The sequence below is a fragment of the Amyelois transitella genome, chromosome 3 (genome assembly GCF_032362555.1).
Source record: "Amyelois transitella isolate CPQ chromosome 3, ilAmyTran1.1, whole genome shotgun sequence".
NCBI lineage: Eukaryota > Metazoa > Arthropoda > Insecta > Lepidoptera > Pyralidae > Amyelois > Amyelois transitella.
Genome location: NC_083506.1, coordinates 5,714,443 through 5,858,621, shown reverse-complemented (window position 1 = coordinate 5,858,621; position 144,179 = coordinate 5,714,443). Strand labels below are relative to the sequence as shown.

Here is a 144,179-nt window from a genome sequence, read left to right as displayed (position 1 = left end):
TATTAATAGTAAGAAATCATGAAAGTCCACGTCGTTGACCTGGAACTTTTAAAAGTGGTAGTAAGAAACAAAACACAATTAGATAGTAGATGTAAGAAAAGTAAATAAATAAAAAAAATAAAATAAAATAAACAATTGGGTTTGTTTGCATTAATAAGACCATTCATTACAAGCCAGGCTTCCGGGACATACCATAGTTCAGCTTTTTAATATACTCGTATGTTATATCGACAGCTAGTAGGTATATATTAGTGTCAAAGTTGGAATGTATAACGGCATTGTCTTTTAGAAGTAAATATATGTATATGTATATATATATATACATATATATCAACCTCACAGTTACGAACTGAATTATTGGTGTGAATTATTGGTGTGTGTGTGTAGGTGTACATCTTAAAATATAATTTTTCAAACAGCTGAAGATTAGTATGGATAATAAAATAATACTTAAATATTCTTACCTTTATGGTATTGACACAATATGATGGTTTATTTTGTAAGGCCATATTTAAAATATTACTTACAGTACCTAAAAAAAAACAGAGTCAGTAATCCAAGCTCTCCCTCCCACCACCACATTTACGCCGCTGCACCGCAAATGAATTTATTTCGCGTCCACGAAATTAAATACAAATATATTCATATTACACAAACAAATGTTTATAGTGATTCTGACTTTATCTCGAGAACCGCGCAGGGGGAAATGAAACCATAATTATAAAATACAAGCTTTTTGTGGGAATTTCTTTAAAAAACGCTCATGTTACTTATAAACCTTTTTTTTGAGGTTTAAATATCGGCAAAATGTAACAAGTTTTTTTTGAGTGTATTCGTTACAAGCAATTAATACGTTACTTTTATAAAATATTAGATTGGATGTAATATTGCTAATACCTAAACAACTTATTAAGGCTGTACTATAGATTACTAATATAATCGGCCGTGTGGTTCCCGGCAAGAATACAAAAAAGAATAGGACCACTCCATCTCTTTCCCATGGATGTCGTAAAAGGCGACTAAGGGAATAGGCTTGAAAACTTGGGATTCTTTTTTTAGGCGATGGGCTAGCATCCTGTCACTATTTGAATCTCAATCCTATCATTAAGCCAAATAGCTAAACGTGGCCATTCAGCTTTTCAAGACTGTTGGCTCTGTCTACCCCGCAAGGGATATAGACCTGACCATATGTATGTAGATTACTAATATTTGCAGAAGTACGCATACTAAGTAAATTAACACTCATTAGCTCACCAGTTTTGGCAATTGGCTAAATGAGAAAAGTAAAAATTTGTATTATTTTAAACACGTCGTTAAGCGTGTATAAGGTATCCAAATTGTAAGCGGAGTCCAGGTTCCAAGATATTTCAGTTTTCACTAGTTAAGTGATAATAAAATGGGCTTAGAGGGAGGGTCGATATCGCTTAGGCTGATTGATTGGACCATAGTTGATTTATTAAGTTGCAAGACTCTGAATAAAAAACCTATTTATATATTTTTGATGAGAACAACATATAACATTGTCATTCATAAATTGAAAATTTTCACGTATTTTTAAATTACTACGCCATAATAGGTACCTATACTAATCGAAAAAAAAACTCCCAAACAAACAAACTTAAAACTTTTTTTTAACTACTTTTTGCCTACTTATACGAAACAAGTAATAAAAATGATAAATGGCAGCATTTTTATCCCGAACTCTATCTTTAAAGACAAAGATTACACCCTATTTGAGTTGTCACGGAACCCATACGCGATTCACAAGAGCCATGGGAGAACAGAGCATTGAATTAAACATGAGACTCTTGGAACGAACTTGATTTCATAGATATATTCCAGTAAATAGAAGATTAGTACAATTATTCGATATTTTTTATCAAAGTGCAGATTGTAAAAGTTAATTAAGAGTACAGCTTATAAACTAGGGATTTTTTTAGGCGACGAGCTAGCAACCTGTCGTTATTTGAATGTCAATTGTATCAATAAGCCGCGCGTGACCTCAGTTTCATTTCCCATACTATTGATTCTACCTCGTAAGGAAAAAAGATGCGATTATTTGTATGTTATATGAAAGGTCGGGGTGGGAAGACCTAGACGAACATATCTTGATCAAATTAAGGACGTCCTGGTAAAGGGTCAGGTCAAAAGTACCCGAAACCGCCGAGCTTGCATGAAGAGAGTTATGAATGTGGATGAAGCAAAGGAAGTATGCAGGGATCGTGGCAAGTGGAAAGAGGTAGACTCTGCCTACCCCTCCGGGAAAGAGGCGTGATTTTATGTATGTATGTATGTTATTTGTATGTACATAATTCATATGCAAATTTTATTCCTTATGTGGCAGATAAATACAATATTCGAAGTCGCAGGCCACGTTGAAATCTAGTAGGTAAACTAACTTTACACGTAGTACGTACTCAATCAAGCATAGTCAATTGTACTCGTTGTAATAAACTGACAATTTGTAATGTGTGTGGAAAATGCAGGGTGCACTCAGAGAATATTTGTCAAAATTCCGGGAACAAGATTCCGGGAAATGTTATTTTGTGCGTATATAGTCGCTGGCAAAAAATTGAAAAAGATACAATATATTTTTTAGAGCTCAATGTACTACTCTGTCAAGAAAGTAGCAGGAAAAGATCAATAATACACAAACTGTTTGTTATTCATCCAAATTTATTTTATCACCTTCAAAATATGCTCCTTTAGAAACGATACACTTACGCCAACGAATAAAATCCAATCATCAAAACATTTTTTAAACGCTGTTTCCGGAATTGAGGTCAGTTCTCGCCGCGAATTCTCTTTTATGTCTTCTACCGATTGAAAACGGGTGCCACGAAGTGGTAATTTGAGTTTAGGAAAAAGAAAAAAGTCGGCTGGAGCCATATCTGGTGAATATGGTGGTTGCTCGATGGTATTTGTTGAGTGTTTGGTTAAAAATTCGTTCACAATGATGGCCTTGTGCGAAGGTGCATTATCATGGTGCAAAATCCAAGAATTTTCTTTCCACAAATCTGGCCTTTTTCGTCGGATTTGCTCTCTTAAACGCCGCATAACACTCAAATAATATTCCTTATTTACCGTTTGACCTTCCGGCAAGAATTCCGAGTGCACAACACCGCGATAGTCAAAGAAAACAGTCAACATGACTTTGACTTTTGAACGACTTTGGCGTGGTTTTTTCGGTTTCGGTTCAGTTGGAAGGCGCCACTCCGAAGCTTGTTGACTAGTTTGCATGTCAAACTCGTAAACCCACGTCTCGTCACCAGTAACAATGCGTTTCATGAATGTTGGGTCGGAATTGACTCGTTCTAGCATGTCCTCAGCGACTCTCATGCGATTGAGTTTTTGAAAAAAATTCAGGTCTTTTGGGACTAGCCGAGCGGCAACATGTTTCATACCCAAATTATTAGTTAAAATGGTACGGATCGACTCGTGAGATACAGAAAGTTCGGTGGCTATCTCTCTCAAAGTTGAATGAGGATTTTCAGTCACTATTTCCTTCACTTTTGCGATGTTAACTTCAGTTGCAGACGTTGATGGCCTACCAGAGCGAGGCAAATCTTCCATCACATCTCGACCGCTTTTGAACGCTTTGTACCACTCATAAGCACGAGTTTTTGATAAAGTCGATTCACCGTAAGCCTTCTGTAACATTTTCAGTGACTCCGAACACGATATTCCATTGGCAATGCAAAATTTAAGACAAACTCTTTGTTCGATGTTTTTATCCATTATGAAATTAGCAATACACACTAGATATGATATAACTAAAAATAGCACTGTATTTAATGTAAACAACAGATGCAACTCAAACTCCGCGCCAAAATGGAAAACAGTTGTGCCAATCTAACAACAACAAAAAAAACAAAAATTTGAATTTGGAACCATAAATAAATAATCCATTCCCGATACTTTTCTGACTGAATGTATTGATATATTTCGTTTTTTTATACTAGTGATGACGGCAAACGCACGCAGTGAATAAATTATAAACGAAAACAAAAACAAAGGAAGGTAAAAATACATTGTTTATTAGACTAGTTCGCGTAATTACACTAACCATTATTTCACATAACTGGGACATATATAGTTTTTGTTCTCTCGAGTACATTATATTTCACTAATTACTTACTATTATTAACTGCTTACTGGTATCACTTAAACGTGCACATAAATTTGCACTCACAGCCTTACAAATTCTTAGGTTAATTATAGTTTTTGTCATTCACATCTCTTAACAGCACAGAAATTATTTACTATATCGAGTCCATTGTTTACTTAACACTAATACTAAGACATTTGAATTTCTTCAAGTTTTTTCTTCTTTTTTCTTTCTTGCATGTGCAATAGCAGCATATCGGGTATCCACATTATTAATAGTATGACTAGAAGTATATTTTGCGCTGTGATGCAGATGATGTAACTCTCAGTATAATCTCTTACCCATCCTAAGAAATAGCCTGCTGGTGGCACAATGAGCCCCATAGTCAACATACCCAGGCCCACCGCGGCCGGCACCTGGTCCATTCGGCAGTTTTCGGATATAGCAATATTTCTGGCTACTATGATCATGCTTCTGCCAAACCCGTAAAAACTGGACATCATGATTAAAACCGTCAGTTCCGATTGATACGCCAATACTGAAAATAGAGTTAAATAATAATGAAAATATTTAGGTACAACATAGAAATAAAAACTCGAAGTATTATTCAGATTTTTGTGACAGCAAGCAAAAGAAAACTTTCTACTGTTAAACTCTTTCTAAATAATAAACAGAAAGACAATTAAGCAAAATCTTACTCTGTCTAGCAACGATGAGCCAAACGCACGTCATGATGAGCATCCACCTGGCCTTAATCCTGAACTTATCCTGGAATATCGGCAGGATGAGGCGGCCCGCGATATCCGCCGCTGCCACGGCTGACATGCATATTGCTGTCTTTTCTTTATCTAACATCGCTGCTTTCTGAAATATCATTGTTTTTTTTTTCAGTAAAGTAGAAAACGGACACTCTAAACATTTTGTAGGGCACAAAGAAACAAACGCGAGAGTAGCGCAACCTTTCCTTGATTCAGATATAACCGGATGGTGGGCATGGGCATGGATGGGATAGTGGGGGGAAATAATTTATTATAGTCATGTATTTTGTTTGTTGTTTACGATAAATACTTTGTGTAACATCTTCCGTTAAAAAGAAATATATATATAATCCATATTAAATCATGGTAAAACCTGCAATAGACGAATCTGCCTATTTCCTTTGTTTTTTCGATTTCGATTTTTACGACATCCATAAAAAAGAGATGGAGTGGACCTATTTACAGAGCCAATACGGTAAAAATTACTTATTACTATATTTACCTGTAAGAACAGTGGGTACAGCATACTGAAGTTTTGTATAGAGGTAACAGCTAGGGCTGTGCCGAATAGGATATTTAAAAAACGAGGGCTTGACAAAAGCGATATATCGAATAGAACGTAAATTTTGTGCAGTAACCCACTTTTCTTCGGCTTATCTCCTTTTTTATCTAAAACAATAATGCAATGGGTTAGATATTTTTATACACTCGAAGAACAGAGTACAACAATGCAAATTATTTTACCTAATACAAAATTAGTGCGTGATAAGAGAGAAAATAAAATACAGGATAGTAGGTATATGAAATCGATTGCGTAAAAACAATACCCAAACTCAAACGCAAAATATCATATCAGTGAAAATTACATAAATATAAGTAAATATAAAACTGTTCAAAACGGTGAAGTAAATTAATTATACATATTTTAAAATATACTTTCGATTTATCTACAGCATTGGGTCATACATGTGTTTGTAAACAGCGCAATCAAATGTACTCTGAACTTTGATAACAATTCGAAATATTCCTTTTGATTTCACAATGCTTTGTGATGTAATGTTAATTTAACAATTTCAATGTTACTATAGACTATAACTATCTGTTTGTGTTTTCCAACTATGTGTCGAAATTCTTTCACTGATTACTTTTTATTGCTTACTTGTTTCATTGATCTCGCTTATCAAATCGTAAAATTTAAGTTGGTATAAAAATCCAATATTATCACAATTATGATATCTTAGTTATTAAAAGTCTTCACGGTCAATAGCCTACCTGACACCAATATCCCTTGAAATATTGTGATACATTACATGTTATATTATTACGTCTTTATCTCTTGCGGTTTAGACAGAGCTAATTATGGTTTCAGTAATTAACTGTGACATCCACAGTTGAACAAGTAACCTAAGTAATTGCAGCTTCCACTTACAGTAACAAAAATAACTTTTTTTTAGTATAAATTAAGTTTAGTACTAAAAATGCAAGATCAATTTTGCTTAAAGCATGCTAAAACAAGCGAACTTGTCTACAATAGAAAATGCAGCAGATAATTTTCAGCACGGATACTCACCAATACCGTTTGCTTTGGACAATGCGAGTTTTTCACCATTCAATTCTTTATGGCTTTCGCTTTTCTTGTTCACTATGCTCAGATTTTCTTTGTCATTTCCGTTCAAAGTTGGCTCAGTTGCTCGCCTTCCATTATTTTTCAATTCTCCAAACGCCTTAGAATCTCTTCTTATAACTATATTTTTATGTTTGTCTTCTAATAAATGCAGATTCTCGTCTAAAGGTACTTCTTCTTCTACTTTTTTCATGTGCCATTCTACTGGCTGGATTAACAAAACACCCCCGATCTATAAAAAATAATATAAAATACAGTCATATATTACGATTGAAGATATCTTTATAATATATGAAAAGTCTAGCTGTAACTAAAGAGCAAAAGTATCATCAACAAACAGATCAAAAAAAATACCTAGATACATCAAACGATCTCAATCACAAATTACACATATCCATACTCACAAAACATATCTACCCACGTAACACGATATGGTTTTAGTTATCAACATTTCAAACATGTACGAAAATAGGCCTAACGTTACCCTTTCTACACATTTACAATATGACATGGGTACGTGAATATTAAGATACTTACGCCATGAAGGCTGAGGCCGGACAAGATCAAACAGGCTCCTTGGAAGCCGTAATTTTCCAGAAGGTACCGCACTAAGTGGGGCATCAATGTCTGGCCGACACCTGTGCCCACGTTGGCTAAACCCACCGCTCTACTCTTCTTTAACTTAAAATACGCATTTATAGCCACAAACGATGAGTTTTGAATGAACCCTAGACCTAATCCTGAAAACAAATTTGGTTGTTAATTAAAAGCTATAAAATCAGTATATTTGAAAAATTTACGCTTTCCTATTCAATATTATGCATTATACATACATTTTACTTTATTTTAATTTTATATTAATGTTATAAAGAAAAGTTAGTAACTTTGATAAGTTGTTATAAGAGCTAATCTTAGTAAAGTACTGAACTAATCATGAAATTTCTTTGACCGTTAAAAAGGTTTATTTATCCAATGTATTTACTATAGGCGAAGCCATGACTTTTTCTAATACGAGTAAGCCTTTATTTCCTTACCTAATAAAACACCATAAGTTAAAGTCAAATGCACTATATTAGTTGAGAATCCACTTAAAAATATTCCTGATGTACAGGAGACTGCGCCAATCACAGCAACGGTTCTCGGTGACGTCACCTTTATAATGGCGCCCGCTATTGGCCCCCCAAAATTGGTGACAAATAACATTGTACTCAATACCACAGCAGCACCTTGGGTTCGATGACCCATGGCTTCTAATGCATCCCCATATAATAAACTAAATAATGACAGCATCGATTGATTGAATATCTGAAAAAATACTTGATTTCAGAAAGCTTATAAATATTTCTTAGTTATGAATAATGATAAGATCCATTTTAGTATATTTTAAACAGAATGAATACGTAACAATCAGCATATTTTAAAACAGAACTTCATAATATGCAAAAAGCCCTGAATATTTATCATTGAGAAAACTGAACTTCTATCTAAAGTTTACTTAATTGATTCAATAATTTACACCAAGCAAAAGGAAATATAAAGAACGAATGATTTATTTTAATACAAGATGAACTATCGGAATTACAATAGAAAATCAATTCCGATTACCGGGATTCCAAGAAGGCATAATTAAAATGTTAGCTTTCTGAACTTGTGCTAGAATTTTTTTACAATTGAATATTTTTTTTTGTAAATATATAAAAAGACGTAAAAATATAAAGAAATGAATAAAGTACATTCAAATACCCAGTAATGAAGGTCTGTCCTACATCAACAACAGATAAATGGACAGTCCATACCACAAAATCATAAATAAATCGGCCTTCGGGTTAACTTGCTATCTACAAGAGGAGATAATAGTAAAAGAATAATATTATCCTTATATTTATACAATTTTATCGAAACTCAAAGGTTTCAAAACACAATGACGTAAATACTTATAACGGTGCGATGAAACTTGTGGTTAGTAACAATAAAAAATAGTTTTTACTCGTGCTTTCACTTCCAAAGGGAATTCTACGAAATAATAAATACGTACCTACGTTAAGAAAGTTAACTCGTAGTTTAATTTCAACAATATCCATTTTGTATCAATATTGTTGAGACTACTCGTATTGGTTCTGTGTAAGTATAAAATAAATAAATAAATATATACGGGACAAATTACACAGATTGAGTTAGCCTCGGAGTAAGTTCGAGACTTGTGTTACGAGATACTAACTCAACGATACTATATTTTATAATAAATACTTATATAGATAAACATCCAAGACCCAGGCCAATCAGAGAAAGTTCTTTTCTCCTCATGCCCTGGCCGGGATTTGAACCCGGGACCTCCGGTGTCACAGACAGTGCGTACTACCGCTGCGCCACAGAGGCCGTCACAAGTATACACCGAGGGAATACAGATGTGAATTTATTGTATGTACCTACATATTATTTGTAGGTGTATAATTTGAGAATGGCATTCACCTTTGGCGTTATGTATACTTGGATATTAGTATCACAAGTTTGAAATAACCTATTAAAACAATTACTTACACAGCTCTCTCTTTTTAGCTTACTATGTTTTGAAAGAAAACTTTTTTCTATAAAAGCAATTTACTTGTTAGTAATTTAATTGATGCGTTTATACCTAGAAGAAAACTCTTCGTATCGTAATTGACTGATCTTTATCGAATCGCAGACAAATTGAAACCTTTTTATCTTCAGATATTGTTATCCAAGTATCTGTTATGTTTCAATTACGAAGCGCTTCCAGCTTTTCGTAACAGCCTAATCAGACGGGCTATATTTATCGAAGAGAACTATTTTTTTACTATAGTACCCTTATTTCGAAAGTTAGCTTAGCTGAATCCTGATTCTTACTTCATAGTTAATAATATAAGTATGTCCTGTGGTATTCTTTGTAGATCCGTACGATATTACTTCAATAATCTTCGATATTGAAGTTCAAGTTACGTAATATTTTTTCTTAAATTAAAATTATGAACAGAACTTTTAAGCAGAGAGTTTATTTTCATAAAAGCCTTTTGACATCCTACAACTATGTATAATTTTTTATTTTATTTTTGCTTGTAATAACAATCACAATTTCTAAAAATATCCCGTCTGCAGAGTTCCTAAGCTGATGAAGTCAATCGATGGTACTTACATTAGAAAGTGCTGCTCCTATTAGGACCATCCACCCCCACCCTCCATCGGGGGGTATTAATTTTGTAACTTTCTGATATTTCTGAGTTACCATTGCGCTTTTTTCCGTAGACATTTTACGTAAATCCTTATCCATTTTGCATAATATTTATATTTTGAACGTTTATTTGTACCATGTATTATTCTTTGTCTTATCTGAAAGAGAAAAACATGATAAATAAATTGGTAATATAACGTGTTGTGTACCTTCATTCAATAACACAGATACCACATGTTTTGCTCATCGGATAATATCTATCATCGGATTTTTCCTATCTGTGTAGGAAAGTGTCAAATAACGGCTTTAGCATAATGAACAACACTCATGTGGTCTACAATAACTAGGCTTACATCGAGGAACCTCAAACTAATGATTATGGTTAACTACGATGAAAACATTATGATTAAAAACTACTTATATGAAAATATCTAAAAACCCGAGCAAGCTTGCTTACTTGGTAGGAATTAAACCTTTTTTAATAGATATTACGTTACAAAAATTGCTAAGACCTCTCAGACCTGATTAAAATGGTACTTGTATATTGAAAGGTAAAGGTGTTTTGTCTCGTTGTTTGCAGATTTCTTGTTCGTAAATATAAAAAAGAATAGGACCACTCCATCTCTTTCCCACGGATGTCGTAAAAGGCGCTTATGAACTTGGTATTCTTCTTATAGGCGATGGGCTACCAACCTGTCACTATTTGAATCTCAATTCTATCATTAAGCCTAACAGCTGAACGTAGCCTATCATTCAAAACTGCTATATATAGACGTGATTATATGAATTAATGAATGAATATTTCTTAATATGTTATTTTTAATTTGGCAGATATTTTTATTAGTACTTGTTTGTGAGATACTTAAGTGATAAAAGAAACTATCAGTTTATAACGATAAAATATACTACTACAGTTTCTTTTTTTATTTTTGTTGCTGTTAAATTGATTTGATAGTAATGTAATAATGTAATACAAGCAACTAGGGTGTGTCAACGAGTCACAGATAAGTGATTGATAAAGAAGTTCAGGATTCGACCCATTTATCTCAAGTCACACAAAAGTGTTGTGAACGGAAAAACGACATATTTAGCCGCTTGAATTTAACGCAATTTTATGTTAATTTCTTTATAAAAGTACTGTTTGATTATTGTACTTAACAATCATTTATATTAATTAAATGTACAAATTAAAAAAAAAAAACAAAGAACGTTAGTGCTCTTTTTTCTGTATTGAATTAAAATTACTTATATAATACAAATACTCGTATTGGTAAAACTTGTTTTATAAGTTGTATTTAAGGTCTGCATTAAAGTTAACTCTGACGTCTGCCTTGCTCTCTCAACATATTCTTTATAACATTATCGCAATCAGTTTTTATATCGAATTTGATGCAAATGGATCTGAAGCCGAGTATGTAAGGAATCGGCTATCGTGACACATGCATACTTTAAGGCAAGATCAAGGGCAATGGAAGACGATGGACGACTTTTTTTATCTTACTTATAATACTCATGATTGAAGCTATAGAATTAAAAATATACTGATTAAAATACTGATCACAAGTTATGAAATTAAAGATTACTCGTTACAATAATATTGCCTTGCCTTTCCTAACGTTTACTTTCACGATAAGATTACAAGAATAGCGCAGATTATTTCAAGAACGTGGTCAAAGACCGGCTTCAAACCGGATTTAATGTAGTTATTATCGAATAATTTTAATGAACAGTATGTAAAAATATAAATAAAAGATTGATTGAAGTTAAAAATAATTAAATTGAAAGCTTATGCCGTCATATATTTTTATAATTTTGGTAGCATCCATCGCTGTTTTGTTTCAGTATGGCATAAAGCAAAATAATACAACAAAGTAATTAATTCCTGGTCTTCGTTATTCTGACAGATATCTTTTGTTTATTTACCTAACCTGTGGTCTATTTGCAAAAAAATTGAGAACCCAAACAATTTTAGTTTACAGAATGCATTAATGAAAATCCCCAAAAAACTCTTAAACACTTTTCACATCAACGGTGAGATTACACGTCAATTGATATTTTCCACAACGATATCAAATAACCTAAAAATTAATATGATGTGATTATCTCCGGCAGGTATTTTAAACGTAGACCAGGTTATCTATAAATAAGGATAATTTTGCCATTGTAAACAAGTTTTAAATCAGACAAAAGATTTACTTTGCGCCCTCGAAGTAGCGAAAAAGAGCTAGGAATAAAACTAATACTGATAATATTTACGAATTTATTATCAAGTTATATATCCCACTTCGCATTATTAGTGTTGTTACCAAATTGAGGCATGTTACGCATAATTAGAGTAACAAATCATTAGTACGTGTAACGCGCGGAGCGTGAATGTGAAAGCGTTGCCGTATCAAATAACGTTGTCATAGGAACTAATATACCTACATTTATTGTAAAATATCAGGAAATGAGTAACACGTAGTTAGTGATAACGATGTTATATCCACCGAAAACAGTTGCAACTTAATGTATAAGGTTATCTTGACACGTCACTAGATATAACCGATCACATTTCGTAAACGTGTTTTATAGTGCAATCTGGGTTCTTTTATATATGATGACAATTTTCCTGTTTTATGAATCATTTATAAACTAAATAGGATGGGAATCGGTTTTATCCCTTGTTCTACACGAACTTCAAAAATAGCTAATTTTATTTTTACAATTTTTTATTAAATTTTGGCAAATTCTTTTAATTGGTATGCTGTACGAGTACACTTCGATCAAATGTGCTGCTGTTCATAATTTCAACTTTATACTCATTACTAAAATATCCACCATTAAAGCTGAGGAAGCTTTAACATGTCACCAAATTAGTTTTCTTTTTATGATTGCTTAATTTCTAATTCCCTAATTCCCTTATGCAATACCACAGCACAAGACATAATACCTATATTGTACTCAGTAAAAATTCATAAAGACATAACATTAAACACGGGATGTGAATCACAAGTTTGTATTGCAATTATCATAACAAAGGCCCGTGCTCACTGCGACGTCACTCATGACGACATTCGATCATAATCGGGACATTATAATAATGTCACGAACATTTATTTAACACCCGAATTTTGTTTTGCTGTGGTTTTAAGTGGAGGATATTATTTTAATATATGACAATTTTAACGCCAAAATGACGGCTATGTGGTTTCTGGTACTTTACAATAGGATCACTCTATCTCTTTCCCATGGATGATGTAAAAGCGACTAAGGCAGTGAGAATCCATCTAGCGCAGCTTTTACTATGATCTAATATTGGTTAGGTTACCCCGTTAAGGTTGCCATGGTTACACGGAAGTTACTTTGTGTATAAATCTGACTTAGAAGGAAAAATACCAACGCTAGAAGATAGTTCTGCGTGCTACATATTTAACAAATGAAAAAAAATATATTTTTATCAAAATAATAAATATCGTTGTTTTAGTAAAATAAGAATTATCAAACATAGGTCAAATGAGTAAATTTTTGCAGCTTTATTCTTCTTCCTCTTGTTGTTAGTTCCGGTTACATCTCTATCTTTCTAGAGAGTCCGGGGTGCGCCTTTACGGAATGAATTGGGTGAGTTACGAAGCAAGGGAACTCAACTTATATTAGATCATGGTTACTCATTCAATTACCTGAATGTGCAGGTTTCCCCATGATTTATTTCCTCATCGAAGAAGCACCGGTTAGTACTCAAACTAATGTATATAACTCAGAAAGGAGTCATTATTACATCGCCACATTTGAACCTGTGGCCAACACGCATCCTATGCGCCGGGCACCTATACCGTTCGACCGCCGACGTTCGATGCAAGTTATTCGATATTTAAATATTTTTCTTTTAAAATTTTATGAAGACTTGCTGCTTATTCAAAGTATTTAAAAAATGTATTATTTTTTTATATAATTTAGGTGATAAATGTTAACAAGAACTGAACACTTTTTAAATTGATTATATTACTAACCAGTTCAAAGGCATTAGTTTAACCTTCATGAGATAGATAATTGGCCTATCATGAGATAACAATTCATAAATATTCGATAATTAGGCTAAAATATTCAAGGAACTTGATAACAATGCAAAATCTTCCACCACATGGCAATATACGCGTTAGTAAAAACGAAATATGTAGGCAAAAATATAATGAAAATGATTGAGAATCAAAATATATAGTTTTTTTTATTAATAATTTACAAAAAAACGTTAAAAAATAACGGTTAAATATAAAATGTGGAAAAAAGACTTACTTAGTTCATATTTTCAGTCACAATTTCTTTTATGTTTAATCTATCACTTAACTCTATGTCACTAAGTTTGGGTCATCTAAATAAAATATAAATATGTCTGTCCGCATTGGCTTCACAGCCGTCAATGGACAATGACACGTTGTACAGACCGCAAACATGCGATAAAAACTTCGTAATTTTATAAGTACGTATTACAACGTAAAATGTGCCATGTGATTCCCGGCTCTTCGGGATAGGACAATGGGAAAACATGAAAATATCAAGTATTTTTCTATGGATCACAGCTGTTAATATGTAGCAATACTGTAAGGTATATAGCTGTATCCTTTCCAAATTTAGATAAACAATACAAATATACTAAAGAATACCATGGTTTCTCGCAGATGATAGCAGCAGCGGCGACTATTCGTAATTAAAGTTTCGGCCAGTTTCCCTGTCCACAGGGTTATGGAGGTCAGACGGGAGTTGTAACATGTCTTCTTCTTAATTCCAAATTGCTCGTGGCAGATTTTAAGACGTCTGGTAGTCTTAAAACTACAATTTTTTTAACAGAAATTTCTTTATATATAATTTTATTAGCTCACACATAAATTATGGAAACACCATAAAAATTATTAATAAATATTGATGAGCTTGCATTAAGGGAGTTCAGAATGTGGAAAGAAGTATGGAGGGATCATAGCAAGAAGAAAGATGTAGTCTCTGCTTACATAAAATGACGCCGATTTAACTTATGTAAAATATGTGTGTGTATTTTGCTTCACAGTCACTTCACAAGCATCATGTGAATTAACCATCTAATTTACCCACACAGTCATTACAGTATTAGTGACGTCACAAGCAACAGGTTGTAACCGCGTAATGTTGGTTTGTGCTGTAAAGTACATACTCATGAAAATTTGTGATAATAGTTCGCGGGCCATGTGTTTTATATGTCAAAAATTATTATGGTCGTTCTTTTAAACATGGAACATCTGTTCGTGAAAATTAAAATTAACAGAACTAGTGAATTACTTTAAGCGGTAATAATATCTAACTAGAAATCATCTATCCACATTACGAGTATTACGTCTAATCGTTTTTTTTTTTCCTATTTTTCTTCAAATAACAGTAAAATCATATTTTGTAAAGTTTATCATAGAAGTTCATAAGAATCAAACTTTATAAATTAAGTGAAGAAATAACTATTTTTTATTTATTTTAGGTCATTGTGCTCATGGAAAGATGTTCTTCCAATGCGAGAGGCTATCAAGTTTGATAGAATATAGCTACATTCAGTATCAAATAATAAAAAACGCATACAAAAATATCTTAATCATTATTCATTAATTCATTCATATAAAAGAGCCAGCAGTCTTGGAAGTGAGATAGGCAACGTTCAGTTAATTGGCTAAATAATTAAATATTTCAAAATATAAAATTAATAATAGTAGATGAGTTTAATGTTTAATCATAAAATTGCCTATATTGTACATAGGAAAATCATACGTCATTTTAACATAATTTAAAGATGAACCTTTAAGCATCTGATTGGATGTGTTGTAAAAAGAAGTTATTTTTAATAAAACGCGTAGTTTGCTTTGTCTTCTGAGGATAAGATAGTTATGTTTTGAATTCAATATATAGTGATAAAAATTGTTTTCGACGCGACAGTTTATATAATTGAAAATAATAAACGGTGAGGTCACAAAGACAAAGTTACAAAGAACGATTTAGGTAACTAATAAAATACTTCTTTGTGCTTTTGTACTTTAGTCAACTTCTACTTATAGTACTCGCAGTGGTCTATTTATTTAACCAAACATTAAATACCTTAATATAACAATAAAATTTGATTGATTCAATATTTATTGTTATATTAAAATATCTTAATATAACAATAAATAAAGAAATCGCTAGAAAAAAATACATGATATATCTAGAGTAAACTAACGACCTTGAAGGAAGTAATGTGTTTTTTTTTCGGATTTGTTTCAGATCTTTACGTAGATCATATAGAAAATGTAGACCCTGCCTACCTCTCTAAGAAAGAGGGGTGATTTTAATTTGTACCTCTAAAGGACGTCCACGGCTCAGCTCTCGTGATATTATTATGTAAAGATGAAAGAAAAAGGCTATATAGCCTTTAGTCTTTTAAAGACTGTTGGCTCTGTCTACCATGTAAGGGATAAAGACGTAATTAAATGTATCTATGTTTGAAAGAAAAGCAATAAATAAAATGATAACCGATTACAGTTCGTTACGAACTGCTAACTGGCTGCTAATGGATTCACCAACTGGACCTTTGCCAAGAGTACGTGGTTGGAAACTTTTAGAGAAAACATGTATCATGGCTGCATTTTATAAATTTATGTCCCCTTTCGCGTATGGCCCCTTGGATAGTTTAGTGTTCAAAGATCATATGTGTAGAGCAGTACTCTAACTACCTTAAAGTAAGAATTATTCATTAACGTTAATTTGTGGCAGTTAAATTTGAGTCAGTTACATATTTAAAACTGTAAAAATACAAAAATATGTTAAAAGTATTTAAGATTTACTGAGATTCCTTATTGATATAGTGATAGTATATATCACTTATTAATAAATAAGTAGGTGTGTTGAACAAAAGAAGTAAAACAATACAGTAGAATAGAAGAATGTTTTTGTATCAAAAAAATGCCATTACAAAAACTAAGTGTCTACTCTTTTTTTATCAAACCCATGTTCTTTTAAAATGTGAGAAAATTATTTATAAGTGTGTTTACACTAAGTATAAATATTTATGTTTTTATTGCTCGGTTAAAGTTTAACCCATAAAAGTAAATTTCTTATATTATCTTCGATATTTTATCATGATAAAAAACTCACCGTATGCTTTATATAAAATATAGACCATTAATCCCAATAGATTTTATAAGAAAGAACAGCACAGAACGTCCCCTTACTGCAAAAACCAACTAAGTGCATGAAATTAAGTTTCGAGAAATTGACGTTTAAAGGTTTGCACTGTCAAATCACTATTAAGATTGTAACCTTTCAAGAATCTGTTCATGTATTTCTAATACTTATTTATTAAGCTTTAAAGGTAATTAGTACAATAAAAGCAAATCCTCGAAATACTAGAATAAATTAAGGAATTAGGGCGAGAGGTGGTGCAAATAAATGGTTTTTACTGTAAAGATTTTTTAACTTTACTACTTAAGTGCCCTAAATATTACTTAATATTGGGTTAGTTGCTTTTAATTTAATATTAAAATAGACCATAACTCACTAAAATGTTACAAATATGTTGGTAAAACGAGTTTAAAACACAATTTTGTCGGCCTTAATACTTTATTATGTATAAAAACAATACCAAATAGTACAATCGTCATCATCAATGTTGTTAAAATAAAAAAACTATTCTTTATTAATTTAACATAACCAAAATCAAATAAAAAACGTCATACAAAAAGTCTGCAGTTTTAGTGGCTGATTCGTTTAGGTCTGAAGATCCTCTACTGTTATCATCTGAAATATAAAATGTGCATAAGTAGTTGTTCTCTGCTAACTTGCAAATACATACATGCATACATACATAAAATCACGCCTCCTTCCCGGAGGGGTAAGCAGAGACTATCCCTTTCCACTTGCCACGATCTCTGCACACTTCCTTCGCTTCATCCACATTCATAACTCTCTTCATGCAAGCTCGGCGGTTTCGGGTACTCTTGACCTGAACCAGGACGACCTTAATTTGATACGTTCGTCTAGGTCTTTCCACTCCGACCTTTCCCTCCACACTCTCCTTGTATATCTGCTTAGTCAACCTGCTTTCATTCATCCTCTCCACATGACCAAACCATCTTAACATACCCTTTTCTATTTCTGTAACTACATTTCACATCATCACATCACAACATTCACTTATCACGCTGTTCCTTATCCGGTCACTCAATTTCACACCCAACATACATCTTAACGCTTTCATTTCCACTGCATTTATTCTGCTTTCGTGCTTCTTTTGCCATACCCAACTTTCACTCCCATACATTAATGTCGGGACCAACACGCCCCTATGCACAGCCAGTCGAGCCTTTTTGGATAGTTTCTGACTGCTCATAAAGGCATGCAAAGCTCCATTCACCATGTTCCCCGCGTTCACTCTCCTTTCAATATCACTATCACACTTGCCATCTGATGTAAACTTTGATCCTAGATATACAAACTCTTTCACTTGCTCAACTTTTTCTCCTCCAATCAAAATATTACATACTGTCATTTCGTTTTCCATTTCAAAAAATCAGTGTTTTAGTTTTACTTACGTTCACTTTCATTCTTTTCTCTTTCAAAGCTTCATGCATACAGTTTATCATCTCCTGTAACTTTTCCGCTGATGACGCCAGTATAACCTGATCGTCGGTATAGCGCAGACATTTGACGAGTAACTCATTCATCCTTAATCCACTTTCAGACTCTTTCAAATCTATCAAACAACTATCCATAAATAGGTCCTCGGCCGCTTCTCCAACACAAATTGAAAAGGCAGTACAACTGACTAGCTAATACGCCTTGTCCTGCTTTTAGCATCTCGACCGACACTCCAGACATAACCAGCAGCCTTACCCGCTTTCAAGTGCTTTCACAATTTCGAACATTTCAATTTCGCCTTCCATCTCATTCTCTTCTTCTTCGCTATATCATAAATTTTTAATATTTCCTTCCTTTTTTTCAAATAAACTTTCAAAATACTCCTTCCATATCTTAACACACATTGTTCTCCTTTCACAACGCTACCATCCTGGCTTCTGATCCTGGTCAGCTCTCTGGTTGTAGTTTTACCTTGGGCTAACCTTACGGATTTCCAGAATACTTTCAGAACTTGCAAATATTCTATTCAATACATAAAATGAATGAACCGATTTAGATATGAAAAGACTAGGAGTCGTCGAAAGCCTAAAAGGCGAGTTAAAGTGAGGTAAGGTGACAGGAGATATGATGCATCATCTCTCCTGTCACCCCAGATGGATAGACAGACAGACGGACAGCGGAGGCTTAGTAATACGGTCCCGTTTTACCCTTTGGGTTCCCTAAAACCCTATAAAAAACCCTAAAAATGATGTACACATATAAATTCACTTTCAAAACCTAACAACTATAGACATTCATTTAAATATCTTTAATTAGCAAATAAATAGCATAGTAACATATATCAAATCTTATCATAAGCACTTATACGAGCACTTACGGTCAACTCCGATGGGCTAGATTCTTCCGCATTTACACTGACTGGGTAGGTATTATTATAGTCACCTAAAAATAAACGATCATCATCACATGCACATTCTTATGTTAGTAGATATAAAAACTGTTGTAAAATATTGTTAACTAGCTGTGCAAATGTGTGCACCGTAATAGGATTAGTTCCTGAGATTATCGCGTTCAAACAAACAAAGAAACAATCTCTTCAGCTTTATAATATTAGTATGATTAAACAAACAAAATAAGCCTTCCCGCCACCCCAGGTCGCACGTAAGTAGGTATTTATCTTAGTAGATGAAAAATTATTTATCGTCAGAAATCATCGGTAAAGTACCTACATGCGTATTATAATATTGTGCTATAGTTAGGTGTAATACAATCAAAATATAGATCATAATAATACATTCCGTTTCAATTTACTAACTAAGTAACAAAATCATTCTTACAAAAATCTAACCTAAAATAATTACATAATGATTTTACTTACCCGCTTTTTTCGTATTATTACTTTCTCCACATACAAGGTTTAACATTTTTCTAGATCTGGAACTCATTACTATAAAATTATACACACAAAACAGCAAATTTAACGATTCAACGCAGACGCACAGTAAGAGTGACGGTTGAAACGCGACTTACACGGTTTTTGTTGACGGGCTGAATGAAATCAAAGTTCAAAGCTTACAAGTAAAGCCAACAAAACTATTTTATTATATTTTTCTTGTAGATAATATTTATTTACGAGGGAAATATGAATCAGTAAAAAGGACTAACAGACTATTAAATATTTCGTAAGTAGGTAACACAGAGAATTTAATCTAACAAGTAACTGCTAAAAGCTTGCTAGTATTGTTAAGTACATTTTTGCAGTACTTGAATAATTTTTTTTTGACAAAATTTAACATGCCAAAACCATTGAAAATACGATAACTGATCTTTTCTGTAAATTTTATTTAAACATTTTATTTAACCACTACACATTATTGTTTTACTGTACAATATTTTCAAAATTACATTGTAAGATATCTTAGCGAAAAGCTAAATCAGTAATGAAGCGTCATATCAAAAAACGGGTTTTACCAGCGTATAGAGCTTGAAAAGGAGATTATGCAGGTGCACTTAACTCAGTTTTGACAAAAAGTGACTTTAATTGGTTTTTGCAGTAAGGGGACGAGAAGAACAAAATACTATTTTTTTAATGTTTGAAATGAAAACTGTGTTAAAAATAATTACTTACCGGTAACTAAAATGCATTGAATAAAACATATTAATATTTGAAAATGTAACAAATGTATGTATCACGCTATCAACAGCTGACTTCGTATCCTTCTCATTCTAAAGGATAATCTTAGCTTCTTGCCCATGACCAGTTATCTAATCTGATAAGATAGAGGACAAACCTAAATATCAAACCTTCAATAGTTGCATAGAGATAGCAGCCATTAAATACCAATATTTTATCAAAATCACGTGTAAATAATGTGCACGCAATCTTTTTGTAAATTAACATAAATGAAAAATGGTCAACTAAGGTCAACAATTAGGTCATTAGAAAATTATGAATAAAAAAATGAGAAGTAAAATAATAATGAAAAAAAAAACTAACAATTTTAACTCATTTACTCTTAACCTACAGAATACTCAAGCAATAGTTATAAGTCTCATTAATTTGAGGGCCCTAAGGAATTTTATCATTTTCTCTCCCTTTCGACGTCTGTCCCGATTATATCCTTACCCTACTCGAGAGAGAGTAGCCCGGGCTGCAATTTTTGATCATGATACGGATAAGGACAGTCAGATTTGAGTAAGTCTAACCGCCGCTACCTTTGCACGGGAACCTAACCCATATTGGATCATAGGTATCCCATGGCCTCAATGTAAAAGCCCTAAAATAAATTAAATAACATTGAGACAAGCAATTCCGATTTATTATGAATCTACATTATTTTAAACTTTTTCTGTTTGTTTCTGTTTAATGATGAAAAAAATATTCTATTATTTGTTTTTTAGTTCCTAGCTTATTATTTAACAAAAAAGTATCGCAATAACATCATCATATTATTCAGACATAGACATTATATCTGGTTCAAAGTCTAAAAGCTATCAACCGAGGTATTTTTTCAAACAGTTTTTATGAAATAGAAGTTATCTCTATGTCATGAAGGTCGCTGAGTGAATAATTTATTTTATATAATGGCCTTCGTGGTTTAGTCGTGTACAATAAATGTAAATTTTTGCCCATATTATGTATTCAATATGTTCTAATAAATGACATTGTAATAAGCTGATAAATATTTTTATTACATCCAAACCAACACATCAATATTTTAATATGTATTGCCATCCGTCCGTATTATTCACACAAATTTTATACGTTACACGATGGGATAGCAATCTGACACTATTTGAATCTCAATTCTATTATGAAGCCAAACAGCTGAACGTGGCCTTTCAGTCTTTTCAAGACCGTTGACTCTGTCTACACTGCCAGGAATATAGACGTGGTTACATGATACCGGGAATCACACGGCACAAACAGAACTATGTGCCATTTGTTATAAATGTAACTGAATCGATATTACGAAGATAAACGCGGCAGTTTCCAGCCAGCAGTCGCTTACAATACCGTACGGCTTACCAAGAAAGGGATGTACCCGTGACACAGCCAAATTAACGAGGCCCTCCTTAACTGGGAATTTACATAGGTATGCATGTTCTAGATACTACTGTAGAAGTACCGACTGGATTTAGTGCCTCGAATAGTTTGAGAACTCCAGCTTTAGGCACGCTCTTAGACTGTAATTAAAGACTAGCTTCTTTTGTTTATTGGATTAAATTAACAGTAAATAAATATGTATCAAATAATGTAGATACATTTTTTTGGAACTCTTACGGTGAGGGAATCGTAAGTAAACCTGCACATCCAGGCAGTTGGATGGTATCTATGATCGATATTTTGTAACCCTTCAAAGGTAGAGAGGGTAGATGGAAGCCCCTTCATGTATAAACCTGATTTTCCCAAACCAGGATCTATGAATAAGAAGACTTCGTTAAATTTAACATATTATATAATCACGATCGCGTGTCTGTCTAATCTCACATAACATTCAGACTGGAAAGTGGAAAGTCTTTCTAAACGTCCAAAACTAAACATAGGTTGTTATAGATATACAGCTCATTTAATGCAGTTCTAATAAATACTACGTCATAAATGCAGTCATGCAGACAAGAACAGTAAATAAGTACGAAAAAATATAAATATTAACTTAGTAGGTATTAAAAAACATAATTTAAAATATTTCCTCAATTTCTAAAACGAAAACTTTTGCCAAACAAGATATCAGTTGCAAATTTTGAAGGAAATGAGGACTGGGTAACTTAAATTGAAATTAACTTTAGTATCGATTAATTGATTTATTCGTTTAAGTATTCAATTTCGGGACCGTTGTAAGGCATACAGAATGGTTCTGTAGGAAGCTTAGTACAGAATTCGATTCAACTAATGCCCCCTAATCCAGGACGGTGGCACACAAATGGATGCATTCCGAAAGGCCATGTGCAATTTGCAGTTGGTGATTGATGATAATCCCCGCTGCATCTGCGGACGAAACAATGCACTTGTCTAGCACGAGAAATGGATTTTTTTCACTGTACTTATTTCAACGAAAAGTCTATAGAAATATTACACTATTTGTCATGAATCTGGTAGAAAAATCGAGCATATGTTCCGCGTCCAGTACAATCAACTGAAATTATTAGTTATTTCCTTATTATCTACTTTACTGCATATAGTTATATACTTTTTGATGCTTTTACGGTGAGGAAAAACACCCTGAGGAAAACTTAATAACAGAATGTGATACCATGATCCAATTTTGTCTGATTTACTGATATTTATCAGGTACTCCTTTTTGAATCATAGTCATAGGTTTTCCCGGTTAGTGTCTGATTTTCCCAGAAAGATTTGAGCTTCACATGAACAAAATTAACGGGATTATGAAAATGGTACATAGCAAATAAGTAATTAACAGAACTGCATTTCCAGCTACCTGAAATCTATCAATGCATGTTTTATCACGAAAATACTGAGCCAAAGTAGGATAGTACGAGTAGTTCCTTAATCTATAGCTTCATCCGTATAAGCCAGTCAAACTGTTAATAAGCCACATACACGGTCTTAAGGGATACAACGAGATTTGTATCGAGTCGTGTGCTCGTACGATGCGGTGTAACGAACTATTAATACCTTGGGATCACAATTTGCAGGTATTATGACTATGAATGGGGAGCATCAAGCTCATTTATTGAACATTGTGTTAGTGCATTGAAAGTGTACAATAGACGGATTAATAATTAAATTGAAAGTACAATTTAATTAGGTACCTGGACGTTATTTGAAGCTTGACTCCTGTGGGACAAGTTAAAGGTAATGTGTATCCATTCAACGTTTTGGGATAAATATGAATGTAAGTAATATTTTTGTAAAAAGAAATATATAAGACTAAGTGCTTAAATTAGTAACGTCTTAAAACCACGCTTCGTTCAGAAATCAGAAAAAACTGAATTACAATCAGCCGGCGGCATTAAAAGGACGGGTCGTCTCGGAATGTTGCTAAATCTTCCGAGATGCGCTATAGGAAATGTTCTCTTTATCTTACACGATCCTGCTTCCGAACGTACCTTCCGCCCCCGTTCCGCCCCAGCGCACTATACACCGGAACTGACAAGGATTTATTTAAATAAAACATGGCTACATTTTTCTGGCTAGATATTATCATGTAAGAACGTACTTACGCGATTGTTGAAGTAAGCGACTCGTTATTGTAAAAAGCAACGGTGATTTATTTTTAGTTTTAAATGGAAATGCGAGAATAAGGATATGAAATATATATGTTGTTTGAAATTATTTAAAGGCAATATAAAGAAACTTTCTCTACATATCTGTATTTCAAAACTTAAGGTTCGTTTAGGACTGCTACTAGATAAACTTAACTGTATTTATCATATTTAAATAATATTATTAAGATTCAACATATGTACATCAAGAAGGTGGCTATCCTTTGATTCCATTGATGCGCAAACAAGTGCATGTAGCCATAGGAATAAAAGCGACTTGTTTGGTGAACGACTAACTTTTTGAAAGACCAACTTTGTAGACGGCCGTACATTCGTGGTTTTTACTAAAATGTTAACAATACCGTCTGATTCCCTTTCATATATTTTTTCGCTCCTGTGTCGTTTAGCAATTAAAAGAAAATCATAAATCTAGTACGAGTAGTAGGTATAATAATATGTCCGAGAGTAATATATAAGTTACTTTACTAATAGGCATATATTGTTTTCAGATTACATATGTATTCTCTACATCCAGTTAAAAGACCAAGAGCAAATAAAGAAAAGGCGGATCTTGTATATAAAGTAAATAAAAAAATAATTTTAAATCCGTCCCAAATACCATGTTCAATGCACATATACATGTACTAATCGACAAATGAATAGGTTGTTAATTTTTACCTGTTCTCAATTGCACTATGTTTCTGGGTACTTCAAATTCAAATAAATCGTTTCATAGTAACATAATTATTACAACTTCTTACTTTTAATAAAAAGCTACAAGTTGTAAATTTCCGCAGACTGCAAGCACGTAATTTCTATATATACATATTAACGATGCAACTATTCAATAAATAACCGAAGTTTACACAAGCAGACTCGGCAATTCTGTCAACATTATACCTACACAGTACAGCTTTGATGTCAGCGATTCTAGTTGACCTATTCATTGATCTCTCGTACAATTATTGGAGCTTGCAGTGCATAGACACGTTCGAAAGCTGATAGAGGGATGAGGGAATATATTTTAGTACAAACATATAAACGTACAATTTTGTTTTGCAAATGTTTAGTTCGGGTCCACCGATAGTTCTGTATAAAACAGTAGTGTTCCGATATTTTCTATAATTCTTAAATAATTATTGATTTAGAAATTATTCGTAAATATTTCGTTGAGTTCCTTTCTTTGAAATAAAGATAATTATGTAATTTCAAAGTTCAATAAAAAAGGCGGTCTAAACCTACCGCAAATCTTTTTAACGTAACTAAGGAAATGGAGTAGTAGGTAAATGAAGATAATCATGGATAAATTACAAAATTTAAAATATTTTTCATTCTGCTTGCTTGCCATAAAAGAAATAATAATTAAAAAATAAAACAAAGTTTATTGATTTAAAAGTAGTATTAGTAGTAGTAGTTTAAATCTTTAAAAACGTTTTGAAGATTTAAGAGAATTCAACTTATAAATATGATGTATTTCGTTCGGGACTACAAATCAGACCACCCAAACTGTCGATAGCTGAAAAGCTTGTCCTCATTCAAAGTAACAGTAAAATTATAAATATATGTTTTTGTGGCAAATGCGACTGGTGGTATGTACCTTGTACTAAATCGGAGACGTTCTAGCAGAAGGTCAGGTCAAGAATACCTAGCTTGCATGAAGAGAATTATGAATGTGGATGAAGTGAAAGGAGTATGCAGTGAAGCGGAATAATATAGTTTTTACCTACCCCTCCGGGAAAGAGAGTTTTGTATGTATATACTGATGGCCTAGGCGCCACATTTCCTGCCAAGAATTCTAGAAGTGCCTACGGACATACTATATACTAAGAGTGATGTCGCATACATTCATGACTGTACGTGTATCCGAACTGCTCCAAGCCGTTAACTACAGTGTACACTAGCACTAATCACTTAAGTGGGAGCGTGCGGTTGACAGCACCAAAATCCAAAGGAGACTCTCTATCGGCGTAAATTTACAATCAGATACTAACAGTATCGATTTTGATATAGGTATGTATATCTCATCGCAATAACTTAAGCAGATACATCTTTCCTGCATTCGTCTTTAGCTTCAGCCACATCATAACACTCTTCAAGAAAGCGCGACGTTTAAGTATTTTATAATAATATTTTTTAATGTAATAATAATTTGTTCGAAAAAAATATATTTATTTAGGTTTATGTCTAGGTTTCGCTAGGAAATCCCCGATTTGATCTAGCTGCGTTCTACGTAAAGCTTTTCCCTTTCAAGCAATTGAATAATATGACTACAGAAATATCATATCGTGTTTGAAACAAGAATGTCACCATCGTATATCGCACGCAGTTTTTTATGCAATTTTTTTTTCCAATAAAAACATTTAAGAAAAATATTATAATATTATAACGTCAATAGTGTCACAACAATTTTTGTAATCTTACATTACCACCACTTTTGTAATCTTACATTACTCCGAAATCTTTGTTATTTGCCTAATCACATCTCACAAAGATGTTCAAACTCTCTATTACAGTTGTACATTAAAGTCTTATAATAATTATGACAGATTTGTATAAATAATAAACCTGAGTAAGCAAGTACATTTAGTTAATTAGGCTTTACGACTTTATGCGGCAGCCTCTTCATTTTCTTAAAGATAACACATATCATTAACTTTGTTTAGTAGTTTGGCTTACTTATAATATGACTGTATCATTCAGCCATTCAGCCGAATATTGCCTTTTAGACTTTTCGAGACTGTTGTTTCTGCTGACCACTTAGGAGATTTTATTATATACGAGATTATATGTATGTATGTAAGTAGTATTTTATTTCTGAGTTTGAATCCAAATAATTATTTTCTTTTATTCATAACTAGATACCTAATGTCTATGCCCACACTAAACAATGTAAAATAATAATATAAAGGTTCACTCATGTGGATGTAACTCAAAAATAAAAAATGTCTGTACAGTGCATCCCCACGCAAAACTTGTGCTTTTACCGTACATAGAACAAAGAGGTAATAACTCCCCCCTCTCGAAACTCCTTGCAACAAGTAACTGCTCCATGGCTACGAAATGGCCAAGTCCATTGATGGCCAGAAGGTGTGTAGTTTCTGAGAAGTTTCCAGGAAAACTTTCTAGCGGCACGAATCTTTTTGAGAAAAAACGGACGCCGTTTATACCCTCGCCGTTTTCTTTATTAACAAAAAATGCACAGGACATTTTTGTATCGTCTCGCAAAGTGTGGTTGTAAAATGCATAGTTGAAAAAAAAAGACATTAAAATATTTTTTAATTTTGTTGACTTGTGAATTTTATACAATGTGCGTGTACTTACAAAAGTGCTATTTTAATAAGTATTACAGTAACTCAAATATACTTGTGAAGTTACTGTGTTGTTCAGTCACTTCAAAATAATAATTTTCTGTATGTTTTATATTTAACTACAATTGTTTTTTGTTCAAAAATAATACATTGCTACATATTTTTTTTATCTATTTCGGAGAGAAAGAGATACAAATTTTGTGGGATTCAATGATATTTGCATATTTTGTACCACGCAACGCTAGATCTAGTGTATTCTTATAATAATTGTCTTTTTCATAAACACCCGGATCTTTATTTCAAAACATACAAAAGCTATCTAATCAAATGTCCAAATATAAAATTACTTACCTATAAAACATTTGTTATCAACACTTAAAAATTAATTCTTTAATTTTCGTGTCTCGAATCTGGATATAACTAGATTTTATAAATGTTGTCTCTTTTTTCCTATGGATCGAATTTCATGGTTTGTTATATAAATATACATACTCATGTGTTCTAATTTCAAAATAAATACGTTTCTTGTAGATAAAGATAATTTTACATGATAGTCTTAACATTTAATTAGGTAAACATAATTAAAGAATGTTATTATAAAAAATATAGTGTATGCTTACATAGTATGATATAGTATGTGTGAATTAAAAGTTTTATTATATTAATTTGTGCAATATTACAGCCGTTTATATTGAATATATTTTTTTAATACATTCTCTGGTTGGTGTTTAATAATCATTTTTTATTATGTTGTGATACCGTATTCAAACCACTATTACAATCATTATTGAGTTCAAGTATGATACGAGTACATTTCTGAAATACTATTCTCATATTGCAGTAAGTTAAGTACCCATTATGTCCCTCCACTTGTACGAGGGTACAATAACCCAATGAGTGGAGAGCACCGAGTGGGGTCTTATGGTAGCCGTGTCCTCAATTTACCTTATTTATATCATTCTATATATTTAGTACGAAAATTGTTAAAGATAAATATTAATTGAAATAAATCTGGTTTGAGTTATAAATATCTTTGTATTTGTTTGAAAACATTTAAGCAGCAAATAATAGATGTTGTTTCGCTCTTCTTAAGGGACAAAAGTTATATTTCAAGTGCAGCCACTAGTCATTACTAGTATTACCTACTTAGGAGACATTCTTGCCTCTAAGGTTCTGGGTTTTATCCATGATCAGGACATTATAGAAAATAACCATTTTAAATAGGCTGCTCTGAAGACTAGCGTCTTTAAACTTAATGTTATCAAATTAAAGTTCTATGTATTGACTTCATATTCACGGATATAAAATCTTACATCTCATAAATCTTTTAATGTACAAATTAATTCCCCACTTCATTGACCAAACTAATCACTGGATATACCTGGCTTGTCCTAATGTCAAGTCATTTGCAGTACATTATGTCGCTAGCACAAAATAAAGACAGTACGCAAAAGGCACAACACGCATATTATAAAAAAAATTGCGAAGTGAAAAAAAAGATAAACATGTTCATCTAAACTAGCGTATTCATTTGAAAGTAATCTTATCAAAAGGGGACTTACGAGTACATAACGTATTTGTATTATTTCATTACTATAAGTAATTTTTTTCATCAAAGTACTTAAATGGTATAAATATAATTAATTTTTTAGATTCATAATTACATAAAATCAAATGATCTCTGCATACTTCTTTCGCTTCATCCAAATTCACAATTCTCTTTGGTGCAAGTTCATCGGTTTAGGGTACTCTTCATTACATTCGACATAACAGGTACCTTGTGCCATTAATGATGGAAATAATTATAAATAAATAATAATGTCAGTTTGGAATCAAATTAAAGAATTATTCATATTTTAAAATATTTTGTTCTTTAAACGTGTTTTTTATATTAAGTTTTTATAGTCACATTTCAACTATAGGTACTTTTCTGCACCCTATTTATTCTGTGCCACTATTCAGCAATGTGGAGTTATCCTCAGCTTTGCGGGTAATTGACGGTCAGTGAAGACCATCTGAGACCACCCTTGTGTATTAATATGTCTATATTAATTACCCCGTGTAATTACTAAAGGAAATTTCAATTGTATTACTGGTGCAGTGATTGCTGTTATTGTTTGAATTTAATTGTGAAGGTTTTGTTAGTTTAATTAATAGCTAGACTACAATCACTATGAGAAAATCTAACAATTTTAGTAGTCAATACTTCTTTCTGTAGAAAATGAAATTAATTTGTAAACGTAAACTTTGGTCACAATTTTCTGTTTTACCAGCCTCTCGTTTTGGAAGCGATTTTGTAATATTTTCTATTTATTTTCAATATTAAAATTATTGAGTTCCAAAAAGAGGTGTTCACTATCTTTAAATATTATTTAATTGTATTAAGTAAATCAATTAACAATTATTCAAATGTACAATGTAGGAATCTGTCCGTGATTCAATGGTGTTGCAATATTCAAAAATCGGTAGCTATTTCCAGGAGTACTGAATGGTACTCAGCCAGAACTAGGCTTTCCTTTTAGCATATGTATTATTAACAGATCACAAAGAGCGTTCTGGCTTCACCACCTATACCTATCGACTAAGAAGAAACTGGTACTTCAATATTATTTATGATTTAGTATACATAGGCTGATTGACCAGACGTCATGATTTAAGATTTTCTTTTGTAAACACAACAGAAGTTAAATTAATGAACTAGGTACTCGTTCAAGGTACTCCGGAAAAAATTAGTAAAATACTAAATTTGTGGAAGGTTTTGGAGATCTATGTACATTTTATAGTACCGTTCATCACACTTACTTTTCAAAAGATGCAGATACCAGAATTTGTAATGTTTTCACATTCATGTCTTTTGTCCTGTGAAATGCTAAAAAAATCAATTGAAATCGACTGTGACCGTTCTCGCAATATTTCAACACAAAGTTTCGCTTACAATTACAAACTTTACAGGACATCATATACCTCCCAGTATGTGGTAGGTCGTGTGTGTTTGCTGATCGTTCCGAAGTTAAACCGAACTATTTTGAGAGCTCTACCGGAGTCTCGTACTTTTATAACGCAATAACCCTGTCTCCTTGTGATATTGCTCGTACTCAAACTTGCAGGAGTACTTGAAACGTTACAAGTTTTGTATGAATCACGTATGGGATGATATAGTATATAGAACAAAATGTTTTCTTTTTTCAATATTATTTTTATATCACTTTAATTTATAGTGTATAATAAAACATTTGCTTTGCTTTATATCTGCAATCGTCAAGTCGTTCTGGTCTATTTAATACCTATAACCCTTTTCACTAATTGTTTATTTATTGTAGTTTTATATATATTTATAATAATTATTTTATTTTGTATTATGTATAGGTATTAATAAATTTATTTAGTTTGACCCCACATAACCCCACGTTCTCCGTCAGACCCAACGATTTACTGGTAGATAACGCTTCTAGCATTTGGTCCATCACTTGTTTGCGTATATATGCACTACCACCTTATACATTTGTATTTCGTATAATAAATAAATATTTAAGTAAGTGTAATATTCACGATATATCTTGCAAATATATCCTGAACAGTACACATACCGTATCCCGCGATTCTCGTTTCGCAGTATCTATTTAGGGGCATTCAATATTCTGCAAAAAATATTTAAAAGGAAAAATGAATCCCAGGTCAGTCTTAATTCCATTAACTCAAATTTTTGATTTGGTGCTTTAAGCAAGTCCACACCTCATACAAGTACAGTATGTAATAAAGTACGGTCGGCAGTGCCCGCCCATAATAGCGGCTATTTCCCGTTTTCTTCCGAGTTCAATGGCTCGCCGCACCGTCTCGGTCTACTGTGTTTTTCTGTTTTATTACCTGACCGTACACTTAACAGTTACGGTAGAAACGTTAAGACAAAGCTTTAGGTAATATTTGTGTTAATAGAATTAAATAAGTAGCATTTTTCAATTTAAATTTATCGAAGTATTTTTTCATACTTACCTAGATTGATGAAATAAAATTATCTGGAAAAAGGTAAAGAGAGCCTGTGGTCGAATCGGTAAGGTGCCTGGTTAAAATGCGTGATGCGCAGAAAAGCACAGGTTCAAATTCCACCTCGGCCATGCCACCAATGACTATTTTCAAAATTATGTACATTAGTTTGAATACTAACCAATGCTCTTACGGTGAGGGAAAACATCATGAGGAAACCTGCCATTCAGGCAACTGGACGTGTAACCATTTAGGTTAGGTTTAGCTGCAAAGGTTGCAAAGGTCAGATGGGAGTCGCTTCGTGTTAGAACCTGGCTCACCCAATCCAGGATCCATGCTCAAAGGCATACCCCAGGCTCCTCTCCAGAGAGATATACATTTTTACTTACGAGGTAAAGTTAAGGTAGCTGGTTTAAAAAGTGTGATGAATGATTGGATGACACCTAAGTAGTTAAAAGCGGACCAGAGGCTACTCAAGAAGACGCAATCGGAACAGAGAGAAAACATTCACAAAAGCTGTTCCATAAATATTTAGGTAGGTGTTGCCATGAGCGAAAGCGTGGGCTAATTTTCTTCTAAATTACTATGATTACAAACTTCATCTTGTTCACTTACTCGTAATTACTTTTGTTACGAAGTTTCCAAAAGACATACAAAGTAAAGTTTGTATCTATATTCGAAACAAACAGAGTGTTTTTTGGAAACCATGGCTAAATTCCAAATAGTGTAACATCGTTTCGGATTGCGAATACATCCTCCATTCTAACAGTTTGTTTTGTTTTCAAAGTACCTAGGTGTAACTTTCTAGTCTCTGTCCTAACAAACTTTTTCTTCCTAACTCACAAAGAGTAGGTAATAAGTTAAGACGTCAAGAACATCCGTACATATTTTATTTTGTCGAAATAAAAAGTGGCACTTGTATTCTGATGGTTTAGCACCCACTCGTCTTTGATATTTACTTTTATCATTTATCTATAGAGCAGTGTGATAAAATGCTTTTTTCAGAAACATTAAAAATAGAAATAACTTTGTGCAATTTCTTGTCCCACGATTAGATAACTCAATAGGACTAGTAGGATAAACAGTTGCAGTAGTTTCAACTGCCCTCTACTCAAACGATATTTCCCGGGATGGCTGGACAAATCGCTGTTGATCATCGAACAATATAGCCGGTGAAGATTGGCTAGATCATGAAGTGGCGGCGTATCTCAATGTGGTTGGGCTTACCACGATCTGGCCAATACAACGATCGGAATACGACATGTGTAAGAACATACGGTTCATCATTTTTTGTATTAAGTTTCAATAAAAAAATGATTATTTATACTGTTTTTCTTCTACAGAAAATCACAATATACTAAAGAGTATAATTAATATACCCATTAACTTTTTATAAACAAAATCAAAGTTGTAACATCTAGTTTACCAGGACAAGTAGGACCGGAGCCGCATCCAGGGCGCATCAGTATTCCGCACAGCATTCGACGGAAGGAAACAAATTCCCAAAATTGAATTTTAGGAAACGAGTTGAATGCGACACGGAGTACACAAACTCGCCAACGAGATTTTTATCATTTCAACAATGACTATATTGTCGCTTCCGCAAACATGTGAAATTTTACTTTTTACGGATTGAAAAATCTTTATAGAGGCGTTAGATAAAATGTTTTTTAAAACTTTTAAAGTTTTTTGTTAGTAAATGTCGTAGTAATTAGGTAATCAACAACAACAAGTCGTCCTTTCACTTATGAGAATCGTAAGCAGAAGCATTTTTTAGAATCATAAAGAAATATTTATAAAATTGTATTATATTTTAAATAAAAAAAATCTTATATCATAATAAACAGCAAAATTATTCAAACATTTTATTGTGGCAATAAAACAAGCCACGTTAAGTACAATAATAAAGCATATATTTGCCTAAATGTTGAGAAGTCTAAGCACGTTTAAAGGCAAATGACCTAAACATACAAGTCAGACGTTTGTAAATTTTTTATACGAAGCCGTCAAAGTACAATACAATTAGGAAACAAAAGTCAAACTTGAATATTTTTTATTACATACTGTATTTTCTGCGAAGCCTGGGAAGATGCTACAAAAACCATATACATATATTTTACTAAGCATGACTAGAAAAACAGAGAGCTGAAGTTTTAACCGGGATTAACTCCAGGACAAAAAAGAAGAACAATTTTATTGTTTTCCTTCTTTGGTCAACTACATATGAAACTACATAGCGCTTACCTTAATGCACCACGCACTCAAAATATTTTAATGCGAAGAATATTATTTTTTTCAAATTGACTAAAATAAACCCAAAAGGTACCTTCCTAATAAGCAAATATTTAGATTTTCTTTTAACTTTCAAAGTTATAAGATATGTACTAGTCAGATAACCAATGACTACTTTTGGAACCCACGTTTTACCCGCGTGAAACCTTAGATTTGCATTTTCTTCATTTTGTATCTGTATATTTACATACTTAAAAGTATGACAGTGTATTTGAGATGGATCCTTACCTGATACGCATGTAATCTCACAGTTGAAATCTTTCTTTTCAATTGAAATACTTTACACATATTGTCTTTTAATATTTACTTAGGAGTACTGTTATAAAATATAAACAAAATTTTAATCGTTCCATAAAATTTATATACAAAATTGTACGATGTGCAAAAAAAGTTTGTTCCAGTCTGGAGGAAGAAAGAATCATTCTATGGAACCGCTTCTGTCTGACTTCCTTGGCTTTGTTAACCAGTTTGGAACATGGTTGCTAACTGAAACTTCTAAAAATTTTAATCTTATCCTTTGAAAGTAACCTAATACAACACATTTCTAAAAATTATGTCGAAGAAAAATATACTTTATATACATACATACTTATATTGTCTTGTCATATCATTTCATTCCTATCGAATTCCAATGTCGATCAAATGTCAACGAAGGCTAGTTTCATATCTTCTGAATCTGAGGACTGCAGGCTCAGCGGGTCACTGCTGGTAACAGAATTTTGACACAGATTCTATTATATTCGCAGTTCCGATTCCGACGAAATCGCCTAGTTATTTCGGATTGCTATTATATTGTGTTCTATTCTTAATATTTATTTTCAACTGAATTAGGTACACGAACTTATTTAAAATGACAGATATTTTTCCTTCACGAAAAATAAAATGTGTTTTTAAAACTTTTAATCCATAACCATTATTATTGTATTCGTTGCAACTGCAACTCAATATTAAAATTATGATTCAATCTTTTAAAGTTCCCTTTCAGGGTTACCAGTAGTCAGACGGCGGCCACCGCTGTTAAATCCTCCATTTTAGGCTTTCGTATTTCAAGGCCACTCATTAGAATAATGAGGGAGTATCTGAAGTATCTCTAGCAATATAATACAAATAAAATAGAAAGTTAACAAGCTATTATCTTAATCTGTTAAAGAGTAGTTCTCATCCTCACAATCAAGCCTTCCTTGCAAAGGTTTCTATGACAGAACTCGCTAAGACATTAAGTCTCATAAGTTTAAGACTGACGAATCTCCAACTGGTATTAAATTCGTCTTTGTGCAATTTAACAACTGCACTGAAGATGATTCTCTAAAAGTAATTTCACAGTTTAGCTCATTCCAAGTTTAGTAGAAATTGTTATCCAATTACCCAATCGGTGAACTAAATTGAAGAAGTTATAATAAATACTGTTTATTCTATAGTACACATTTTGAAAAGTGTTTCATAATTTAATGCAAGATTAAACAATATGCTGCCATTAGAATTGAGATTCAAAAATAGTGACCTGTTGCTAGCTCATCGTCTTATTACATTTCAAAAGTAAATTTACCAAACTAAAATAACGTAAAAATCGTAATATAGATTTGTTTATTCCGGATTTTATTATTTAGATTTCTAAGATTAAAAGTCAAAGCGGTGATCATACGGATATAGTTCTGTTTTATTGATGGACTTCAGAGAGATTCATTCATAAATTCTTTTATAAATACACCGCGCAAAAATATGGTATGACGATGAAAAAAAATTATCACATTAAGTAACAAATATAAATGCAAAATTCGAATTCAAAATTTTTATTCATTATTATGGGACATTTCAACATCACTTCATAATTGTCATATCTTTCGTTTTCTTGTTATAACATAATGTTACTTGATATTATTACATTCAACCCCTAGTGACCCCTTGGAATTTTGTAGTTTATTCACGCATTCTTTCAGGTAGATATGCGAAACGCAAGTGGGGTGCCAGATTTTAATTATTTCCACACTACGACGAAGTAATTAGCAAAATTACAGCACGCGAGGCTTATGGACTTAAAAGTTATAATAGAAAGAGCACTTTGTCATGTCAGGCTTTTAACAGGCTCTTTAATTTCTCTTTGTGCAGTAAATTAAGACATTAAATCGTTTACGTCAAAGCTTAATAAGGGCACGTAAATGAATCAAAATATACGTGAGACGAAGGTATTGCAAATGACCCAATCAATTTAATGATGGCAGAAAATTTAATTATATAATGTGAACGTATTCTATAAAAGTTAAGTTGTTTCAATATGTTTATAAAATAATGGTACTTATTATTATGGTTAAACAATTTTTCGAGTTAGATGAAGAAGGTAATTTTGTTTTAATGTGAGATGAGATATTATAAATGGTTGGAGACTGTATTTTTGTTACACTTTATGCATGAAAATAATATGACGGATACATTTTCCATGTAAGCGATGCAGTGGGCAAAAATACTTAAGTGTAAAAATAAAGTGCCACATAATCCTTTTTAAATATAGTCATCTTATTTTACTGAATAGCTGTTTGGTTTTTAGATTCAAAGTTACAGTTTGTTAGTCTATCATCATAAAACTAGAATAAAAAGAAGGAGAGTATTTCTTACTATATTGCATTATAAAATAACCGCTGTCTAGAGTTCGGCATAAGTCTTATAAAATTATATATTTAATTATAATATAGGTACAATAATATTTATAAAATAATATATTTAATTATAATATACAATGTAGAACATAATATGTCGGAAAAGAAACTATTTTATATTTCTTATTCGTACTAAGTAGCTTAGATAATAAATTTTAGTATTTAAGAAAAAAATATAAACATCTGGAGATTTACTGAGGCTAAAAAGATTAAGTGATCTTCAAAATTCAAACATTGAAGATATAGCTTGTTTTTCGCGATGTTCTAAAATCAATAAAGTTTCTAGATATGAAATATGTATGCTCAATTAATTGTATTCATTTAGATAATTTCATAAATCGTGTCACTACATTAATAAAACACCATGATATTTATAGTTTTTTTTTATTTAATTTAATTGCTTTAAGTAACAAATAGTTTAAATAGTCTGCAAAAAATTTTTTTCGTAGATTCAAACCAAAGCTGCCAAGAGTTTATAGCCAAAAACCATTTTGCGAAAATTTCCCTAGATATATTATAAAATCGCCGTACAGCATGCATCTTGTACCAAAGACACAAAAATACTCTACGTGTGTATTTCTGTTACTGCAAGCCTTCCCCAGATCCAATTTTAAAAACTTGCTCCGCGTTGTATCCTTTTCTGAATATCAATGTACAAGAGTTATGGTTGGTGTTGCCTAAGTATTATTTAGTGTGGAATTAGGCTTCTGTTTTATATAAGTTTTAAAAGATTTTGAAGCAATACAAGTTCTAACAAAATTTTGGCTTTAAAAATGGCGAATAAAATATCAATAAAATACAGAAGTTATAAGATGAGACTACTTTTAAAATAAACATTTCTACAAAATTACTGAAGGAATTTACTTACAGTAACAGAATTAAAATGCCTATTTTCAATTTTGCAGTATGTATTATTACTAAATTAGTAAGTATTCACAATTAAGTAATTGCTCCAAATTTAAAATATAGGACAAATGCATAAAAACAATGTAGAAGTCGGGCTTCAATACAAATGCAGTCTCTTTCAGGCTTACTTAATTCGCAGGATATTAGGAAAATAACTTTTTACTTATTTACATATTAATATTTCAATCAAACAAACGACACAATAAATATAATCAACATTTTGAAGCAATAAAGCCACAGTCGACTACGAGGATCCATTTCGGCAACAAAATTAAATACATGGTCCATACTGGTATAGCGCTAACGGAAATTGAATGCGAAACACTATCGGCTATAGACACACTGACACAACCCGATGGACGTCAGCCTGACGTGTGTCAGACGGACACAAAGACATCTGTTATACCTATCGCCCGCGCGATGCAAAGACCCGACGTGATTCAATTAGCACCAAGTTATTGCTCCCGATTGTCGGCGAGAATTTTTTAGGAATTGTGGTAACTGGGATTGACAAGGTATTTGGAATTGACTTCTTTGTGGGGTTGTGTCCGTTTTTGATTAAGAAATTAAAGAGGGAATTAGAGTAATATATTCCTATGCGTTATGTTTTTCAGCTTCATCTTTGTTATCTATAAGTATATAAATATGAGTGAAACGAAATGTTGTTTACACAATTTTATATCATGAAGATGAATAAATATTTCAAAAAATTTGCGTATATTCCTATGTCTGAAGTTTATGTTATCAATAAGATGTAAGACTGAGCTTTATAAACAATCAAACCATTATAAAACAAGATATCAAACTTGAGATTACTTATACTATGAGGCCGTTCATGCGATCAAAGTTAATTTTTGACAGATCAATCAGAAAATATGTTAAAAACACTTTTTTGAAACAAATCTAGGTAAGCAGTACTACTTTACAACTTTTTATTTACTTTTTATCAAAATATACCTACATTATTTTCATTAATACTCTTCGGTTTGATATGAAGTTATGAAAGATATTCCTGAAAGATCATTTATTCAGATCCCATCAAAGAAAATCATCTCCATAAAACTAGAAAGCTTCACTCATATATTTTGTTTATATTTTTTCACTGGGTATCCGATTGATTTCATTGAGATTACTACAGTGAAAGTGAACCAAGGCTACAATCTTTCCGAAAATGCACATACAATAGCCCTGTGTTACAGTACACAATTTATTTTTGTTTATTAAACCGCCTGATGTAGTATCATGATATTCTCGTTCGCTTACGAAGTAAGGCAACAGCTAGTAATAAATAAGTTTATTTCTAGGAGTGATTTCAAAACGAAAAATAATTAATAACAATTCCTAAACGATGCATCCATTAGCAGGCGTCATACAGAAGTTTATGTGTAGCTACTCGTATGAAACTTTCGAAACCACGTATCGAACTGGGAAAGATTCAAGAACTACCGCAAACTTTCAATAATCCCCATAAGTCTATTGTGTGAAAGTTTACTGAAACTATTAAACTATTTGATAGCGTATCATCGACACAATATAATATTACTGTGAGTCGGTTGTTGTTGGTCAAACTTATATGCAACACACTATACCTTAATGTGGAAATAATTTATGTATTACTTTGACTTATATGAAATCTAACAATATTTCTTTATGTCTACCTCTTTCTCTCATGTTTATCTGTTCTTTTCTTTTCAACTTTTCTCTCTCTACCTTTTCCGGTCATTCACGTCCTCGGATTTAAGACAATCACCTAGCACTTTCATCTTTCGTGGCGTCAAAGAAGGATTTCTCCGATCTGCCTTACATAGCCGGGCATTTGTTCCGCTGATAACCTGCTGGCTTTCGCAAGAGTCTTGAATTTCGTCTGCTATTTCGAGGACAATTGTTGTATCATTCGTTGGTTAATAAATTAATATGGCTGCCACGTTTATGGAAATTCATTTCGTGGTCATAAATCATCAGAACATTATTTACTTAATCACTGAAGTACACGTAAAGCCCTGGGCGATAACTCGTCCTAAGTTTCTAAATCAATGAGAAGTGGTCTACGTTACGGTGTTTTTGTTTAATTAGTATTCAACAAATTTCTAGACTCGCGGAAATAAAAACTAAGTATTCATACTATTCATTAAAGTAAATGGATCCATAGGCTGTTATTTATTTTATTCAAACATTTATAAATAGTTCTCCTATAAAAAATATATATTTTATATATTAAAAAAAGATTAATCCCGGCTTTGAGAGAACACGGTATTGGTTTACTAAATAAATGAAAAAAGGTTTTTTTTTATTTTTGAGTGTTGCATTTTCCATTGAAATGTTTGAAATATATAATACTTCTGCAGTGAAAAGTGGTGTCTCAATCTTTTGAAATTCCATTTTATTGTTAAGTTTTTCAAGAATGGATATTGCACATTGTTACCAATCTGTAAAACATATACATACATTACAAAAGATTATACCGGCTATGTACAAAACTTAGCATTCACAAAATCCTGCTTTCCACCTGTTTTCATGTTCTATTAGATATTTTGGATAATACTAACTTAGTGCTCCCCTATAATCCCCAAGGAAGAAGAAGTTTATTCATGAATAAAGTTATGTGTTTTCATGAACTGAACAAACACCAGTTTTTACGTTAATATTGTCTGTCTGTTGTTTATTTACAAATATTAGTCAAGGGTATTTTATAATTGATAAAATTGATGTTAATAAAGATACGGAGTCATCTGAAATTAATTACCGTTTTCAAACTCAAGTTAATAAACTGCATTACTGAATCATGTTCGCTAAAATTAAACCAAAACCGAACACACCAAAGAATTCCAAATACGGGAGTAAATCCACTATAATGTCCGTACTTTCATTTTACGCCCGTAATTACACTCATATATTAGTTCCTCGAACATAACAACGGGTATGAGAATAAAAAAAACACACTTCTCATAGCAATTTCCTGTATGCAACACCAATTGTTATTCCGACGAACTCTGCAGACCAGCTGGTAGGTATTAAAGCAATAAATATCCATTATGAACTTGCTTAATTTCGAATAGCACTATTTTACTATTTCACTAATTTAAGCTTAGCGAGAAATGTGACCGAAAATTTCGGATTTGGCTACGGGGCACGCTTTGAAGTTGTAATTGCTACTTTATAACTGTGCCGGGATAATTTCTAATTTCCCGCTATTCTTGAAATTTGAGTTTATAAAATTATTAAAGTACCAAGATAATTTATTTAATAATGAATGCTTAATTAATGTAAATACGTAACTTGATAATATATCATTAAATTTTACAGGTAAGGTTGCGGAGGTCAGATGGTTTAGTTTCATGGGAAAACCTGCTTACCTACGAGTACATTAGAGATTGAGATCACAGGCAGATAACGGATTTTCTCCAGAGAAGTGAAGTAAGACTACAATAAAATAAAAATAATTAATCAGCGTGCGGTGCGTAATGTATCTTTCACTTTCCACTTTTAAACATTGACCTATTAAAATAGAAAATGTAAAATATAAAATAGAAAATATAAAATAGAAAACTTTTTATGCTGAAAAAGTTTCCTATTATTATTTCATAAACGCAAATTATTAGGTAAAAATCACATTATAAACACATAAATCTTGATTACATTCTTTAATCATTCACGTTTTCCGATAGTGCATATTATCGTATACTTATATAATATATATCAGTTATTGTTGTATACGCCATGAGATGTGTCGTATTAACTTATGTCAATAATAGGTTACTCTACAAAATAGATTGATCGTTCGTTAAACAGCAAAATGACTATTTTTATTTCTTTGATATACCGGATAAATGACACGGATTGAGCTAGCCCCAAAGTAGGTTCGAGACTTGTTTAGTAATAATAATCCATCGATAATATGTTTACATTAAAATTCATTAAAAATGAACAACCAATGGTCAGGCCTATCAAAAAAGTACTCTTTTCACATTATGACTTAACCGAGAATCGAACAACTGCGACTAACAGGCCGTCAAATAACTATCGATAACGACCCTCTAAGTCTTCTACCAATACCAATGCAGTTCAGTTAAAGATACTTTATAGTAAGTATAACACATTACAATATCTATTTCCAAAAATAATATCATACGGCGGCATGTATCAAACCAATTTGCACGTAACATAGCAACGCGTTCACTATGTCCGTGCTCGTGGATGCGATTCAACCAACTATGGGTGAAAATAAAAAGAGTATAGATTTAACTTAATGACTTGCCAAGTAAAAGCAAGTAGAAAAAACTGATAGGAGAAGTATTAGATTACTGAAATACGATTTGAATTTGAAAGAAAAATTCACTGTGTGTGTCTATTACATACATATAGTCTCGTCTATATCCCTTGCGAAGTAGACAGAGCCAAAAATCTTATACCCACTAACGAGAAATACCAATGACCAAAAGTATGCACCTTAACTTTTCATAAAGTCATTATTATATCTACGTTTGATATTTATTATAGTTGTACGCAGTTAAGCATAAAATTAGTAATATTAGGTTTACTGGAAGAAATTTCGTTTGAAATAAGTAGTGCCGCTCTACAAAGTTTATTTTGTCACAGTTCTTGCTGCATTTTTATCCTTGTTGTACATAAGTAAAAAAAGAAAAGTTTGACAACTTCGTAGATTTTTTTACTCAAGTTATCGTTCTGAACTTTCCATAATTTTCTTTCTATGAGCACAATGGGCACGTTTATTGGAATGCATCTGGCCATGCAGCGCTTGATAGCTGTTATCAACATATTTTGACATAACGAACCTTAATTGAGATTTAGTGAACTATTACATGACTTTGCTGGACAATGGCTGCCCACTTTGCATAGTGTTTTTTTGTGTTTTCTTGGCACATTGTGTTCTCATCTGGGTTTCAATGGCATTTTTCATAAAAATATGTAATGAAAATTATATTGCATAGGTATATTTGCATTAAATTTATTTGTGTAATCAATTGACTTATAAAGTCTTACAATGGTAACAGATCAAACTGCCACTATTTGAATCTAAATACCGCCATTACACCAGACAGCGGAACGCAGTTTTTCAATATTTTCAAGACTGAGCACTGTCTACCCTGCCAGAGATATACAAGCGACTATATTATGAATTCAGTAACAGATAAGGTGCTTAGTGATGTAATAACTCATATGCTTAACCAAAGAATAACGTTGATTACCAATAAAAGTGCTATTAGGAAGTAATTCTGGGGTCGTTGCCACTATCATGATGACACTGTCTGATGAGGCTTAGTCTGAGTGTCACGATAAATAGCCTGTAATACACTTACTTTGGGACGAGAACTAGTAATAGGTTGGGGCGTAACGTGATTTGCTGGCTCTCTATTACCTTAATGCTCCACAAGTATTCGGGCAACAAAGGAGGGTTCTTAATATAATATCGACGGTAGCCGTCACGTTTCTATATGGAACATTGTGTGCGGAATTTAAATTTTGAATATCATTTCATACAATACCAATATTAAGCTGAACAGTGTTACCTGTTTCATTTGATGCTACAAGTATAATTCTATAAATAAATATCACAGAATTTAACATACAAAAAATATAATTTATTTTAACATATTTAAGTAGGTTAGACGCATACAAAAATTTTGTTTTCAATCGTGTCGTAATCAGGGATGAAACACAGGACTTGTGGTCGAAAGGTAAGACCATAACACTTGCGCCAGAAATTACCATCTCAAAACATTCAACTTGTACTAAAACTATTTTCACGAAATAATTTATCTTCTTTTAGAAGTCAGTTCGACCTTAAATACTCGTGAAATACATTTTTGTTAAAATAGGTAATTGTTTTTTTCATCCTTCGTTTCCGTGGAGACGGATTAAAAGATCAGTCAGCCTTGCTATTGATTTTGGAATCTCGCTGACGGTTATCCAGATAAAACCTAAAAATAGTAAACGTTATACCTTTTTTCTCACTAATTATGAGATGATACACTGCATGTATCAACACAGCCTGTTGTTGGTCTCGGTAACATTTTTTATAAGTAGAAACTATAACATTAAGAAGAATCTTAAAATTAAAACGAAAAGAGTTACGCACACCCAATATCAAATATATACATATAATCACGTCTTTATCCCTTGCTGAGTAGACAGAGCCAACAATCTTGAATAGACTGATAGGCCACGTTCAGCTGTTTCGCTAAATGATAGAATTGAGATTCAAATAGTGACAGGATGCTAGACCATCGCCTAAAAGGAGAATCCCAAGTTTATACGTCTATCCCTTAGTCACCTTTTACGACATCCATGGGAATGATACGGATGGTCCTATTTTTTTTTTATTGGTGCCAGAAACTACACGGCTCAATATCACACATTTGATATGGCGAAAATTTTGTAAATACCTTTAGAATGACGGCATCCGTTAAGTGTATATACATATGTATATACTATCACAAAATTGGCACGGCACCGAAGTCCCACAATTTTACCATTTATATGAATGAATATGATCAGTCAGTTTCATTATTCAACCAAAATGTCTGTTTAACTACAATATTCAAGATATCCATAGTGTCAATATCAGACGCGTTAGCATCAAGTCTGTGAGTGACGGTCCACTGAAGGGCCATTACAGCGATGGGCAGGATGATATTATGTTCAGACGAGCTAGATAAGAACCTATTTCGCGATAGCTACAAGTTAATGCCACTGGACAGTAAATTAACTGACAGAAAGATTAAAATCGTGTTCGTGTTTTTAACTATACTTAAGATCCTTTTTGTACTTTGATTTCGAAAAATTTTGCCTGCTTTACCGTACATAACAAAAACTACTTTTTAGTATTCAGACGCAAGGCATAGATAACACGAATTATTTTTATAACATACATACATTCATACATAAAATCACGCCTCTTTCCCGGAGGGGTAGGCAGAGACTACCTCTTTCCACTTGCCACGATCTCTGCATACTTCCTTCGCTTCATCCACATTCATAACTCTCTTCATACAAGGTTTTATAAATATATAATAAATAAAAAATCACTTATATAAATTTATTGTATTCTTAATTTAACTATGTTAAGGTCACGCTCTTCATACAGTACATATGACAATTTCATAGACTAAAATATTAATTACTCTTGCTCTGGTCACCTCAGCCTCGTCTCGGTCAATCTTGGCACTCCACAGCTACTAACGTGATTTCCCAAATCGGCCAGCTCTCCACTCTGAGTGCTCTTGAAACGCCAGTAAAAGCCATATCACGGATGTACTCTTAGTACGGATACATATTTAAATAACATATGTATAACATAGGACTGTTTGAAAACTTTCCGAAATATAATAAATGCCATCACGCCTGTTTTCTGTAAGGGTAGAGTATGGAATTTTAATTGCGAGAAATTTTAACAGATTTTCTAGATTCTTCTCCTCACTCTCTAATATTTTTTGTGCATTCTCGACGATAACAATTTCAGCAACTTTGGACCATAAGATATGTATGTTTTAAATTTTTAGTATTTCCAAAAGTATGTTTTTTTTTTTATTTGTATCTTTATTTAATAACGATGGAGGAAGCGTTGAAATTGTCACCAAGCCTTAATTGATAAGTACATATTTTTTTTTACTCAATTATTTTATTATTTGAGCTACACAGAAACGGTGGACTCAAGGCACTTTGTATACAAAAATAAACAAATGATCAAAGTGAAACATGATTGCAACAATAACGTGTTGATTATAACAACTATTTCGGCGCTGTGAGTCAAGTAAATGGGTTAATGAAGAGGAAAATGACGTCATCCATCTTAGTTGGATTCCTCTCAGCAACCTCCACAAGCCGGGCTTAATTCACTTCATTACTGTTTTTTATCTCTTTCTGTCCCGCGTAAAAAATATTGCAGACTAGATAAAAACAATGTTGTTTAGTGTTAGTTAACTAAAAATTCTGGCACTTTCTAATTAAATATTTATTAATAATACAAATTCTTCACATTAAATGAATTTTTAGGTGTTTTATTTGTAAAGAGTTAGCGTCATTTAAGCTGATGTCGTTTTCAATATTGTGTTTGTGGATATTTTTAAGTACCCTTCAGTATTTTTACGAGCCAAAAACTAAAAAAGAGGGGCATTATCGTAGCGAATCTAAGAAAGTGCATTGCGCAGGTTTTAGATCTACATACATAATAGATATTTTGTTTCGCCGCAGTTCCGTAGCTCCATAACAAGGACGAATCTTCGTACGCGTAAGAACTGTAGCTGTGAAGCTACGAACGTTGCTACGCTGTTCGTCTACGAAAGATGGCTACGAGATTAGATAAACATATGATTATTTATATATTGCTCTGCTTTGGTACTGAAAATTTGTTAGTTTGACCAATATTCGTATACTTTGAAAAGTTATGTTTTGATAAAAGAAATATTTTTAATATTGTGATATGAAGATAGACATCTCTAGGTAGAGTCATAATAATGCTAACCCTGAAACTTGTTACCAAGCGCTAATTACGACTCTTGTCTCATACTATACATATTATCTTTCTTAGCTTAGCTTCTTGCAGCTCTGTACTTATAGTAGCAGTCGGTAGTTATCATTAAGATTAATTATTAAATTGTTATTTTTAAAGCTTTGTTCTTCATGGCTGTATATTCCGGTAATAAATCCTAATGTGCTGAGAGAGTTTACATGTGATAAGATTTCATTAAAATACAATAGAATACAAGCAATCAGAAAACAAACAAACATTCAAAACGTTGTATCTACTACGACAGCTCAGGCACTTCAGTGAGGCATTACTCCAAACATTTAGCTAACATCTCTGCTCCGCTATCTCGGGCCCCAGCGGCCGACCGGTCTCCACTTCACATTGTCTTCGCTTTATAATTATATTTTGAGTTAAGTACTGCGTTACTGTCATTGTTATATAATCCTGGGGCACTTGTAAATAGGGAAATACACACAGTCACACAGAAACGTAACTAGGATTCCCGGCAGGAGGAAATAAAATCAAATATTTTAAATTTCAGAAATAGGTTAAATCTAGAAATCTGGAAAGAAGCCTAGGATGCGCCTTTTGTCGATGATCCTGATTTGGGTAAGTCAAGTTTTCACGAGAAGAAATTCCAGTCTGACCTCTTTTGCAGGGGAACCCATATTGGTTCATTGAAAAAGCTTCACTAGATGAATGTGCCTATTCTCACGATTTACAAGTAAACCAATTTATTAATAAACTATGCCAAAACCCTTGTTTTCATTTTATACCACATTTCACCGTTACTACAAACGGCATAATACAATCATAGCAAGTCTGCGCTTAAAGATAATGCTTGGGCGATTCTATCACGGTCTATGCCCGATATCACTAATCCGATTCCAAGTCGTACTGCCCGTCCGCTCGGAACATCCGTACAAAGAACTTCCATTAACTGACAAAAAAAACTCTTGAAACGTTTTACCTTAACGCCTTTCGTGCGGGCGAAACATCTCACCTCTTTGGGACATAGCCACTTGGCACTTATGCGACCCTATTCTCAAGGCGTTTAGTGTGTGAGACACTAAAACTATAAGCTTGCCTGCTTTGGAATTTATAGTGGTTAAAATTTAAATTATTTGATTTAATTTTTGTATTACCATGTGTTTATTAATGACTCATTCACATATTAAAGTATGTATTTTCTATTATGTAAAACTCTTAAATTTGAAAGCAAATAATTTTGGCCCAATGAGGCCAGTAGTGACACACATTATATACTTAATCAAACTATAAATAAGGAAGTTTATAATTGTTGTTATTGTTTTGGCCTTCTTTGTCTTCTATGATATCTAAGAGATGAAGTCATCTTATTCCACGTTGTTGGACACAAAACCTAACTAATGAAGATATGTATACTTAACAAACTTGTGTTGGTATTTTAACCAAAAATATCAAAGCTATTTTTATGCAGATAATGCCTTAATTATGGCTAGAAAATAGTTTATAACAAAATTGTAGTCATTCAAGAACGATCATTGTAGGGAGCTGCCGTGGCGCGATTTTAGGATAATGTGGATAATCCCGGCCGCTTGAAATGAAGCCGCGAGATCCCGCTCAGCCGACTACGAAATTATTCATTCATTACTTTTATGATTATGTTGTTATATTCACAATTTTATATGCGTAGTTTATATTTGAAAGGATTTAGAGCGTTTATTATAGTACGCCCTTAAAAAAAGCGTGGTCCGCGTGTTTAAATACTTCCGCAGCCAAACAATCTGGTAGGTACTAATGACTTCTTTCCGAGTTCTTTTCACATCGATACTCTTATAATAAGGGGACCTACCAAGGAGACCTGCATTTTCAGGCAACTGATTTTATAACTATTTTTCGATATGGGTAAGGTTCTCCTACAAAAGTTGCGAAGGTAAGACGCTTCGTGTAAAAATCTAATTAATGCAATACAGGATCGTTATCAAAGGCACACCTCGAGCTGCGGGAATAGTGAAGATACAACCAAATGCGAGGAAGATGATGATGAGCACAATCACAACATTTAAAAAAAAATAGAAATAAACGTTTACTTTGCTAACTTAAGTATAAACCTTTGCTTTTATAAAACCTTTCTTTTTTGTCTTTAAATAGTTCACATTCAAAACACGAATTCGTATTGTCACTATTGGAACTCATAACGATAAGTGCGAGCAAACAGATCGCGACCGCATCTCAATCGCAATAATATTGAAACAGACCATTGATACAACTTCTACTTATTGCATTTTATGTATATCTACTGATAGGAAAATTAATAAATAGTTGCTTCTTTTGCTGTTGACAGTGCTTTGTGTCGATTTTATTCTTATTCCTTAGATACTTTTAATCAAATTGCTTGTTTTATAAAGTAATATGATACAATGTATCACTTCCAAAGCGTAGGTATAGAAAAGAAGGGCGGAACAAACTACTACTGCAGCATTTTCATCACGCCGAATCGCAAATATAGATCTTAAATCTAAACCGTGAACGAGAGTAAATTATCAATTGGATACCTATATCAATAAACATTTGTTTCCTTTCATGACCTACAGAGAATTGAACTAAAGACAAGTTTAGAGGCAAGAACGCGACCAACTGCGCCAAACGGGCCGTCGGATAAATAAAGTACCTGTGTCCACACAGACCTTTATAGACAATAAGGAGCGCTGCACAAATTCAACTTCAGTTTTTATTCTCTTTTTTTAGATCTGAACATTTATTACTGCCTTATTGCTTGTGGAGTGGGGGCGGCAGTCAACAAGAGGTTATTATGTTGAGTTGAGACTGGCGAAAAATGAGCAAGGAAATTTCTTCCATTCGCATTGGTGTCACGGAACGCCTAAAGTAAATTCACTTTTTTGCTGCACTGGCTTCGCAAGTACTGCACTGACTTGGAATATTATATTTAAAACTGAAATAGAATAGTAATGAAACTGTTGCAAATTATAGATATTTTATAGTAGTAAGTTTCTACGAATAACAATCTTGAATAAATTTTAATATTAATGCATTTTTTCAAAGCTGATTCATGAAAGTGTGGTAGGTCTATTGAAATCTTGTTTATTTTTCTGTAGAGTTTAGCATTATGGATAAGAGTCGTATCTGATATGACATGATATTAAAGTCAAAATAGTGATGTGCATTTTCTTAAATTTTATATAATAATAGGGAAATAACTAGTTAGCTCAATTATCAGAATTTGCAGGCAGAGACTTCTTACATAATGAAGCGTATTTACTAATGTATTTATTTTAATATCGATCTTGTTAAAGTACTCAAGCAGTTTTCATATAACAGAAGTTGTAAATATATATTTATTCTTCTATTTAAATCACTGCTTACTACAATTATTATAAAAACCGTGCTGATGATATTATTAATAAGGCTTCAAATTTACATTTCATTCATTTATTAATAACTCTCTCAATTCATCATTTTTTAATCAACCGTATCGTTTCGAAGGGGATTCGAAATTCAGAGTTGCCTAATTTGAGTTAACAAATAGGCGTATTGTAAAAAACCAATAAGGTTCGAGTTATTTGTTGGTTTAAAAGCATTGTACAGAAAAAAAGATCCACAGTGTTATGGCATAATGCGTATAAAGGTACATTTGGCTCGGATTTATGAAGGAGGTCTCGGTTGGTTTATGATGACAATGCCAGCCGAGCGCCGGGAGCATCACCTCATTTCCTCACAGAAAGTTATAAAAACATATTGAAAATGAGATTCCCGCAGTGGGAAGACCTAGCGAGCGTTATCTTGTTTTGTGATTTGCTTGTTTTTATGTACACTTGCGTGGAAATAATGCGGATTTTACAGATAAAGCTAAAGGTTCTAACGCTCAGACTAAAGAAATCGAAATAATATGAGACATTAGAAATGCCATATTGTATTTTAACAGTTTACGACTACGAGCCTTATTTCATTCCGAATTCTATGACTCTGGATTGCGATGTTATAAGTCAGTAATATATTATTTTCTCATCTCACTGCGAAAGGAAGGTCATGTTAATTAATTAGAGTTTATAAAGTCTTCCGTAGACACATGAATATGTCGTATAATTTAGTTAACAAGTTTGTTACTCGACTTACGTGCCATTTAGCAAAGCTCGCTTTACCAAGCGCGGATCTAATTATAACACGTAAGAGGTGAACTTACTTATATTTCGTGCTCCGTGTCTGTGAAATTTCTGTGCAGTGTTGCTTAACTTTCCTTTTATAATATTGCACGTTTAGTTTCGCAAAGATAATATATTTTATCCCTTTTTAATGACATTTTCTTTAATTAACTATGTTTTGAGGTCAGCTGAAATCAACGTAATTTAGGTAATATTTTGCCTCCTGTAGATGGACAAACACATTCATACATTCTATAATAAATACATACATAAATTCGGTAAAAGTTGAGTGCAAGGCAATCTTGATGCCGTAATTGTTTCTGTATTTGCCTTTCAATCGATGTGTACGACATAAGCAGAAGTTTTATTTTACTGAGCTGGAAAAAATAAATATGTGTCGATTATTATTACTGTCTATTATTACAACAGTATCTCGATCAACTACTTAAATAGTAAACTAAATACTTTTAGAATTTTTAATATACATTGTCTTTTCAAAGTTAGATTATTATGTGGGAATATCTATCAAGATTAATCTAAGTGAGTTAAATTCCAAAAATAGACACTAAATATTATAATGGTAATCCTTTATTTGATTTTGTTGAAATTTCAATATTTTTAAATAAATATTTTATTTGAGAATTGAAATAAAAGTATATTTGTTAATTCTAATATGTTTCCTTGATACGCGTTTAAGTTTAGTTAACAACATCTCTTTCGATAGGTAACGTAATAAAATATTAATGGACTAAATCACAATTTATAAAGTAGTGAAAATAAGCGATCAAATGTCCTTAGATTTGTGTAAAGCATGTGATGAGTTATGAGATGAACCTTGAATTTTAGATCGAATACCAGAAAATTTACAATAAAAAAGGAAAAGTAATATGAAAAGCAACACCTAGTCACATATAAAAAGATACGATTCATACAACATTATAAACAATAAGCCAATAATATTATTAACGACCCAACATTTAAACAGTACAACTGACAAAGAAAATCATTTGTACAATACAAAATCAAGATGAAGAATACAGCATACGCCAATTAGGGATGTCACACTCGAGTTAAAAGGGCCCAAGACAAAGCGGTTACGTTATCCGTGTGAAAGCTAAGTTGTTGTCGCAGGGTTGTACTGCAAAGATTGTCTCGTCAAGAGCCGGGCTCAGTTGCTCGCGCCTCGCGTTTCTGGGCGGACGTTAACGGCGCCAATACTGTAGCTCACCCCTATTACTTCTACGTAAAGTTTGACATAACCCATGAACTCTGAAGGTGTTAATTGCGGCATGTTGGGAAATAAGTAACAGTTTGTAACGCGCCGGTAATATGTATAACGTTTGAATGGAATGTCACCTACCGTGGAGGTTTTTTTGTAAAAATTCGTGAGTACATGTACTTGTTTTGTCGATTTTTAATTTGTTTTTCTTTTTTTTATATATAAATACTATACTTATTGTTACATCTTCGTCCATGGATAGGATGGAAGCCTTAATTTCTGAATTTAAAGATCGTAATTACTTCATCTTTTTAAGGGCTGATTCCTAGACGGATGTTTAAAGCTTTTAAAAGTCTATAGGTATTATATGTCATAAATTGTTGATTATTCAGATTACGTTTACTTTGTTTATACTCTAATTAATATGACACAATATATCTTACATTCAAAGAGTTATATATAAATAAAAAAATAATAATATATGGTTTTTCAAATTATGAATATATACCTACTTAAATATTTTGTGATCCTGCGATTTCTTCAGTCAATCTCTCTCTGATCTCAGCATGTTCCCGGTTGCACCCTCCACAGAAGTGTTTCCGGGCCCGGTTTCCTCGGTCAATGCTACCTACTTACGAGTATTATTTTTTAAACAATTTGTTTCAAACTGTCACGATTAGATGATGAGCAAACGAATGCCAAAATTATTTAAAAGAAATCTACAAACTTGCTTTTTGAAAAAAAGGCTCTACCGTATTTATACTTAACATGGAATATATAATCATTACTGGAGGGAAATTCGATTATGAATAACCAATGTCTTTTCTAAACTTTATGCCTTCGTAAACCGCTCGATATAATATCAAATATTTGTTGAGCTCCAATTCAACAGACTAACAAAGAAATTACGGCAATGATGTACTTGGATGTCTCAATTTATTCCTTTGTTTTATATCCCGGCGCTTTGTCGGATCGTTGTATGTTGTCAGTTACTTGAAGATGAAAGGAAAAATAATTAGTTGTGATAATAAATCCAATTTGATGTCAGCCTTACTTAAGTGACGTATGTATATAGTTTAATTTTGGGTAAATATCAAGTGAAAAGAAACATCGGCAACGCAATTAAAAAACCGGCCAAGTGCAGGATGACATCGCTAACTAAGGGGACTGTACCATTTTCTACAAAATTATCCCATATCACATAACTACTAGATATTATTCAAAGACGTATTTCAAATCTTTTTAAACTGTTCTATAAAGATAGATGTTAAAATATCCCAAAGTAACATGTTACGCTACCCTTATTAATTTCTTAATAATAATTATAAATAACCTTCGTAATTTATCCGTGTTTTATTTATTCATTAAGTACTAATTAAAGCCTCAATGGACGGTAATTTTCTTGTGTGAAAAAGGGGTGGTAAGTTATTCTGTTTCAGTCTATTTTTACTCCACTAATGGCTACTTCTTGGATAATTATATAATTAACACTTGTGAAACTAAACCGGTTTACCATCATCCAAAAATTTTGTTAAAATATCTTTTGTCGGCAAAGTAACAAACATCTTAATTTTCTGAAAAATTCGCACTTCGTGTATCGTAGGTACAAGTGAAATCCTACTGCCGGAGACACAATTTGTAAAACACAAATTTACTTATAAAATACGAAATTTTAACGGAAATATTTATTAAGCTTTTTTCTGGTTTATTCGTATCATCATACAGCCGAAACTGCGAATCATATTTCGCTAAAATAAGACTCAATTTTTTTCCAAAGTTTTAAAAATAATTTAGGCTGACTCCGCTTAGATATTTTTTTTTCTAGAATTTCATCAAGGTCTAAAGCGTCGGACAAATGATAGTTTAAAAAGATATATTCAAGATTTAACTAAAAACACAGTTTATAAGTTCCTATCTTGTTATTGTATCCAATTCATCGAAATTAAAGTCGCTTACGCTGTCGCACGCTTATAAGCTGTCGATTGGTTTCTACAATAAGTTACAAAACCTCTTTGATCCACGAAGGTCAAGTCGTGAAATTTGGAAGGTCCTAATTATAAGTTTCTTTACAGAAATCAAGTATTAATTATAAAATATCATTGTTTAAAATTAATTATACATTTCTATTTAAACGGTAATGTACATCGTAACTCTTACACGTGTCGATCAGCAGCACATGTCGCCGAGATAGTGACATCACTTTCTTTGAATTTGCTTAATGTTGAAATTAATTTACTTTTATTTATTACTCTATTTCGTTATTTTATATTTTTTTATATCACAATTTAGAGTAGTACTTTACTAAATTTTTCACTCACTACTTCAATAAAATGAGGATCGAAGTACGTACATATTTTATATACAAACAGCTATAATATAAAAATACATGATCAGTGTTAGAACTCATTACTTCGTAAAAGGGGTGTTTGGTTTGGGTCCTATTTACCGAATAAGCAATTTAAGTAAAGCTAGTTCCAATAACATACGAGAAAGTTTCCGGCATTCTCCCTCACTAATTACCCAAGCCCACCAACAGAGTTGTTCCGATATTATTTATATTCATTGTAATGGCTAGCAGGAAATTTTCGGTGTATACGTTTTACTATATTAAATACCAAAAAATTTGAAAAGAATTAGTTTTTAAAAATTTGATAGTCAGAATCGCAAAAAATGCACTTAGAGGCATGTGGTTGCAACATATTACTATAAATATAATCAAATCTTCAAAGCTGCAATGCTGTGAAATCTTCGGTTAAGCAGAATTTGTGTAATCACAATGTACACTTTTGATTGTGATCAAACTAGTGTAGTGAAAAATTTGTTAACACACATTTCGCTCAAACAATCATACGTTTATAAAAATAGTTTAAGTATTGTTAATCGCCACTTTATTTTTACACAAGTTTATTCAAAGTTTGTTCGCCTGATTATTTAGAGCGGAATGTGTTGCTAGCTATAAGTTTTCGACACTATATCTAGCGCATTTTTGGCATGGTAGCGCCCAGAATGAGTAAGCTAGCCTAGCGCTAATTTTTAGTAATCTGGCGCTTTTTTTTAGGATTGATATTTAAAGACATCTTAATCGTTAAACTTATTTTAATAACACCGATATTTTTTTTAAATCCCAAACGACCTTTTTGGCTATCAAGCACTTTTTAAGTCCAAGTTAGCACCTTTTCATCGAAGAGTGTTGGCAACAGTGAGGGTAAAACGATTTGTTCTGAGTCACGGGCGGCCCCGAAACTTTCGGCCGGCTCAGTAATTACTTACCAATCAATTGTGGATGTTTATTCCCAAAAACACTTCACTTACAAAGTTGCTAACTGTTTTTGCAACGGGTAAGGTTAGTGCATTTACTAATTTCCTAAAGTGATACTTTTTTACATTTCAAAAATTTTGCAATATACATACTTATGTACCTATTTTAAAATTAAAAAAATATAAATAAATATATACGGGACAAATTACACAGATTAAGTTAGCCTTGAAATAAGTTCGAGACTTGTGTTATGAGATACTAACTCAACGATACTATATTTTATAATAAATTCTAATATAGATAAACATCCAAGACTTAGGCCAATTAGAGAAAGTTCTTTTCTCATCATGCCAGGATTCAATCCGAGACCTCCGGTGTAACAGACAAGCGTACTACCGCTGCGCCCCAGAGGCCGTAAAAGTATACACAAACGAACATTAAATAATTTTGATATTATGTTACGGTTAGAGATGGTGAATAAAATAAGCATAATGCTAATCAAACACCCCCACGGTTAAATACCAACTTTCCCGCCACCGAAATCTGCTCTCTAGAAGGTGAAGTTACAATCAAGAATATAGCTAGGAGAATCATGAGACGTCATAACGTTAAATCTGAAATTATCTTCAGTCTTGATTCATCAATTTGACTTATGGTTAGCACAGAATTTTTGACCAACTTTGTCTATCACAATTTATCTCAATTTGTGCAAGGGTTCTTCAGCATAAAATTCTTCAATTAATAAAATGATTAGCGTACAAAGGAACGTCGCTATCGCAGCACGTACAGTCATTAACGGCAGTGTTGTTGTCCGAACTTATTATCGTTTAATTTATGACCACACATTACCGCTTGAGGCGCCATTAACCCGCAGCTAAGGCCGGGGAATAAATAAACGGGGAAGTCCTCATGATGAACAACACAAGACATTCCTAGTCTATAGATTTGGGTATATATTATGGATTATTTTCAAGAAAGGTAAGTGTTAAACAGGCAGTGGACTGTTTAATATTTAGCAAATAATTTCATTTATTATTAATATATTATTTTAGATCTAACCAGATTTTACGTATTTAAATTTTACTCATATTTTCTTAGATCACCTTAATTAACCTTTAAATCCTTCTCACTAATGAATTTTCTATCTGTCACATTTTTGTACATCTAGCGAAACTAAAATGGCCATATATTTATTCCCCGAAGTAACATATATAAACAACTTCATAATTTCTGGTATTAAATAAGCTTAGTTTTCTTTAAATCGTTACGACATCAAATATGTATAGTAAAAAGGTTAGTCAGTCATCAAACCAATAAAGGCTATTTTTTGTTGTTATCGTGTGGTTGTTACCAGTAAAGGCTAATCAAATCATTTAAATAACCAGACGATCTTGCATCTTAAAATGTTCAAAACTTTCGCTCGTTATTATTATTATATACATACTAGTATATAAAAAAAATGCAAACTATGAAAGTACTCTCATAGTTTGCATTTTTTTTATTCCTATTAAACCGGCAATCTGCAAACTTTCTTTTTGCAAGAAAGTCACAACTTTAAACGTAAAATATGTGCATAATACAGTAGCAGTAGTATGGCTTGCAAGATAGCGGATTCTACGACATTTAACGTACATCAGTTCGCTTACAAACCATACATTACCCCGAGCGTGCCTTCCGCCTCGGTGTCTTGTGACCAAGGTACAGAATGGCTCAGTTGCAACACAAATTACTGCAAATGTCAAGGGAATTGGTATTTAGAGCACACCACGCTAACTTATTAGAAGTTGAAGATTAAAAATAAATAGAGATTAATGTATTGCATAGGTATGTTGGTTTATTAATAAAAAACTTTAACAATATCAGCAACATGCCTCGTAAAACTACCACGGAAGCATTTTAGCCAAATAATAAACAGATGATTTCCAGTGTTCTAAAAAATGTCTAGCACATGTTTCGTCAACTTTATATTTATTACCTTTTACTTTTGTTTAGTGGATTACTATATGCTTTAGGAAGAGAGGGAGTGGGCATTTCCTACTCTGTCAAAAACCATACATAATTTAAACAATTTCACTTTAGTTTTAATTAAGCTTTTGAAATGTTGAATTTAACCAGGGCCATGTTGACAAAAATAATTTCGCAGACTGTCTCGCATTACGCAACCGGTATAGACATATTTGTTTCTATTTACTTATTCAATCAATCTATCCAAACAAAACTCTGTTTTGTTACAATGACATAAAGTTTTCTTTCTCGTAATCAAATACATGTGCGCAACATGAAGATATTTTTTGAAATTGTGCTCTAACCCATCTGAATTTGGGTTCAAATTCATGGTTGCATATTATTTCCGTAAAAAGTGGGGTTCACGTGGAAGCTGTAGATTTTGTTGCTGGGGTAATATAGTGGGTTTTTGCGTGGCAAAGGTGCGCCATGAAGATTACCTAGACACAGACGACGATAAGACCAGTCGTTATAGAGGTTGTCGTGGACCCTTAAAATATAAACATCGTCCAGATGTCACAGATAAGCGAGGAGAGCTTTTTGCCTTAATGGCAGATTACTTCAGTTGAATATGTTGCGTGTCGGCGCGCCGTGACTTATTGAAAGGAAAATTTTCATGATCTGATAAAGGGGCAGTAACTAATTTCGATTTAATCGTTGTTTTAAACGTTCGTGTTAATTATAAATTAAGAACTGACTTTGAACAATAATTCAGCGGGTAAGGCTCTCATTGATGAGCTTATAGCTAATGTTAACTTAATTTACAACATCTGCTTTCATTAAAGGTAAATAAAAGTTAACGTACTAAGGTGTAATTTAAGTAAAATTTATTAAAGTTCAAAAGGTTTAGTATTTAGATTTTTTATCTTGCAGAATAGGTACGCTCTGCTTCTTCTTATGCTTCTGCTATGGGAGACATAGCTAGTACAGGTGATATGTATGAAATTAAAAACAAATTATTTCGTATATATCGAAATAATGCAAATTTGTTCCATGAGTAACATAAATATCATAATTGACATTGGGATGTCTAAAACATAGGATTGTAGCGGGAGCGATGATTCGGCTCGACCGCCGCCAAAGGGAAGATCTTCCGCCAGGCTAGGTGTTATGCCTGGGGAACCGCGGCTCCGACGATGTTGTGTCGGAGGTTGTATATATAGCTCCAATCCGTGAAATCTCTGAAATCGCGATTTTAGGTTCTTCGCTGCTATTGGCTGAGCACGTCGATTTCTTCGAGATGATTGACAGTTGTTGTGAGATTTGATATTGTTGACGAGTGGCGTAGAGATGTCGCCACAGTACTCCCCCCCAAGACCGGAGGTCTGATGTCTTGATCTTGCTGTGCAATCTGTGCTTCAGTAGCTTGCAAGTGCCAGTTGTCTTCCAGTGAGTCGGAAGTTGCTCGAAGTCCTAGTGAGTCAGGAGTGAGCCGTTGCGTTGCTCGTAGTCTGCGGTGAGTCGAGACAGTAGAGAGCGAAGTCGACTTGTTGGCGCCGGGAGAAATCGTGAAGAGCTGCCACGCTGGAGAGAAGAGCGGCCGTCGAAGAGATCCAGGCGTGGGCTGCGATAGATGCGTCGGTCGCTGAAGTCGATGAGAGTGAGTGCGGGTGGAGACAGGACCAGGAAGCTCGTTGCGTTGGCTGCGATGGACCTGCTGCGATACCCTGTTGCTGGCTTGCTGTGAGACTGCTTGCAGAGTGAGAGGAGTGATGATGGTAAGGATTGGAGTTGATGAAGAAGGTTGCTTCCAATCACGTCGGGGTCACCAATGTAGCGGGAGCGATGATTCGGCTCGACCGCCGCCAAAGGGAAGATCTTCCGCCAGGCTAGGTGTTATGCCTGGGGAACCGCGGCTCCGACGATGTTGTGTCGGAGGTTGTATATATAGCTCCAATCCGTGAAATCTCTGAAATCGCGATTTTAGGTTCTTCGCTGCTATTGGCTGAGCACGTCGATTTCTTCGAGATGATTGACAGTTGTTGTGAGATTTGATATTGTTGACGAGTGGCGTAGAGATGTCGCCACAGGATGAACACTAAGACGTCAAAGCATCGAAATATACCAGATAAGAGATAATTATAACACTGAAATGAATGATAAAATGAATTATTTTCACATTTGAAATTGTTCGCCCACATTATATTGTGACCAAAATTTAACCACAATATTTATTAGCACATAAATCCAATTGAGGTAATAACCGAAGCCTTTGCAGTACCATTATTTATTTCATATTCGAACAGTTTAAGTAAGTATAATTACATACTTTTTTATAATCTCTAAAACTAAAAACTAAAAGGGTACATCCATATGTAAACTACTTAAGTTAAATAAGTCGAGTTTACTCTATAACCCTCAACCATAAAATTTCATTGTGATTTAGTAAGCGTGACGAATGAAAAATAATAATTAGAGGGAAAATTTACTTTCACTTAGCTGCGTTTTCAAAAGACCCTTCACATTCAATTTGGTTAATTTCAATTACATATTCCACACGTATTAAATATTCAAATAAGATATCCAATAGAATGAAAGCATACGAGGGAATGACAGAATTTTGTTAAATGGATATTTAAAGCATGTAATTTAAATTTGTAAAGGGAAATACGTTTTGTTATACAATGTGGCTATGTCGATCCTTAAAAAAGGTATTGTTTTGAGTGTGTCGATAACTTAAATGTTCAAAAAATTACCTACCATAGTAAGTTAATTTTCGTTTTTACTTTTACGTTTACGTTACGTACATAACGTTAAAAAGTTTCGTTTGTTTTTGTTCGCGTGAGAATTTCGGAAAATATTCTTTTAGGTAATAACACCAAATTTCAGCGTCATACATCGAATAGCTAATACTTGAACACACCCTTATCTTACTTTTGAATATTAATTATGTTAAAATACGCTTTAACGATACTTATATAAAATATTGTAATATTTAATTAAAGAATGTTCTAATTGTTCACGAAATCTGATACTGCATTCAATAAGGTTTGACAAAGAATACTCCTTCCTTCAACTTGGACGGGTTGTCTACTAATTAGGTTTACCCTAATGAATATAGGGTGGGTTCATCCGTAGTTGTCTGGATAATTAACAACTGAGATAGGAAATATTAATATTTATAAGCCTCGGGCACCAAGAACAAATTCTCCTTACACGATTAAACTTGTACAAAGAAGCGAAATGAATTTTACATGTTTAGTATGAGCATCGTGTTATTCAGTATAAATTTAATGATCAAACGAACTTACCTGAAGTGAAGTTCGATCACAATTATGTGAGCAGCTTCATTCGACGCGATTTATTGTTTACATGTTGTAGTATCGCTTCGAACCACTAGCCCTGCACGTATGTTGAAAGACATTTTTTTTTTTTTTTTGTCTACCGTCCATTTTTCCGTTTCCCCACCCGAGCCCAGGTTGTCGGTGCGCGCCATTGCTTGTTCATTTAGTTTAAAGCCCAATTATTTTACATTTTTATAACACTATAGCTGTTATTGGGGTGGGATGAATTTATTAATTCTAGGGAAGGGTGATATCTAAATCGCGTCGAATGAAGCTGCTCACATAATTGTGATCGAACTTCACTTCAGGTAAGTTCGTTTGATCATTAATTATGTTTCACAGCTTCATTCTTTGCGATTTATTGTTTACATGTTGTAGATGTTCAGAGATTAAAAATGTAAAATAAAATATATGGTAAGTATAATTATTCTTTAATATTTTTTGTAAATATTCATACAAAATCATTTTTTTTTTTTTTTTATTATTATTAGTTATTAATAATTAATTTTAATTTTTCTGGTTGCATGATGAAGAAAGTATACAATTTGCAAATTGATCATTAGCAATGATATCTCTGTTATAATGTTTGGCAAATACTGACGAGGAATCACTCCAGCCAGCTGTTCGGCGAATGGTATCTAAACTAATTCCTAATCTATTCGCAGTTGATGTAGACGCATGGCGAGTACTATGGGCAGTAAAAAAGGAAGTATCAATACCACTTTGGCGAAGTGTTTCTTTTATCCAATGACTTAATCTTTGAGAGCTTAGTTTTGAATGTGGCTTTTTATAACTAATAAATAATACATCGCTGTTCCTGATACCTAATGTTTTATTTAAGTATGCCTGTAAACACCTTGCAGGACATATTTCTGGCCGTAAATCAAAAAATGGTAACTTAAGTAGCGGCTGAAAGCCATCAGGTCTAGAAGTTTTTATCAAATCCGGTATTTTAATAATTATTTGATTTTCAAATGAAGTAATATTGACTATTTTTATTAATGATAATGTCTGTACACGATGTGCAGTTACTAATGCTAGTAAAGTGATGGTTTTCGTAGAAAGAGTTTTTAAACTGAGATTTTCGTTGGGCCATTGTTGGGCTAGATAGTTTAAGACCAATTGTGGGTCCCATGTAAAGTTATATTTTGGTTTTGTAGGTCTTAGTCTAAAAACTCCTTTCATGAATCTTTTTATACTATGATCATCTATAGGTTCTCCAATCAGAAAAGATATTGCAGATTTGTGAGAATTAAGGGTCCCGTAATTGGCTCCTTTATTATAAATTTCAGTAAGGAAGTTAATTATATGTGACACTGAACATTTGCTTGGGTTTAAACAATTAATGTTGCAGTATTTTAACCAAGCTTGAATACCACAATTATATTGTTTGTATGTATTACCAGATATAGATGCTAACATAATATCAACAGCGTGATGGGAAAATGACTTATTCAGTAATGTTTGCCGGATAATATCCCTGCAACTAATTTCAGTGTTTTGTGTAAATTGTGGTTCGACCTGAAAGGAGATTTAAGTAGGTTAACATCAGGGTCAAAATAAATTAGATTCGATATAGCTAGTTTTTTAAACACAGGAAACCATGGTTGTGTTGGCCAATGAGGGACTACGACTATTCCTTCTGCTTTATCCTCAATGATTTTTTGCATTATTTTTGTTATCAGAGCGAAAGGTGGAAAGGCATAAAAGAACATGGTGGTCCATGGAATTGTAAACGCGTCAATAGCCCAAGCTTCAGGGTCGTTTTTCCATGCTACATACAAAGAACATTTTGCATTACAACGACTAGCAAATAAATCTATTTCTGGACTACCTAAATTACTTGTAATACGATTAAATGCCGCTTCATTTAATTCCCACTCAGTATCCTGCATTTTTTTGCGTGATAAATAGTCAGCGTTATAATTTTCTTTAGTGTGTATATAAGATGCGAATAAGGTTAATTTACGATTTTCGCACCATGTCCAAATTTCTTTAGTTAAATTATTTAAATGTGTAAACTGAATACTGCCCATTTTGTTTATGCAAGAAATAGCCGTTACATTATCTAATCTTAATAATATTCTTTTATTATACAAGTTTTTTGCAAAACATTTAAGTGAGAGAAATGCAGCTTTTAATTCTAGCTCATTAATGTGGCAGCGTTTTTCATCATCTTTCCAGTGACCATAACTTTTATTATCACTACAATATGCACCCCAACCTGTGTTAGAGGCGTCAGAAAATATTTCAATATCATAGCGATTCGATTTTAATGACGTAAAACCCTTATCAACATGATCTAGCCACCACTGTAGATCTTTTTTTATTACGTTATTTATTTGTACAGTTTGTTCATAGGATGGATTATTTAGTAAACAGGAATATTTGTATCGTTCTAATTCTTTTACATAAAGCCACGAGTACTTAATGGCCGGGCAAGCCGATATTAGTAGGCCAATTAATTTTGCAAGGTCACGTAAACTACTCATTTTAATATTTAAATTTTTAATTAGTTTGTTTTTAATTTTTTGTTTTTTGTCTTCTGGCAATGACATTGACATATTTTCAGAATTGAATAAAAACCCTAAAAATCTACATTGAGTAAGAGGAAGTAATGAGCATTTTTCAAAATTTATGATAAAACCTAAATTTTCTAGTAAATTTTTGGTCATTTGTGTGTTATTTACACACTCTTGAAAATTGCTTTCTATACAAAGTATGTCGTCCAAATATATGACAGAAGTCATATTGTGAGATCGCAAGAATTCCATTACTGGTTTTAATAATTTTGTAAAAACATAAGGTGCGGTACACAAGCCGAAGGGTAGGCAGTTAAATTCGTAAAGTTGACCGTCAAATTCAAAACGTAAATATTTTCGGGAAGATTTGTGAATTGGTATTAAAAAATACGCATCTTTTAAATCGATTGTAGTCATATAACAATTTTGAGTAACTAATTTTGATGCTGTGCGATAATCTTCCATCTTAAAATGGGATGTATTGATAAACTTATTTAAGCGTTTTAAATTTAATATAAATCTTTTATTACCATCAGGTTTTGGAACAAGAAATATACTAGATAAGAATTGACCTTTTTTTGGATTACATGGGGAAATTGCCTGAATATTAAGTAAATGGCTGATGCAGTTAGTAAAATCTTTGTGATCTTTGTTTGTTGTCGGGTAGGGATACCCAATACGATCATCTGGATTAGAATGGAAAGGTATCTTATAACCTTGCACCCAAGATAATATATTTGGATCTTTTGTTATTCTTTTCCAATTAGTAACAAATGATTTTAATCTACCAGCGTACGGTACCTCAGAATTTATCTCTTCCGCTGGTTTCTCGAAGAGCGCGAGCGATCCGTGTTGCGATCCGCGTAGCGGTCCGTCGTCGTCCTGCGAGTGCTGCCTCGAGGTGCTCCCTGCGACGATGACGGGGTTCTCCAACTGGTGGTGGATGTCTTGTCCAATGTCTTGCGGTGTTGAGGCTTGGAGTTTAAATTGTTTTTGTTTCTTAATCTGAAATTGTTCTTATTGAAAATTGTTTTATTGTTATTTTTTAATGTTTCACCAGACCGTTGTATGGTTTTTGCAGTTTTTAATTTATCTGTCAGGTTTTCTCCAAACAAATATTTGTCTCGGGACGTTTCCAGCAATGTTTCCTTCATTTCAGTATTAATAGAATTTATGACGTAATTTCGTCTTAGTCTGGTTTGCGAGTGATGTATGTCGCATAAAATACGACATGCATCACTTATTGGTTTTAAAATGCTTTGTTTGGACTCCGCATTGACGTTGAAAATAACCAATTCTGTTGCTGTAGCCAATGCAGAAATAGCTACCCCAACGTCCTTTTGCCTTTGCAATATAGCCATATCTCTCTTTACCAGTCCCTCCGGCAGAGCTGCTTTTACCTCCTGGTTGAGAGCTGGTGCTATTAAAAGTTCGCAATTACTAGGAGTGAGGTGACCTTGAATAAGGTTATTTTTGATTTCCTTTGTTAAGCCTTTTGCCAGTATATCGTTCCATCTGCTAGCAATATCGCGATGAATAGGCTTACCAAGGGCCACCTCTTCTTTAGGTGCCTCGCCAAATATACCCAAAATATCCTCATCTAGTGGCTCGAAAGCATCGGCCGCTAAAGGATCTCGAGGTTCTACCGAACTCGTTTGAATTTGTGTAATTTGTGGCACTATTCTTGTTGAGGGTAGAATGGGCGATGCTGTCCGAGAACTTGGTACTATAGATGGACCATCAGGGGTCGAGGGTAAATTTGGAGATATGGATCTCTCGGTACGTCTATTGAGATTAATATCTGTAAAACAGTGATTGGACGTTTTTATTCTCGATGAGGTAAAGGACGTGTTTTTTTTTTTTTTTGAAAACCGTGACAGAGGTAGCCCCAAAGGCGGCTCGCATCACACATAGGGAAAACGTGACAGAGATAGCCCCACAAGCAACTCGCATCACATAATAAACCGTGACAGAGGTAGCCCCACAGGCAGCTCGCATCACATAATAAACCGTGACAGAGGTAGCCCCACAGGCAGCTCGCATCACATAATAAACCGTGACAGAGGTAGCCCCACAGGCAGCTCGCATCACATAATAAACCGTGACAGAGGTAGCCCCAAAGGCAGCTCGCATCACTTTAAATGAATTTAGTACAATTGAAAATTAATTACTAACCTTCAAATTCGCTGTCGGTGTCTGAAGAGGATATCACTCGACGTCTTGGTTTATTTTTTGCCAATTTATTTTGCAACTTGGCAATTTTCTTCTTAATTTTTTCTTCCTCGTTAGTATTCATTTTTCTCTTCATGTTAATAAATTTAATTAATTAAATATTAAATTAGTTTCGCGGACTCGGGAGACGTGCGAAGGCCTGAGCACGAAAACGAAGAATGAACAAGCAATGGCGCGCACCGACAACCTGGGCTCGGGTGGGGAAACGGAAAAATGGACAGTAGACAAAAAAAAAAAAAAAAAAAATGTCTTTCAACATACGTGCAGGGCTAGTGGTTCGAAGCGATACTACAACATGTAAACAATAAATCGCAAAGAATGAAGCTGTGAAACATAACTAAGTTTATTGACACATCAGGATCGAAAAAATAAAAGCCATACTTAATGAATAAATACATAAAGTGTTTTTTTTAAGCTGATAAAAAATTATACGGCAAACGTTATTTTGCCATATAAATCATATTATTGATAACATAACGATTGATCAGTTTTCGACCGGAGATGAAAAATGATAAAATTACTAAAATGGCTATTAAAAATAGGGGTTGGTGATAAAAGGGTAACGGGTTTTTTGATGCGACATAATAAAAAAATTAAGTAAATAAAAAATGTCTAAAAAATAATATGAGGGTGAGGACAACCCTTATCACTAAGGGGCATGAGAAATATTTTCGATTCTCAGACCTACTCAATATGCTTACAAAATTTCATGAGAATCGGTCAAACCGTTTCGAAGGAGTACGGGAACGAGCATTGTGACACGATAATTTTATATATAAGAAGTATAATATATTAGTTTGATTTCAAATCTATGCTCCAACGGTGAGGGATATCAATCCAGGGTCGTGGTTATATGCATAGGCAAACACGGGCTCCTCTTCGAGAGGTGAGGAAGAGACTTTGGAACTAACGCAGGAAGGATGAAGAAAACAGAAGCACTTTACAATTGTCAAAAAAATAGAGGAATAATAAGTACAAGCTAAACATAAATAAATAAACAACAACAATGAATCCATTTAATACTTGGTACTTTACTGTGTTAAGTCTTTGTACTAACATAGCCTTTAATTTGTAGAGATTAAACGACTTTGACTTTATGTTACCTCATCAAGTTAAATAGTAATCCGATCAACTAAAGCTGGGAACACAAAAGTGATCATCCAACGCAAATCCAAATATGATGTTATCATCAAAAAATAAATAAACAATAACTTTTACGATACAATTTATACAAATAAAGTTATGAAACTTAATGATACATTCGCACACCCAATGGCTCGTGTTGAATCAAATTTTATTTTTATCGCGTCAACAAAAACAAATCGTTTTATGTCCAAATTTAAATTTCAGTGTTCCGGGGGTAAGCTCCCGACTGTAATAAGGCGATGTTTTTATTACACTGGGCCCTTCTAATAAGCGGACAGTCGCTGTTTGTTCACAAACAATTTCTTCGTATTCCCTAATTTTACACCTATATTCAGCTAACGAAACAAAATTACGCAAGCTAAATAGGTTGGAAAAAGAGAACGCGCTGCTGGAGAAATTTGTATGTTTCCTTAATTCTTTTTCTTTTTACAATCTGTTTTCACAGACAAATATTGTATGGATATATAAAAATTTAAATTTTAGTTCTCTACTTTATAAAATATATTAAAAACAGAGATAACTAGATATAAGCCGTGTGGTTCCCGGCACCATTACAAAAGAATAGGACCACTCCATCTCTTTCCCACGGATGTCGTAAGAGCCGACTAAGGGATAGACTTGGGATTCCTCTTTAATGTAAATCCCTGCCAATCTAAGGTCTGCCGCGCCGATGGATGCATGGCTAGGGGCGAGCCTAGTCTCGAGCGTGCCACTTCCGCCATGGGGTTGGGCGACCCCCAGGTAATGGCTAGCCTTACCCTGGCATGCGGGGCTCTGCTGGGGCGGACAAAATTTTTCCCTAGCGTCTCGTGGGAATCGCATGGATGCAAATTTTTTGAAAGAGCACCTAGATGGCGGCGATGGTGTCCGCACCCCATCACGTCTCGTTCCCGGCGGGAGCGGTATGCGGTCTGCTGAAAGCCGCTTTGCGACGATGAATGTAAGAGGAGGAATGAAGGATAAGATTGAGGAAGTATGCCAGATGATGGATGAAAGACGTTTGGATGTGTTGTGCGTGAATGAAACGAAGCGGAAAGGATGCGACGCGACGCAGCACGGCCCTTACACGGCGTATTGGTCTGGAATTTCCAGTACCAGCCGAGGCTGTCAAGGGGTCGGTCTAATTCTTTCTGCACGAATGGCTGAGTGCGTGAATGAGTATGAGTGTGTCAGCCCTCGTCTTCTATGGATTAGGCTGAAAGTTGGAATCACTCGGATCTTCGTTCTAGGTGTTTATGCACCTTGGGATGTGGGTTCGAGGGGTACAACATCAGCAAAAAGCGAAAACGAGGAGTTCTGGAATAGTGTAAGAGAAGTATTGAAAGTTACCAAGCCAAATGAGAAGATTATTATGTTAGGTGATTTTAATGGATGGGTGGGTGTAAAGCGTGATGGATATGAAAAGGTGCTTGGTGCGTTTGGTGACGAAAAGGTGAATGATAATGGAAGAAGTGTATTAGAAATTTGTCTAGAGTGGGATCTTTTTGTGTCGAACTCAATGTTTCAACATAAAGAGATCCACACCTACACAAGAGTGGAAGGTATTTTAAAAAGTATGATAGACTTTGTGATTGTAGATGAAAGATTGAAGAACAAAGTGCTGGATACCCGTGCATATCGCGGTGCTGGCATTGACTCGGACCATTTACTGGTGATATCCCGGATAAGGGGTATCTTCAATCGCTGGCGGCACAGGGTAAGGGAGCATACCAGCGCTTTGGAAAGAGTAAAAGTAGAAAATTTGCAAGATATGGATGTAGGTAAGAAGTATATTAATAGACTGAAGGATGAATTTGAAGATTTAGAGGAAATGAGCGATATTGAAGATGGATGGAAGGAATTTAAAGAAGAAAGAATTGTGAAAGTAGCTGTTGAAGTGTGTGGTGTAAGTAGAAGAAGGAAAGGAAAAAATCACAAAAATGCGTGGATGAGTAAAGATGTGCAAGAACTTGTGCGATTAAAGAAGAAAGCATGGCTGGATTTGTTAGCAGCAAAAGCTAACTTAAGAATGCAAGAGGTTATAGATGAAGATGTGAATGAAGCACGTAAGGAATATAAGAAAATGAAAGATTTGGTTAAGAAAGCTGTGATTAGAAAGAAAGAAGAGTATAAAGAGGATTTTGATAAAAGGCTATCAGAAGACTTTCAGTCAAATCTGAAAGTATTCTGGAAATCCGTAAGGTCAGCCCGAGGAAATACTATAACCAGAGAGCTGACTAGGATCAGATGCCAGGATGGTAGCGTTGTGAAAGGAGAAGAATGTGTACTAAAGATATGGAAGGACTATTTTGAAAGTTTATTTGAAAAAAAGGAAGGAAATAAGAAAGATTTCTGCTATAGCGAAGAAAAAGAGAATGAGATGGAAGGCGAAATTGAAATGTTCGAAATTGTGGAAGCACTTAAGAGTATGAAAGCGGGAAAGGCTGCTGGGTGTGATAGAGTGTCGGTCGAGATGCTTAAAGCAGGAAAAGGCGTAGTAGCTAGTCAGTTGTACTGCCTTTTCAATTTGTGTTGGAGAAGCGGCCGAGTACCAAAAGATTGGTGTAAGGCTGTTATCGTGCCACTTTACAAAGGAAAAGGGTCATAGCTGGACTGCAAAAATTATCGTGGTATAAGCCTGCTTAGCGTCGTCGGCAAATTGTATGCTAAGGTATTGATTAATAGAGTCAGGAATGAAACTGATGACAAAATATGGGATGCTCAAGCGGGATTTCGAAAGGGAATGGGATGTACTGATCAGGTCTTTTCCTTGCGGTGCATAGCCGAAAAGTTTTTGGCCAAGAGTCAAAAAGTCTATTGCACATTCGTAGATCTGGAAAAGGCCTATGACAGAGTTGCGAGGAATGAATTGTGGTCAGCACTTTCTATGCATGGGGTGAGCAGTCTCTTAATACGAGCACTGAAATCCTTATATGAGGATTCGAGTGCTTGTGTCAGGATAAACGGAGCGCACACTGAGTGGTTTAAGATTGAGAAAGGCGTTAGGCAAGGATGTGTTGCGTCACCGTGGCTGTTCAACCTATTTATGGATAGCTGTTTGACAGATTTGAAAGAGTCTAAAAGTGGATTAAGGATGAATGAGTTACTCGTCAAATGTCTGCTCTATGCCGACGATCAGGTTATACTGGCGTCATCAGCGGAGGAGTTACAGGAGATGGTAAACTGTATGCATGAAGCTTTAAAAGAGAAAGGAATGAAAGTGAACGTAAGTAAAACTAAAACACTGGTTTTTGAAATGGAGAAAGAAATGACAGCATGTAATATTTTGATTGGAGGAGAAAAAGTGGAGCAAGTGAAAGAGTTTGTATATCTAGGATCAAAGTTTACATCAGATGGCAAGTATGATAGTGATATTGAAAGGAGAGTGAACGCGGGGAACATGGTGAATGGAGCTTTGCATGCCTTTATGAGCAGTCAGAAACTATCCAAAAAGGCTCGACTGGCTGTGCACAGGGGCGTGTTGGTCCCGACATTAATGTATGGGAGTGAAAGTTGGGTATGGCAAAAGAAGCATGAAAGCAGAATAAATGCAGTGGAAATGAGAGCGTTAAGGAGTATGATGGGTGTGAAATTGAGTGACAGGATAAGGAACAGCGTGATAAGGGAATGTTGTGATGTGAAAGAAGATGTAGTTACAGGAATAGAAAAGGGTATGTTAAGATGGTTCGGTCATGTGGAGAGGATGAATGAAAGCAGGTTGACTAAGCAGATATACAAGGAGAGTGTGGAGGGAAAGGTCGGAGTGGGAAGACCTAGACGAACGTATCTTGATCAAATTAAGGACGTCCTGGTAAAGGGTCAGGTCAAAAGTACCCGAAACCGCCGAGCTTGTATGAAGAGAGTTATGAATGTGGACGAAGCGAAAGAAGTATGCAGAGATCGTGGCAAGTGGAAAGAGGTAGTCTCTGCCTACCCCTCCGGGAAAGAGGCGTGATTTTATGTATGTATGTATGTATGTATAACTAGATTATGGAACACTAAAACAGTAATAACACCCATAGTAATCGGAGCAACAGGAATAATGTCAAAGAACCTGCGACAGTACAACACAGACATTACTATATTGCAGAAACAAGCAGCAAATAGTTGAGTTTTAGGTAACATTATTTTTATTGACGTCGAATCTCCCTCTTTCTGAAGGCTTCAGGACGGGAATATGTCAAGAAACCGACTCGGAAGTCGAGAAAATAAAACATATCATATATATATATATATAGTATAAATATACAAATATTTTTATATGCTGCAAAATTTTAAGATGTTTTATTTATTTATTTCAACTAGGTATTTAGGAGGATACTTACGTACCATATCAAATCATGTTTTGAATATTTGATTTAACTTAATTTACCTAAAAGCTTTTCTTTATCTACTTAGTACCAACTTGGAGATTTATTAAAAAGTACATTATCACCAAAGCTAGAAAATAGAGACTCTTTGGTGCAAATGTTGGGTGCCTCGCGGAAATTACTGGTAATTTAGATATTTTTCTATGGACACTAACGTGCTATAAATTTACATCGTTACTTCCTCGTCCAATGATATTAAAAAACCCAATATCCGGAAAAATACATTATTATTAGATTTTCATTTGTGTTTAAATCTTATTTATTTATACGTAGTAAGTATAATTTTTTTGGCAATGTTTCCAGGAAACAAATTAAGTACCTACTATTTTTTTTCAGTTCATAGAACTATTCTACGTTACTACATACATACATATAGTCACATCTTTATCCCTTGCGAGGTAGACAGTGCTAACAGTCTTGAAAAGACTGAAAGGCCATATAATAACTTAAATTTGTTTTTAACTAAAATACATTATTTGCAATCTTTTAAGAAAATGTGAGGAAAAGAAATCAAGTTGTTGTTTAATGTGAATGGTTAAACCTTATTGCGATTAAGACATTGCGTGTTTTGTTTCATAACTCTGTCTGCAAATATAAAATCATTTTTTTTTAAGATTTTGTAAACTCCACGTGATAATGACATAAATAAGTGCCTATCTTAATTGTAGAATTTGCTTTCATTGATGTCTAAACAAATGGTTGAAATTACAAGTCAAACAAGTACTGGGACCATTATCAATATAGCGATGAATCTATAATTAGTGTGTATTATATTTTCATCTACTTGCCGCGGTAGAAACCACTTTCTGCCTGGTATTCGATACTAGCGCGTTCGGCGATTGTGATTGTTTTCACTATTAGATTTAGATACCTGGACCTGTCAAATTTGTTAAACTTTTTGTCAATCACTCATAAAATGAATAAAAACTTACCCTAACTGCCTATCACAAGTTTATCATTTGTAGGAGATTCCAATTTCATATTCTTAATTCGTTCCGTAATATTCCGTGCAACGGAAGTCATATTTAATATCATAAAAAGTTTGACAATCGCATTCAAGTAACTCTACTAAATGGATGTCTCTACTAATGAAGCTGAAGAAACGACCTACGTGAGTGACTCGTTACAAAAGTTAAGGGAATTCGTCTCTCAGCGGCAGGTAATAAAATCTGCCGTAAGTGTTGCCAACATCGCGGTAAAGATCCAACAAATTAGGAACACGAGTAATTAAATGCGATATTACCATCGAGCCCGGCGTATATTATAACTGCATTATCCGCTTAATATTCATGAGCGGCAAACTTCCCCTAAGTGAAGTGAAACTGGTGACGAATCCGCGACTTATCCACCGCATGAAGTTTGCGCATGAATATTAACCACTAGAGGCCGCCCGCGACTTCGTCCGCATGGAAACCCTATCAATCCCGCGGGAACTCTGGGATAAAAAGTAGCCTATGTGTTATTCTGAGTCTTCAGCTACCTACATACCAAATTTCATGGTAATCGGTTCAGTAGTTTTTGCGTGAAAGAGTAACAAACATCCATACATCCATACAAACTTTCGCCTTTATAATAGTAGTAGGATGAGAGCCGCCAGATAAGCGTCTATTCAATGATGCACTTTGACAATGATCATTTCATCGCGCTTATACTAAATTCTCATAATAAAATTCAACGAGGGACAGCTTACAACCCAAATTATGGCATCATCTTACACCCGGAGATGTACACCCTATAATGTCTTACAGATTACCCAAAGGTTCAGATTAAGCTCGGAGTCGAGTGCTATCGGCTAAATAAAAATCAATATCACAATCGGTAGCGAGTTTCTTCACAATCCATTTGCTCTAAGCAGTACTTTCTCAAAGGGATTCCTTCGGCCCTTATTTTGAGATCCTTTAGGACCACACTTGAGAAACGGCGCTCTGCCTTTAGGACCCCGCTTCCGCCCCTCCGAGAAATGCCCGAGATAAGAGAGACGTTTTGGCGCCATTCATGTTTATGGCAGGCCAAATGGCCCTAGAATACTGCGTACTTATTATAAACAAGTACCTACATACAATATATTTAAAGGATCTCAAGCGAGATTGAAAAATGTCATTTGATTGTGTGATCCCTAAGAAATGCCTTCTAAGAACTCCAAGCTGATATGAAAGAACGTTAACGAGGTTGAAAAAGAACCTTGGCTTCTTTAATTACCTACGCAACTTCTTTCAAGTTGTTATTAGGTTTCGTACTTAATTATATACAACTGCGTAATAACGTTCCCGGTATGAAACTTCATTAGGCGGGTATTACAAGGAATTTCTTTCCTGTAACAACCTTAACATTACTATGGTCGCCAGCATTTAGCAATTTTTGTAATGCCTTTGTTTGTTATTGTAAGGGACGGGACGGAATTACTTAATTTTACAAAATGTAGTCAGCGTAAAATTTTATGGAGCCCGTTTGAAAGTACGAGTAGCATGGTCGTTATCAGCCTACGTACGTCGGAACGGGTACGGGACCGTGAGGACGTAGCACGTGGCAGTACCCTGGGCCGCCTTCCAAGTCGTTGATTTCAATTACCACCCATCTTTGTCGTTATTTAAGTCTCATTACGGATAATTTCTTTAATATTCTGAGCAGACTGTAACTTTTCTAGGAAAACAATCACTTTAATTATTGTTATCTACAGTAATATAATGAGTCTATTCTTTTTTGAAGTTAGTTAATAAGTGGTCATATTTATTTATATCGTTGCAGTTTTCTAAGTATTCTAAGTATAATTTAATATTGTGAAGTTGACGTTGTTGAAGAAAATGCTGCAGTGCAGTTTGTTACCGCTTCTTCTGCACTGACGCCTTGGAAGCGGCAGTAAACTTAGTTTTTAAGTAATTTATTTGACGTCAACCAATGTTGTTAAACCATACGACAATTATTAAGCGATATAAAGTACCCGAAACCGCCGAGCTTGTATGAAGAGAGTTATGAATGTGGACGAAGCGAAAGAAGTATGCAGAGATCGTGGCAAGTGGAAAGAGGTAGTCTCTGCCTACCCCTCCGGGAAAGAGGCGTGATTTTATGTATGTATGTATGTATGTATAATAGTATCCTATAATAATGAATAAAAATTTTGAATTTTGAATTTTTTTTTTTGAATTTTGTTTAAAACGTTATTTTTTTTCTCTCCTATAATATTGATGTAAGCGTATCGCCGTAACGCACATAGGTAGTCGGAACCCGCAAACCTGCCTCACTAACTGAAACAAACAAGCTACATTGAACATGTCCGAAACACACAAAAAGTAGAAATTGGAATATAGAGGTAAACCCCGGCAGATCCGGGAGTTCACCCGTGTCCTCTGGGGCACTTGCCAAACAAACTTTTTGTTTTATCAAACTGGTAATTCTCATTTTTTGTTTTATTGCCCAAAAGCTCAAGAGATTTATGGGCAGCCACTTTGAATTAATTTCGCATTCATTACAGATCTCTTGAATTTTCGTTGAAATTTTTTGCGCCTATCAAGTGTGAATTACAGAGTAATTTCGCATATTTTGTATTCGAGTTGCGTGCAAAATATTGTTATAAATTAAGTTCTTCTGAAGGATATAATGGGCCGGTCAGGCTAGCTACCTACTGTAAATTTCTTTGCTCATTTTGCCCGTAATAAACTGAAGAATAAGATTAATCTCTACTATCCCGTGGCCTTTGTTGGGTTGCCTTGGATATACATCATCTGTAAGATTTTATTAATTTCCTTTTTTATCCGAATCAAGTGAATTTTAGATATATAAGTGGTGTAGTGTTTATAAAGAGAAAATATATTTATTTGGGAAAAATAAACTTAAAAACCCCGATTTTTATATTATTTGGTACATAAATAAAATAAGCCATTTAAAATAAAGAACTACCTGTTTCCTTGAATTTCAATCAAAAGAGTGAACTCTTAAAACGCTGATGGATTATTTTTCTTTTACACGCCACCAACGCAAAAAAACTCAGCAGTAATATTGATATTTCTTTATATAAAGTTCTGAAACGTTTTCTATCCGAACTGGATCACACATTAACATAGTTTGTAGCATACATTCTAACGGAACAGGACATCTACTTGGTCCACTGCCGCACATAGTTTTAGGTTCATTAATGAAGATTAATTGTAGCCTGTGAAACAAATTCTGAAACATTTTACATACAAAGAAACCAAAATTTGTCTGGTATCTTTTTATGTAATTTTAGTGCGTCATCGTCCCAGGTTTTTAAGAATTTAAATTCTACACCCAACCAAGCATGTACTTTGTTGTGTGAATATTGTTGCATTAAACTTTTTTTTGGATTGAACCTACTTAGTTATAAAAAATTAAAATAAATTGGTTGATGTAATGAGCATTTCCATCTCAAACACAAATATATAGAGATCTTAATAGCTAAATGATAAATGATAGGACCTATTAAGATTGGGAAATGTTGCAAGGCCGTCGTCTAAAGGAAAAATACCGACACAACAATCAAATTACACAAATAAACTACGAATTGTAAAACTGATTGCTTTAAGTACATACATTATACCCATTATACTTAGAACACTAACTACTTACATTAGAAGTTCAACCCCGTCTTCTTCCTTACAAAGTACCATGAGCATGTATTATCAAAGTTTTTAATTATTTTTCTCGCTGATGCATTAGCACCAGTAGTGTCTTACTTTTACACACGCTTCCTAAAATAAAAGTATACTCTGTTGTTTACAAAAAAAAAAAATATATTTCTTACATTAAAACTTACAAAACCTTACGATCTAAACCTTTATAAAATAGCAATAAAAATAGTTGTAAATCAGTAGAGACATAATACTCTTAAACCAACATCGTTTTATTTAAAAAATTTTTCATATTTATGCAATACAATTTTAATTTAAGGCTAACATTATTAATCAAATGTTATCAAGGCGGCTTAGATATTTTGACTTAAATTCATCAATCCAAAATATTCTTGTGTTGTTGCGTTAAAACATCTTAAATTATAATAACGAATTAAATAAACTTCTTCAATATTTTTTCATCATACGCTGTATCTGACAAACCGGATATTTATTCTTGTCCTTAAAAATAAGCTTGTTGCTTTTGTTCTAAAAAATGTTAACAAACCTAATTCATCGGCGACATCGCATCTTCATCGTCCCAGATTGCGAAACGTCGTTGTTTCTGCCTTATCGCCAGGAAGTGTAAAGACACTATTGTCCCCAAATAGTAGTAATCTAGTCGGGACGCTCCTAACGACACTTTGATTAGAACTAACTACTAATACCACCCTAGCAATACCACCCTAGCTGCGTTAAACAGCAACACTCGTTAGGTACATCCCTAATTAAGGATTTTATAAATATTGATAGCTTGATATCATAGAAATAATGTTTCAAAGAGCCCTGAAAGAATAAATTTTAAAGCAATGTTGAAAGAATGCTTTAATTTGCAAATGATAAATTAGATTTTCCTAAAATAGAGAAATCGTATTACTATATCTAAGGTTATAATTAGCTTCTGCGATATAATACTTACACATTATAATTGTTGCTCTATGGGTGACTGAGGTCTTTCAGACGAGGGAGATAAATCAGACTCGTGAGTGGCAGATTAAGAATGGAATAATTTATTTAACAACCGTATTGCTTATATACTAAATATAAACGGGGTCGTGCTGACACATCGTATTGGTCGCTACATAGTCTTGTTATAATTTAAGTCTTCGTTCTCTAGCTCTCTTTCATTATATTTCCTAATTATATACTCAACTTGTAATAACAATACAAGATCTTCATCTTTTATTTATTTTTTCAATTCAAACATGAGATGCGAGATTTATTTATTCTTTTTCACATTAATGCATTAATGCTGCAGTGTAGTTTGTTCCGCCGCTTCTTCTACACATGCGCTTTGGAAGCGGTAGTAGTTATAATTAGATTTAAGTTATGTGACGTCAATAAGTGATACCTTGTATCCAATTTTGAAAATAAATCTATTCTATTCTATTCTATTCTATTACTTTCACATGAATAACCCCGCAAGCAGGATTGAAACCACTAAATATATCATATGAAACTCTTAATACGACGGAAAAGATTCCCCTTTATCGCCTTTACCATTTTTATAGTCTGTAAGATCCTAAATAACCGCACACCACGCACTCTTATTACCATTTCCATTTAATAAAGTTGGTTTTGTATGCCTAATATTATGTTGCGCAAGCACAATTTTTATTAATAATTCGTTGGTATATTTTTCAGTTCTTTTTTGTAAGGTTATTTTAATTAATTTTTTTTCAACATTCTTATTATTAAAGCCTATAAATATAACTAAGTTTGGAACAATGTTAGTACCGTATAATAAGCTGTATTAAATATCTTCCGAAATAATTGACATTTAAAGTAAAGCATTAAAAAATTTGCACCATGGAATTTTGGGGTATATTAGTTCCTTTGAAGTACGTGCTCAAATTCTATCCACGGTTCCAACGATAATGTCTAATCCACTTTAACGTTCCGTCGAAATCCAATTCATTATGGGAGTTATAGACGCATTGCAATCCTATAAAACCATACCGCTCGATAAAATGAAACATTGTTGCAAATGCGAAGGTTGAAATCAGTTGTGAGCGTCGCACGACTCGAAATCATTTATCTAAAAGCCGCTCCCTTCCTCCATCAAAACTAAATCAAGTAGGGCGAAGAACATAAACCGACCGCCCTTGCAGTAAGATAAAATGTGAAGGGAAGTTTGATTCACTATTGCGACACCACATAATAAAATAAAGAGAACGCAGATGGCCAGTCTTCCAACCGTCTAATACCTACAAAATATATTTTTGCTTTATCTGTGCTATAGGTACGTACCTACGTTGACTTATCGAGTCCAAATAAGAATAGACCTTATTTGTCTGTTTTGAGAAATAGATTGATATGAATTGCTAGCGGCTGCGAAATAGACTAAGTAAACTATTTATAACAGTTAAACCTGAGGCTCTGTTTACTTCACCAGTCGTGAAAATATGATATACGTATGTTATTTATTTAATGAATTGATATGCATTCTTATTTCTTTTATGTTTACTTTTGCACAGTATTATATTAAAATGTCATAAATGTACCCTTTTGCACATTGTTTATTTTGAGAGCACACGTAGGAAACACGGTCCGCCTCCAGCCCTGTAACGACGTCTTCATATAAGGATATCTCTCTATTTGACTACGACTCATATCAGAGAGTGGAGGGCACTAGTAGCACATTTATTGGAAAAGTTCTACCTACTTTTATAAGACGGAACATTTATTATTTGCATCACTTCAAAGGCAAAATAAGGTCAATGTTAATTAACTTTGAAAATTTACATTAACGTTAATTAGTAGTTAATTTGGTAAATAGAAAGAATTTTTTTTTTTATTTTTCAGAATTTAGGTGATGATGCCTAAGCCTAAATAACTTATTTAAGGTTTAATTACTTTATAAACTGTGACTTTTTGTTTCAACGCGTCAACCCTAATTTTACAAGTCTACGAGGGCAATAGGCTTTTGAGTAATACCGTAAAACTTTATAATGATATTTAAGATTATTATCTGTTGCTAACGATATTGAGAATTTTAAGTCGTAACTGTTTTTGGTTATTTCTTAATTATTTAATCTGCTATTAGATTTGAAATTAGAAGTGGGAGCTGGGCTTTGTAAAAACCATTTCAGGAGGTCTTGGCGGACAAATATCGTCGGAGAAGTGATGAACCTACGTTCATCTTGAGATAAGCGAGGGGCGGGGTGCGGGCGGCGCGGTCGGCATCTGGCCCGGTAATTAAGCGCATCTGCCTACGCTCAATTTTGAAACGCGCTGGATGAGAGTTGCCCCGCGCCCTCGGTCCATTCAGGGTACGAGCAAATTGCTAAACTTTCAATTAAAGAGTTGTTATTCAAACCGCTCCCGGTTCCTCAACGGAATTACATTTTATTTCACAACGAAAACTCTCATAGCTACTTGGTTCAGCACTTCCGAGTTTTACGATTTCTCAAACGGTCCGAAAAGAAATTTCGGACATATTCCAACTTAATATTATAAATACGATACGAATAATAATGATTTATTAATTGGTGCCTTCTCACTATAGTTACTATTTGTTTTATCTCTATTAAATTTATTTGAGCGCATAAGCTACATAATATAAGCACTAGCGAGATCCTCCGCCCGCGTAAGTAAAAAAGTGGGAATTTTGGGAAATCTTCTCTTACCCCACCGTAGACCACAAAAAGAACGTCAACGCCAAATTTCAAGTCTCTAGACCTCAAGACCCAGACTCAACCAGCGGTTTGGGTTGTACAATGTACATTGATATGTCAGTCAGTCATATATTATCTTCTGGTATATAATAAATAGATTATTTTACAACTGCGATAAAGGCAGTCTGTTATTTGGACGATAATTGTATCCTGAAATTGAAAAGCTGCTACGTTTTGTAAAAAAGTATTTTATTTCCTTCTTATCTTCAATCGATTGGGCGTTTACGGCTTCATACAGGAAATATTTATAACTCTGACGTTCTTACATGAATATGTCATGAGGATTGGAAATTTCACAGTTAAATCTCACTTAAATATAAACGACAAATAAAACCAATTATAGGTATAAATTTTAGTTTAAGTATGTTGCAAGGTCGTCTACAAAAAAATCGCATTTCTTTTTTCTTTCATTCTTTTTTAAATCCCTCTTTTTCAGAAACAAAACAATTTCAGTTTAAATTGTAAATGATATTAATTCAATAAGCGAAACATTTTTGAACATTGTTTCAGCAAATTTAATATTTGAGTATATTTCGATGAGACCGCAAACCACTTCACCGTGTGCGAGTCACGACACGACCGCTTCTGAAAGGTATTTTATTTATTGGTGTTAAGTAACTTAAGTTTGAAAATGGCTATACGATATAACCATTTTCAAACTTAAGAACCGTGAGAAATTTATCTATTCCACTAGACGCTAAAAATAAGTCTTTTTCAGGATGTTCATGCACTTCAAATTCAAGGTCTGAAGGTTATTATCAAAAACTAGTGGCAGTAATTCCGATAATTACCAATTTTTTTTATTTAAAAATATTTTGTACAAGTATTATCGATTCAAGGGGTTAGTGTGTTTAACACGTCCATGAATATTTAAGATATGGAATTGAAATTTAAAAATAATAATAAATTCGTAATTTCAGTTTAAGAGAATTTCAATTAAGTTGTTTGTTAACTGCCTGTGGTGTTCTAGCTACTGGAGATTTACACTTTTCATTATGATATTATCTGTAAATTAATGATTTAATCAAAACAATTCCTTAGCCTCTTACACTTGCCTCAAATTTTAATTAGTATCGGTTTAGAGGTTATCAGTGCGTGTGTACAAATACGAAATACTCATGCCAAAGTCAGTTGGCAAGATTTTCACCAGTAAAAAAGTATCTTCTTGTAGTTTTCTAAATCAAGGACGTTCTAGTGTAAGTTGAGGTGAAGAGTGCCTACCTACTCTAAACCTACAAGCCTTCAAAGAATCATGAATGTAGATGAAGTGAAATATGTAGGTAATTATCTGTCTAGCTCTCCTAGGAATAGATATGATTTTATGTATGTAATTTCTTGTTTGTTGTTTATTATCGTGTGTAGATTTCAAAGCAAAACAAGAAAATAGCTAAAATAACTTGAGAACTTGGGATGCTAGAAACCTTTCACTTTATGGCTCTAAATTCCATTAGGTCATCCAGATGAATGTAGCCTTTTTGTTTCTGGCAGTGTCTACCCCGTAAAGGAAAAAAACGTGATATACGTATGGCATTTTGTTCCAGATTCAACTGAGTGCTTGTCGTTTTCGGCTCGATGTGCGTCCGGAGTGCGAGGAGGGAGCATGCTGGTGCCCCTCTTGATACTTAGCACCGCCCTCGCGGCAGCCAACACCGGGAAACACGGTATGTATTGTAGTGCAAGCACAAGTAACAACACTGGCGGAACTCATAAGAAAACATATACTTGTAAATAAAGAGAACAATAGGTATGTCGTTACTTTTAATGTATTATGACGAGAGAACTAGGTGTTCCATTAGCTAGAATAGTAGGTATTAGATTTACCATCTGAAGCTGTAGGCAACCTTCATGGTATATATAGCAACGGTTGCCATGATGTTGTTTTGTGAGGGATATGTCAAAAATAAATTTTATTGTTACATGTTCTTAAGATATACGTTGAATAATATAGACATTTTATACTGATTATTTTTTCCTCTTTTCTCCTTATTTCTTATGTAGGAATAACTAACTTTTATAACTATACTTCCTACAAAGCCATAAATAATATTTTTAAATTCGTGCGATGTCAACATTCCGTTAGTTTACTATTCTTGCGCATTCAAATGAAGTTTACTTCCACTATCACTGCAAATGTATTCCACAGTTAAATAAAGTTTTCTCACAACATTACTTAATTAGTCAATCAAGTATTAGTTAATCAACATCTAAGAAAGACAAAGACACACCTACACAGATGTGTAGGTAGGTCCTTTATAAGTAACACAACTCTTCACATAACGCGTCCGATTACCCTACACTATGGCACTCAACGTTCTCTGAGCGAAACGTCAAGTGCGCAGCTTGCACTTGCATTGCCGGCACTTACTCTAGTCGTAACAAATTAAAGATTATTTGTATAGGAAGCCGGTTCAAGAAACCCCACGCCACGAAAGTCTGATTCAAGAAGCATTCTCCAAAGTAGATTTTCCGACGACAGATTGTTCAATCTGATTGAAGCTCAGTTAACTGTGTGTGTAATCAATTAAATTTATTTAAACTACATGGATAATACTGCTAAAAATGATAAAGATGATGTTGAATATAATTATAATAAAGTTTCTGGTCAAGTCTTGTTTGACACTATCAATATAGCCTATTATATTACACTTCTAGGTATAGCAGGACACAGTGTTTACTAAATGAAAACACAACTATGACAGATTTCATTACAGTCATGATGTTATTTCTGTATCTTCGATATTACGTGCATACTCAGGCAAACGACTACAGCGATGTCACCGTGCAGATGATGTTCTATGCGAAATGTCACATTATACACAACAAGCATTAACTCGCAAGCCCGCATTAAGTCATTCATAATAACTTATGCAAACTTTAGTAATAACAAAAGCTTTATGTACCACTAACCGCTAGGTATACACCAGGCATCGCTAAAGTACAATTTTTGGGGAACTAAATTCTAAATTTCCATATTTCTTTCGCCGCTACATATGAACCGAATGATAAGTGTAGTCTATTTCTTCAAGAACTGAAACAAATTTAAATAAATAAAGCGAAATAGAGTTACACATATAATAATGAGTTGGTAGTTTAAACTAAATGACATTTCAAGGGCCTTTATCTTTATATCAGTATATAAATAATGGACTGTAGTTACTTTGGACATGTTGAAGGCCTTGTGAGTTATTGGTACGATGTTTGTACAATTATTGGTTTTACATTTTCAATTAAGTCTGGGCAGTCAAAAATAAAATAATTTCTTATTCTCATTGTACACACGTACCTCCACCGCAAGCAACTGTCTCAGAATACCTAAGGCTTGTTTAAGTTCAGCCATTTATAGCAGAGTTCGACTATGCTTATACTAGCTTTTCGCCGTGACTTCTTCTTCGACCTTTATTTCTTCTATAACAACAAACGTTACCCTTTTCCACTCTAAACGTGACGTCAGCACAGTATTTTGGTCAAATTATTGTACCTGACACTTCCCCATTTAGAAAACAGATTCACGAGCAACAAAATTTTACAAATTGAGTCACAAACAGAATTGTTTTGAAAGAACTGAATTGTTTTCGTTAATAATCCTGAAGATAATTCAATTCTTATAACCATCTCGAGATTCAAACAGTCAAACTCCAGCTTTGTTTGAAAATAATAAGAATACAGAGTTGGTAAGTTGAAAAATTTTGGCGCTTAATTTACATAAACCTCACCGAGCCCTGTTCACTTTTTGATACTTTTCTTTTTCATCTTATGCCTCACAACATTTCTCCTCACCCATTTCATTAAAATATTATATACTTAACTTATTTTTCAAGCAAAGTATGGCATCGTAAATTGCTGGCGTTTCCACGGAAAAGCACGCGTTGTATTGAACTTATATTTTTCTGTAATCCTAATCTGCCGGGATAACTAGAAAGACGGAAATTCTAGGAGGAACAATCTTTTATTCAATGGGGATTTTATTTAACTTTCTTCCCTATTCCCATCCCTTAAAGTTAAGATGTGCGTTGGGTGTATTGCATAAAAAATTGCAGTTGTTTATTTTTTTTCGACAAAACAAAGTAAAAAAAATATGATTAAATAGTAGTAGGCAATCTTAATTGATTACATATAGGTATTAGATAATAGGTTGTAGTTATAAATTGAAGCTCAAGTGTTAAATCCCTATTTTTGTCGACATTTTCCTCGTTTCCCGAAAATTAAGCCAAATCCTTCGCTGTCTATACTTACTGTAAGGGCGTTATCACATTATTAAAGTGGTGTTTTTAGACATACATATTTTCAATTCAGGTGATTTCTGAACATTGAGGCATAATTATGTATTTTCAACACACAACCATAATAGCAATCGGAACCATAAAGAACTGCGGAATTTCTATTTATAAAATTACTTAATCAAGGCGTGGGCAACTGAAACTGAAGCCCTTCACTAGTTTAAATTAAAAAATCGGTTAAGAATAATATTAAATGATGAAAATCGTAAAATATCTTATGTGCTGTATGGTTCCCGGCACTTTACAATTGGACCACGCCGCGCATTCACCTCATGCAGTCTTCCATGCTGGCTTCAAGGGTACTAATAAACTTGAAATTCTTTGTTCAGATGATGGGCTGGCAGCCTTCACTATTTGAATCGTGGCCTTTCAGTCTTTTCGAAACCGTTGGCTCTGGTCTATCCCTTAAGGAATAAAGATGTTATTTACTTTATGTATGTACCTATGTAGTAGCATATATGATCAAGTAACAACCGACTCTGCCTGTACCGTAAAGTATAATAAAGTCCGCTACACGAACGAACAAGAAAAACGAACAAGCAAAGATTATAGAGAGAGAGACCCACAATAGTTTATGACTGGGAGATAGATTATAGTATTAGTTATGTAACGTGTTGTTACTCAACTTAACACAACAACTTAATTTATTTGACGTCAACCAATGTTGTTAAACCCTACGTTTTGACAATTATTAAGCGATATGAAGTATCCTATAATAATGAATAAAAATTTTAAATTTATTAATTTTGACTCCTTAGGTCCCAACGAAAGATTTTTATTACCGAGATTTCCATCAATGCTGAGTTGGATCACTATTCAAAACAAAATCTGTAATCATAATATTAGTTACTTTCTTCTTTTCATGTCTAAATCTTTTACAAATTTAATTCGTTATATTAAAGACTAGTGCAATATCGCCCTAAGGAGAACATGTGTTATGTCAGCGTGATCCCGTCAGAACAAACACGCGGGTGATCTACACTTCGCCGGAGACACTAATCCCCAATTTCCCACGACTTGTAACTCGTGCCATTTATTTTCCGTTTCTTTTTTTAACTCCTTAATAGGTATATAAATTATATTTCTACTAAACTATACCAGCAGCTTCGCCCGCGCGAATTTAGCGCCATCAACACTCCGGATTTTAGCGTCACCTACAAAAGAATACAAGTTTTTCTCAATTGCACGAGAACTTTAGTTTTTATCGGGATGAAAGGTACACTACGTCTTCCTCTACACTTTAACTTATATATAAGTAAAAATTAAGGAAGATAAGTTAAGTAGATAACCTGACCCATATTGGATCGATTATGGTTACACAACCAGTTGCCCGAATGAACGAGTTTCCTCACGATGTTTTCCCGTACCGTAAGAGCATCGGTTAGTATTAAAACAAATGAACATTAACTTTGAAAACAGTCATTGGTACATGGCCATGTTGAGATTCGAACCTGTGCCTTTATGCGCGTCACACATTTTAACTGGGCACCTTATCGATTCGACCGCCGTCGCTTAATTACCGCTAAAAACGATATCTGGATAATATAATTGTTAGCTTTTAATCAGCTACCAATATGATATTAAGTTTGCTCCTTTGACTAATTTTAACATTGAGAGACAAAACAAAACATAGGTATATGAACATTGAAAATGTTAATTACGCATCTGCCAATTTGATCGCTCACTGACAGTCATTTGGAGGTGTCGATTGGTTGACATCACAAATTGACGAATGTGCGATTACTGTTAAAGGTCCATAATGTTGCACGAGGATTAAAATAAAAAGGTATGTTGACAGTTCTTCTACTAATTTATAATTAAAACATTCATCCTCAATTTTGGCATCAATACCAAAAATAAAACATCTATTTTATATTAGCATTTAATTATGTAATAATACTAGGATATAAAATCATCAGCGAAAGTTCTACCAAACCTCCAAAAATTCTATACATTTCGATTACTTATTTTATTACTTTTTTCAAGTTCTATTTTTAAATGGTCATCATAACAAATTTAGTGGTTACAGCTTTTTATCTTTCAATGATTTCTTATGGAAAACACTGCTCCCGTGAAACTCCGTGAGTAAAACTAGTTTGATAATGATTTTTTAAACTTTGATATATTTGGAAGGCTCTCGTACTTATCTATCGTCCTGCAAATTATTACCGTGATTAAACTTGTTTCCACATGAATATTAATTGAACTATTATAACATTATTCTAAACGTAATTGTATATTCGCTTGACAGCCAAATGATTCATTGAACTGTGGAATGATAAGCAATTCTGATAGCGAATATATCCAATGTTACAAACTGTAGGTAAGTATGGTAATATATAGATATATAAGTAAACAGAAACATAGAGTACTTAATATCTTTTAGAAGATAAAAATTGCATGAGATGCTATCCAAGAGTTAAAGAATATCGGTCTGTGACTATTGAATTACTATTACAAAACAAGATATTACGACAGCTACTAACTAAACGAAGACTATCTGACTAAAGTAGAGGAAGCAATAATAATAGAAATAATGAGTATTTAGAAAAGGTAAAATTGAAACACATCAAATCATAGGGAATAATAGAAAAAAAAACTTTCAGATTAAAAATTTTATTGTTTGCATTCATATTACTGTGGTTTTAGAATATATGTACGGTAGTAATTAACTATACGCATATCTATGCATAATATTTGGACTATATTATGTATATGACACAGACATATATTCTAAACAGCCTAAATACCACTACCACATGTATACCTAAATATAAGTAGCTAAGGAACAATTTGATTTATGATTGAATTGTTCTTCTATCAATTTACATCAAAAGCGATTTTAATTGACACAATTGGGTTATATCGTAGGTAGCAGAGACATTTCAACTTTGAACAAGAAAACAATAGATTTTTCGTATTCAATCAATTCGAAATTTGTCGGTGAAATGGAACATTACAAAGAAACTGAAAATAAGAAATATCCAGTGAGCATTGCCTTTGTGAACTTAGAACTGAATCCCTGGAGGTTTATGTCTTTTCGGATCAGGCGGCTTACCGGAGGACGCGCGAAGAAAACTCCTTTCGTTCATAAATATTTACTTTATGAAATAACGCGCCTCGAGCTCGGCTCAGTTTCACACTTGGCTTGGAATCAGGTGATAACTATCGAAAAGAAAAATAATATTTGCACTAATATTACTGCTATATTCCAACCTATTTGTTACTCATATCAAATTTTCTCCCACTCATCTTTGTGATATATTCTAACGTTATTTAAAACAATGTTACATTATTTTTACAAAACCACATGTGTATATCGTTTTAGGAGATTGGAAAAATAATAAATCAATCTCTAGCGCACTTTGGTAATAGATGCGGGACCATTTTGCCACCCTCGCAATTTTTTGGAGTACGTAATCTTTTCAAGTAATGTTTCGGAAGTGGAGATAGTATTTAGGGGTGGCACTTGACAATGCGTCTAACCAAATATAGGGAAGCGTTATAGCAATAGAGATAGGAATGGACGCATTAGCGACACAATGATGTATTCAAAATAACACAACAGAAAAAGTTTTATTGCTATCGTATATCATTTAATGTATCAATGTTTTTTATAAAGGGAGCACACACAATATACCATTCAATATGTGAAGTTACAAAAAGGTTTAATTGTTGAAAAAACCTCAAATCTTATTCTTAAATTGTTTATGAAGCCTTAGTTAAATTATTTCAGTATTCACGAGCAAAGAATGATTGTTCAAAATATATTGAATGCACAATGTTATTCAAGATACATTTCCAATCGATTGGACTATTTTGCGAGCAGTTCACACCCGGAATTAAAATTTGCCGAGTGGAAATAATTAACCAATTATGACCATGCGCTGAGTTGTATTCATCGGTTGAGAGTACCGGTGTGTGTAACTCTACACTGTACATTACTGCACTACAATTGGCATCATATCGACCATCGCTCGTGAAAAGTTACTCCAATTATAGAAATCGATGACGCGCGAACTAGCCGCGCGAGTGAGTTTGACAACCGCTGTCAGTTTAAAATTCAATATGCGTTATGGTGCAATTCAGATGCGGTTATTATAAACAGCGCCGGAATATTGATGGTCGTTGTTGATTTATATTGAAAATTTTCAGTGTGCGTGTCGTAACTGAACCCTTTATGTAGTAGGTACTTGTTCTAACCAATTAACGAATTTATCTTTCTTTGAACAACGAAGTAATTATAAATCAATCACTTAATATATTTTTTGCTCGCCGTGCTTTTAAGTAATTAACCAATGTCCAAATAACCTTTTTTCTGTTCATAATTTTTTTCATTATTTATAATTTGGTCATCATTCACACGCTAAGTCGTTCGACCCTTGATTTTCTCTTCGGCAAACTAAACTAAAACTCTGTGTCAAGACATTAGTATCAGGACAGACAGTATATGACCGTGATATCTTTTACTGACTAATTAATGTTAACGGATATTGTATCATTTCAAACTCAACTTCAAAATTTTATACACATACGCTTAATTGGTATTAACCTTTCCGAATCAATCTTAATATCGATCGCGAGTTAATTACGCGTAAATACAAAGTAATCTGAACAGTTAGTACTTAATATACTTACAAATGAACATTTGATATAAGTGGATGGTGTAACCATGATCGATCCAATACGGATTAAATTCTTCTGCAAAGATTAAGGACGCAGATAGGAGCCGCTTCGGTTAAAAACCTGACTCACCCAATTCAGGATCCATGGTCAAAGGCATACCCCAGGCTCCTCTTCAGAAAGGAGGGGATGCAACTGGTAGTAAAGCAAGGGGGAAGAAGACTTAAACATATTTATAAATTTTAGTTATAATGCATAAATGGGCACTAAATGCCACTACGAATTTTATAAATTAAATACAATAAAAGGAATTCTCTAGTTCTGTTCAGATACTGTTATTTAACAATTGTTATTATACCAAATGTAGAGATTAGTTTCAATAGAGATCCAGAATGAGGAGAGATCATTAAAAACTTCCCAGGCATGTTAGTGTCGAATAAGCAATGAACCGTAAGAACTTTGCTAAATCTCTACACTGTAAAGTAACACTTAAAAAAAGTTCTTTAAAACTTTATTTTTGCATTTAAGAGTTACTTCATGCCGCCTACGTCATTATAAAATAATCTGCCAATCATACTCTCATGAATTCACTTAATATTATATCTGTGCATTAATATATTTCAGTCCGTAAAGTAAAACTAAAATGTGTGTGTGATTTATTTTATTTTTTGTCGTCTCTTGCCAGTGTTGTTGTCATAATGAGGCAGACATACTGAATAATTATTCCACACCAAAAACTAGGTTTGATACTTTCTGACTGAGTTTTTTATTTACTTTGACGACTAGGGAATTAAAGAATCAGCCACCTTTTATGGTCTTCTCAAAAATGACAAGTCAAACCTAAGCGGACGAGCTTGCACTTGCATGAATAAATGGATGAACATTGATAATAATGAAAATAATGTATGAATAGTGACGGACATTTATAATTTCAAAAATGTAATAAAGTTACAATCTAAAAAGGCAAATATTTCCATCAATTAAAAATTAATGTTAAAATAAAGAAAATTCAGACAAAATACGTTTCACCGTTACAACCAATCATAAGCAGTGATTGTTCTACCGAAACAAGTGAACCGGCAAATTTCTGGAAATCTTCATGAAAGTTATAAAAACGAACTCTCATCATAATAACTTGACGTCTGTTTCCTTCAGACATTCTATTCATCAAATGTTTTTATCTTTTATTAAATACCTATTCCTATTCTTACATTCGACAGGATTTTTAGTTTAGTTAAAAGATAAAAATACTTTGTATATTCAACAGCTTTTATTGATAGGCCAAAGTAGTATTAAAATTTTGTGTTAATGATGCAAAGAAAGTTTATAAATCATCCTGGGGCAAAAATATATTTTTTGTGAGTATGTATGTTTGTGTTTATGATAACTTGAGCCACGGGAATCAAATTTTTACATATTCACAATTTAAAAAACAAATTATTTACGACATCCAAGTTCGCGGCAAACTAGTATAATTTATCAAATTTAATTTTTGATTATTGAAACTGCTTTTACAGAACATATATGCTATAAATTGCATACTGTTTTCGTACAATAGGTACAATGTACATATATTGAATACAGTAACTAAGCATATCGATAACCTCAAAAATTGCCACATACCTAACAGGGTCCAATCAAAGAACTATTAGAACAATCGCTAATAACATACAAAGCGCGGACACAAATTGTTCTGTTATTATTGCCTAATGCCACCATATGCCGCCTGATATTAGAGAATGTATGTTTTCTTTGTACGTATGTGAGAATGAAACAGAAATGTAACAATAAAAAAAAATTCAATAATTATGCGGAACATTTGGAGTAAACGACCAGGTACGGACGCGAGGGCAACGCGATTTTCCTCAATTTTCATTATTTCTATTTTAAGCTTTGTAATAATTGGCTGGAAAATGAACAATGGGGAATATTTTTAGCCATTTATAATGAACAACATAGGTATTTATATTTCATGTCCGAATATTGATATTGTAACATATAAGTTCGCAAATTTAGAGAGAAACACCCGCTGATACCTTTCTTCTTCCTCCTGGCTATAGTCCCAGTTATCCTCACTACTCAGGAGAGGTATGCTCTTGACCATGTATCCTGTATCGGTGAGTTAGGGTTTTACACTGATAAATTCGGTACCTTTCCGAATCGACCACAGACACCTTTCACCTGCTGATAATATATATACTTTTTACTTCTAACATATGTAGATCTGTTCATTATTTGTGTTCACTCAAGAATCTTTTGTAAGTACTTGTTAAGATCTTATTGTTTCACTCGGTCGTTAGTTATGTATTTCTAGACACCTAACCTTACATGATCACTTCCCATAACTAATGATACACTAACTTGGCTCGCATTTACATGCAAGTTTCAATCCACTCGTACTGAAAATAGCCTCAAAAGTCTGGAACCCACGATACGCAACTAGTTGGTATATTCCTATAAATAAATAAAAGTCATTCATTTGTTTTCCTTTTAATAATTAATAAAACCTAGGATGCTGAAGACCAACAAACGAAGTAAAAAACACTCCGGGCTGAAGCAAAGCGGCGGAGGAGCAACAAGCGAAGTTGAGAGAGAGATTTGAGTACCTACGTATGTATAAATTCCGAAAAAATTAAACATTTTAAATGAAAAAGGATTCATGCAAAAATGAACGTCATGAACCAAGCCATTAAATTTACAAAAAGTCCATATAATTCAAATGCACGTTTCTATAAATACGGTTTTCGTTTTAAAAATATGAAGAAAATGGAGATTATCTCTGACACTAATTAAAACTTTGAGCCGTGGAAACTCAAAGATATGGCCTCCTCCTGGGCGCAGCTCGCTTCACTTTAATTGCGCACCCTGGCATCGTTTACATTTATTACCAATGAAAAAGTCTTCACTTTCATATTGCGTCTTGGGTCAAGGTATTAAGAAAGCCGAATATTTTTTGTTTGTTTGGCATTGTAGTTATTAATGAATCAATAAATATTAGTAACAAAACGGGCCAAAATATGGAAATAGCATTATAAATATCTTTTTAAGAGCGTCGGTAGTCGAATCGGTAAAGTGCTTGGTTAAAATGCATGTGGCGCAAAACAAAAGACAGGAGGAAGAAGAATAACATTGATAATATCTTTGCAGTTAAATAATACACATTACTATTTTAAAGTTTTTAATTTAGTAGCTTAGCTTAGTTAACGAAAGACAGCTGATGCTAGAAATTAGTGTTGGGTTATCTCATATGTGATGTTCTACAGAGTAGCAGGCATGTTTAAGATACCTATACGTCGGAAAGGCTGTGAGCAGGAAAAGAGTGTCTACAGATGGCTGGTGCGAATTGTAAAATCTAATATTGGTATAGGTACTGTACCAACCCCACTTTAATGAGTGGGGATAAGATATCCAAACAGAAGTGTTTCATAGATTTCATAAAGATTTAAATGTTCATTTATTTAATTTGAATTCCTTTTATTAGTAAAGATAATAATTGCCTCAATACCCCGAACTTAAAATAAGTTACACAATTATAACTTACAGCCGATAACGGTTAAGGTGTAGTCTCTGCCTACCCCTCCGGGAAAAAGCAGCGATTTTATATAATGAACGATTACATAAAACAATTGTTTTTATCTTTAAAACCAGTCTGAAAGGCAGTTTAGGGAAGGGAAAGTGGGCGGTGTACTCGGCAAACAAAACGGAACAGAAGGTTTAATCTCTATGCGGTACAAATACCTCGTTATGTAAATTGAATCTCTTGCAAATTTGAATCGCTTTCATAAGCCAATTCTCTCTGAATAAAAACAATAGGATACACTTTTAACATTTTAAATATTTCTTGAGGAGGAAATTTATCTCGGCTCATTAATTATTCAACTGTGTATTGAGATAAGGATGTCGTTTCCATTAATTTTATAAAATGTAACCAAAGTTTGCAAGTTTTGTTTAAGAAATGTTAACAACCAACAATAAAAGCACTTGTACACGTCCTGGCCACAATCTTTGGGTTGAAAGTCAAAAAGATGTTGTTTACAAGTTGTTCATATTATAAGGAATTCATCATCAAAGGCTAAATATACTTAATCTTTGTTCCGTTGCTATAATCCGAAACAAATATATGCCTATAGCACTTTTGGATAATTAGGTTTCTAATGGTAAAATAATTTTTGAAATAGGTTTAGTAGTTTTTGAGTTTATTCGTTACAAACATACAAAAATACAAATCCTTTCTCTTTATCAATAGTGTCGATTGTAACAATTATTCATAATTTTGGTAATATATTACCTAGTATACCTTTTTTAATTGGTACCGTGTAGTTCCCGGCACCAATAAAAAAAAAAAAACAGAATAAGACCATACTATCTCGTTCCCATGGATGTCGTAAAAGGCGACTAAGGGTTATGCTTATAAACTTGGGATTCTTCTTTGAGGCGATAGGCTAGCAACCTGTCACTATTTAAATCTCAATTATATTCTTAAGCCAAACAGCTGAACGTTGAAAGACTGTTGGCTCTGTCTACCCCGCAAGGGATATCTATATATAGACGTGATTATATATATGTATGTTACCTACTTTAACTTGACATATGTATTGTTCAATAAAAAGACATGTAAAATAGCTATGCCAAAGCAATACTTGTCTATTTATATATTTTTTTCTGTGTTGCTGCCTCATCAACCTGTGCACAATGTCTATTCACGAAGCACAGAAAATTGACACTATTCATACGGCGAATAGGCAGATCAAATGCCTGTTAAATGCTCCGAGATAGGTTCTAGCACATCGCCAAAAAAGAGAATCCGAAGTTCAACAACTTTGCTTATCATTATTTCATTAATTTTTAAAATATGACTTGAACCTTTCCACAAATTCTACATATTTACTAAGACTTCGACCGCCTATTGTCAATTTCTGAGGAAACTCAATAATCGACTGTGGCCTTTGTAACCATTAATTAGATCTTTATTGACTAAGAATTATATGTTTCATTCAAAACGAGACATTAAGGTTTGGGAGGAGAACATATTACGTATCTTCCTGCGATCCTCCGAGATAGGTCCTTCTCAAAGTTGGACCTACCTAAAGCAACCGTTTGTCCTAGGTAATCGTCGACAACTTCGAAGATCGAGTTTCCCACTGCTACTGAGATGGGCGCTACATGCTATATTATACAATAGCTGATATTCCAACAACGAAGAAAGCCTGCACATTTTAGTGGTTATGTAACCAAAATACAAACTGGGTTAGATCTCCTTGACGAGTTAGGTACGTTAGTTAGACAGAAGTCAGAACTACTAAACTAACTTGAAATATATTTAGTGAACAAAAAGAGCAATGTTACCAAATACAATTTAAAATTTTCCATATATACATAAATATAATCATGTCTCCATCCTTTAGGGGAAGACAGAGCTAGCAGTCTCGATAAGATCGGAATGCACTGGCAGGTTGTCAGCCATTCGCCTAAAAGAAGAATCCCAAGTTTGCCTTGATTTATATATTTTTATCTACTTCTTGAATTTCATACTGTAAGCTTCTATTGATATTAAATTCATTATATTTTCCCATTTAACTAAATGATTGCGTTCAATTCTTTCAACAAAAATGTTTCTTACTTTCTTTCAATATAACGCACAGAATCAAATCGTTTCTGAAGATAACAATATATTTTGCGAAGCGAATACATCTTCGTAGAGTTACATATATGACATTCCATACAGTATTCAAGTTCGTTCAGTCCCTGTTGTCCTCCGAACCCCATTATATCCGAACGATCATCAAAATTTTACGTCCATTTCGGGTACTTCTGCGGGACGTAATATCTGATTCTAGTTATCCTTTGGGCATCCCGCTTCGTATATTCGAACGGCGATAATTCACGAGCCAAAGGTCAAGGATTACCTGTAATTTTATGAGAATGCTCGAGTTGTAGTGACAGTTTAGAACGTACTTACATTAAATAAGGTCATAATATATTATAAATCCAGTTAACCCCTTAAAATTTAAAATTATGTTTGTTTTCTAAACTGCTATAGTTTATTCTATTAATTTCCCATCTTGTGGCATGATTTGGGGTACTTTTTATTATAACTTAATTTGTATATTTCCACTTAGTTTATTACTCAACATGTTTTTAACCCAAAAAAAATTTTCACGGATAGTTAATCAAAAATAACTGATTGTACTTATAACAATTTAAAAGAATCTTAACATTAAATGTGTTACTAAATAAAGTTCATAAATAATGCTATAACACTTTGTCAATATCTCTTCTTTCGAAACTGTTTCTGAGTTAATCTTTCTACAATATCCTTTATGAAAGCGCTTCTGAGCTCATTAATCATTATCTCATTATGCTGTTTAACTGAACACAGTTTAATAAGACATCGCAACAAATATTTTAATTAGAGAGCTTAAGCCATGTTCAGAAATGGGTGCTTAAACTTACTGACGGGAGTCAGGGCACCCTGATTACAGACAGAAGGAAATGTGATAAGAAATAATCCACTACTTTGTTCAGTTCAATCTCCTGAGCGGTTTTAAATATGTTACGATAGAGCGAGTTCCCGATAATAATCCGAAAAACATTTTTACGAGAGCAAAATAATGTTCATAAGTCAACATTCAACAATCAACAACGCTTCATTAAAAATTAATACCATGTCCTCACAAACCATATATGAATCACATATCGAATATACTAACTCATTTAATATCTCACTAACAACATTTATTTTAATCATTATCATCACATTGATTACAGTCTGTATGTAGGTATATAGCGTGATCTCTGCACAACTTTCGAATAATACATATTTTCTTCTATTTTTTCGCATTTACGTCGAAGTTATCATTCCATACTGCTCTCGCAGGCATCAACTTCTGGATGGCTTTAAATACTTAAAAGATAGATTAGCTACCATCCAAAAAAGAAATTTATATACAGCAATTTTATTAAAATTTAATCACAGTTGCTACATCTGCCGTTCTCCGTGATCCTAGTAGGCTGAAGACGCGGCCTCATTCCGCTTAATCCCGCCAGCACCCGATGAATGGACATAATTTTCTGTACTTGACACCGGTGTCTCGCTCATTGTGCAACTCAACTACTGTTTTGTTCCTTTTTATTACTGTCACTCGTTAATGTGTCTTGTTCCAGTTCCAGCAAAACAATACAGCACTTTAGATTAAAACTGTATATTTATGAGGGCAAACGTTTAGCGTGGGAGTAAATTTTTGTAACAAAAGTTTTTTGCGTGACTCTTTCACGTTAACAAATGTAGATACGCATATCACGTCTTGATTCCTTATGGGGTAGACAGAAACAGAATTCTCAAAAATAGTTTTACCACATATAGCTAATGAGCTTAATGATGGAATTGAGATTGAGGTTGTCAGCCCATTGCCTAAAAGAAGAATCTCAAGTTAAGTATTTCTGTTGTTTGATTTTATATCTGCATGGGAAGTAACACTATGTTTTCTCTTCGCTACCATACCAGCATAGAAGCCTACATTAATCAAAATCTAAATATATTAAAAAAGACACAGACTGACTGATATATAAACGCACAGCCTACCTAACCGCTAGGTACCAAATTTGAAATATTCGCTTGCTTCCCACGGGAACCTAAATTAACGGGAATACACGCTTAACGGGGTGAAACCGTGGGCATACTTCTGTTAAGTATGTACAGTATATACTTATCTACTATATTCATGTTATGTGATATATTCTCTGTTGATAAAACGCTAATGTTCGTAGGATGAGTTTATCGCCTCCCCCGGACGGCATTAATGACGTAACGACATTTGATTTATCATGAATGTTTATGTGTCCACACTAACATCTCCATCAGTATTCTTAATGATTATTAGTGTTACTATAGACAATGGAAGTGTCAAGATTTATCGCCCGATTACTGGCGACGTTGGTTTTGGAAGAAAATAAGTGCAAGCTGTTAGGTTGAATGCGATAGATTAATATATATGTGAAGTAACTGTGTTAGTGTTACCGTAACGCAATTGTATATACAAAAACATATAGTTAGCAAAGATTGAAACAACTTATAAATAGGTATATATTTCTAGAAACGCTGTATGTTAATATCAATAATTTGAACGATAAAATTTTGCGTTCAAAGTACAAATTGCTGGCCTCAGTTGTACTCAGTTGTAGCGTGTGGGCATGTAGAAAATAATCATGATGAATCATTAGGAGAACCATCACTACGTAGGGACTGGTTCACAAGGCTCTGTGATACCGAAAACTATTCTTGCTTTTGGCTGGCCATCACTTTAACTAGTAGGTCGCTATGATACGTTTCGGGCAGCTTTTATTTGTCATTCTCTATTTTTATCTTTATTTACATTTTCAAAGATTCTATTTTCATAAAAGTAATGGTAAATGCCAGTTAAAACAATGTTGGTGTTTAACTTCAGAAAATTTTGAAATAAATTCTGGCACAACTAAGACGAGCTTGGATAGTGTCCTCTGGCACTAATTAAAACTTTTGGAAAAGACAGAAAAAGGGTTGAGAAATATAGCGTTCAGCGAATAGTAATGGCATCGCGGTCTTGTTTAATAACCTCAGTTTTTCTTCCAGTGGTTTCGAATTAGAATATTAAAATCGTCGACGATTCGCAACCGCCATGTTCAATGCCTTCGTTTTTTCTGATTGAACTTTACTTTTTAAAACTGCAGGGAATAGTACGCCTTTCTTGATCTCGGGAAGGTGAAAAAGCAGATTTTATCCGAGGTAAAATTAAACTGGCCTGTATTATTTTTTGCTTTTTATTCGTGATTCCTGGATTCGAGCAGATCAGCAGCTTACGTTTTCTAAGTCGAGAAAATAAAATGTTAACCGAATATTTTCTTCTTTGAAGATGACTTTAAGTAGCTACCTATGTTACTAACATTTGATATAAATGAAATTTGACATAAATTTCCCATGATTAGATCCAGAGCTTAAATTCGTTCAAAGTACTTTTACAAATATTTTTGTACAAATAAAATTAGATAATCGTTGAATATAACAAAAAGCAGCGCACGTCTTAAACATATTTATGAAATGTTTCATAAAAAAAAATCTAACGAAATGTACACAGTTATTACGTATGGATAATCAAGACGAATAGACTCGCACTTCACCGATTTTTTTTTTGTAATGTAGAAAGGAAGTGGCGTATTAATTAATTCCCTCATCAATCATTGCCGTTTTCTCTTCAGAACCCGCCGTCATTCACAATGTAACAAGTCGACTCGCGAAAAGCAGCTTTTCTCTTACGATTTCTCGTAATTTCCTTTTTCCTAAAACTTAGTGCGTTGTGATTATTCGGTACATTTATACGTACACTCGATAAATTTATAGATATATTTATACATTTTGCTACACTTATGCGAAAACATGTAAATGGTCTAAAATAACTAAATGAGATTTTGTACAAGATATATGACTGTATGTTTTCCAAATAAAATAAAATATTTAATAGCAATTTATTATAAGAGATAACTTTTGTTTTGTTAAATAATTCCAGCCGAATTCTAGAAATACCAATATTTATGTGAAATTATATCATTGCAAAATATATCAATGCTTATTGTCCATATCAACTTCCAGCACGACAAATGATTTCCTCCCGATATCAAGTTACGTAAGTGATATAAGAATACTGGCATATAAAATACAAAGACGATAACGTATATAATGTTTATTAAAATGTGATGAATCAATTTTTAATAAACTCTTTCGTGACTGATTGATGATGAGTGAGGGACTGACATACGACACAGCCGGAACGGCTGCGTAGGAAGCTGAAATTTGGCATTTATATTCCCTGGGGACTCCAGACGAGCACTAATAAATGATTTGTAAAAATTACAGAAAAAAGGAAATCAGGCTTTGCGCTGCGTAATATTGCAATTATTATAGTACAAACGATCAAGTGTAAAGTATTACTACTTATGGGGTTGTGTAAACTACATGCGTAGGCAAACTTTTTCAGTGAATATTCGGATTTTAGGATTAATAAATAAAATCGGACAAGCCGAACATAAAACTGTAATTTTAATCAATAAACCTGTTATTTTTAAGTTATAAGAAGAGTTATAAGCAAAGATATAAGATACAGATAAAGAATACAAGGTATCACATAATAACGTCAACACAACATGTAATTAAAGTGTAGAAGAAGCGGCGGTCCAATTAAACAAGATTGTAACATCACAGAAAGGAGGAAAAATACAAAGTAGCAAATATCCAGTTTATTATTTCATAAACTATTCAATGACGATGATCCCAAAAATGACAATGTGTTCATTAAAAAAAGTTTTTATAATCGATGTCATTATTAAAATTTATGTGAGGACATACTAAATTTCTATTAATTTATTTTCATCAACAATATTTTTTCATATTATATCCAGCACACTCTGTTCTGTTCTTAAAATATCAAACGAAAACCCCTACATTTTATTATTTTTAGAAAAAATAGAACATAAGTCTCTCAAAGAGATTACGCGATTATCAGCAAGATATCTACGAACTCACTTTTTAATTCCAAATTAAGCGGGGAATTAATTTTCAAGAACAAAAAGAAAGCAGACATTTCAGACTTCATTAAAATTATTTGGCCACAACTCGATGCCGTGGAATCAACTTTTCCCATTTCTCATTTTCGTAATTTCTTTTAATTGAGGAAAATCTTTAATCTTCTGTTACAGCTAGGTATTAATCAAGAAAGTGTTTATGGATGGCTTAGTGCTGGAATTGAGATTAAAATAGTGAATAGTATTTTATTTAGTTGAATTTAATCAAATTCATTAGTAATATCATACAAACGATTGAATACATATAAAATTGCCTAGTGGTTTTTACTAAATTTCTTCAAAATATGTTATTTTTTAACACATAGTTTACATACTAATAATTGTCTAGTAATGTCAATTAAAATATTTTATTTTATGTTTTCGATTTAGTTACAGAATCACGTAAACATAAAATTTTGGAACGAAATCAAAAATTTCACAAATACATATTGTAATTTTTTTCACACTTTGTTATCCTGTTTGCTATTTTTAAGATATTTATATATAAAAATATTCCCTTCTTAGCGTGAAAATTATAAGGAAGAATTTATTTAAAAATCATTGTCGTGATGACTTAATTCAATTTGTAAGCAGATTTTCCAACAGCTTCAAACAGTTTTAAGGCGCCCGCTTAACTTTAGGCGCGAAACGTCAAATAAAGCGCGAGTCACGTTCAAGTGAGTGATATCACGTCTACGACTCATCAGTGGCTGCACGTGACGACTTTAACACAAACAGATTTCACAATACAACCAACCAAAGTTGACCTCTGAAAATAAACCGTAATTTCTTTAAAAGAGTCCTATATCCAGTGGCGATGTTAATAAATACGCAAAAGAGCAGCCCGCTGCAAAGTTTTCTTTCTAACTTTGTTATGCCATTAGAGTTCGCGTGACGGTGTGGCACTTCCCCGTGATATAATTTATTTTGACGATTTTATCTGCCGCACGGATTCTTTTTATCTCGCGAGACGTGTGGCAGATCTCATTTTACTGTGTTGGCTTTAAGTCGTATAATTTATGGACTAAGCTTTTAGAGTTTAGGTGCGTAATACACAGTAGGTATTAAGTTATTATTCATAAAAGTTAACTTGTTTGTTAAATAATAATTAAGAAGAATCGATAAGAGCGTAAATCTGAAACTGAAGCTTTTTCATACATTGTCAACTCTACCAAATGCAGTATTACGGTCGAAATTTAGGAATATGTTTAAGATAATATTGACCTGTTCAACATAACACATATTAACTTTACGTATATCATGTTTTTTTTTAATTGCTTAAAATATGATTTCACTTACAACTTTGCCTATCAAATTTCTAAATATGTGTATTTAAATTAAGGTAGCTTATAACGTTATTTCATTTCAACATAATAAAAATTCATCTCAAGATAACCGTACCGAAGTAGTCACATTTTTATTTCCCAAAGAACGTAATAACACTCAAAGTTTGAGAACAACGGCGGGAAATCGAAATAAAAGAAGTGTGGAGAGCTCGTCTTCAAGGGTTTATTACCAACCAAGGTGATGCACTCAGGCGATTTCAGGCAGGTAGTTACGTGAGTATATTATATCACTTCTGTGGTATTAAAAAAGAAAATATTGAGCCTCTTTGTACATATATAGCATTATGTTCTCTTATCTTTCCCTTTCTTTGTTTGACTACCTGGCTGCCACCAACCCACAATTAGAACTTATTATGCAATTATACCTACCTATTTTAACGTTATTTCTCAAAATTAAACCTTATATACCTATGTATTTGCAAACATTTACAACCTTGCAAAAATCCGTTTCCGTGGTAATTGTGGAAAAGTACACACATCAGCTTGTCTTATCTTCAGCTTGGGCTGTACAATGATATGTCAGTCAATCAGTTTCCTCTTCCATAAGAACATATTTAGAATTCTTATAACTCAAGCTTAAACCTAAATTTTCCTTAATGAGTTCCCACGCATTGGTTGATGTATATCATGTCAAGTTCATGTGTTTCCAAGGGAACGGTTTAATGAAGTTTTCGAATGAAATACTCATTCTTCCCCATTTCATCGGCGAAGGCTTGAAGCCTAATGCATATTTTACTAACTTTATTACACGAAAATCGTTTATTATATGCTAAAGTTTACTTGAAATGGTCGGATTATTAATGTGTACCGCGTAATAAAATTTTGCAACCTTTTACGACATACGTGCGTAAATAAAATCACGCTTTTTTCCTGTAGGGGTAGGCAGAGACTACATCTTTCTACTCGCCACTTTACAAATATGATGTCTTTCTAGAGTTCGCTCGAAACAAAAAACTTACTTAATTTCTGTTCCCGAGAAAAATCGCATCCATTTAAATTCATGAAATTCCCACTTTTAGCCCCCTAGACTACATAAGGAACTTACATGCCAAATTTCAAGTCTCCCCAGATATATCAGCCAATCAGTTAGTTAGTGCCCTTTTCTATAATAATATATGTATTTAGATCTTGGAATATTGTGGATTTTTTGTATATATTTTTGTCTGGTCTCCATAAGGATAGTCATAAAAATTGTGTTGGTAGTAAGCCCATTACTAGAAATCAGTGAATGGTATTAGTATAAGGAAAACTCTGTAAAGAGCAGTAAAGTGTTCTTGACCGTTGACTAGTTTGGTCTCCATCGAAATTCACTTACCCTCCGTAATTGAAAAAAATCCACGAGAAACTCGTAACTTATTTTTAGTTGTGGTTTTGCTATATGGTTAAATGGTAAACTTTACAACATTTATTTTCTTAAATCATGTAGATTCCTCCACCGCTCTGGAGATGAGCCCAGGGTCCGTCAATGAGCATGACCCAGGATCAGGTAAGTCTGGTTCTTACATGAAGCGTCTACTGACCTCTGTAACCTTTTCAGGATAATTTACCATTATTGACTGAATGTGCAGGATTTTTCACAATATTTTACATCGCTGAAAATATAACTTGCCAATTAAACTATTGTTCATAACTCAGAAATGAGTGATGAACCATTAAACTTTTCATTCGGGTACCATAACCGTTCGACCACCTATATAAGGTATATTATATTCTACATAACAATATGTTGGTTATAGGCACATGTACACGAAAGGTCTGTATACGTCATTAGTTGACTTCCGTAGCCTAATTGCAACGTTGGAGACCCAGCAGGAAGTCAAAAGATTGCCTCCAAATAGCAAACGTTTCAGACAGTTATTAGACCAGCGACTGAAAAGGCAGATTTGCTCCCTTGTAATTTGCCTCTTGATTGCGCTTTTTGACTTCACTTTTAGTGTTCAATTCAGTTTTTTGAAGATAACTTATTGTTCTCGAGATAGTATGTCAGTGTAACACTCACATTTGGGCAATTAACTATTTACAGTTGAGTAAAACTTGGGTACCGTTACTTATATATACTTATGTTATTACTTAAGCTTCTACTAAATTGAATTTAAATATAATTGTTGATGAATTAAATATGCGTCGTACTTATACAGTAGGTACAAACAAAAAGAAGATGTACAAAATAATAGTTTTTCAGAACAGAACAATAAAAAACTTTATTAATAAAAACTTACATAAACTAAGAATCACAAAGGTATTTCCTGCTTACGTGTCACAGAGAAAAACTACTTGCATTTGCTGAAAATTGCGTTCAGTACATAAAATAGAAAACATACAGAAGCGCCACTGTCACAGATTGAGGTTAGCCCAAAGTAAGTTTGAGGCTTGCATTGTGAGATAATAATTACAATCATTGGATAAAAAATATTCATTTTGACCTGGTCAAAAATCAAATCAGATGTATAGTATATCATAAATCACACCTTTTTTCCAGAAGTGCCGTGTGGTTAAGTGGTAGAAGGATAGGACCACTCCGTCTCATCACATAGATTTCGTAAAAGGCGACTAAGGGATAGGCTTATCAACTTGGGATTCTTCTTTTAGGCGATGAGCTAGCAACCTGTCACTATTTGAATCTCAATTCTATCATCAAGGCAAACAGCTGAATGTGTCCTATCAGTCTTTTCAAGGTTGTTGGCTTTGTCCACCCCGCGAATGATAAAGACGTAACTATATATATTTATTTTTCCGGAAGGGTTGGCAAAACTGCATTATTCCGTTTGCACCGATCCCTGTATGTATTGTATACCTTTTTTGCTTCATCCATATCCATCTTTCTCTCTCTCTCTTCATGTAAGCTCGTCAGTTTAGGTTAATAATTATATAAAGGATAACAAAGAAACTTCAAGTTATAACCAACCCTCTTTAACAGTTCTTGCAAGAAATACACAATTAGTAAAATTTAACGACTCGCTATTTAGTATGTATAAAAGCCATGCAATGAAAATATCTAAAACCAAGTCGCTCTTTAATTTTTATTATGAACAACGATATTCTAAGACATTGGGCACACCAATAGGTCTGAGAAGATGCTTCATTTCTGCACTGTTTTTATTTTTCTTCTCAAGTCTTTGGGCGGACTGTCCCATGATAAATGGACGCTCAGTCAGACGTTTTATAAGGTGGCCAGACAGTTAAGCGACGAAACCATTTCTGAACCTCACATCAGTAGGAGTCATTATTGTCATGAAGATATTATTTCATAGCAGTTATAAAGGTACAGCAAATTTTGTACAGTCTCATTAAATTCTTGCGATGTTTCCATCACAATAATATCATTATCTTTTTTCCAACTAATATTATAAATGTTAATTTTAACGAAAGTTAATTTATTTGTTTATTTGTTGTCTCTTCACGCGTAATATACTGAATAAATCTTCTTAAAATTTAAAGAGTATGGAGAAGTACATACTTTTCATCTCGTAGGTGGGGCTATATTCGTGCGGGTGAAACTACGGGTAAAAATTAGTATATCTATACAATTAATGAAAATCACAATGGGGCTTAGTTATGGACTATTACTGAAAATTTTTGAATTAACACAGAATTCAAATAGAAACATCTAATTACGTGTTTTAGTGCCGAATAATTTTCATACAAATCGGAATAAATTTAATCCGGAATAAAGTTCATAAAAATGGGACTATAATATTTCTATTCAAACTTTTTTGCTTTATATTTCTGTTAATACACCAATACATTGTTAACAGTTTTCAAAACTAGAACATCAGAAAATAGCATATCGAAAACTTAAAGCGCTTACACCGCTTCCTGCTAAAAACGGGTCACAAAATACAAGCTGTGCGACGACCACATTAATAATTTATCAGCCACATGACGGCTGTTTGCTAATAAAGCGCGGATTCGCTGGAAATATTAATAAAAGCAGCTTGCAGCCGGAACCGGCTTGGAGCCGCCGGACCGGACCGTTGGTGACAAATGATCGGTTGCTTGGTTTCCATTTAAATTGAGCAAGCAAATCATTGTTTATAATCTATTCTGTTGTGTCCATTTAACTGGTATTTGCACTGATCGTTCAAATACTTAAGTTAAAAATACTGATGTTTTAAACTGTAAAACAGTACCAAATAAATTGAATTTACGGTCGGTAGTCGAACCGTTAAGGTATCCCGGATAAAATGTTTAAATAAATGTGTGGAGGCACAAGTTCAAATCCTACTTTTGTCATATACTATTCTGAGTTATGTACATTAGTTTGAGTACCAACCGATGTTATGAGGAAAAATAACATGAGGAAAGCCGCACCTTCAGGCAACTGGAAATGTAATTATGATCTAATGTCATATACATATGTCTAAATGAGTATGAAAATTAAAAGATCTTATTATTTTATATTGTCTTTCAAATCAAAACTGGCCATACTCTAAAATATTTTATAATAAACAACAAAAAAACGTGCCCGTACAGAATTCCCCTTAGGGTATAATCTATAGGTACGCTGCATACCTGCGGACCGGAAAATTACTCCAGGTGTAAATGTGTCCCGACTTCCTTCATATCGTTTTCTTTGCAGTATTTCAAAATAGGCTAAAATGTATTATGTTGCTTATTACAAGCGAGCAGCGGTCTGTTATGACATTATTTCGAACTAACCTTTCTTTACATTGAATCTCATAGTTCTCATATCTCAGACATCCACACATTAAAGGCAATATCAAAACAATTATCAATATATGTGTATCACGGCTAAACGAAGCTAAAGCTCTACGGACTAAAGTTAGTTTTCAAGCCATTTTTACCTGCTTTCATTAACGGTCGCTTAAAGTTAAGGGTTCGCCTAACGGCACGCAACCAACACTTCGTATACTATTAATTTTTTTAGTTACATGGACTTCGACTCTTTTAGACAATTCTAGCTCCGTCGCTCCCGTAAGGTATAAAGACGTGACCTATGTATCTTTATGTGTATTTTCAGACAATAACATTACATACAACATACAACACGACCTCATCATCCTGTGAATTTACTCTAAATAACTAACCAGTAAAGTAACTTTTTCGTACGAACTTTCGCCCTCAAATCAGTTCAGTAGTCGTAAGCAAACATAAATAGGACAAGGAAACCCGCTTCATGATCCCCAGTCACGGAAATCTAATCTGGCCCCTATCTTCGGCCACTACAAACAAAAGATTGGCAGAAGTGACTAAGGCCAATAAATAGATTTATACATTTCTATAGCAGTGGCCCCAACTTTTTCATGTGAAGTTTATCTGCGTAAAATTTCAATCGTTAATAACAACAGAAAATGATTTTGTTACACAATCCCATATATAATTTTACCAGTATAATGTGATACTATTGTGGCAGCATTAAATAACGCTTTTGTGCGGTCTTAACTCTGTATTATGTATTGTGAAATAATATAATTAAGTGGTTTTGAAACAGTCTTATTTTACAAAACAAAAAATTCCAAAAAAAACTTGACTAAATTGTAAAAAATGATAGTTTTTATAGATACATTATGTGTATCTTGTTCACATTTCCGAATATGAGGAGGATTGCATTCCTACGTTAGCTGAATCCCAAACCGACCCGCATGCAACGTAAACTCGTGTGTCTTGAAAAGTAAATGACGCCTCAACTCAATTTTTAATATTTCAACGATTTCAATTCTCCTTTCTTCAAATAATGTCAAAAACATTATTAACATTATTTTCAATGGTGCTAAGATTAAGTTTTTATATACTTAAGTCTCGGTCGTTTCTGTTTATAATATATTTGAGAATTTGTCTCAAATGAGATAACAAAGCTTATTAAACGACTTTTTTATTTCTAGTATATTCGTATAGTTTTATCAAAACAAAGGCCATAATGGTTCTCTATCATATAAGATCATTCATTACTAAACCACTGAAATTGATGAAAGAAACATGGGACTATCTACTAACTAATTGACAATTTACTTTTAGGAAAATCAGTGAGAGTCTGGCTACGTGTACACTTTTTACCGTAGCTTATGTGATCAATAATTTACTACCTACCTAGAAAAGCTTTAAAATAATTGTAGACTAATGTCTACAATTATTATAAAGCAATTAACATCAGAGTTACAAATTTAATTGATGCGCCAGTTTTACCTGATATTAAAACAAAAAACAAATAAAAAAAAAATTAATAAACGTCTCACTTTATTGGCAACACCAATCAGTCACAACATTATATTATGCCCGCGCGAAAGTCCTATTATTCACTCCCAAAGGTTTTAAATATTTAAATTTAAAATTCACGAGTGTAAGCTTTTGCCTTATATTGCGAGCTATACTGATTTATCATTCGGGTGATGGTGGCAATGCAAGGCGCTGTCTCCACCGGGAAATATATGGCCTCTTTGAAGCGCAGAAAGATGGGTAATTTCATTGAATTTATGAACGTATCACCGTTGAAATTGCCAAGTTGAAAATTCGGACGTAAAAGTGTGATAAACATTGTACGAAAGTTGAATGATTTTTTTATATGTTTTTAGTTAATTGATTATGTTTTTTTTTGCATTCTAAATTAAGATTTGACGGCCTCTGTGGCGCAGCGGTAGTGCGCTTGTCTGTGTCACCGGAGGTCCCGGGTTCGAATCCCGGCCAGGGCATGATGAGAAACGAACTTTCTCTGGTTGGCCCAGGGTCTTGGCTGTTTATCTATACAAGTATTTATTATAAAATATAGTATCGTTGAGTTAGTATCTCGTAACACAAGTTTCGAACTTACTTCGAGGCTAACTCAATCTGTGTTATTTGTCCCGTATATATTTATTTATTTATTTATTTATAAGATGAATATAAATGCAAACCTTTTATTTAAAAAAAAATACTTTCTGAATATTCTCAATCGGGTATTTCTCGACATTAGACTTTTTACAAAGACTAAATCATAAAAAAGAAGCAAAATAAAGAATGGTAGCACTTGATAATATTAAATATGTTCATATAAATACATGACATCACGACTTTTATAAAGGCTATGACCACATTCAGCAGTAGATATGGATTAATTATGGATATTAATATTGACTATTTTTATTTTCATACCAAACGAAATGAACTTTAAAGCGTTAAATAAACAAATAACATCTATATTTTATCTTTATACGTATTTTCGTCAACCCGATCCTTAATATTCCTTACATATTCGTTCGTATATCCCACTTGTATCCTCGCTGTGAATAAAGCCATTACAACAGTAGAAAGAAAATAGCCGACTCAGTTTACGCTAAAACGGTAATACAAAAGCAATATCCAACACTTCTAGTGGCACCCACAACAAAAGCAGGATATTTTGTAAACATTTTACTGCGTCGCAGTCTGCGGCGATATTGTGGACGCTGTCGCTGCAAAATGGCAGTTTTTACTGCCAACCAGACCGCTCCGTGACGTCACATCTCCGGAGAAGAGACCAAGATCTTTTAAAGCAATATTTGAGTGTCCACTTATGTCGCATACATTACATAGTTGTCGTTAATTTTAGATGGCTGGCATTTCGTCTTACCTAATTGAAATAAGTAACTGAATAAAAATAGCTTTTTGGCATATATACTGCCAGTACATAGATTAAATAAAGTTGTTTTTTGTCTTTCTGTACAGTCCCTGTTTTTGATGCAGTATTTATCATCAGTTATAAATTTATGACGTTATCCCGTGTGTAGCCAAAGGGTGTCGAAAGTTACGGATAATGTTATTGTTAAAACAGATGTGTAGATATAAAACTAATTTTTAATCTACATATTTTTTAAAGTAAAACGAGTGTACCAACAAATACTACAGAAATATTTTTAGTATTATGTTTTATTTATAAATCTAATATTCAGAAGTATAACCCGCGCCATTTTTATTGAATAGAATTGCCATTTGGTTGTATTCGTAGAAAAATATTTACTTCATCGTAAGCGCCGGAATAATGTAACGAAATGGGGCTCTAGGGCAAAAGACATGACAAATGTAGTCTTACGGGTCGCAAATGTATTTTGTCCTTACTTTTATCTAGAAAACTTTTCTCCCACTATCTAAGGTAAGCACTGATTTTCATATTGCATTCTCCACTTATTCGAATCTTCATGCATTATCATCAGCTTACATGGGCTGCTCGTGGATGTCTCTGATTCCTTTGGACATTTTTTACTAAATACAATATCATACTAAACAGAAAAGGACTAAGGAACTAGCTATTCTGACAGAGACGGGAAAGGTTTTAGTATCACCAACAGCAGTCCTAACCAAAGAAGCGGAGTTGCAATACATGTCGTAGGTTACATAATTACAGACTTTTGGCAGCTTTAGACTTTAGTGCCTACCGGAGGCACTATTGTCGTAAAAATACTACTTAAGGGGTAATCACTCTGGGGAAATACAACTTGATTTGAATTTTAGAAAGATATATACTGTTATATAATACATAATTACTATCTTTATTTTGTTGTTTTATCATCGTACATTTATTATATACAAACCCCAGTTTATTAATTTGTGATGTTTGTTCTTTCGCTTCCAATATTAAAAAAAAAAATTGCTGACTAGCAAGTACACAAAAATTGAATATTTGTTTCGCTACTAAAATAAAAAATTAAATGTTTTGTATAAGCCGCAGTTCCAATACCACGAATTATAAAGCATGTCCGCACAATTTATACAGAAATTCTGATGGATATTTCCTTGACTATCCAGTATCGTAAAAATGAAAGAAAAAAATGGTCATTTTAAAAATGCGCGAAAGCAGTGCTTTTCTTTTCCCTTGAGTCGTATAAAAGTGATATACGAGTAGTTGCGTATAGTTCCTTTGACACTAAAGGTATTATTCCTACACATAGACACCGAAACTATGTTTTTCGTGATATTTGCAAACTCTATGGACCGCTCTTTATTATGAAAAAAAAAAAAGGAAAGGAAAATATGTAACAAATGTCGAAAGAATATGTATTTTTATATTTTCTTTTCAAGTCTTTACAATCAGTGCTCTTTACGCACTTGTTTACAGTAATTATTTTAAACGTAAGTTTGAACCGTTGGTTTGGCAATAATTTATTATTTATGTTGAATAATAATAATTAATAGAAATGGCCTAATATACTTGAAATGTAGGAATAATGTGTCATCGTCTTGTCGTCTTGCAACGCACGCAGTTATAAAGATATCAAGTAAAACTATTCATAGCGTGCGCACCAATGGCTATGCGGCTTATTCTGACTGCAATGTTCCTACTTATACATGGTCATGCTCCAGAGTAGGAAACTTGGATACTTAGGTGTCCGGTGTAGCTCAAGTTGGTTCATTAATTTGACCCTGTGAGTCGTAATACTTAACTTGATAAAATACGCCCCAAGTTTAAAGAGCACGTAATACGCGATTGGTTTTCATTGATCTATTTTGTTCAATTTATCCGTTAATTCATAATTGCGCATCAAGCATGAGGAATAGAATTTTCTATTATCGTGATCATTTAAAATTTGTTTTAAATATTCTCTTCAAGCAAGCCTACTATTTGTGATCAAGGTACGTTCGTCGTGGCCTTCCCCTTTCAACGTTCCCATTGTCTATTTGCCTAGTAAACCTGGATGAATGTGTGAAAATTTTCTAGCTTATCCTTCGTCCCTGGCAGCTAGAGCTATGGAACTTTTATTTTTTCGTTTTTATTACTAGTGTTGTAACAAAATTAGTTCAATAAAAACACTTTACCTTAAGCAATAAGCAATAATGAGCTTAAAAGTCAGGCTCGCTATTCCCTTGAATAATTGAGTAAGTTTATACACGATAATAGTTGCGCGGTCTAGTTACCATCGCCGAAGTTATTCGTGTCACTTCGACTTAAGTTGAAGCGAATACAGAACTTGAAGTGGTTACTTGACACTTGGTAGAAGTCGAAACGAGGTGAGAGTCGATGATATCTAAGTACTATTGTAGTATTGATACTTGCTGGTTACAATAAAGATAAACCAGTTCAGTCAAATTTTCTGTATCAGTAAAAAGTTTTAAGACTTACATAATAAGAAAACTGAAGCTTATACATGCTTTTATTAATTAGCTATTCATATTTTAAATTTTGATTCTGCTGGAGTAGAAATTCGTTTTGTCTTGTTTAATAGGAGCCAGCTTAGAAACAAAAGCACAAGTGTCTAGAGGTCAAACAATGACTACAGCGGACTTCAAGCTCAAATCCAACAGCTGAGAACACAATCTAGAATATGCTATTAAGAGAGAGAGACGCAGACTTAAGAACGTTACAAGGTTTACTCGTTTACCCGTTTTTTATATTTGTTTCTCATGCTTTGTCTAAGCATGAAAAATATAACAATATAATTTTTGATTTCAACATATAGATTTTTTTAAATAATTCTCGAAGAGCACAAGAGGTAAGTATATATAAAAAAAGAATGCTGAATTTTTTTTCAGGCACACGATTCCGCGGCAGCTGCTCAAACTATGTATCCTGATTTAGTTTGCATCACTGAGACAATTCGCGCCACACCGAATACAAAACTTAAAGTGGTTACTTGACACTCGGTTGTGAAACGAGGTGCGAATGTCGACACTATCTGCTGTAACTTCGTAGTTGCATTGTGATAAGCCCACGTACGACTCGTGGTTGGTAACTTTGTTTCTCATCAGCTGTCTCTGAATAAACAATGGCTAGAAACGAATTTCCGTGTACCAGGATTGTAAGCTTGAAAATGCGCGACGGCTATTTCGTGCGAAAAAAGTTGACAGAATTAGCTAACTTTGTTTGTTGTTTTCAGTGAAATAAGTAGTTTGGACATCAATTAGGTGCTCGTAATAAAACAATTTGGAATAAACCAACTTCTTTTTTGATTAATAATAAATAACCCAACGTTATAATAACATAACCACATTATAACAGTACAGTATCACATAACACGTAGGTATTGCAGCTCGGATAAACTTAACGAGGTGTTATTCGCACATGATTGGACGGGAATTCTCTTAGAACACGGAACTTTCCAGAAAATATATCTTTTAAGCACCAGCCTTTATTTCAACGTAACAAATGTACTTTGAAACCGTATAAGATTTTTTGAACTAAAACAAACACAAAAAATAATAATATAATAAAATTATTAGCATAGCGGTAGTGCGCTTGACTATGACCCAAGTAGGTCCCGGGTTGTATGTTTATCTATATAATTTTGTATCTTTTAAAACTTACTTCGAGGCTAACTCAATCCCATATCTAATAATTTGTCTCATATAAATTTATATATATTTTTTTTCAATTTTTATATATATTTTTCATTTTTAAACTTTCCTTTTTTATTTTTTTCGGAAATTATAAATTACGTACGTATTATTAGTAAAGTAAAGAACGGCATATATCATTCATTTTCATAGATAAATACAAAAAGGTATATTTTATCTCAAAACTCGGAAAGATTTCAGTTACCACTCAAACTTTTTCTAAGTTGGCAACTTAGAATTTGTCTTCAAAGGCCTCGAACGTTCAATCAGAAACCTGTGAAAGTTTTTAATTTTCTATCATGAAATCTAGACAAGTGAATTTATACTTTGATATCGGTTTCTTATATTATTATGTAAAAAATTTCTACTGCCTGTACCAAAATTAAAATTCGAAAAAATCAGTATTTTTACATTTTCTGTTTACAAATATGACTCTTTGTTTAACTAATCAAACCGCTGCAATTTATTAAAAAAAAAATATAATCTGTTTTCAATTCTGATGAAATATTTGTTTTATATTTTATTGAACTATATACATTCTCTATAGGCAGTCAAACTAAAAAATAGGAATCATGTTTCAACACCGAAAAATATCTAGATTCTGAATGTACATTCAAAACTAATTATTAGACTTTTGTCATGCTGTAGTTAAGATTTTATAATTATATATTTGAATAAATGAATAAAATAAAATTGCAAATAATATTTTTCCCCCTTGTTCACAGGAGGCGTAGAAGTCCCAGAATTTGGAGAGCCCATAACAAACCTGACAGTGCCGCTTGGACGAGACGCCACATTCGAATGCATCGTCGTCAATCTTGGCAACTACCGGGTAAATTATTCTTTGAAGGGAAACCATAAAAATATAAACTGTTACAACATACATTTTTATCTGTCATCATCATCCTTAATTACTTTTTTAACAAGAAACAGCTCGGCGAAATTAATTAATTCGCTTAATTTCAAAACATTCATTCTCACTTGCTTCAAAGTACATAGAATGGGGCATTTTGTAGGGAGTCATGATTACTATAAATAAAAGAGAAATCAGAGGCGAGAGCAAGAACGGCCAGCGCATGATTCAGCTAGTATTACCCTAAGATTCAGAGACATGAGAAGTGAAATAGTATATTTAAGCAGATCCGTCAGGTATTTCTTTACGTAATCATATCAGATGGAATCTTAAGAAAAAAATCATGGGATAAATTCGTCATGAATGGCTAAGAAACCTGCGAGACTGGGTCGGGCGTAGTACCTCACTGTTCGAGCATCAAAAGTTAAAATCGCCGTGATTTCGTTCAACCTCCGATTGGATAGGAGCTTCAAGAAACAGTAGAATCCCAGATGACAGACATGACTTATATTTCTAGGTGGGCTGGGTGAAGGCGGACACGAAGGCAATCCAGGCTATCCACGAACATGTGATCACTCACAACCACCGCGTTACGGTGTCCCACAGCGACCACTCCACCTGGTACCTCCACATCAAGAACGTGCAAGAAGAAGACCGGGGGCAATACATGTGTCAAATCAACACGGACCCCATGAAAAGCCAGGTCAGTAACATTATTTAAACAAAATCACTGTAATATTGTACCGTGTGGTTCCTGGCGCTTTAGAATAGAAGCGCTCTTTTCCATGGACGTCATAAAGGGCGACTAAGGGAATAATCACATTCATCTGTTATCCAATATAGCTTAGATTCCCCTGCAAAGGTTGAGAAGGTTAGCGGGAGTAACTTCGTGTAAAAATCTGACTTACCCAATCCAAGATCATAATTAAAAGGCACACCCTGGACTGTAGGTCATTAGGAATGAGGAGAAAATTTTCAAGATTTGATCTAGCTTCCACAAATTCACTGAGGAACCAAACCAGTTGCCTGATGTGCAGGTTTCTTCCCTTGCCGTATGAGCGTCGGTCTGCAATCAAAGTAATAGTAGACACTCAGAAAATAATACTTTTCAAGTGGAATACCTTTTCCCCTTGAACACCAATTCTCTAATAACTTTAAAACTATGTACAAAATATATTAATCATATTTGAAACAAGAGATGAAATCAATATCCACTTTGTTAGTACATTAATCAGTCTATCGCTATACATCGAACAACTTAAAGGCGTAACTGACCTTCACAATGGCTGAAATGTTAACAATAGAATAAGAACATAGTTCGCGTATAATATTACTTGTAACTAAGAAGGGTTAATGCATGGTCTGAACTTCAAAATGATTTGAGCTAATTTCGCTTCTTATTAAATACTTGTGGTAAGGACAGTTCATATCTATTTTCACATGACCACACTGATTGGTTGATCTTCATATTATATACTTTACATATACATATGTATATATGATCCTATTGAACACGCATACCCCTTTCTCAGAAGAGTAGGCAGGAACTTTTTCTTAGCATTTTCCTCAATCACCGTAAAGCTTTTATTTTATTTCGTACTACGAGTAATGACTAATTGTTATATTTATACAAGTTCTGCCTATGCCTATACCATTCAACTAACTCTACATTTTCTATTTATTTTTCTTTTCGACTAGCAATCATTTACTACATGAATGTTAAAATTTTATGGAGATCGGTCCAGTGATTTAAAAGCAGCTAAACAAAGACATTTTCACCTTTATAAGTTAAGTATTTCTATTTGTCAGTATCAGTGAAAACTTAAAACTGAACAAAAAAAAAGCTCCTTCATGCACAAAGTAATAATCAACCTTTTGCCTGACACCATTCCCAAACGATCTTAAAAGCAATTTTTATTTAAAATTATCAAAATCAGTCTAGCAAACAGAGAGAACTGTCCAAAATGCTAAATAGAGCTGCAAGCCTTTATTGAGTTACGCTTTCCGAATGTTAGAGTTTCTTTTGCTTTTTATTCGATACCCCGGTTCCGATTCAGGAATTGAAAAGACCTCAATTAGTCTGATTACAGTTTTCAACAACTTCACCAAATTTGCGGAAATAGCGATTGGGAAATAATCAGAGATCTATTTAAAAACACTTTTGTTTTTACCAATAACACTGTCTTAAGTCTTTGTTGAATTCTCAGCTACATTGTTTAAGAAACACAATTTATAATGTTCTCCCTTAATTATGAGCTGAAAATTACCAGTTCCTCGGCCCACATTATATTATGCATATTCTTTCAACTGTTACAACTTGAGCCAATTAACATTCGCAGTTCTTTTTATGCATGATGACGTGAAATCACTTATTTAAATCTTCCCCTTCTCTGCCAGAAAAACAAGCATTTGCTAATTTCACTTCTGAATTTTACTATCATCATTAAACCATACAGGTGAACATTGCCTTACAGTCTTATCAATACTATCGGCACTATCTACCCCGTAAGGTATAAAGACGTGATTTTATGTATATAGACGTATTAAGTTGAGCAGGTCGATGTACTACTTTATTTCTTAACTTATTGAGACTATATTTAAGTACTACATATCAACTTTACCTTTTACGGGTTACCCACTTCACTTACTTCTTCAAAATTATCTATATATTATTTGAACCTAAAGAAAACATTTCGGATCTTTTGCTAAACTACAGCTGACAGTTTGAAACGATTCGCCGACTCGTTGCGCCCTCAAAGGAGCCGATGTGAATAAAGGGAATTTGCCGGCGGTGCACGTGACCGCCATCACTAAAATCCACTATAATCGATAGAACTTGAGCGCAGTGTCGTATTCGATTTAATTTTGGAATACTTAATATTTTATTCATTAGATCTTATAAATAATTGAAAGGAAAACAAAAATTTAGCCTTAGCTAACAATTTTTTTTTGTTTGCCAGGTCTTCCATTTGTATATTTGTGCAATTTGTGATAGATAAAATAAAAACTACTTCATGAATCTGGATTTCTCACTGTCTTACCACTACTACACAACTGATTTTTTTTACGCAAGAAAGTCGTAGCACATTGCTACGCCGTAGGGGTTCGTAGAAGTTCGTAGCATATCTAGGTCCGGTACTAAGAAACTTTTAACTTTTTCTCTTATCTCTTTATTTCTCTTGTATTATATAATATATTGATCGCAAAATGATACTGTATTATAACTAGGTAATTAAAATTATTTATTTCTATCAGATGGGATACCTAGACGTGGTGATCCCTCCAGATTTTATTCCCGAAGAAACTTCGGGAGACACGATGGTTCCCGAAGGAGGCACTGCCAGAGTGTCCTGTCGAGCGAGAGGCGTTCCTCCTCCTCGCGTGATGTGGAAACGGGAGGATGGACAGGATATAGTGGTCAGGGACAACACTGGCGCGAAAAGCAAAGGTACACTTAGTAAAACTAATGGTAATGACTAATCTCAAAAGACAGCCTAGACTTAAAGCTTTGGTTGCCTACAGGTACAAAACACTAACGCTAGGTAGCGTTTGAGTCTTGTGGCTATTGGCTCCACCTCGTAAGGAATAAAGATGTGACAATAAGAGTGTGCTTCTCGTTAACAAAAAAATATATACATAAATCACAAAATAACACCTCTTTCCCGAATGGATAGGCTACTCCTTTCGCTTTCACTAATCCACATTCATCCCTTCCCTTATGCAAGCTTGTCATCTTAGACTACTCTTGACTTGAGTCTTCGAAGAGATCTAGAAAATGTTTTGTTTATCAGCTAATTGTTTACATCCTTATTTCAAAGAGTAAAAAGGTTCTTTTTGATCATTTGAGCTTGAGTCAGTAAATTAATAGTATTTCTCAAATTACCGGTGTAAGGAACGACCCCGCCGAACAGGCAAATGGTACCGATAAAATCAACAGTGTAGCACGCCAAGCTATGATTGAAGGCTTCTGTTACTTTGTTGTGATGGCTCGTGGAAGATCATATTCATTTTTAAGTATTTGATAAAGCCAAGAATTATTGTCATCAAGCTTTTTGAGTTATACATTGATTATTCATATAAAAAAGGTGTATTCTCTAGTCTGTAAAGGTATAAGTATTAATAGAGAGCAGCCCTATATGTAAATAATAAGTTTCTATAATTTTCAAGAGCACCACTTGGTGCTGAGACTTCTAAGTAAACATTGAAACACCAAATAATACCGCATAATGAGTCCAAAATTTCACTCAGCTCCGAACTGTTGGAAAAATATTTCATTTGTCTTAGTTTATTTGAATAGCGCAAGGACGCCATTGTTTTTCCGAATATGTATATTACGAATGTCGGTGTGACCGCATTTGTGGCGCCACAATGAACCGAGCGGCCATTCTCGGGATGAGTTCCACGTCCAGTATTGTTTAAAGTTTGTCGTAATTAGTACAGTTCCGCGTTGAATAGACTCCTAGGTCTTATTATGCGATCCCGTTTTAATGGTTCATTGAAAGAATCCGTAAAACTCATTAATGTGTCAAAAGAATTTACCGTTAACAAACGATGCGCGACCACGAAACATTATAATTTTGGTCCGATCGAGCAATTTATCATTGTTACTATGAGGCTTATCAAGACGTCAGCTTATAAGTCGATTATTTACGTTGTAACTGAAAATAGGCTAATGTGTTCACAGTGCTAACGTACCAAGGTGAAGTGTTGAAGTTGTCGAAGATATCGCGTTCTGAAATGGGCACGTACTTGTGTATCGCCAGCAACGGCGTGCCGCCCACGGTCAGCAAGCGGATACACATTAGTGTACATTGTAAGTGATATTTTTACATTCCTAAAAAGCTATATTTTAGGTTAATGTAACAATCTTATCACCTTTGTTGGTGACGGTTAGTATTTTAGAGATAATTGGCTCTATCTTCCCCGTGAGGGATAAAGACGTGATTAAATGTTTGTATGTATATATTAAATAAAGGCGAATGAAAAAGTTGATAAAATATATTCAGATTTTATATATTTCCTTCTTCTATATTGTTTTTAATTCTTTATTTACTTTTAGCTTTCCGCGCGCAGTTTAACCCTAAACATTTTTTCTATCTCTGTACCAAAATTGGTCAAAGTCTAAAAATCTACTACCTTTGAGTTTATTCGTTACAAACAAAAATGCAATTCTTAACTCTTTATTATACTAGTATGGAAGTATGGATCTGCTTTAAGATTTGTAACACATATCTGTTTATGCTTTAACAATTACTTTCAAAAGCATATGAATGTAGCTAACCCATATTTTAAAATCTTATTTAGCAAAAAAGGTGTTTCTAAGTTCAGTACTTTACATTCTCTTTAAATGAAAATGAAAATGAAAATGAAAAATGAAAATATCTTTATTTGCAAATAAATGTTATACAATATTGTGCGCTGGCACCCACGATAGGTTTCCCTGTGTTGTGGGTGACAGGCTCTTCAGTAGACATTATAGGATATTGTTTATTTCATTATAGATAAATTATTTTCTAGAATATTATTTCTACTTAACTTTGATTAAGTGGAAAAGAAATCTTAATTGAATTAACAATTTCTAACAATAATGATAATCAAGTATAGCAAATTAACAGTGGAAAAGAAATTTAACTTAAGTTAACAATTTCTAGCAACAAAGATAGTATAATTAAGTACTTATAGCAAACTCACAATTTTAACCAATTAAGTATGGTAATCAAGTATGTAATATGTAGTTTGTAGTTAGTAAAATTCTTGAAATATGTAAATATTAGTAGATGGTATTTTTGAATTGAATTCGTGTACATAATCAAGTGAATGAATCTCATCATATAATATAAAACCAATTTATTAAATTCATGCATTATAAAAATCTATCTCAAATAATCACCTTGCATAATGGTGTCAATACTAAATAATTATGTTTCGTTCAAATAACGATGTGTTCGCAATAACCAGTTTTTATGTAATGACATAGAATAGATTTTCAGTCTCACTGTAGGTCATGTTGCTGAGCCAAGCTAGAATAAACTTTCCAAAGGAACGGTTACTGCTGTTTTTAATGTTTCGGTCTATCAACAGTAGTTTGTTATAGAGTTTTGGACCAAGATAGTTGAAGAATCTCCTAGCAAATACTGTTTTTATTTGGGGAACAGGACAACGCTGTATACGTCTTGACGCTCTGGGTGGTGGCGTAGGGATAGTCTGTCTGTGGAACCTAGTTAACGTAGCATATATAAACAATTTGCGTACCGATAACACATTTGCCTCTTCGTACACCTTTGTAGTCGGATAGCGGAACGAGACACCGAGGATAACCTTCAAGATTGCTCGTTGGGCCCGTTCGACTATCAAAGCGTGGGTATTGGTTGCACCACCCCAGGAGGTGATGCAATATGTAATAATGCATTGGCAAAGAGCTTTGTATGTACTGATAAGGAGTTTTGTATCCGCAGCTAGTCTTAATTGTTTAAAAATATATATAAGCTTTCTAACTCTGCCAGAGAGAGTAGATATGTGCTGTTTCCAGCTTAGGTGTTGGTCAACTGTTACTCCTAAGTATTTTATTGAGGTTACCCTTGCAAGATGAGTGCAGTTACAGGTTGTCCTTGCATTGTAAGAAATTGTACGGTTACATGGAAATCCGTGCAGTGTGATATTAAAGTTCGGCTGAGCACTTGTGATTGCCGTCTTAGAAAAACAGACGTAATTGGATTTAGTGGTGTTAAGTGTCAGGAGACGATCCTCCAACCACGTAGTTATTTTGGCAAGGCCGTCTTCCGCTAATGCCTTAACTCCATCCCACGTCTTGTCGTGAAAAATTACCGCAGTGTCGTCGGCAAACATCAGTAGCTCGGCTCCTGAGATTTTAAGACTACAAAGGTCATTAATATAAACTAGAAAGAGCGAGGGACCGAGCGCACTGCCCTGTGGAACTCCGAACGAACACTTAGCTTCACGACTCTCGTAGTTTTTAACTTTAACATGCTGCCGTCTTTCCGTGAGGTAATCCTTGAACCAGGAAAGTACTAATCCTCTGACACCCATTTTTTCCAGACATCTTAACAATATTGGGATAGAAACCGTGTCAAAAGCTTTTTGCATGTCCAAGAACACACCCACACAACGCTCGCCTTTGTCCAAATAGGAGCTCACTAATGTTGTCAACCTCAGCATGGCATCTTCTGTGGATTTATTCCTCCTGAACCCAAATTGGTTGGAAGCAATCAAACCTGACCCCTCCATATAGTTGACCAATCTTCTGTTTACTATTTTCTCAAGAAGCTTAGACAGTGTTGACAAGAGTGATATTGGCCTGTAATTAGTAGGTTGGTCCTTATCTCCATTTTTGTAGATTGGACATACTACCGCCGTTTTAAACTGTTTGGGAAAGATACCACTTGACAGACTGAGATTGAACACAAAAGTAATTGGGTCTAGCAACAGGTGCCAAAACCTCTTGAGGAATAGTACTGAGATCTTGTCTCTACCCGGTGCGGAATCAGTTCTGAGTGATAGAATAGTTTCTTTTATTTCTAGCGGGTCCATTGGCAACATTGCCATAGAACTCGCGGTTGTGTTATGTGTGTTCACCTTCCGCGCTAAGATATCGTGTGTGGTGGCAAGTTTTGCAAGAGTCTTATCTGCTAAATTTTCCCCTATAGACGTGAAGTAGGAATTGACCACTGTCAGTGCGTCCACTGGATTAGGTTTTGTTGAAAGTAGCTCTTCACTAGTGGTTTTGGATTTTGACAAGTTACATATTTCTTTGATAACCTTCCATGTCTGTTTTGTATTGCCTTTGTGTTGGGAAAGTAGTTTTTGATAATAAATTTTTTAGCATTTTTAACAATTTTGTTGCAGTTATTTTTGTAGTTAGCATGTTCAAGTTTGAGTTGTTCATTTTCTGGCTGTCTTTTGCTTTGTTTGTACAATTTATCTCTTTTCCGCATACACTTAACCAACCCTATAGTAATCCATGGTTTTAATGGTTTTACTTTATTGGACAATTTCGAAACTGTAGTGTTCGACGTAATAATCTTCTGCAGGGTAGTTATTAATTCATTAGCAGCTGAGTTGGTGCATGCGCAATTATATAAGTTAGACCAGTCTTGTTCTTTAAGAACTTTGCTTACATTTTCGTAGTCAAGTGTGGTTTTAGCAGCATGTGTTACATGTTTATTGATCAGAGCTTTGTTTAGAATTAGGAGAACCGGTCTATGATCGGTGAATTCATCAAAGATAAATGATTGAGCTTTATACGGGGATTTTATCATCATATGGTCGATACATCTGCTCCGTCTTGTCGGTTTATCAACACCTTGCAGAAGACCGTGGCTTGCTATCATGTTTAGGTAATTAATAGTGTGGGTTTTATCGATGCCTGGGAGAATGTTAATATTAATGTCACCTGTTAAAATTACATTTTTTGTTTTGATACCTTTCAGAATTTGGTCTAGAGAGTTAATGTAGTTGGTAGGGTTTTTAAATGAGGGTGATCTGTAGGAACATATTAATGAGAAATCCTGCGAAATTTTCAATAATAGACAGCTCCCTTCCTTTACGTATGGTTCAACATCGGTGACTGGAATATTTGATTTGACATAGACCACAACTCCGTCATTCTGGTTGATGCTCTTTTTTGTACAAAACCTGTAGTCTAAAAATATTTACTGCACATTTTTTTAAACTGTAAAATCGTTTTCAGATTACCTGTATCGATAAGTCCGTATGAGTATTGATGTTATCTCGTAGCAATCAGCAAATACAGCAATAATAATACAGCGCCCACATATTGGAATGTAAAACGCTTCCATACCCCGTATCGCATAATCTATCTCTCATTTCGAATCATAGTGTTCTTTAAAAAATCCATGTAAATAACCTTGGAAAAACATTTTCTATCCAGAAGAAGTTACATTCCAGTCTTTTCATCTGACATGCTAACAAGAAATATTATGAAATATTTTTTAATTCTTCATTTCATTATGTCGTAATTTCTAAGATTTTGATGAAGTACTAACAGTACTTCATCAAAGTTATCGCTTAAAACAAATTAAGATATCAAAGTCTAAGGATATGAATTGAAATATCATTCCCATAATCGGACTTCGTTTTTTGTTTTCCGTAACGTAGGTTTTATAAAAACAGTAATAAACTATTATATTTACAGTTCACCCCGTCATTCAAGTACCAAACCAGCTGGTGGGAGCTCCATTAGGAACTGACGTCACTCTCGAATGCTACGTCGAATCTTCTCCAAAATCCATCAACTACTGGGTGAAAGACCCCGGTGAGTTCCAGCAAAACTTTTAATAAGAACATTACTAGCTTTTGATTAAGTTGAAGCATCTCCGATAAAAGCGAAACAAATTATAAGGCAGCCATAAAACTCTAGGTGTCTGCACAAAGTTTTTACATTTTTCATAAAACTTCGCCACGGAAAGATGAAATTCTAATATTGAATTTGAAAGCAAGTGTTTTAAGTAATAAATTGTTTTGCAGGTGAGCTGATAATACCATCTGAGCATCATGAGATGACGGTCAGGCAGAAATCGGTCTTCGAAGCTGAGATGACGATGACTATCAAGAACATTCGTAGGGAAGATTTAGGGAGCTACATTTGCGTCGCCAAAAATTCGCTCGGAGATGTCGAAAGCAAAATTAGATTATACGGTAAGATTTATATAAAAAAATCACAGTTGAAATAAGTAGCCATCAGGTAATATTCATTTTAGTAATTTTTGCTTTCCAAACAAAATTATAACGACTATTTCCATTCAGTATGTCGTATATTTTTGGAAGCACATTAATTTCATATTACATTTTTTGCTACAAAGTAAATGTCTTTTGTTTTTCTTTAGGGTTTTACAGACTTCTCATTATTTGAAAGACCAATCTCTTGCTGGTAGAGTTAAGTGGAGCGTTTGTTTGTTTGTTTGTAATATCTTTATTGCAAAGAAATTTACACAGTAACAAGAAAATAGTAAGTACATAGTTATAAAAGAAACAAATATAGTCTTTAATTCAATTATTTTCATTGTTAAATTTTTAATTTGCTGCTATATCTTTAGGTAGGTTTATTTCTACTTTTATTTAACTATCCTTATCAAAATCACTTTGACTTTTTAATTGTTTAACTCGAGGTATGATATGAATTAGGTATATCAATGCCCAAAAAATGAAGTAAGATTATTTTTCAACAGAAATACCTGGCAACGACAGACACGTGTACCAATACGCAGAAGTCCCCACCGAAGAAGACTACGGCACCGAAACTTACGACGAAGAGGACAACGAAAATATCAAAAGCAATCGCGTCCCAGACCGCGCTAACAAATGGTACGCCAATGACGGCAAAATTGTAGTGGCCAGTACCAACGCGGGCCCGGCTGCAGTGGCCGCGATAACTGTAATCTTCATCAATTGCCTAATGATAATTTAATTCTAATAGAAACTCCTAAAAAAGGCTTAAATTGTTTGTTTGACTTAATTTGTGATTTGACTCAGGCCTTTGTTTAACTTTTCGATAAAATAGTAGTGGCCAGTATTAATGCGGGCCAGGTTATGATTGTCACAGTAACAGTAACTAATTCAAGATCATTTAATAATAGAAACTACATAGCTTTCTTCAACCAACATTTGAGATTTAAAAGACGACTTTGATTAACCTTTTCAAATATAATTTTTGTATTATTGAACTTGAAAGATGTTTTTATTCACGAACAAAAAATCATGGAACATGCTAATAAATATTTAATGCCTATGAGCGACGGCGCCCGAAATACATATTTTTAGATTGAAATAATTGTTTCCAAATAGTTAACTTTTAAATTGACTGTTCTTTTTTGCAGTTATCATCAAAACAGTAATATGTATTTTATTTTAATACTTTTTTTATATTACAGCATTGTGTAACGTGATAATAACTAGTTATTAAATGATGTATATACTTATATTAGGGAATATTGAATGCATTATATTATAATATCACTACTTCGAACACTTACTGTTAAAAATAATGTATCTATCGAAGTACTGTTTATATTGAATGTGCCATGTAAATTGCTAATATTTTAAATAGAGACGTCTATACCATAGAGTTTTTAAAATGATCGTAAATTTTTAAATGTAAATATTGAAAACATTCCATTTAAACTGTTACGAATAGGGAATTTCCTAATACATTTGGAAATACAAATAAATAATTGAAAGGCTTTAAGTGTCTTTCCACTTATTTACAGTGCTTACACTTCATTTGCAACTTCTTTTGGTATATTAAGGATTACTTTTGGGAGGTTTATTTTATAAATATAAAGGTCATATTATCAACTGGACATATGATTAAACAACTTGTTTCACGTACAAAACGTAAAAAATTAAATTTCATATACATTTTTTTATCTATTTAATCTGTCTTTACTGTGTTCTAGGTATAAGGTCAACGTTCAGTCACTCCACGTTAAAGCTAATTATATAGCCGCGTTAACTTTTAACGAGTGACCTAAATATAGTTGCAAATGGAGTATATTTCTGAATGTCTCTAAATAGCATAGTGTAAATCTGTATAACTTACTTCTTCCCAACAATGTACGTTACCCGATCGTTACAAAAAATTAAATTAAATCAGAACATGTAAATTATTTGGTGCGTTATTTCTCTCTGAATAGATCTACCACAAACAATTACATTTCTAAAAGTATTATATTCCATAGACCATGGAAGTAAGTACAGAAAAATATATATTGTGCTTCTCTTCACACAGATTGTAAAAGTCCATTCAGGGAAAGGCAGGGAAAACTTGGGATTCAAAATTTCAGGTTTATAATAAATATCCAATTCATATTTTGAAAAATATATTTATATATTATTATCAACATACATACAGACTGTTAGCACTACCTACTCCGCAAGGGATAAAGACGTGATTAAATGTACATATGTACGTATTTATAAACATCGAAAAAACATAAGAATATTTTGTCATTACGAAATATTTAACAAAGCTTTTATAGCAATTAAATGACTGAGCTTTTGCAGGCCTTTGTGAGGGGCACGATATGTCCCATAGGATCGAATGAATAAACAATTGATCACAGTGCACATATTTCCGACATATTAATTAATTCAATTAACTTGCGTACGAGTAATTGCATTTTACGTCAAGCAATTAAGTTATAATTAAATTTACTAGCAACAGTGAGATATCATTAATATTAATTTGACGATGACACTGAAAATTATCGAAGTGTTCTACCTAACTCGAAATATGTATTGGGATAATTAATTTATGCTTTATATTTAACCCAATGGATGTCCTCGGTATATATGTGTCCAAAATTAAGGCCGCCTTTTCTTAAAATCTTATTGTTAAAAATAGAACAAATGTTTTCTGCAAAGAGCAAAATTCTAAGTATACAGTAAAAACGTAAATCAAGAATATTGAAATCGGTTTTTAATATTCTTTTAATTTTTTTTTATTTTCTTTTACTAGATATTTTGGGGAACTTTTTACAGTTTCCAACGACAAAACATACTAAGTTTTCAGTTTCCTACTCTATGAAATTGAATTGAACTAACTGTTACCCGCGACTCCACCCGCATACTGGTCGCATATCGTTTATATATATATACATTACTTGTGAAAACTTCAATTATCCAGATCTATATAACAATGCTAAACCAAAGAAACTAATCAAATCAATTGAAATAGCTTACAACACAACAAACGCCCGAGACTTAAGACTTTCTTAACAAAATTAAATATGTCCAAAGTAGTTTTACATCTTTTAAAAACAACCCCGTATTACATAATTTTGTTGAATCTTTCGTAATTGGATGCAAATATTGCCAAAGATCAAACTGTCGATCACTTTGAACTATACGAAGCTTGATGAATAAATCTACCCAATTTTGTTTAACTTTCCTTATATAAAAATTGTTTTTATTTTACATAAATTATAAAAATACAGGTCTTTAATATTGACCAATATAAATGTTGTATACTAAAACCGGACAGCCAGCCGTTATCTAACAGTGTCCAATAAACAACACTGTTCCCAGAGTTATAAAATGAAATAGAAATACAGCATGACAAAGCTTCGAAATGCTCCTGTTACGGTTTTATACGCACATTATTATATATAGATAAACAGTACAAATTAAAATACAGTTAAGTTCTTTCTACCCCGTAAAGCGTAACGTGAAATACCCGTAAATGCGTGGAAAAATGTATGTATGTACTAAATAATTGGCTGAAAACAAACATAGATTATTTCATTTTTAGGAAATTTCCAAGAGAGCGAAGCCTTGAAGGACTAGCTTAGAAATAAATAGTAGCTTTATTCAAACTTCTCCCTTTATTCCTAAAATCGATGTTATGTCCGAGTGTACAAATAAATAATACCTATTTCAAATTTGTCTCTTTCTTCATATTAAGCAAAAAAGCATAGTCGACTTTATCATGAAAATAAGCTGACCAGCATATTAATATCTTAGTCAATGTACAATTATACAACTAAAATAAATCAATAATGGATTACTTAATCTTATATTCTGATTGGTTACGGACCATTTCGGACTGATCGTAAGATATTGCATTCCTCTTTCTCGTTGCAAACCCGAATGGAATATATATCTACGTATTTTAATCGAATTAATTCCATTACACCGACCGTGGTAGCCGCAATCAGTTGCGTTTTCATTGTACGAGAAGACAGTTGTACACAATAAATATAATACATTTCTTTGAAAGGATTTCATTTTTATTTCAATTAAATAATTGCAGCGAGTTTTATTATTCTTTTTGTTATTACAGGGTTTTTGTTATAAGGAATATGTGCGCGTTCGACTTTAATCTGCCTTTAATCAAGATGCTGTCTAAGGTGGTGCACGTAAGCTCAAATAATGCTTATTCACTCTTGCTTTGAAGCGAGAAGGGAATTTAAGCTGTTCGTACAATAAAAGATTTCGCAAATTGCGAAGTTCGATGGGAATAAGAATCAATCCTGTTTAAAAAAGTAGTATATAATATTAATAATAAACTGTAAGTTAGGAATTACTAAATATTCAATCAAAATTCTTTTTTAAATAGACTGAACAAAATATTAAAAGTTTGTTGTACAAAAAAACACTTATGTAAAATTTGTAAAGATGTAGCAAGAACGTTCTTATTATATTGTTCGCTACCGTGCGTTGCGGTACAGCAGCGCATCGAGCACCTATAATTCTGTACAACTTAAGTATTTTCCAACGTCTAGAACTTCTTGAACAAAATAACGTTGTTTTTATACTTGAAATGTAAGAGAACTTACTTTGTACAAACTTTTGTGCTATTTTAGTAGGTATCCTATTTTTAAAAAAATATAAAGTTAGTACAATATGCGTATGCGTGTCATACGCATAGAAAGAAAAAACCCGTTAATTTCCGTTCTCATGGGTCCAGGGGTGCATTAAAAGGCGAATTTTGGGAATTCCTCTCTTAATACACAATAAGAATACAAAGAACTCTACTAGGTGGTAAGCCCACTCTTTCTTATTGCAAAAGTTTGGGGAACAAACCAGGGTCTAAATTGAAATACTATGATATGATCACAATGTTTGCGAATGTTGACCATTTTCTATTACCAACTTTTGAGAGAGAGAGACATTGGAAATAGATGGACTAATAGGTAATATGCAAAAACCTTTCAAGTACTATCGCAAAAATTTATCGATCAGCATATCGGCTCTCAGCACATCGCTGAAGTGAGGATAATGCACTTGTCAATGTCAGAACAACGTGGTTTGTTGCTGACAAAATGAGTTCAGTAGAAAAGGATTTCAGGCATTTAGCTGGTGAGTTATTGAAGTAATAATCGAGCATTTTTCTAAATCATACACTTGTTTTTCTGTTCCATGTTGGATTTACTCAGACATTGAATTAGTTTTATCATAAATTAAAATGAAAACATACACAGTCACAAACTTGTATGTATGTATGTATGTATGTATGTATTACTCTGCCTTTCTGTTACATTTTAAGGTTTTTATGAAAATTTGAATTGAGACCGGCAATCAAATAAAGGTTGCGACCGGGTGAAGTCGCACGTAATACGACTTTAGACTAAGCATTATGACTTTATTTAAACATTGCCACTGTCATTTTTATATACAGGGAATAACCACCGGACTGTATATGTATAGTTGATCTTCTTTATAACAAAGAGACTCGAACAAACTTTTCCAGATATATGTATTGAATTCTTATGACACGGCGTTTTCAGGGGAAATAGTGTGTACTTTGAGTGGGAGTTCACACATTGCCCACGCTATATCTCAATTATTGAACTTTGTTGAAGAACATTCAGGTTGTCTTTACTTTAAACGTAATAATTTTCTATATATAAAAATTGTTCCTCGTTCATCTCGTTAAAACTCTAGACTATCAAGGTCAAGTTTTCTTATATTAGGTTTAAGATGTTTATTCAAGAAAGATTTAAAAGGGTGCCACAGTCAAATAATGTCACATTTTCATTGATTGGTTTTTTCTCTTAGAATTTTCATGTAAGTACTTTCCCTTTTTATAGGTAATTAGCAAATTATCACTATTCATCATTTTCATCAACAATAAAGTTTTCTTCCATTCTAACCGTCCTTAAAACTACTTGCATAAAGCAGAACAATACATCCGAATCATAATCCTATTCTCTTACTAAGTATAGAAAAAGCACGTTAATATTAACTGCTCAGTTATCATGTAAATACGGGGTACATAATTCCCTGAGGTCGTCCGGACAGCCACAACACCGACGAAGTTATACTCCGAAACAAGTCTTTAATTAAACAAGTCAAGCAACAGCTAACGATTTAGATGAAGCTTAAATGAGTCTTTTGTGATTGTTTAGATATCTTGTTAAAAAGAAACTAAACAATCCGGTTACCTATGTATATTAAAAATTATCTAAACAGAAATAGGATCCATCTTGAAAATTATATATATATTCTTACACTATACATTTTTATATGATCATCTAATTATTTTTCACTATTTTAGAAGGTTTGGTGTTGTGCCTGCGTCAATACTTTATTATATTTATTTATATGCAATAGAATCTTAAAATAGCGGGTGAACCTATTATATTCGACGTTATATTTGAAAGCGAATATCCGACTAGTAAGAGATCCGGTACAAGTATTTAAAAGATGTCATGGCGTACAAAACAATACAACCCAAGCAGATGTTCCATTCTCCATTAGTTTCCCGTGAAGGTGTTTTCGTTGGTTCAATTCGATTAAAAGTTTCTCAATAAACAGACACTGCTTATACACAACTTCATCCGAGCAGAAAATGTAATTTTGTTATCCTTGAGAATGAGATACATACGGCGTGTTAATCAAGAGAAGAGATTGTTACATTTATGCCTTGCATTCCATGCACTTCATGGATGTTTAAGTGAATGTCGACAGTTATGGAATCTGAAAAGTGTGATACATATAAGTCCAATTACGTAAAAACTTATACATACATATATAACGCAGATAAGAGCCATTGGTGGATGGTTGCAGTAGAATATTAATATTATTTCTAGTTTTCTTGCTTCTTCTTCTCCGATAAGCGAAAATATCGTGAAGAAACCTGCAATTCAGGCAACAGAATGATAGTCACTAAACACAATAATCCACTATGGGTTAGGTTAGGTTCCCCTATTAAAAAGGTATATTTAATATAATTTGGTTATTACAGGTGTATGGTTTCCGGCACTTTCAAATAGTAATTTCTATGGATATCATAAACGTCGACTAAAGGAAAGGCTAATAATCTTGGAATTCTTCTTGCAGGCGATAGACTAGCAACCAATCGTAATTTAAATTCCAATTCCATCAATAAGCCATACAGCTGAACGTACTTTTCAAGACCATTGGATGTTATGTGCAAAGGATATAGATGTGACGATATAAATGTATTACAGGTTTACTCAAGGAAAATAACAAACGATCATTATTTTTGCGCGAATAATTTGAGAATATCAAGAATGTTAAGCTAACATGCCGCTTGGCAGCCACTAGCTTAGCTTAGTAGTAGTTCATAAAAATCTAAATTTTTGAAGATAAATAAAGTACTTAAATTAATAAACAACTTCATTGCAATGGGAACAAGGATCAGCGATCCTCAGCCACTTATATGCTGCCCAACAACCAGGGTTAGTCTAACCTAAAACATTCCAGTAAGATAGGCATGATAATTCAGGTAAGTGGTACCGCACCCATTCAATTAGTTTTAACATAAAACTAAGAAAAAACTACAAACAGTATTTTATGAAAATCTTCATATTTTAAACATTCCTGGTATTTAATGTCATTTTGAAAATATTCTGTTAATCGACTGATGACAGTTACTTGCATACAACAGAATCAATCATCAGGTGAAAGAAGTTGTTTGTTCAATAAAATATCGTTAGAGCCACAAAAAAAAATTTCTATTGTAGATAAATAATTTAGAATTTTTTGCGACGAGTTGTAAAAGTGAGTGGGTGTATCTCTCATCATCGTGTGCAAGCCCTTATAGGCCCTTGATTACTGATTAGGAACAGATTCAATAGGCGAATGGAATGTGTTATTGATAATTGAATAAACTTCCGTTACGATTTGTAAGGCTAAGGTCAATGGTTCCAATCGATTTGGAAGTAATTAAGTATCTGGGGGTCAGGTACATTGTAATTGCTATTCTGAGAAAATGTGATTCAAGTAAAAGGAGCTTTTTGTCAACCTACTAGTTTTCTCTCTGTAGCTTCTTTCTTTATTTGTTTATTTTCAGATTTTCTAGAACGTTTGGGAAACCCTATAAATATACCAATTTTAAACTTTCTAAGAACTTCTTTGTTAAATACTCAAACAAAAGTTGAAGAGTTCCCTCAATTTCGGAAGATGATGATCTTATGAGTATGATAACAACTCACGAGTATATTAGAAAATAAAAATCAACAATCAAAATCGGTTTGTAGGCAAGTAATCGCTGAAAAAAGGAGTGAGTAAACAAATAGGTACTTCAAGTAACATCAAGGTAACCTAAAGATTGAAGGATTCTTTTTAATTTGAACGATTATGAAAATTCTCAAAAACAACTTAAGTAAAAAAAAAAGTTTTACTAGTGAATTCTCGCTATAACATATTTTGATATTGGTACGCAGGATCAACACAAATGCACTTGTGTGTTTTATTTTATTGTTTCCATTCCATTCCGAGCCTGACCACATTTCAATATGTAACAGAGCCAATATTTGGTATAACGAGAATTATAACAAAGGATATAGTTACAATATATGGCTTCGTAATATCTCTCAAGGTTCACTTAATATTAGTATCGCAAGTTATTAAGAAAATATCAAGACAACCATATATGACGTCTGCAAAGTTAATTTTGGCCTTTCAATTGTGTGAATTCAATATAACTTGCGTATAGACTTTAGTTTCAAAACAAGTGGAATATTGGTATGAGGACACAACATGTTTAATCATACACGTAAATAATCAATTTACTTTGTTATTGTTGATTATAATTGTTATCTACACAGTAGGTAATAGTTTGTTAAGCCCGGTTGAATATGCATATGCATATGCATTATCAATTCAATGCGACAAGGTGAGAGTTGCACGTATCAATATTTACATATTAGCTTCTCTTTAACTTTTGCATAGGAACGGAATTCTTAATGAAAAACAAGTTTTTTTGTTGAATGCCAAAAATACACATATGGTTATGTAAATATCGTATGCATATGAACCCTCTTCAGTCTAATCATTATCATGCATTGTCCTAATTTTCCTTTTATATGTATTAAACTTTGGTCATCCTTTAGCTATCAATTAAGCCTAAAAAAGCACTTATTATTCGGTCCCTGCAAAAGGTTTGAAATAATCGTTTATTTTTTTTATTGGCGCTTACCTTTCAGTAGACTGAGTGAGATTCCTCATATTCTTTAATTCAATGCAATTATATACTTACTTTAAAAAATTAATCTTTAAGAAAAAAAAATCGTTTATGAACTAGATATATTATTAAATACTATTTATATCATTCTCATATATCTATCATCAGAGTCTCAATTCCATAATTCAGCCATCCAGTACAAGGTTGCTTGTGACTGCGTACAGCATAATGACATGTTTAGAATATGTGTGTGTTCGTAATTACTCAACTAATTTTCTTTTCTCTTGTTCTTAATTCTGATATAAGATGACACTGCATACACAATTTCTAGAGTCCCAAATTAGGTTGCAGACTACATTCACTAGAGCTAAAACCGCTCAGATCGAGTTGAATCGAATGAATTGAGAACTGCATTTAATTAAGTATAGATGGCAGCCCTTTCCCCGCGACAATGAGGCACAGTCTTGCCGAACAAAAGCGGGCCCGGCGTAATGGCGCGTACATAATCCGTACAAGACCCGCCATTCAGTGGAAACTGGCAAATTTTTGAACGATGATTTACGTGGTGACTACACATTCGGATTGTTCGGAAAAGTATTCGATTTCTAAAATTAAAAAAATAAGTAACTAATTAAAAAAATCCTAATTATACAATTATGTCTACCCCTTATGGCGTAAAAAGATCAAATAATCACCCCATCCAACGGAGGATTAAAAGTCATACATAGGTATGTACATCACATATTTATTTCTTACAGAGTAGATTGACCCAATCGTATCATTGCTTTGGACATTTAATATAAGCGACATCAGTCAAGGTGCGCGATAAAAAGTCGTAAAGCCGTAAATAAATATAGCAAATAGAAGTAAGATAACTGTGGCCGTCGTCTATTTCAAATATTCAGCTAAAATTAAAAAAATATGAAATATTTCACCCATAATTTTGCGGTACCCTAAAACGTATTTACAGGAAACTGGAGAAGAGTATATGTATTTCTAAATAAATTCAGATAAAAGTTATAATTGATGTGTAAATCTATGACAGTAACTTCGCAGTTATTGAGTTATAAAAGAAGTTGTTAAGATAAATTGAAAAAAAAATATTGTTAGGTGATTTTTTATTACCTGCCATAATCGGTTTATGATTATTTGAGCCTTCGGAATGTATAATAAAGTTTTAAAGCCTATTTTCGGGCGTGTAATCAAACGATATTACTCCATGGAAATTTAAGGAAATTTGATATGAAATTAATGACATTCCATGAATTTCATCAAGAATATACTGTTCAATTGTTATATTTATTAATTTAAGAAAATTCTTAGAATTAACATTGAAAAGAGTAAAAACTACTAACCAGGATCTTACAAAACTGGATGGTAAATTTAAAAAAAAACGCAAATTCTGTTTTAAATCAATCCAGTTAAATCTTACATTAAATTATTTAAAACACAAATTCCCATCTCCAACTATCATTAAGAATCATAATTGACTCAAAGCTGAAAATCCTCCAAAGGTTTTTAATAATAATAATCTGGTAGGTCTACCCACGGTCTTCGGCTATTTAAGGGACCAATGCATTGCCTTGCAAAATCATAAAATTATACTCCAGCATATAAATTTAGTTATATTCTATTTATAACAATCTGTATAAGACACCTGGGGAATATTCTTGTTCATTTACAGATATCCACATAGAACATCATTATGCTGCCGTCAATTAATGATGTAAATTTGGTATTACATATATGCTTAAAAGACCGCGTATGTCTTATTATATAGCAACGGATTTGCAGCTTAAAGTGATGTTTCCGGCGAGCGTTAGAACCGCAATTAACGTGGAAGCGCCGGTGCCCACCCGACACTAATTAAAGTATGTACCGCACAAGTTAACCTACAAAATACACAACATTTTTAATTTTAAACGTATGAGCTTTTGTCTTATGGTAAACTAGCTTTTGCCCGCGGCTTCGCCCGCGCAAATGTATTTATATTATAAGGATACGCCAAAAAATTTCACCCATTTTTTTATCCAGTATCGTGCGGGGCTGTTTTATGTTTATATTTGGTTTAAATTCATATGGCTTCTCCCGTCTTGTCCCGTCTCTTCTCGTTCTGTTCCGTCCCGTCCCAACCTGTTGTGTCCCGTCCTGCCCCGTCCAGTCCTATCCTGTCCCATCCCATCCTATTTAGTGCCATCCTGCTTTCCGCAACTGATACGTATTTTTTACTAACCAATATTTAAGACTTCTCGCACTTCGACACCTATCACTATCAAAAATATCAAATCTAATCAACAAATCAAAAATTAACTGAAATAGAGAGTAAAATAAGTTAAATAAGTCAAGTTAAAAGTTAATGAATCAAACAAATAATAATTTCAAATCAAAATATTTGTAGTGTGTAATATGTAGTTTCGCGTATGTCCGCTAGGGGCGCTGCTAAAATTACACGATAAATTAAAATATTTTACGCTACCTAGCTAAATGACGGTAACGAAACCATAGCGCGATCTATCTCGATGCCAACGCCATCTATCGAGCATCGAGACAACTCGTGATAGTTAATAGAAAATAAAATTCGGGTGTTTTATTTATGCATACCGATTACGCCGAGATTTATGGACCGATTTACGTGATTCTTTTTTTGTTCGGTAGAGTATACTTTCAAGTTGGTCCCGTTGTTACCTAGTCAGGATCTGATGATGGTATTCCAGGGAAATCAAGGGCAAACCTCAAATTTACAGGCAATTACGTTTTTGACAATTTCATAGATCTGTTTAAGTATTTGCGTCTGATAGTCATCATCCCATGTGAATGAGCTGATGATGGAAGGTACAACTCCTCAACGGTTAGGAGTTGAAAGAAAATTCTTACGAAGTTATACGTACATGTGAGGCTATTAGGTTGACCTGATAATAAAAAGTAAATCTCATTAACGTTAAGAATTTAGGTGAAAGGTTAACGGTGGTGCCGTGTGGTTCCCGGCACTATTACAAAAAAGAATAGGACCACTCCATCTCTTTCCCATGGATGTCGTAAAAGGCGACTAAGGGATAGGCTTATAAACTTAGGATTCCTCTTTTAGGCGATGGGCTAGCAACCTGTCACTATTTGAATCTCGGTTCTATCATTAAGCCAAATAGCTGAACGTGGCCATTCAGTCTTTTCAAGACTGTTGGCTCTGTCTACCCCGCAAGGGATATAGACGTGACCATATGTATGTATGTATGTATTTAGGTGAAAATGGACGCGGACAAATTTCGTAGCTGTTTGTATGGGTAGTGTTAACACATAATAGGGATTTAAAGACGTGATGTTATTAATGTTATGCATGTATGTACATAATTATGTATGTTATTATGTATGTTAAAGAGACGACTGAAAGTTGTCATACAAAGTCTTTTTTTTTAAGGATGGGAAATCATCAAATGACCTCTCCCGCTCTGGGTGGAACGGAAGGGAGTGTCAGACTTTTACTGACTAAAACCCACCTCGTTCCTTCAGTTGCCCTTTGCGTTCCGGGGCCACGGTATCTCGTTAGAACTTTCCCGCAGCCCCGGCTCAGTTTATCCCGTTTCCCCCCCTTGGGGGTTGACATTTCAAAAATCCCTTCTTAGTGCTCACTTATGTTACTAAAGGAACCTCTGTTCAAAATCTCAGACTCCTATACCGAGCGGTTTCGGCTGTGCGTTAATAAATCAGTCACCCAATCGCACCCCCTAAATCACGATTGGAGGGTAGTTTGAAAAAATTTATAATGTCAAACATATTTACTTGCCTATGTACGTGTTCATGCCAAGTTTCAAATTTATAAACCCAAGGAATAAGATTTTTCATAGAAACGTTTTTACCCCTTTTCCCCCCCTTGGGGGTTGAATTTCCAAAAATCCTTTCTTAGTGCTCCCCTACATATCCCAAGGAACCTACATTCCAAATTTCAGCTGTCTACGACCAGTAGTTTCGACTGTGCGTTGTCTGTCAGTCAGTCACTCAGTAACGGAAGAGTTTTATATATATAGATAATATTTTTTAAGAGTTAATTTAAAAAGCCGCGCTTTGTTTCTCTGATGCAATTCACAAAAGGTTGCATTGAAGTGATCGCATTATGCAATGAGGTAAATTGTACAAAAGGAGAGTAAGTATAACAAAACCATAAATACCACATAAAGCGAAGTTCCGTTTTTAACTTTTTCATAAATATTGGTATAGAGATAGATATATTTAAGAGTCTTCAGAGTCAGTGCCTTATGGTTCCATTCCATCTATATCCCATAGATACTCGTAAGGGATAGGCTTATACACTTGGGAGTCGTCTTTTAGGCGCTGGGCTAGCAACCTGTAACTATTTCAATATCAATTCTATCATTAAGCCTAACAGCTGCTGAACGTGGCCTATCAGCCTTTCGAGACTGCTGGATCTGTCTACACCGCAAGTAATATAGACGTAATTATAAAAATGAATGATGTATTCAGGATAACTTTTATTCTTGGAAATTCCTACAAAAGCGAAACCCCTGGCAAAAACTTTTCAATAAAATGCATCTCCTCATTCATGTGAACGACAGACACGTGACAAATGTAGCCAGCAGGTACACAGACAGCAGATAGACAGCCCTCGTTACACAAAGGAAAATCTAAAAAGTTACGTACCCTGCATATTCCCATAACAAAATGAGCAAAGTTTGGATATGACTAAGCAGATGTGGGGAAGATGCGAATTTTCGCGATTTGAAGCTTACTTACACGGATAATGGCATAACGGAGACAATTTTGATAAAGCATTATAAGGATGCCAGAAGCATTGTTAGAATAATGCAGGCACTGGCATTAGTTTTTTTTTTAAATAACTAAGTAGTATCCTTAGTAACATAAAACAATTACCTTTAAACTTGTGATTGGCTAGCAACCTGTCGGCTATGTATTGGCTCTGTATACCTTTTTATGCATAAAAACCGGGTATGTGTGTGATGAACGACAAATAACCATTAAGATGTTCGTGGAAATAAAAGCAATTTAGGCCTAGTTAACTAAATAACAATACATATGATAGCACAATAAACTATAAACACAATTTACTACAATTCTCCCTACTCGTACTTAAAAGATTTGCTAATGAATTCAGTAATGCCCTGTGTAAAAATTAATTTTCACTCTGCAAAGTTTGTTTGGAACTGCTCTCTTTACCGAATTCTATGTTCAAATACTTCAAGGTAACCCGGTCCAGTTATTTCTCTGCTATTCAAATCTCCTGACAAATAATATGAAGTATTAATGTCATAGTTTCGCCACACTGAACTCTTGGTCGCGAAAGCAGCATTCAAACTGACACGCAACAATGCTTGTCCGGACATAACTTTTAATAGAGTTGAAGCGAGAAAATCCAATACCGAGTTGAATAATAAACTGCACAGTTGTAGACATCTGAAAATAGATGGACAGGCGCAACAATTCAACCAATGACGTTACTTTGAAAAAATCGTGTGTATGTGTGTGTGTCGACAGACACACGTACTCGTATTCTGCTTTCCTAGGACAGATAATCAAACTTAGGATTTATTAATGACTGATATTCTTTGATAGACTATCGTCTTATCTGTGCCACAGAAATCTAGGCATTGAAATATACTATTTTATTAAGTTTACTTACTTCAATTTTTCACCCCTAGAAGTCAGTTATTTTTTACAGTTTTTATGTGACTATCCCTATTAGTATTTCAACTAATATTTCCTCTCGGTCACCATTCTTCATTAACTTATTAAAGGTATATTAATTATAAATAACGCTCTTTGTTTCGCCGCTTATAAATCTCTGAAAATATGCTTAAGCATCGGAGTTCGCATAACACAATTCCTACTTGCTTTATTAAATTTTACCCCTAACAGTCTTCAGGAGAGAAATTTATTTTGTTGTCTGCGAGTACGGGTGAGTTCATTATTCTTCGACTTAGCCTCGGATTAGATTAGCAGTCTCACTACTGTTGTCAAGCAATGCATATTACATTAAGTGCAAGTAACAAAACAATGAGAATAAACTTATTATTTAACAAGATTATTCTTCTAGCTTAGATTCAACATTGTATCTTGTTGTACATTTCGAAAAATGTTTCTAGTAAGTTGAAGACAAAAATTGGAGTTCGCTTGAATCAAGAGCCTTAATGATAATTGTGAGAAATGTCTAAAACGAAGAAGTGTCTCTCCGGGAAAGAGGTGTAAATTAAGATATGTAAGTAGGTATGTATATTCGCTTAAGGCATCAGGTAACGAATATGTAATTCTCTTTGAATCGCCTTTTCCTCAAGAAATTGAATCGGTCCTATTCTACTTTGCCGTAAATAAAATGTCCTCTAGGACTATTCAAATGAAAAACATAATATTCCGTTTCAATTATCGTTGCAGATTTGCGGCTGCGAAATTCTGTCACAACATGACGGCTAGTGAGCGAGACAAATATTACGGAAGAGTGCGGCCCTGTCCCGGGCGACACATGACGAATATGGGGCCAAAAGGGATTATGACAAATAAACATCGGAATAAGGTAACCTTTTATTTACCGATTCATTTTCCTGATGATATTATTATTCTCTAAGCTGGCCTAGTAGAAAGAACCTTCTATTAGATATACCTTAAGCAATCCAGCTGAAAGGGAACTTCGTCGCTGTGAGGGATAAAAATGTGATATGTGTGAATGTTAGATTTGAAACAATTAAAATCGTTGCGACGTTCCATGTTATGTTCCATCCATGTTACTACTTATTATTTACGTGGATGTATATTGTGTTTGTCACGAATGTAATCAGACTTAAGTACTTGACATATCATGACATATTTCATTCGTCTTTTCAATTCAAAGGTCCCTCAAACTGAGAAATTCCAGGAATAGCCGTGAGGGAGGTAATTCAAAATTAATATCGTTGTTAACACTCTCTCGACGTACCGTGCCTACAAGCAGTGATATGTTTTACCTTAATGTGTATATAGAGTAACTGTGAAATAACAGTTTACAACACTTTAATTTTGTAGACATGAAACATAACAGTCCCGCTGTTAAGAAACATAATAATTAACATTACAATTTTCAAAAAACAACATTATAATTTTCAAAAATAGAATTTGAGTGTTGAATGCTCCCTAAGCCAGTTATGTAAATCCAATATGCAAATATAAATAAAAAGAACTTAAAGCTTGACTAAACTAAATTGAAAATACTTATATACTGAGTACAAGTAAGTTCTTAGTTGGTTTCTATGTTACTATGAACAGGTTTATAGGAGGATGGCAACATACCAATTTAAATTTGGTTTTGGTTTTGTGATTATGGTCGAGGAAATGAATAAAAGCAGGTTGACTAAGCAAATATAAATATACAAATGTATATATGAACAAGGAGAAAATTAATTGAAATTTGGATATGGAAGGGGAAGGCCTAAATAATTGTACTTGGATCAAATCGGGTATTATACCTATGTAAATTATTCGCACTGAAACAATTTAATTAGGATAGAGAATATATAAAACATTGTAGACAGTTGACGCAGCTTGGCAGGTGACGACTGCAGTTTGTGGGGAAATTGTAATGGAATTATTCGTGGCGGCCATCTTGTTACTCGTACAGCTGTGTTGTATCAGAGTCTGATTTTAAAACAATTTGCAAGTTATTAGTGCAAATAGTTATCTATTCCAGCCTATTTGAGTGGTTGTAGATATCCCTGTGAACTACAGATCCCGGGTTCGATCCCCAGTCAGGATTGTTCTTGTCTGTTACTTATGTGGTCTGTCATTATTCTGATTAGCCTGTGGTTTCGTTCACCTAAGAGCTAACCCGCTTATTGACCCAGACGAGGGGAATTTTTTTTTAACCAGTTTTTAAGATTTTCCAGAGGAGACAAGTAAGCCAAATTTACTTAGAAATATCAACAAATGTTTACTTTTGAATGTACACGCTTATTAAAAAAAGATCCAGGAGAACATTCATTATTTTACTGTTTACTACGATTTATCAGATCACAAAAGGAAAACCAAATACCAATCATGTAGCACTGAATAATTCATCTCTATGTAGATGTGGTTGCCGCAAAAAAATATTTTCGTCAACTTTATTTGTGCTTGACATTTACGCAATTAAATTTAAAAAAAAATATGTTGATGCGTAGCCACCAAAACCTTCTTATGAAGCATCGAAGTGAAATTATGTATATTTATTCAATAAACTCGCGAAAAATATTCTCCGAGGTCGGGGCAGATACTGATGCGATTTCTCCCCTTTGTTCCCATTTTCCGTCTCATATTTTTGTTTTCAACTCCAGTGAATATTTTTATTACGTTTTCTTGTCTCTCAACACATGAATTATTTTCATGTCCTCTTAGTGGTTTTTACACTTACGAGGGCATCGGGTCGGAAAGTTTCCTACTATTCACATAATCTCTTCACATGTCGATACATTCATAAGTCAATGTTTCCTTATTTCACCCATGACGTGTCGTATTATCAATAGAGGTTTAAGGGTTCATTACGTATTTAAGTATTTGATTTATTGTATTGATTATTATTTTTAAAAGATCTACGATTTAAAGATGCTTCATGGTTTCAACAACGTTAAGGAAAAGGTGTAAACGCGCTTAACTTCTAGATACTTCAGCAAAATATATCAGTTCAGCTATTGTGGATGTTTTGAGAGGCGATGAACCTACTCGCGAATCGAGATTTTACAGGTAGACCAGGGGTTCCCCTCAGTGAGGACGTAGTCTGAATACACCCCTGGATGATGGTGAATCTTCGTGGTAAAGTAAAAATATAAATGTACCTACTACTAAAAACTAGCTCCCATACTAGAATTTGTTTACCAATTACCAGTTATGGGTATAATGTTACGAATAGATTAGTTTAGTACAAAAATATTTTTAAAGATATATTCTAGTTAAAATTGTAACATTTTTTCATTCTAACTATAATTACTCGTAAATGAACAAAAAAATTTAAAAAACATCATTCCATATATCCGACAACAAAACATTTTAACATTTAACTAAAACAAAGGATTGCAGCCGTCATTCGTAAATTTACATGAAGCGAACTATATTGCCAGTGTATTAATTACTTATTTAATGTTAATAGACAAAACTTATTATAGTATAGAAGACTACCTCGATGACAGATTGTAACTACAACGCAATTAAAAAGACATTATTAAAATCCAATTACTATTGTTAAATTATTTATAAATGTAATTAAATTAAGTTGAATATTTAAAAAAATTTAGTGCGACCTCCTCTTATCTATCCATATTGCTGTGCCCGCCAGGGTCCATAAATATGTTCTTTTTATATAATTCATAACATCATGTCAACTTTATGGTATGCAATAAATGATTGAGTATTGAGTATTTCTGACAAATTATCAACACAGCTGAAAATCATCAATACGAGGAAGTATTTTTAAAAAAGAACCCTCTGTGGGGAAATTGCATTGGAACATAGTACTAAAATAAAGCGTCCAAAAAAACAATAACCGACGGATTTTATAAAGAGCGACTAAGGGCATAGGAAAATTCATTTAGTGCAGTTTTTTTCAAGATCCAATATGGGTTAAGTTCTCCAGCAACGGTTGCGAAGCTCAGTCGCTTAGTGTAAAAACCAAATTCAGTTCAACAAGGTGAAAAGTCTTACCCCAAGTTCCTTTTTAGAAAGTGATGATATTACTGAAGGCTAGAGGGTAGAAGGAGATATGTAAATTTGACACTGATACGTTTCCTTAATAGCCTCGGCATTCGGATTTATATTGCTAGATTGTGCATGTGCAGCGTAAGAGAATAAGCCAGCTAAAACTAAAGTACATAACTCGGACAACAGTCATTGAAACACGGTCGCAATAGGATTTGAATTTGTGCCTGGAGGTGCATAGCTTTTATTCGGACATAACAGCCGCCCTTCAACCACCGATTCACTGAATCCACACACAGAGAAATAGATAAATTTGGATGGAATTTCTGATGCCTTCTTCTTATGTCAACCATTTCACAGTCTCTTATTTTACATCACCACATCGTAAGAACATTTATCAGCAGAATAGCCACGTCTCTCAGCTAACATAAAGTTATTTAAGTTTTCATTCAGGAAAACCGCTTCTAGGTAGGCTATGAATAAGATAGGACACAGCTCCTGAGTTCCTGTACGTTTACATTCATTACGGAATCTTGTTGTTAGTGTTTCTTTGTGTAACTAAAATTAAGTGCAAAAATATTTTATTTTAAATCTTTGTTATTAATGATTTTGATTCTTTCAATAAAAATTACGTTTATTACATAAATCACTTATAATAGAAAATTATCTATAAGTTGGAATAAAAGGTATGTGCCCCGTTGTTTCCTTGCCTTTTATTTATATCTTTTAGAAAAGAGCATTCAAAGTTTAGTTATTATATCCTCACTTCGCCGGAAAAGAGAGATTAAATAAACAATACTCCAGCAATATTTACGTCATAAAATAAGTTATTGTTATTGTCAAATAATACACACAGTTAATAATATCGTACTCGCAAAGCCACTTCAAATTCTGAAAAAGAAAATCGAATCAAGGACCAACTCAATAAGTATTTCAAGGATCTGAAAAGTTTTTCAAAGGTTTCCTTCATCTGCACCAGTTACAAAGTTTATCCATAGTGCGCTAACGAGCTGCTTATGTATTTTTTCGAAAAATATTTCTCTAAAGATCCCTTATAAAACTCTCGAGAATTTTATTATGTTCTGAACTCATAATCGCAAGACTTTATTGATTTTTATATAAATAAGTGCCTATTGGAAGTTGAAGCTCAGAAAAATGGTAATAGGTGTTATCAATTCAGTGATCTGTTATCAAGACGTACTGAATCGACAAAGCAAGTCTAAAGTCTTCATTTTTATTAAAGTCTAAAATCGCGGACTTCTTTTCAGGATAACCCAATAGAGCTATTGTTAATTTTCTTAGCGAGCATGTAAAAGCTAGTAATTTATAATATCTAACATCAAATGCTTACATAATTATTTTGGCACATTGATTGTATGGTAATTAAATTAAAATTAAGTAAAGCACGGCCCTGTTAAGTTTTGAACTTGGTATTAACATTTGACAATACCTTACTTAAACTTATCGGTACTGTATTAAAATTTTAAAAGTCAAATATTTGTTCTTTTATCGGTTAGACCTAAGGACTAGACCGTTTTTTATGTATTTGACACAGAGACACTACACTTTTCACTAATAACGATGGTGCTTTTGTTCCTAGAATGTCGCACAGGATCAGAGCTCCAGAAAGTTTATTCATAAACATGCATGCTCTCTCATAGCGTATTCCCATATGCATGCTCAGATGTAATTTTCCAAATTCAGACTTTTGATTATCCATTTTAATTGATTCTCCTGAATTATTATTGCTCTTCCGTAAATCACATCAGAATTATCACCCTGAAGAAGATTCAGATGATTAATATTATAAATTCATTCCAAAATTCTATTTCGACAATAACATAAATCCCTATTTATATTATACATGCCCAAAAATGATAATTAAAATATGGTAACGATTGGTAGTAAGAGTTAACTCACACCTACAGGAGGACCCTTATCAAACCGGGCGTCCGATTAGCCCGGCTTAACCCGACAAATGGAATGTGTAATTATCTCCACCTAACTAATCACATTTAGCTCCGCACACACCGGCTACTTAACTGTTGTTTCGAGAACACTGATACAAACATAGCAGTGAAAAAGCTGCTCTTCTTTATTTTTCAATTTTAAAATGCAGGAAAATAGTTTAATGCCCATAATAAATAGTTTATTACGTAAGTAATCCTTTAAGTATTATAAAAAACTAATAACTTTTTAATTTATTATGTTCATAATTTTTATTTTATTCTAACATGACAAGGCTTGTTAAAGTATTCAGAAATATTTTTCTCAACTTCTTCATTAAAATTATAATAGCTTTCTACCCATAGAAATCAAAATATATTTCAGTCTTATATTTTTACAAATTTTGTCATCATGTCATAATCAATTTACTTACTTATTCCGTCAAAATTTCTGAAACAGTCATCGCAACACGATTCGACAAATATTGTCAAAGCATTTATCAATAGGTGTAGGACAATTCTTACTATTTGCATACGATTTGCCTTTTAGTGGACCTTTCGACGCAAATTATTTAACAATGTTCATTAGAGCTCATTAAAATATAAGATACACTACTATCCAGTACATACACATACTGAATGAATAAGGTGACTATTAATTTAAAAATAGGAACACAGAAAATATTTACTATGAATATTTAATGAAATGCGAAATCACAAATTTATGCGTAAATAATAATTTATATTATACACTCAATTCAATTAAATAATCAAAATTTGTTATAGAAAAAAAAGAATATCAAAATAACATTTAAACAATTTTTTTGTGTTAAACTGCTGAATACATTTTTTGTTATGTATAGTCGGTTAGCTTCTGGAAAATGTTAGTCACAAATCATTATCATGCATGTAGTGTAGCCGTCAATGAAGATAAAGTATGGCATATTGACCCAGCTGCTCCATCCTTTGCATCTTTGAGTATTCTCAGTTGTAACCTCGACAATTATGCTGCGGAGCCAGGGGTCTGCTCCCTCCCTAGAGCTATAGTCAGGGAACCTCTGGTAACACTAGTGTGGAATTTTGTTCCATTTTATAATATTGAGGCAACTCTTACTTTTATAGGATTCTTCTTTTCGGCCATGGGCTGCCAACATGTCAGTTCTCATTCTCAATTCCATTATTATTGCCATACAGCTGAACGTGGCTTTTCAGTTTTTTCAAACTATTGGCTCTGTCTACCCCACAAGGGATATAAACGTGATGTTATGTATGTTACAAACATTTTTAATTTGTTTTTTTCTTATTGTGTCAGTAAAATTTTATAAAGGTTTTATTGTTTAATTTCTTTTATGTAAATAAGATATGGTCACCCTCGCACACATAGCATTTAAAATTCGTAGTCGTGGCCTGCCCCGCGCCGAACGCGCTGCGAGGGCCATGCGATCCGACCTGTGAAAACAAACAGAACTGTTGAAACCCAATTCATTTACATCCGCCCAGCATCAATTAACGATCTATTTTACTCAACAATTTTCCGTTTAATTGCCGGAAAAATATTTGTTTTTGTTGAAATTTTCCTGTAGTTCTTTTATTGTTTCTCTCAGCTATCATTTTATTTTTGCGGGAGACACATGGAAGCATACCTACTATTATTACCTTTATAAAATTAGTTACTACTAACGTAGTGTTGAATTAAAATTTCTTATTGTTTCACAACCCAAAACAAACATTTTGTATTCATTCATCATACCTACCAAAAATAAAGGCACGTAAAAAGTTTTACCCGCAGTCCAAGTTTACTTTGGGTCCATAACAAAATTCCGAATTTCGGGTTGACGGGGCCCAGTCACAATTAACTGCCGACATGTTTCAATTTCCACTCTCGACTAAATACTAAATCCTCAGTTAATATTCAACTTGCTATTTGGCATTTGCCATTTTGAATGCTTCAAATAGTTTGAATCGGAACGACAGCCACGACGGCATCGAGGCAAAAGTTATGTAAATCAATTTCCAAGAAGAGACTCAATTAAAACGTGTTACCTATGCAAAATCCATGTTTTATCTGTGAATTGTATCATTGCAATCGACAAAACGACAGACCGACAGGCCTACATACGGACAGACCGACATACCAACAGACCGACATTAAAAACATTATAAAGTCGTCGATCTTATGGGTCCAAGCTATTAGAAAACATCGCAATCCTACCTAACGTAGGTACCACATACCCTACAAAACATCTTAATCACAATAATCACAAAGTACCAATTTCAACTATCGACCAAGATGTTATCTGAAACATAAACTTAGCGAAATTATGACAAGCTCAAAAGCCAAAATGGAACGTATTCATGTTATTGTAGCCGAGCACGCATCTTTTGGTGGATTGCCGTGACAACCGATCGGCGACTGATAAATGAATTACACTGATTTATCTTCAGATATTAATATTTACGGTCGAAGCCAGACCCCGAGCTCCTCTCCAGAGTAATGAGGATACTTTCACATCTTCACCACTCTGGAGAGGAGCTCGAGCTATCTTTCATGAAAGTTCCCACTTTTAAGTTCCCACTCCTGTCCACCGCCTGGGATTCATGTCGAATTAATTCCAAGTGCAAGCAGACTGTGGAATTTTCTTCCTGAATCTATTC

General features: G+C 33.6%; 2 protein-coding genes across 3 annotated transcripts; one reads left to right on the top strand and one right to left on the bottom strand.

Moving 5' to 3' along the window:
- Positions 1-4,016: 4,016 nt before the first annotated feature.
- On the bottom strand, positions 4,017-20,547 carry LOC106135500 (monocarboxylate transporter 5). Of its 2 annotated transcripts, none has more exons than XM_013335822.2 (8): positions 20,407-20,547; positions 9,642-9,835; positions 7,525-7,795; positions 7,028-7,230; positions 6,437-6,722; positions 5,369-5,535; positions 4,807-4,972; positions 4,017-4,646 (listed from the first exon to the last, which is right to left on the bottom strand). In XM_013335822.2, exons 2-8 carry the CDS (start codon positions 9,774-9,776, stop codon positions 4,297-4,299), a joined length of 1,578 nt encoding a protein of 525 aa, XP_013191276.2. In that variant the 5' UTR covers positions 9,777-9,835; positions 20,407-20,547; the 3' UTR covers positions 4,017-4,296. The 2 variants fall into 2 exon arrangements, with proteins under 2 accessions (XP_013191276.2, XP_013191275.2); XM_013335821.2 differs by lacking the exon at positions 20,407-20,547 and adding an exon at positions 13,950-14,107.
- Positions 20,548-51,022: 30,475 nt separating this feature from the next.
- LOC106135414 (lachesin) lies at positions 51,023-122,634 on the top strand. The gene is made up of 9 exons (XM_013335704.2): positions 51,023-51,158; positions 79,629-79,748; positions 110,887-110,993; positions 111,532-111,717; positions 114,270-114,462; positions 115,699-115,827; positions 120,187-120,306; positions 120,519-120,689; positions 121,220-122,634. The coding sequence occupies exons 2-9, from the start codon at positions 79,688-79,690 to the stop codon at positions 121,456-121,458; spliced, it is 1,206 nt and encodes a 401-aa protein (XP_013191158.1). The 5' UTR covers positions 51,023-51,158; positions 79,629-79,687; the 3' UTR covers positions 121,459-122,634.
- The last annotated feature ends 21,545 nt before the right edge of the window (positions 122,635-144,179 follow it).

Coding starts and splice junctions, on each gene's coding strand:
- LOC106135500 (XM_013335822.2), bottom strand. CDS start 9,776: ATGGATAAGGATTTACGTAAAATGTCTACGGAAAAAAGCGCAATGGTA. Junction 5,536..6,436: donor GTCCAAAGCAAACGGTATTG/GTGAGTATCCGT, acceptor TTATTGTTTTAG/ATAAAAAAGGAGATAAGCCG. Junction 4,647..4,806: donor GCTCATCGTTGCTAGACAGA/GTAAGATTTTGC, acceptor CTCTATTTTCAG/TATTGGCGTATCAATCGGAA.
- LOC106135414 (XM_013335704.2), top strand. CDS start 79,688: ATGCTGGTGCCCCTCTTGATACTTAGCACCGCCCTCGCGGCAGCCAAC. Junction 79,749..110,886: donor AGCCAACACCGGGAAACACG/GTATGTATTGTA, acceptor CCTTGTTCACAG/GAGGCGTAGAAGTCCCAGAA. Junction 120,307..120,518: donor CTACTGGGTGAAAGACCCCG/GTGAGTTCCAGC, acceptor ATTGTTTTGCAG/GTGAGCTGATAATACCATCT.